The sequence below is a fragment of the Copadichromis virginalis genome, linkage group LG1, assembly GCF_057382275.1.
Source record: "Copadichromis virginalis isolate Kocher_CV1m ecotype Utaka linkage group LG1, C_Virginalis_male_GT1.1, whole genome shotgun sequence".
Lineage (NCBI taxonomy): Eukaryota > Metazoa > Chordata > Actinopteri > Cichliformes > Cichlidae > Copadichromis > Copadichromis virginalis.
Genome location: NC_140618.1, coordinates 35,186,631 through 35,330,809, shown reverse-complemented (window position 1 = coordinate 35,330,809; position 144,179 = coordinate 35,186,631). Strand labels below are relative to the sequence as shown.

Sequence of the window (144,179 nt, the reverse complement as noted above, 5' to 3'; positions counted from 1 at the left end):
GTGAAAATGGCCTCACAGGGAGCTCTGGCCATGGTGAAATGTGGATGGCATCAGTGACTAGCAGAGGCCATTGTGTATTGTGGATTCATCAACCAGCAACACAGGCCCTGTTTAAATGTAGTTGGCCTCAGCTAACAACACAGGCCCTGGTGAAATTTAGATGGCCTCAGCCAGCAACACAGGCCCTGGTGAAATGTAAATGGCCTCAGCAAGCAACACAGGCCCTGGTGAAATGTAAATGGTATTGGCCAACACCACAGGCCCTGCTGTAATGTAAATGGCCTCAGCTAACAACACAGGCCCTGATGTAATGTGGATGATGAGTAGCAAAGGCCCTTGTGTAATGTGGATGGTATCAGCCAGCAGCACAGGCCCTGGTCTGGTGAAGATGGACTCACAGGAATCACTGTCCCTGGTGTAATTTGGATGGCATCAGCCAGCAGCAAAGACCCTGGTCTGGTGAAGATGGCCTCAGCCAACAGCACAGGCCCTGGTGTTGTGAAGATGGCCTCACAGGGAGCTCTGGCCATGGTGAAATGTGGATGGCATCAGTGACTAGCAGAGGCCATGGTGTATTGTGGATGGCCTCAGCCATGAACATACGCCTTTGTGAAATGTAGTTGGCCTCAGCCAGTAGCACAGGCCCTTGTGTATTGCAGATGGCATCAGCCAGTAGCACAGGCCCTTGTGTATTTTGGATGGCATCAGCCAGTATCATAATCAGAATCGGAATACTTTATTGATCCCTGGGGGAAATTATTTTTTGTTACAGTGCTCCATTTTAAACCAACATTAAGACAAGACAGACAATACACTAACTAAGAATAGTACAATATATACATATATATACATACATACATACATAACTCACTCATAAATAAATAGTTGGAAAAGAAACATGTGTAGTTGTAGCAGCAAACAGTGTGTTAAGTGGATACGTTGTACAGGGAGATGGCCACAGGCAGGAATGATTTCCTGTGTCGTTCAGTGGTGCTTTTCGGTAATCTCAGTCTCTCACTGAACGTGCTCCTGTGACTGACCAGCATGTCATGGAGTGGGTGGGAGGTGTTATCCAACATTGTCTTTATCTTGGACAGCATCCGCCTCTCCGACACCACCTTGAGGGAGTAAAGCTCCATCCCCACAACATTGCTGGCCTTACGGATTAGTTTATTAAGTCTGTTGGCATCTGCGACCCTCAGCCTGCTCCCCCAGCATGCAACAGCATAGAGGATCGCACTGGCCACGACAGACTCATAGAAAATCCTCAGTAGCACAGGTCTTTGTGTATTGTGGATGGTATGAGCCACCAACACAGAACCTGGTGAAATGTAGTTTGCCTCAGCCAGTAAAACTGGCTCTGGTGAAATGTGGATGGTAATGGCCAGCACCACAGACCCTGGTGTAATTTAGATGGCCTCAGCCAGTAGCACAGGCCCTGGTGAAATTTGGATTGCTTTAACCAGAAACACAGGCCCTGGTGAAATGTGGATGGTATTGGCCAGCACCAAAGGCCCTGGTGAAATGTAGATGGCATCAGCCAGCAACACATGCCCTGGTGAAATGTAAATGTCCTCAGCCAGCCACACAGGCCCTGGTGAAATGTGGAGTGCCTTAGCCAACATCACAAGCCCTAGTGTGGTTAACATGGCCTCACAGGAAGCACTGTCACTGGTGTAATGTGGATGGTACTGGCCAGCACCAAAGGCCCTGGTGTATTGTGCATGTCCTCAGCCAACACCACTGGCCCTGGTGTAATGGGGATGGCATCAGCAAGTAGCACAGGTCTTTGTGTATGGTGGATGGCATCAGCCACCAACACAGGACCTGGTGGAATGTAGTTGGCCTCAGCCTTGAACACAGGCCCTGGTAAAATGTAAATGGCCTCAGCTGGCAACATACTCACTGGTGAAATTTGGTTAGCCTCAGCCAGTAGCACAGGCCCTGTTGTAATGTGGATGGCTTCATCTAACAACACTGGCCATGGTGAAATGTGGATGGTATCGGAAAGCACCAAAGGCCTTGCTGTAATGTGGAAAGCCTCAGCCAGCAACACACGCCCTGGTGAAATGTAGATGGCCTCAGCCAGCAACACACGCCCTGGTGAAATTTAGCTGGCCTCAGCCAGTAGCAAAGGCCTTGGTTAAATGTGGATTGCATCAACCAGCAACAAAGGCCCTGGTGAAATGTGGATGGTAATGTCCAGTACCACAGACCCTGGTGTAATGTGGATGGCCTTAGCCAACAACATTGGCCCCGGTGAAATGTGGATGGTATCGGCAAGCACCACAGGCCCTCGTGAAATGTGGATGGTATTGGCCAGCACCACAGGCCATGATGTAATGTGGATAGCATCAGCCAGCAGCACAGGCCCTGGTGTGTTGAAGATGGCCTCACAGGAAGAACAGGCCATGGTGTAATGTGGATTGCCTCTGCCAGCAGCACAGGACCTGGTGTAATGTGAATGGCCTCATCTAACAACACTGGCCCTGGTGAAATGTGGATGGTAATGGCCAGTACCACAGACCCTGGTGTAATGTGGATGGCCTTAGCCAACACCACCGGCCCTAGTGTTGTTAAGATGGCCACACAGGAAGCACTGTCCCTGGTGTAATGTGGATGGTATTGGCCAGCACCACAGGCCCTGGTGTGGTGAAGATGGACTCACAGGAATCACTGGCCCTGCTGCAAATTGGATGGCATCATCCAACACCACTGGCCCCGGTGCAATGTGGATGGCATCAGCCATCAACACACTCCCTTGTGTATTGTGGATGGGCTGGGCCAGCAACACAGGCCCTGGTGAAATGTGGATGGTTTCAGCCAGCACCACAGGCCCTGGTTTAATGTGGATGGCATCAACGAGTAGCACAGGCTCTGGTGTAATGTGGATCGCATCAGCCAGCAACACAGGCTCTGGTGAAATGTAGATGACCTCAGACAGCAGCGCAGGCCCTGCTGTCGTGATGTTGGCCTCACAGGGAGCACTAGCCCTGGTGCAATGTGGATGGCCTCAGCCAGCAATACAGGCCCTGTTGTAATGTGGATGATCTCATCTACCAACACTGGCCCTGGTGAAATGTGGATGGTAATGCCCAGCACCACTGTCCCTGGTGCCATGTGGATGGCCTCAGCAAGCAACACTGGCCCTGGTGAAATGTGAATGGTATTGGCCAACACCACAGGCCCTGCTGTAATGTAGATGGTTTCGGCCAGCAACACAGGCCCGTCGGTAATGTGGATGACGAGTAGCAAAGGCCCTTGTGTAATGTGGATGGTATCAGCCAGCAGCACAGGCCCTGGTCTGGTGAAGATGGACTCACAGAAATCACTGTCCCTGGTGTAATTTGGATGGCATCAGCCAGCAGCAAAGACCCTGGTCTGGTGAAGATGGCCTCAGCCAACAGCACAGGCCCTGGTGTTGTGAAGATGGCCTCACAGGGAGCTCTGGCCATGGTGAAATGTGGATGGTATCGGAAAGCACCAAAGGCCTTGCTGTAATGTGGAAAGCCTCAGCCAGCAACACACGCCCTGGTGAAATGTAGATGGCCTCAGCCAGCAACACACGCCCTGGTGAAATTTAGCTGGCCTCAGCCAGTAGCAAAGGCCTTGGTTAAATTTGGATTGCATCAACCAGCAACAAAGGCCCTGGTGAAATGTGGATGGTAATGTCCAGTACCACAGACCCTGGTGTAATGTGGATGGCCTTAGCCAACAACATTGGCCCCGGTGAAATGTGGATGGTATCGGCAAGCACCACAGGCCCTCGTGAAATGTGGATGGTATTGGCCAGCACCACAGGCCATGATGTAATGTGGATGGCATCAGCCAGCAGCACAGGCCCTGGTGTGTTGAAGATGGCCTCACAGGAAGAACAGGCCATGGTGTAATGTGGATTGCCTCTGCCAGCAGCACAGGACCTGGTGTAATGTGAATGGCCTCATCTAACAACACTGGCCCTGGTGAAATGTGGATGGTAATGGCCAGTACCACAGACCCTGGTGTAATGTGGATGGCCTTAGCCAACACCACCGGCCCTAGTGTTGTTAAGATGGCCACACAGGAAGCACTGTCCCTGGTGTAATGTGGATGGTATTGGCCAGCACCACAGGCCCTGGTGTGGTGAAGATGGACTCACAGGAATCACTGGCCCTGCTGCAAATTGGATGGCATCATCCAACACCACTGGCCCCGGTGCAATGTGGATGGCATCAGCCATCAACACACTCCCTTGTGTATTGTGGATGGGCTGGGCCAGCAACACAGGCCCTGGTGAAATGTGGATGGTTTCAGCCAGCACCACAGGCCCTGGTTTAATGTGGATGGCATCAACGAGTAGCACAGGCTCTGGTGTAATGTGGATCGCATCAGCCAGCAACACAGGCTCTGGTGAAATGTAGATGACCTCAGACAGCAGCGCAGGCCCTGCTGTCGTGATGTTGGCCTCACAGGGAGCACTAGCCCTGGTGCAATGTGGATGGCCTCAGCCAGCAATACAGGCCCTGTTGTAATGTGGATGATCTCATCTACCAACACTGGCCCTGGTGAAATGTGGATGGTAATGCCCAGCACCACTGTCCCTGGTGCCATGTGGATGGCCTCAGCAAGCAACACTGGCCCTGGTGAAATGTGAATGGTATTCGCCAACACCACAGGCCCTGCTGTAATGTAGATGGTTTCGGCCAGCAACACAGGCCCGTCGGTAATGTGGATGACGAGTAGCAAAGGCCCTTGTGTAATGTGGATGGTATCAGCCAGCAGCACAGGCCCTGGTCTGGTGAAGATGGACTCACAGAAATCACTGTCCCTGGTGTAATTTGGATGGCATCAGCCAGCAGCAAAGACCCTGGTCTGGTGAAGATGGCCTCAGCCAACAGCACAGGCCCTGGTGTTGTGAAGATGGCCTCACAGGGAGCTCTGGCCATGGTGAAATGTGGATGGTATCGGAAAGCACCAAAGGCCTTGCTGTAATGTGGAAAGCCTCAGCCAGCAACACACGCCCTGGTGAAATGTAGATGGCCTCAGCCAGCAACACACGCCCTGGTGAAATTTAGCTGGCCTCAGCCAGTAGCAAAGGCCTTGGTTAAATTTGGATTGCATCAACCAGCAACACAGGCCCTGGTGAAATGTGGATGGTATTGGCCAGCACCAAAGGCCCCGGTGTAATGTAGATGGCACCAGCCACCAACACAGGATCTGGTGAAATATAGTTGGACTCAGCCATGAACACAGGCCCCGGTTAAATGTAGATGGCCTTAGTCGGGAACATACGCTCTGGAGAAATGTGGATGGCCTTAGCCGACACCAACGGCCCTGGTGAAATGTGGATGGTATCGGCAAGCAGCACAGGCCCTGGTGTAATCTGGATGGCCTCAGCCAACACCACTGGCCCTGGTGTAATGGGGATGGCATCAGCAAGTAGCACAGGTCTTTGTGTATTGTGGATGGCATCAGCCACCAACACAGGACCTGGTGAAATGTAGTTGGCCTCAGCCTTGAACACAGGCCCTGGTGAAATGTAAATGGCCTCAGCCGGAAACATACTCCCTGGTGAAATTTGGTTAGCCTCAGCCAGTAGCACAGGCCCTGTTGTAATGTGGATGGCTTCATCTAACAACACTGGCCTTGGTGAAATGTGGATGGTAATGTCCAGTACCACAGACCCTGTTGTAATGTGGATTGCCTTAGCCAACAACATTGGCCCTGGTGAAATGTGGATGGTATCGGCAAGCACCACAGGCCCTCGTGAAATGAGGATGGTATTGGCCTGCACCACAGACCCTGATGTAATGTGGATAGCATCAGCCAGCAGCACAGCCCCTGGTGTGTTGAAGATGGCCTCACAGGAAGAACAGGCCATGGTGTAATGTGGATTGCCTCTGCCAGCAGCACAGGACCTGGTGTAATGTGAATGGCCTCATCTAACAACACTGGCCGTGGTGAAATGTGGATGGTACTGGCCAGTACCACAGACCCTGGTGTAATGTGGATAGCCTTAGCCAACACCACCGGCCCTAGTGTGGTTAAGATGGCCACACAGGAAGCACTGTCCCTGGTGTAATGTGGATGGTATTGGCCAGCACCACAGGCCCTGGTGTGGTGAAGATGGACTCACAGGAATCACTGGCCCTGCTGCAAATTGGATGGCATCAGCCAGCAACACAGGCCGTTGTGTATTGTGGATACCTCAGCCACCAACACAAGCTCTGTTTAAATGTAGTTGGCCTCAACCATGAACACAGGCCTTGGTGAAATGTAGATGACCTAAGCCGGCAACATACTCCCTGGTGAAATGTCGTTAGCCTCAGCCAGTAGCACAGGCTCTGGTGAAATATAGATGGCCTCAGACAGCAGCACAGGCCCTGGTGTGCTGAAGATGGCCTCACAGGGAACACAGGCCCTGGTGCAATGTGAATGGCCTCAGACAGCAACACAGGCCCTGGTGTAATGTGAATGTTCTCATCCAACACCACTGGCCCTGGTGCAATGTGGATGGCCTCAGCCAGCAATACAGGCCCTGTTGTAATGTGGATGACCTCATCTACCAACACTGGCCCTGGTGAAATGTGGATGGTAATTGCCAGCACCACTGTCCCTGGTGTAATGTGGATGGCCTCAGCAAGAAACACTGGCCCTGGTGAAATGTGAATGGTATTGGCCAACACCACAGGCCCTGCTGTAATGTAGATGGTTTCGGCCAGCAACACAGGCCCGTGGGTAATGTGGATGACGCGTAGCAAAGGCCCTTGTGTAATGTGGATGGTATCAGCCAGCAGCACAGGCCCTGGTCTGGTGAAGATGGACTCACAGGAATCACTGTCCCTGGTGCAATTTGGATGGCCTCAGCCAGCAGCACAGGCCCTAGTGTTGTGGATGGCCTCACAGGGAGCTCTGGCCATGGTGAAATGTGAATGGCATCAGCGACTAGCACAGGCCCTGGTGTATTGTGGATTCATCAGCCAGCAACACAGGCCCTGTTTAAATGTAGTTGGCCTCAGCTAACAACACAGGCCCTGGTGAAATGTAAATGGCCTCAGCCAGCAACACAGGCCCTGGTGTAGTGTGGATGGCATCAGCCAGCAATGCAGGCTCTGGTCAAATGTAGATGGCCTCAGACAGCAGTGCAGGCCCTGGTCTGGTAAAGTTGGCCTCAGGCAGAAACACAATTGATAGGTTTGTAGCTTGAACCTATCCGCTGGAACGTTGAGGACAATATAATTACACAGCGAAGCAAGACACGAGTAGGCAAAGTTCTTCATGCTACTCATGCATGAGGGAGTCCTGCCTGGAGCCGCGTGTCGTTCCACCACTTGACCTCCGTCAGACTCTCAGCCAGGCTCCCCATAGCACTCCTTTTATTGTGGTTACATGAATATGCATAGGGTCATTAACATATGACATCTTACATAGGTATACATGTGAACAAAGAATACTGTGTATGTGTGTGTGTGTGTGTGTGTGTGTGTGTGTGTGTGTGTGTGTGTGTGTGTGTGTGTGTGTGTGTGTGTGTGAGAGGTCAAGGTGTTAACATGTGAAGGTGCCAGGAGCGGGTCCATCTGAACAAAAGGCTCTTATACTTAAACAGATATACGTGTGTTTGCTAAACCATATATCAGAAAGAGAAGATACGACCTCTCCTAGGAAGTGTGTGATCTATGCCAGAACACTCTGTAGAGGGAGTGAACGCACTCCCCCTTCATGCTACTCAGAGCCATTACAGACCTCCTAGGATGAGACATTCTTTCAATCTACAAATGATTATACACTTCTAAGCATATGTGGGTAAATATTTCTAAGCATAAATGACAATCAACAATACGAAACCTAACATTCCCCCCTTTTTGACAATTATGCTAGAAAAGTTCCCAGTTATGAATACCTCATGTCTGATAGTTTCAATGCAAACATTTTTATACTCAGCATATGTCAAATTACCCTAAATTACTGTAAAAGTACACAGTTTAACAAATGTATCAGCAGTTATCCCATTTCTCATTAATCTCATCCAATGGCAAACTGCATCCTACGAGCAAACAAAGAAATTGTTAATGTAATAGTTGAAATAAGAAAGTAACATTTTCAAAAACATCTCAGCTTGGTGGTGCTTCCTCCGGGTGTGCATCAACTTCACAACAGGAGAAGAATCATCAGCTAGATTCACTCCAAGCCAACCATCAGCTGCACAACACACAACATAAGCCTAATGTCTTATTAGCTATGAGTTTAGTCACCAGGTCTGTGCTCTTCACTCATTTAGGCCACAGATCTATTCAGTTTTCCTTTTCCTTTCATCATAAAACATGTGACATGCTGTCATGCACTTCACAAAAAAAAAAGTTTGTTCTGACGTATTCAGAGTTGTGTATCTAAATACAGGATTCACTCGCACATCAAAGCAGGAAACTCAGTGTTTTAGAGTCTCCACTCAACACACAACAACTCCAACACATCCCATTCACTCGTGCTAGAATTCAATCACCTTTCATTAATCTAAGAACGATCAACTAATTTGAATCAGCTATTAACCCACTAGGATGACAGGACAACAGAAATGCATGTTCAAAATGTTATCACTAAAAGAGAATTTCCCTCATACAGTAAATTTAGTAGTAAACTTGTGCTGCATCAATCAAGCAGGAAGCTTCTCCCAATTTACTATGTTAACAACTAAATTTATTATCTGATCACTGGTTGGTCAAACCAGAATCTTTTTTCCCACAAAAGTTAAACTGTTGTCCTGCAACCTAGAGAGTCAGTTTTTTGCATTGGATAAATTCAGCATTTGATAACAAGTGTCTGCTAAATTGACACTATTTTAACACTGATGAAAGATAACAAGCTGATTTTCATTGCATGTGTGTTTGTGTTATTAGGCAGGTTTAATGCATGTCTGTGGAGCTGCATATCCAACAGAGCATGTTCTTAAAGCTGCCTTTTCTACACACTTCTCTGCTATTTGATCATTTCTTAACTAATGTGCTATGAGTCCACTGGTATTGGCATCACACGAGGTGACTTGGACAAGATGATAAACAGACTCACACGCTTAAGATGTTGTCTAATCTTCATAAGCTCTCTTGTGTTTGGAAGTGTTAGTAGGGTTAATGCATGTTGTGCTTGTGTGTGTGATTTTGTATATGTTTCTATTTTTGCAGTGTTTCAGACCCCTTCACAATTTTCCAACTTAAGCAGTCAGTTTTCTTTTCCCCAGGTTTGCTAACCCAAATTTTGATTTCCCCACATTTAACACCAGCACTCCTCTGTGTTCTACTTACTCACTCTGTGTCCTCTCACTCTGTTGTCCTCTCCCACTTCAACAGTCCAACAGCCGGCAGTTCTCCTTCAGCTTTGTCCTGTATTCCACTGTCTCTTCTTGCCATTTTACTCCACAGGTGGCAAATGTCAAACTCCAACTGTTCAGTTCTCCTCAAACGTTTTCTTCACATGCACAGTGAAGTTTCAGCTTGTTGTAAACACAGTGCCATTCATCCGATAAGTCAGGATGATGGGTTTGCTCTTCTTCTCTGATGCTGTTTGTCCACATTGCTGCTGCTTTGCTGGGACTCTTTGCTTAGGACTTGCTGCTGTCTCTTTATCATGTTATTGCTTTGGAGCTGCATTCCTTGTCTTCAGGGAGGAGTGAGAGCTTGATTGTGAGGTTGAGAGACACATGGTACTGTAAATAAGTCAGCCAGAAACTTGGCCTGCATGTTTCCAATGATGTTAAACTATAACTTTCTTCCGACTGCTGCATGTGGAAAATTGATTCAGGTCTGCTTTTCACCTGAAAGTGACAAACTAAGACATGTTCATTATTATCATCACTGCTTTTTTTTGTCTTTTCTTAAAAGCAGAAAATAAGATTGTAGTTGTTCTTGGTTGATCAACACAAAACCTTTTTCCTATTATTATTTTTCATCTACAATATAAATTCTTTTACACAGCGCACAAAAACACTGTGACGTCAAACACATTCACACTCACTTTTTCATCTGCATAAATAAATCATATGGCTGATGATATGTGCCATGGTGATCCATATGTATGATCACAAGTTTATTTAATTATTTTCAACCCAACAAAACAAATAAACAAAAACATGATGCTGATGCTATGAACACTCCACACACATGAGTCAAGATGCAGAAAAACTGCTCACGGAAACGCTGCACACTCCAGTTATCACAGTTATCAGAGCTCTGTTTCCCTCTCTTTGAGTAGTTCTCAGACAGCTCTTGATCTGATAATGTGTAGCTTGCTCATCAGCTCAGAAGAAAAAAACCGCAACGCAACATCACACAGTAGTTTCATGCTCTGCCCACAGTGGCAAAGTCTTACACTTTCATATTCAATTCAGCTTCTCCATCATGTACTTTTAGATGTTTCATACAGGGTTCAGCATATTAGTTGTTTTCACAGGTGTGCTCTATATCTCAACAATAGCTCATAATAAGACGACAGTCTTTCACACAGATCAAGTGCCTCTATGCACTTCATTAGTTTAAATATTTGCCTATATCACTTCACCTCATATGTCATTGTACTGAATTTGAGCAACTTTTAACAATTATCCACCTCAATTAAATTTTATGGTCTGGCACACAGGCTGCTGTCGATCAGGGCAAGCTAAAGAATAAACATTTTGTGTCAGCAAGGGGTGGGGGAAAGCCATTCACCACAGCACATCTCAAGTGCTGCTGATGTGGCAGGCCTTCTCCACACGCTCTTCAAGGCTGGTGTGTTTTCTGAAAACTTTTGACATTTGAATCTCTTCCATTTATAAGCCTGCGATTAACCGCACGGCTCAGGTCCGCGTGAAACCCGCACGACCGTGCTCGCGTGAACGCGCGCAGCTGTTGAGCCGCCGCTCTCTCACATTTTTATTTAAATACTTTGTGCTGCCAGGAGCAAAGTCCAGCACAAACGTCTGTCTCCCTCCGACTCACTCTTGGTTGCTTAGAAACCCATGATAACAACAACAGTCGGTGTCACAGACCACGTGTTCTGCTCCGCACACACTCACACAACAACAACAACAACGACGACGACGACAACAACACAAAATAGGCCTACTCCGGACTCACACCGGACCGCTCGGGACCCTGACCCAGTTGTGGGACGCTCACCCAGTCGCGTGACAAAACCCAATGAAGGGACGCTCGGGGGACACACACCCAGGGCGATTTCAAAACCGGACACTCACCGGACGCTTGGGCCCTTGGGCGATTTAACCAAAACCTCTTTTTCGGGACACTAACCCAGTTCTGCGGTTATAGAGTCGCTCTCTCAACTTACTCGGTGTTGCTTAGCGTGTAATATCAGCCTCGAATCCCGCCGATCGTCATTCATCGAGGAGAAAAGACAGACAGCGAATCCACAGGAACTTCCTGGCTGACGTCAGTCTTTCAGCATGCCTCTTCTCCCCTCGGTGAATGTCGACTCCAGGGATCCGGCTCGAAGGACCAATTAATGATAGGTTTGTAGCTTGAACCTATCCGCTGGAACGTTGAGGACAATATAATTACACAGCGAAGCAAGACACGAGTAGGCAAAGTTCTTCATGTTACTCATGCATGAGGGAGTCCTGCCTGGAGCCGAGTGTCGTTCCACCACTTGACCTCCGTCAGACTCTCAGCCAGGCTCCCCATAGCACTCCTTTTATTGTGGTCACATGAATATGCATAGGGTCATTAACATATGACATCTTACATAGGTATACATGTGAACAAAGAATACTGTGTGTGTGTGTGTGTGTGTGTGTGTGTGTGTGTGTGTGTGTGTGTGTGTGTGTGTGTGTGTGTGTGTGTGTGAGGTCAAAGTGTGACCCTGTGAAGACTCCCCAAACGCTGGTGCCAGGAGCGGGTCCATCTGAACAAAAGGCTCTTATACTTAAACAGATATACATGTGTTTGCTAAACCATATATCAGAAAGAGAAGATACGACCTCTCCTAGGAGGTGTGTGATCTATGCCAGAACACTCTGTAGAGGGAGTGAACGCACTCCCCCTTCATGCTACTCAGAGCCGTTAAAGACCTCCTAGGATGAGACATTCTTTCAATCTACAAATGATTATACACTTCTAAGCATATGTGGGTAAATATTTCTAAGCATAAATGACAATCAACAATACAAAACCTAACAACAGTTACTTTTGTGGTGAAGATGGCCTCACAGGGAGCACTGACCTCGACACCAATGGCCCTGGTGAAATGGGGATGGTATCGGCAAGAAGCACAGGCCCTGGTGTAATCTGGATGGCCTCAGCAAACAGCACATTCCCTGGTGTAATATGGAAGGCCTTAGCCAACACCAGTGTGCCTGGTGAAATATGGATGGTATCGGCAAGCACCACAGGCCCTGGTGAAATGTGGAGTGCCTTAGCCAACAGCACTGTCCCTGGTGTAATGTGGATGGTACTGGCCAGCACCAAAGGCCCTGGTGTATTGTGCATGTCCTCAGCCAACACCACTGGCCCTGGTGTAATGGGGATGGAATCAGCAAGTAGCACAGGTCTTTGTGTATTGTGGATAGCATCAGCCACCAACACAGGACCTGGTAAAATGTAGTTGGCCTCAGCCTTGAACACAGGCCCTGGTGAAATGTAAATGGCCTCAGCCGGCAACATACTCCCTGGTGAAATTTGGTTAGCCTCAGCCAGTAGCACAGGCCCTGTTGTAATGTGGATGGCCTCATCTAACAACACTGGCCCTGGTGAAATGTGGATGGTAATGTCCAGTACCACAGACCCTGGTGTAATGTGGATGGCCTTAGCCAACAACAGTGGCCCTGGTGAAATGTGGATGGTATCGGCAAGCACCACAGGCCCTGGTGAAATGTGGATGGTATTGGCAAGCACCACAGGCCCTGATGTAATGTGGATGGCATCAGCCAGCAACACAGGCCCGGGTGTGCTGAAGGTGGCCTCACAGGGAGCACATGCCCTGGTGAAATATAGATGGCCTCAGATAGCAGCACAGGCCCTGGTGTGCTGAAGATGGCCTCACAGGGAGCACAGGCCCTGGTGCAATGTGAATGGCCTCAGCCAGCAACACAGGCCCTGGTGTAATGTGAATGTCCTCATCCAAGACCACTGGCCCCGGCGCAATGTGGATGGCATCAGCCAGTAGCACAGGCCCTTGTGTATTGTGGATGGCAACAGCTAACAACACACTCCCTTGTGTCTTGTGGATGGGCTAAGCCAGCAACACAGGCCCTGGTGAAATGTGGATGGTATAGGCCAGCACCAAAGGCCCTGGTGAAATGTAGATGTCCTCAGCCGGCAACATACGCCCTGGTTAAATGTAGTTGGCCTCAGCCAGTAGCAGAGGCCTTATTGAAATATGGATGGCCTCATCTAACAACACTGGCCCTGGTGAAATGTGGATGGTATTGGCCAGCACCACAGGCACTGGTCTGGTGAAGATGGACTCACGGGAATCACTGGCCCTGCTGCAAATTGGATGGCATCAGCCAGCACCACTGGCCCTCGTGTATTGGGGATGGCATCAGCCAGTAGAACAGGCCATTGTGTATTGTGGATCACATGTGTATTGTGGATTTTGGACTACCTCACCGACCGACCACAGTATGTGAGGACTCAGGGCTGTGTGTCGGACAGGGTCGTCTGCAGTACGGGGGCCCCACAGGGAACGGTTCTGGCTCCGTTCCTCTTCACCATCTACACTGCAGACTTCTCCCACAATTCCACCCAGTTCTTCCTGCAGAAGTTCTCTGATGACTCTGCAATAGTCGGCCTCATCACTGATGGGGACGACAAGGAGTACAGAGGACTGACTCAAGACTTTGTGGACTGGTGCCAGCTGAACTACCTCCAGATCAACGCCAGTAAAACCAAGGAGCTGGTGGTAGACTTCCGCAGGCACAAGCATTCTCCACTGCAACCACTGAACATCCAGGGTATGGACATTGAGGCTGTGGACAGCTACAGGTACCTTGGTTTTCATCTGAACAACAGACTGGACTGGACTCATAACTCAGACGCCCTCTACAGGAAAGGGCAGAGCAGGCTGTACCTGCTGCGGAGACTCAGGTCGTTTGGGGTGGAGGGCCCACTCCTGAAGACCTTCTATGACTCTGTGGTGGCTTCTGCTATCTTTTATGGTGTGGTCTGCTGGGGCGGCAGCATCTCTGCTGGGGACAGGAAGAGACTGAACAGGGTGATCCGAAGGGCCAGCTCTGTTCTAGGATGCCCTCTGGACCCAGTGGAGGTGGTGAGTGACAGGAGAACGGCGGCTAAGCTGTCATCCCTGTTGGACAACGTCTCCCACCCCATGCAGCAGACTGTGACAGCACTGAGCAGCTCCTTCAGTGGGAGACTGCGGCACCCACGGTGTGGGACGGAGAGATTTCGCAGGTCTTTCCTCCCCACTGCTGTCAGACTCCACAACAAAGACTTTAACTGAACAAACACACACATCCACACATGTGCAATAACACTAAGTGCAATAATCTTTTCTGGCATCGTTGTATTTTTACTCAGTTGTATATAGCATTCGTATTCTATTTTTATCTTATTGTATATTTTTATTCTATTTTATTCTACTGTATATAGTATATTATTTTATTCTATTCTGTACAGCTGTGTACTGTATTTATTCTTATTGTATTCTAATTTTTGCGTCATAACTTTTGCACTGTCCACTTCCTGCTGTGACAAAACAAATTTCCCACGTGTGGGACTAATAAAGGTTATCTTATCTTATCTTATCTTATCAGCCAGCAACACAGGCCCTGGTGAAATGTGGATGGTTTCAGCCAGCACCACAGGCCCTGGTTTAATGTGGATGGCATCAACGAGTAGTACAGGCTCTGGTGTAATGTGGATCGCGTCAGCCAGCAACACAGGCTCTGGTGAAATGTATATGACCTCAGACAAAAGCGCAGGCCCTGCTGTCGTGATGTTGGCCTCACAGGGAGCACTAGCCCTGGTGCAATGTGGATGGCCTAAGCCAGCAATACAGGCCCTGTTGTAATGTGGATGACCTCATCTACCAACACTGGCCCTGGTGAAATGTGGATGGTAATGGCCAGCACCACTGTCCCTGGTGCAATGTGGATGGCCTCAGCAAGCAACACTGGCCCTGGTGAAATGTGAATGGTATTGGCCAACACCACAGGCCCTGCTGTAATGTAGATGGTTTCGGCCAGCAACAGAGGCCCGTGGGTAATGTGGATGACGAGTAGCATAGGCCCTTGTGTAATGTGGATGGTATCAGCCAGCAGCACAGGCCCTGGTCTGGTGAAGATGGACTCACAGGAAACACTGTCCTTGGTGTAATTTGGATGGCATCAGCCAGCAGCAAAGACCCTGGTCTGGTGAAGATGGCCTCAGCCAGCAGCACAGGCCCTGGTGTTGTGAAGATGGCCTCACAGGGAGCTCTGGCCATGGTGAAATGTGGATGGCATCAGTGACTAGCAGAGGCCCTGGTGTATTGTGGATTCATCAGCCAGCAACACAGGCCCTGTTTAAATGTAGTTGGCCTCAGCTAACAACACAGGCCCTGGTGAAATGTAAATGGCCTCAGCCAGCAACACAGGCCCTGGTGTAATGTGGATGGCATCAGCCAGCAATGCAGGATCTGGTCAAATGTAGATGGCCTCAGACAGCAGCGCAGGCCCTGCTGTCGTGATGTTGGCCTCACAGGGAGCACTAGCCCTGTTGTAATGTGGATGGCCTCAGCCAGCAATACAGGCCCTGGTCTGGTAAAGTTGGCCTCAGGCAGAAACACAGTTACTTTTGTGGTGAAGATGGCCTCACAGGGAGCACTGACCCCGGTGTAATGTGGATGGAATCAGCCAGTAGCACAGGCCCTTGTGTATTGTGTATGGCATCAGCCAATAGCACAGGTCTTTGTGTATTGTGGATGGTATGAGCCACCAACACAGAACCTGGTGAAATGTAGTTTGCATCAGCCAGTAACACTGGCTCTGTTGAAATGTGGATGGTAATGGCCAGCACCACAGACCCTGGTGTAATGTGGATGGCCTTAGCCAACACCAGTGGCCCTGGTGAAATGTGGATGGTATCGAAAGCACCAAAGGCCTTGCTGTAATGTGGAAAGCCTCAGCCAGCAACACACGCCCTGGTGAAATGTAGATGGCCTCAGCCAGCAACACACGCCCTGGTGAAATTTAGCTGGCCTCAGCCAGTAGCAAAGGCCCTGGTTACATTTGGATTGCATCAACCAGCAACACAGGCCCTGGTGAAATGTGGATGGTATTGGCCTGCACCAAAGGCCCTGGTGTAATGTAGATGGCATCGGCCAGCAACACAGGCCCTGGTGAAATGTACATGGCCTCAGCCAGCAACGCAGTCTCTGGTCAAATTTAGATGGCCTCAGAAAGCAGCACAGGCCCTGGTGTCGTGAAGATGGCCTCACAGTGAACATTAGCCCTGGTGCAATGTGGATGGCCTCAGCCAGCAATAAAGGCCCTGGTGTGGTGAAGATGGCCTCACAGGGTGCACATGACCTAGTATAATGAGGATGGCATCAGCCAATAGCACAGGCCCTGGTCTGATAAATAATGCCTAAGGCAGAAGCAAAGTTTTGGTGTGGTGAAGATGGCCTCACACGGAGCACTGACCCTGGTGTAATGTGGATGGAATCAGCCAGTAGCACAGGCCTTTGTGTATTGTGGATGGTATCAGCCCCCAACACAGGACCTGGTGAAATGTAGTTGGCCTCAGCCATGAACACAGGCCCCGGTTGAATGTAGATGGCCTTAGACGGGAACATTCGCCCTGGCGAAATCTGGATGGCCTCAGCCAACAGCACATTCCCTGGTGCAATGTGGAAGGCCTTAGCCAACACCAGTGTCCCTGGTGAAATATGGATGGTATCGGCAAGCACCACAGGCCCTGGTGAAATGTGGAGTGCCTTAGCCAACAGCACAGGCCCTGGTGAAATGTGGATGGTACTGGCCAGCACCAAAGGCCCTGGTGTATTGTGCATGTCCTCAGCCAACACCACTGGCCCTGGTGTATTGGGGATGGCATCAGCAAGTAGCACAGGTCTTTGTGTATTGTGGATGGTATGAGCCACCAACACAGAACCTGGTGAAATGTAGTTTGCCTCAGCCAGTAACACTGGCCCTGTTGAAATGTGGATGGTAATGGCCATAGTTGGTCTCAGCCTTGAACACAGGCCCTGGTGAAATGTAAATGGCCTCAGCCGGCAACATACTCCCTGGTGAAATTTGGTTAGCCTCAGCCAGTAGCACAGGCCCTGTTGTAATGTGGAAAGCCTCAGCCAGCAACACACGCCCTGGTGAAATGTAGATGGCCTAACCCAGCAATACAGGCCCTGTTGTAATGTGGATGACCTCATCTAACAACACTGGCCCTGGTGAAATGTGGATGGTATTGGCCAACACCACAGGCCCTGCTGTAAATTAAATGGTTTAGGCCAGCAACACAGGCCCGTGGGTAAAGTGGATGACGAGTAGCAAAGGCCCTTGTGTAATGTGGATGGTATCAGCCAGCAGCAAAGACCCTGGTCTGGTGAAGATGGCCTCAGCCAACAGCACAGGCCCTGGTGTGGTGAAGATGGCCTCACAGGAAGCACTGTCCCTGGTGTAATGCGGATGGCATCAGCCAGCAGCAAAGACCCTGGTCTGGTGAAGATGGCCTCAGCCAACAGAACCGACCCTGGTGTTGTAAAGATGGCCTCACAGGGAGCTCTGGCCATGGTGAAATGTGGATGGCATCAGCGACTAGCAGAGGCCCTGGTGTATTGTGGATTTATCAGCCAGAAACACAGGCCCTGGTGAAATGTGGATGGTATTGGCCAGCACCACAGGCCCTGGTCTGGTGAAGATGGACTCACGGGAATCACTGGCCCTGCTGCAAATTGGATGGCATTAGCCAACACCACTGGCCCTGGTGTATTGTGGATACCTCAGCCACCAACACAAGCTCTCATCCATGAACACAGGCCCTGGTGAAATGTAGATGGCCTAAGCCGGCAACATACTCCCTGGTGAAATGTCGTTAGCCTCAGCCAGTAGCACGGGCCCTGGTGAAATATAGATGGCCTCAGACAGTAGCACGGGCCCTGGTGCAATGTGAATGGCCTCAGCCAGAAACACAGGCCCTGGTGTAATGTGGATGGCAACAGCCAGCAACACAGGCCCTGGTGAAATGTGGATGGTATAGGCCAGCACCAAAGGCCTTGGTGAAATGTAGATGTCCTCAGCCGGCAACGTACGCCCTGGTTAAATGTAGTTGGCCTCAGCCAGTAGCAGAGGCCTTATTGAAATGTGGATGGCCTCATCTAACAACACTGGCCCTGGTGAAATGTGGATGGACTCACGGGAATCACTGGCCCTGCTGCTAATTGGATGGCCTCAGCCAACAGCACAGGTCCTGGTGTTGTGAAGATGGCCTCACAGGGAGCTCTGGCCGTGGTGTAATGTGGATGGAATAAGCCAGTAGCACAGGCCCTTGTGTATTGTGGATGGCATCAGCCAGTAGCACACGTCTTTGTGTATTGTGGATGGTATGAGCCACCAACACAGAACCTGGTGAAATGTAGTTTGCCTCAGCCAGTAACACTGGCTCTGGTGAAATGTGGATGGTAATGGCCAGCACCACTGGCCCTGGTGAAATGTGGATGGTATCGGAAAGCACCAAAGGCCCTGCTGTAATGTGGTTGGCCTCAGCCAGCAACACACGCCCTGGTGAAATGTAGATGGCCTCAGCCAGCAACACACGCCCTGGTGAAATGTAGATGGCCTCAGCCAGCAACACACGCCCTGGTGAAATTTAGCTGTCCTCAGCCAGTAGCACACGCCCTGGTTAAATTTGGATTGCATCAACCAGCAACACAGGCCCTGGTGAAATGTGGATGGCATCAGCCAGCAACACAGGCCCGGGTGTAATATGGATAGCATCAGAGAGCAGCACAGGCCCTAGTGTGGTGATGATGACCTCAAAGGAAACACTGGCTCTGGTGTAATGTGGATGGCCACAGCCAACAACAATGGCCCTTGTGAAATGTGGATGGTAATGGCCAGCACCAAAGACCCTGGTGTAGTGTGGATGGCCTCAGCCAACACCACTGGCCCTGGATGGGTGAAGATGGCCTCAAAGGCAGCACTGGCCCTGCTGCAATGTAGTTGGCCTCAGGCATTAGCACAGGACCTTTTGTAATGTGGATGGCCTAAGCAAAGACCACAGTGCCTGGTGAAATTTAGATGGCCTCAGCCGGCAACACACGCCCTGGTGAAATGTTGTTGACCTCAGCCAGTAGCACAGGCCCTGTTGTAATGTTAATGGCCTCATCTAACAACACTCTCCCTGGTGAAATATGGATGGTATTGATCAGCACCACACACCCTGGTGTAATGTGAATGGCCTTAGCCAACACCACTGGCCCTGGTGTAATGTGGATGGCATCAACCAGTAGCACAGGCCCTATTGAAATATAGTTGGCCTCAGCCAGTAGCACAGGCTCTGGTGTAATGTGGATGGTATCAGCCAGCAGCACAGGCCCTGGTATTTGGAATATGGCCACAAATGAAGCACTGGCTCTTGTGAAATGTGGATGGCATCAGTCAGAAACACAGGCCCTGGTTAAATCTAGTTGGCCCAATCCAGATGCACTGGCACTGGTGTGGTGATGATGACCTCACAGGAAACACTGGCTCTGGTGTAATGTGGATGGCCAAAGCCAACAACAATGGCCCGGGTTTGGTGAAGATGGCCTCACAGTAATCACAGGCCATTGTGTATTGTGGATGGCATCAACGAGTAGCACAGGCCCTGGTGAAATGTAGATGGCCTTAGCCAGCAACATACGCCCTGGTGAAATGGAGTTGGCCTCAGCCAGCAACACAGGCCCTGGTGCAATGTGGATTTCATCAGCCAGAAGCACCGGCCCTAGTGTGTGAAGATGGCCTCACAGGAATCACTGGCCCTTGTGTAATGTGGATGGCATCAGCAAGCAGAACAGACTGCGAACTGGTGACGATGACCTCACAGGAAGCACTGGCAGTGGTGAAACGTGGATGGCCTAAGCCAACACCACGGGCGCTGGTGTAATGTGGATGGTATTGGCCAGCACCACAGGCCCTGGTGTAATATAGTTGGCCTCAGCCAGTAGCAGAGGGCCTTGTGTACTGTGGATGGTATCAGCCAACAACCCAGGCCCTGATGAAATGTAGTTGGCCTCAACCATGAACACAGGCCCTGGTGAAATGTGCATGATATCGGACAGAACCACAGGCCCAGGTGGGCAGAAGAGGCACTGGTGGGGTGAAGATGGCCTCAAAGGAAACACGGTTCCTGGTGTAATGTGGATGGCCTCAGACAGCAGCACAGGCCCTGGTGAAATGTGGATGGTATTGGCCAGCACCACAGGCCCTGGTGTAATGTGTATGGCCTCAGCCAACAACAGTGGCCCTGGTGTGGTGAAGATGGCCTCACAGGAAGAACTGTCCGTGGTGTAATGTGTATGGCCTCAGCCAACAACACTGGCCCTGGTGAATTGTGGATCGATCCATGATGAGATCCATCTCTCATCTCCTCCACACATCACTCACTCACTTGGACACTAGAAGGGGGAATTATGTTAAAATGCTCTTCATAGACTACAGCTCTGCATTTAACACCATAATTCCCTACACACTCACCACCAAGCTGGAGCATCTGGGACTCAGCTCATCTATGTGTCAGTGGATCTCCAACTTCCTAACTGGCAGACCACAGGCAGTATGGGCGGACATGTCTCAGCCTCCACCACTCTCAGCACTGGAGCCCCCCAGGGGTGTGTTCTGAGCCCCCTGCTGTACTCTTTGTACACATATGACCAGTGTTGGGTAAGTTACTTTAAATTAGTAACTTAGTTACATTACTAGTTACTTCTATCAAAAGTAACTCAGTTACTTCAAGTTACTCGTTACTTTCAGAGTAACTAGTTACTAGGGAAAGTAACTTTGGTTTAACTCAGAATTCTCTTGTTAATGTGTTCCTTCCGTAACTGGATACCCAGCAAGATTGCCAGTCTTCTAGCTTGCTTACTTGCCACAAGTGCACTGTGCCACCTACCAATAGAAAGGAAAAAATAATGTGCACATTTCCACGAGAGAAATCCCACACCTGATTCTGTCCTAGCCTGCTTTTTACATCCAACACAAAAACTGCAGTCGTGGTGCTTTCGATTGTACTCAGAACTCTGAAATTCTGCCTCCTGAATAGGAAGATGTAGGTAACACCAGACTGCAGATGAGCTGCTTACAGGGCTGGACTGGGACAAAAAAATCGTCCCGGGCATTTTGACTAGAGAGCGGCCCACCATTATAGGAAAAATCATAAAGCCTTTGAATGAAAATAAACACTGTTGTGACAGTGATGTACACTGTTCTGATGGTATATATGTATCAATCTATCAATCGTTTGTTGTAAGACTCATAATTATTTTTTGAGTGAGACATTTTAAGTGAGAATAAGAAAGTATTTCCTTGTGCCCCCCTTTCCCTTTTAATGCCCTACATGGACCCCTGGCAACACTTTGCTAGACCCGCCCCTGCACAGTAACAAGCTGTCAGCTGCTTAGAAAAGGATCCTGGGGTTATTTGTCTCTCAGAAACAGTTCATAACTTCCCTTCAACTCATTCATGTCACCTAAAAGGTAAACCTGTTTCTCCATCACCTGTTCAGCTCTGATGATTCAGTAAGGACATCTCCTGGTTTCATCTTCATGTTTCCCTCTCACCACATAACCAAACCATATCATGACCAGCAGCTTTTACGGCTGTGGCTCCAGCAAACATCAGCTGATAATAGAAATTAATATTAAATAAATTCTAACAACAGCTGATCAAGCTTAAACGTGCTGCTGTTGTTTAGCGCGACATCCGCTGGTTTCCTCTTTCTGGCGCAAAGTGGGCGATAAATAAACAAGAGAGAAAAGCCGATCAGCTGATCATTGATCAGTTTCATGATTGAAGTAGAAACAGGAGAGGGAGGGGGAGAGGATGAGAGGAGAAGAGGCAGCTGTGCAGCAAAGACACACAGTAACTCCAGCTTTGTGTCTTTTTCATTGTAGCTGAAGTCCGGGACAAACTGTTCCTTTTCACCTAAATACGAAACGCGTAATATTTTCTCTGAATACGAGACGATTCCGTTTTTTACAGGACGGGTGGCAACTCTAATAATTAACCTTATGAACAAAATAAAGTTCAACATCAGTAACATAGCGCCCACCCAGCTGTATAGAAACTCCGTCATGCTAGCTAGCACGCAGTACGAAAAAGTCAGCATAACGAAAATAAACTCCACCTAAACTTGGTTTATATCTGACCCAGAGAGACTGCAGGTCATAAATTCTTACCTGAAGTTCAGTTCACCTGACACTCTCGGACCAGCGGCCGCTTCGGGTCTCTCCTCTTGCCTCCCTTTTCCTTCATCCACCTGCTGGCTTCCACCACTTGCTAATGTTATTGAATCTGTGGAAGCTCCGCGATAGCCACCACACGAAGTAACGAATAACGAGCCTATCTAAATCCCAGTAACGAGTAACGCGTTCCCGGTTTTGGCATAATAACTAGTTACCGTGCTCGTTACCACAATAATAACGTAGTTACTGTAACGCGTTACTTAATAACGCGTTAGTCCCAACACTGCATATGACTGTGTGGCCACTACCAGCTCCACCACCATCATCAAGTTTGCTGATGACACCGTCGTGGTGGGCCTGATCTCTGATAACAACGAGACAGCCTACCTGAAGGAGATTAGGAATCTGGAGAACTGGTGCCAGAGGAACAACCTCCTTCTAAACGTCAGTAAGACAAAGGAGCTGATAGTGGACTTCAGCACTAAGCAGGAGAGGAACTACCAGACCCCCGTCATCAACGAGTGCCCAGTGGAGAGAGTGGACAGCTTCAAATACCTCGGAGTTCACATCACGCAGGACCTGTCATGGTCCTGTCACATCAACAACGTGGTGAAAAAGGCCCGTCAGCATCTCTACCACCTCAGACGCTTGAGAGACTTCCAACTGCCCTCCAAGGTGCTCAGGAACTTTTACTCGTGCACCATAGAGAGCATCCTGGCGGGAAACATCTTAACCTGGTTCGGGAACAGCACGATGCAGGACAGACGAGCTCTACAGAGGGTTGTGCGGTCAGCTGAGCGCACCATCCACTCCGAGCTCCCTGACCTGCACTCAATCTACAGCAGGCGGTGCTGGACCAAGGCCAGGAAGATCGTGAAGGACCTCAGCCATCCCAACAACGGACTGTTCTCTCTGTTGAGGTCAGGAAAGCGATTCCGCTCCCTGAAGACCAACACAGAGAGACTGAGGAGGAGCTTCTTCACGCAGGCGATACGGTCTCTCAATCACACCACCACACAGTACTGACCCTCACATATAGTTCTTACACACACACTGGACATTCTGGACATTGTTTTCACTTCATCACTTAATCACTTTAAGCATATTTGCACTGCACAAGACACTAAATAATGTGGATTGCACAACACTGGACATTATATTCTTCATTTCCAGTTAATACTTGTACAGCTGCTGTTATTGTGTATATATTTATTTATTTATATTTCTTCATACATTCTTATATGGTTCTATACTGTGTATTTTGTTGTACAGTTATTTTATTTTCAACTTTAATTTATATATTTTATCTTATTCTTTCCCAGTTAAATTTACCCTTCATTCTAATTTGTGTTGTACAGTTATTTCATTTTTAACCTTAATTTATATTTTATTCCTTCCTAGTTAAATTTACCCTTTTTAATTTTTCATATTTATTTCCTATCTTATTCATAGCCTTTTTCTTTTTTGTTTTCTTTAGGTCACGAGCAGTTGTCCAAGCATTTCACTACATATCGTACTGTGTATGACTGTGTACGTGACAAATAAAATTTGAATTTGAATCGTATTGGCCAGCACCACAGGCCTCACAGGGAGTACATGCCCTGGTGAAATGTAGTTGGCCTCAGCCATTAGCACAGGACCTGTTGTAATGTGGATGGCCTCATCTAACAACACTGACCCTGGTGAAATGTGGCTGGTAATGGCCAGCACCACAGACCCTGGTGTAATGTGGATGGCCTTAGCCAACACCACAGGCCCTGGTGTAATGTAGATGGCATCAGCCAGTAGCACAGGCCCTTGTGTGGTGAAGGTGGCCTCACAGGGAGCACTGGCCCTGGTGTGGTGAAGATGGCCTCACAGGGAGGACTGGCCATGGTGAAATGTGGATGGCATCAGCCAGCAACACAGGCCCGGGTGTAATGTGGATGGCCTCAGAGAGCAGCAGAGGCCCTAGTGTGGTGATGATGACCTCAAAGGAAACACTGGCTCTGGTGTAATGTGGATGGCCACAGCCAACAACAATGGCCCTTGTGAAATGTGGATGGTATTGGCCAGCACCACAGGCCCTGGTGAAATGTAGATGGCCTCAGCCAACACCACTGGCCCTGGATGGGTGAAGATGGCCTCAAAGGCAGCACTGGCCCTGCTGCAATGTGGATTGCATCAGCCAGTAGCACAGGCCCTTGTGTAATGTGGATGGTATTGGCCAGCACCACAGGCCCTGGTGTAATGTGAATGTCCTCAACCAACACCACTGGCCCTGGTGTGGGTAAGTAGTCTTCAGAGTGTCCATTGAAACCGCGTCAACTTGCACCAGCAGGCCAAGAGCTGTAATGGCGGGCAGGCCTAGCAGTGTAGTGCTCAGGTTTCTTACAACATAGACCTTCTCTGTTGACTGTTTTGCTCCGTAGTTGAGCTGTAGCTTTGTAAAACCAGCAACGTCCAGTGGTGTTTTTCCAGGGCTTAACAAAGCTTTTTCTGGCTGATGGAGAACTGGTCTGTGTTCGTTAGCAAAAATCTTTGATAAGTCCGAGTCAGCTATTCCAGGGAGTGCAGAATTATTAGGCAAGTTGTATTTTTGAGGAATAATTTTATTATTGAACAACAACCATGTTCTCAATGAACCCAAAAAACTCATTAATATCAAAGTTGAATGTTTTTGGAAGTAGTTTTTAGTTTGTTTTTAGTTTTAGCTCTTTTAGGGGGATATCTGTGTGTGCAGGTGACTATTACTGTGCATAATTATTAGGCAACTTAACAAAAAACAAATATATACCCATTTCAATTATTTATTTTTACCAGTAAAACCAATATAACATCTCCACATTCACAAATATACATTTCTGACATTCAAAAACAAAACAAAAACAAATCAGCGACCAATATAGCCACCTTTCTTTGCAAAGACACTCAAAAGCCTGCCATCCATGGATTCTGTCAGTGTTTTGATCTGTTCACTATCAACATTTTTCTTCTTTTATACCCCTTCTTGCCAGCCACGCTGTGGAGTACTTGGACGCGTGTGATGGAGCATTGTCCTGCATGAAAATCATGTTTTTCTTGAAGGATGCAGACTTCTTCCTGTACCACTGCTTGAAGAAGGTGTCTTCCAGAAACTGGCAGTAGGACTGGGAGTTGAGCTTGACTCCATCCTCAACCCGAAAAGGCCCCACAAGCTCATCTTTGATGATACCAGCCCAAACCAGTACTCCACCTCCACCTTGCTGGCGTCTGAGTCGGACTGGAGCTCTCTGCCCTTTACCAATCCAGCCACGGGCCCATCCATCTGGCCCATCAAGACTCACTCTCATTTCATCAGTCCATAAAACCTTAGAAAAACCAGTCTTGAGATATTTCTTGGCCCAGTCTTGACGTTTCAGCTTGTGTGTCTTGTTCAGTGGTGGTCGTCTTTCAGCCTTTCTTACCTTGGCTATGTCTCTGAGTATTGCACACCTTGTGCTTTTGGGCACTCCAGTGATGTTGCAGCTCTGAAATATGGCCAAACTGGTGGCAAGTGGCATCTTGGCAGCTGCACGCTTGACTTTTCTTAGTTCATGGGCAGTTATTTTGCGCCTTGGTTTTTCCACACGCTTCTTGCGTGTTAACTATTTTGAATGAAACTAGTGATGGGACGTTCTGTATCGAGGCTTCGGAGCGTGTGTCGAGTAATGGAGGGGGCGTTTCCGCGAAGCGCGTATCGAGGCTTGCTTCATTTATGGGAGGAGCTGAAAATGATGACGTCCGAAGCCTCGCTGCCCGGCTGTACCACGTGACTGGTTCATGAAGTGGTTCGAACTTTGCCGCGAGATATGACAGCGATATAAACCCCTCAGACTTCATTCAAAATGTGGGTGTTTGATGGAGAGTTGCGGTTAGAGAGAGTTTGGAGACCGTTTGGAGGTTTATGAGAGTGAGGAAAGTCAGGAGAGAATGGAGCCAGCTAAGAAGAGGAGGATGTCCTCCCCTGTGTGGGAACATTTTGATTTTATTCCTCCCAACAAGGTATGTAAATTTCTACAGAAGATGTATTTTCATGATACTGATGGTGCAATACAATTTATGTTGAGCTGTCTTGACTTTTGTACAAGGTGAAGTGTTTGCTATGTGCCAGGGAGCTGGGATATAACAACAACATCCATGCTTAGGCACTACAGAGCTTTGCATGAGAATAAGAGGAACACCGATTGTGGAGCAAGACCAGGTGAGCCATCAAATGCAATGATAATATAGCATGCAGTAATGTTACTAAATGATATAACAATATTATACAACTGTTATAAGTTACGTGTGTGATATTTATATTTGTGCTTTGTCTTTATTGTCTTTCCTCAGGAGAACAATCTCAAATAGATGAAGACCTGGTCAGCATGGTGATTGAGGACTCCCAGCCATTTAGCATTGTGGAGGACAAAGGATTCAAAAGATTTGTTAAATCATTAAATCCTAGCTATGTTCTCCCCACTAAAAAGGCCATAAAAGCAGTGAAAATTTAGTTTTTACAGAATAAAATGTGAACAGGCAGGACTGTCCATACCTCAACGTTACAAAAGCACAACTACTGTCCACACCCCAACCACACCTCACCTCACAGTAAATGATCATTTCCATTTCAAGCATTTCCAAATAATCATTTCCCATACTGCCACTATAAATATACACAGTATACTGCCATCACTACAATATAGATGTTTTACACACTCCTTTTGTTGTTGACATTTACAGGCTGTGTGCAAAATGCCACACTCTTCAAATTCATGCCAGCTATTATTTTTACGTCCAGTAGGTGTCCTGCTAGAGCAAATGAAGCTTCATGAAGCTTCGCGTTGGGGTGAACCAATTGGATGAAAAGCTTCAGTGCTTCATGGGGCTTCATCTGCCCATCACTAAATGAAACGCTTGATTGTTTGATGATCACGCTTCAGAAGCTTTGCAATTTTGAGACTGCTGCATCCCTCTGCAAGATATCTCACTATTTTTGACTTTTCTGAGCCTGTCAAGTCCTTCTTTTGACCCATTTTGCCAAAGGAAAGGACGTTGCCTAATAATTATGCACACCTGATATAGGGTGTTGATGTCATTAGACCACACCCCTTCTCATTACAGAGATGCACATCACCTAATATGCTTAATTGGTAGTAGGCTTTCGAGCCTATACAGCTTGGAGTAAGACAACATGCATGAAGAGGATGATGTGGACAAAATACTCATTTGCCTAATAATTCTGCACTCCCTGTACAGTCACATCTGCTTCAGTATCCAGTTTGAAAGTGATTTTTGCATCTTTCACTTGTATGATGGCTGTCCACGCCTGGCCGTCACTGGAAACTGAGCCTAGGAAGAAACCGTGCTCCTCTTCCTCCTCAATACTTTGCACTGTCTTGCTTTGTCTGCAGATGCGCTGGTAGTGACCTTTTTTTCCACATAAATGACATTTTGCATCATTTGCTGGGCACTCGGGTTTCGGATGTGGAGAGCCTCCGCACTTGTAGCATTTATTACTTTGTCTCTTGCTATATTGCTGTTGTGTTTTGACAGTTTTATTTTTGAACATGTTGAACTTTGTTTTGTCGTGCTTTTGCATCACTCTGTCAGCTGTTTTCGCATTTACTTGCATTACATTTGTATGCCGGCTTGTACACATACACGAGAGACACGAGAGTTCTTCTTTACTGATGTTTACTGTGCTTCTCTTAACGTACAGGTACACCGTAGAATTGGTGAATACAAATGTACAAGAAAATTATATTTCAGCATTAAAACATATTACAATATAAAATTCACAAAATATAAACAAACATACCACTTTGGCCTGCAAGTAGACAAACTGGTGTAACTGGAACTTAGGGCTTATTTCTTCTTTCTTAGCTTGACTTTTACACGGCTAGACCGTCACCATGCGCAGCTTCTCTGACCTTACTTCCCAAAACAGGAAGTGACCTCTGCCCTTACCTTGTTGCTTTTTGATTTCTTCTGACTGCTTGGCCATATTTATAGCTTTATCCAAGTCCAAGTCTTTTTCCATCTGCATGAGCTCATACAGCCTCGTGTCGGCCAAGCCCACTACTATTCTGTCTCTTATCAGCTCATCGTGGAGCGGTCCGTAATTACAGTGCTCTGCTAATGCATGCAAGTCAGTCATGAATGCATCAACAGTCTCATTCGGCCCTTGTTTGCGCATATTAAAACGTGCACGCTCATAAACAACATTTTTCCTGACAATGAAAAAGTTGTGGAAGCTATCTCTCACTTTAGCATAGTCCCGCTGGTCTACATCACTTAACTTTAGTGGTAGTGCGGTAAGACCAACTCTTTACTCACTGTATTACCATCTCCCGGCATGCATTGCCAGTGCGTAACGCGTAATTACACAATCAAACAACGAACACATACTGCCCATACAACAAATGTACCAGAGACAATTATGAATACACCACACCTCCCACTTCAAACTCAGTGATGTATAAAACAACACATTTGAATGGCACTGGGAGCTCAATTTCCACAAATTTTAACAAGAGAATGTCAAAAACCATTCTGCAGATATTCCAACAGACCTGTTTCTCACTGAAACACTGGCACAGTATAAAATGATAAAACACAAAAACGAGGCTCTTAACTGTTGAATAACTCTAATGCTATAAAAAGCGAGAAACAAATTAACCCAAATATATATTTTTCAATAAAAAAGATCTTACAGTTTTGACATGTGATATGTTGTTTTGTATCATATTAAAAAAACAACATCAATGTTATGCTCGAAACGAGACAGGGAAAATGACAGATCTCGAAAATGCTTTAATGTACGAGCCTAGAAGGAGTTCCTGAAAGCATCACTTCCTGAGGATTTTCTTTCATAGAAGTTTACGTGCCCATTGCTGTTTTTTTTAGCAGCTGCTCTGGCTGATACGTAGATAAAGACAGCGATAGGTCCGCCTGTACCGATGACCAAACAGTGTAAAGACCGGAAACTATCTTCATAACCGACTAACGTCAAACTTGGTAACGCCTTTATGTTCCAAAGTACAACCAGAGTACCGGTTGGCTAACAATTTGTGCAAGAGGTCGCTAGATCAAATGACGTTTTTGTCTGCCAGTTTACTTTTGTTGAAGAGAGTACACATTAAGGTTTTTTTTACAGCTGTTGTCAGCAAGGAACAAAAATGAGTCGAAGAGGTGAAAGAAACGAGGAAACGGACAAAGCTTCTGTTTCCTCAAATGTCGCAGACGATTCACAGAGGATGACAACAATTTACGCTGTGTATCTCATCGCCGCTTTGGATATCACATGGATGTTTTTACAGTTCTCAGTAACCCCTGTGAGTATATGACACGGGAAGAAGAAGAAGAAGCTGAAATGTCCCTATATTCCCTTTAGTGCGCACAGTTATGATTGAGGCTGGATTTACTGACGTTGATAATGCTATGGCTGAAAATCTCGTTTTAATTAAGAGTGCAAGAATGACCACTGGTCTTATATGAAACACTAACAGTAGCTATTACATACACTTATAGTAAACACTGGAGAAGGGGTATTCATATCACTGAATATCAGTGACACACAGTGAAGCATCCTGCTTTGAAATGTGCTTAATCACTGTGACAAGATAAGATAGGATAAGATGACATTTATTAGTCCCAGACTTGTGAAATTCACTTTGTTAAAGCAGCAGATATGTGGCTGTTCAGGAACATAGGCAGTATTTATACTTTGTATGGATGAGAACTATGCCAGTATGTACACGTAGCAAAGTGTTGTATTGTATTGCTAAATCTTAGGATCTTTACTAAATTTCATACTTAAGAACAGATATTGAAAATTTAGTTCCACTGCAGTGATCGAAAACATAAAGTTAGTCAACAGATTTGGATACACAAAACAAATCTGCAGTATAGAAATGCATTATCGAATACTACCCATGTATTTTCTTCCAGTTATTCTAATTTGGGTCACTCACATTCACAGCTGTGGCAAATTTAGAATCACCAGTTAACCGAACCCCATGCATTTCTTTGGACTGTTGAAGGAAGCTAGAAAGAAAACACAGGGAGAACATGCAAGCTCCACATAGAAAGGCCACTTGTACATGAGTTAATGTTTTATTGTCTTTCCAGGGGCACAAATTTGTAGTTTTTGGCACACTTATCACACATGAAACAGGAGTCAAAATTACATGATTGGAAGCATCAAAACGCCTTTTAACTATAAGCTTTTAAATGTGATAGATTAAATAGAACTACATGTATGTGGCATAATGGAAATAATCATGTTTTAAAATGTAAATTAAGGATTTTGGAAAAGAAGCAGCAGGAAACTGGCAGAAATTTAAATTTCATAATAATCTAAAAATATAAGCTAACACATCATTTAGTCATAGTCTAGTCATAGTGCAGTAAACATAAGTGACTCTAAAACTTCTCATTCTGTGACGTAAAATCTTCCCAACTTTGAACTCAAAGCTGAGATATGATAAAACAAAAAGGCATAGCAGGACACTCATTGCTGCCACCAAATACCTCCACCAACTCTAACACCAGCAGCACCACCTTCCTCAAATAAGGCCAATGTTCACCTGCAACACAATGCAACCCATTTAAATCAAATTGATTCACCTGGCATTTAGCTCTTTTTCTGTCACCACTTTCCATTTTACATGACATGACTCTGCTGCTAAAGATATCCTATAAAAAGAAGTTAGTTTGAACTGGTAGCAGCTCTACCTCGGGCCAGGTGAGTGCCACAGTGACAGTGTTTCTGCATTGTTCAGCAAAACAGTCCATTTAAATTGTGAGATAACCTACACAGAACTAGGCAAGCAAACCAGCCAATGTGTTTCAAAGTGAAAAATATTTGCACAATGTTTAGACAAAGGAGCCACTTCTGTGATAATGGCTGTGGGTGTTCATGAGGTTACCTTGAGCCGTCTTGAAATAATTCCTACATATGCTGAGCATGTCTTGGGTACTTTACCCTCACTCCAAGGACATGCTCATCCCAAACTATCTGAAGCAATTTGCTCAAATGCAGTTCTGAACCTTTCTCTTAATCTGATAAAGGTGCATGTGACAATGCCAAGATTAAATTAGATACTCCCTATCATATTGTGCCAATTTACCCTAATGAGAAAACAAGTGTTCGTCTTGTGTCCTGCACACTCCCAGTCCTCTCGCCCAAACTGATATATGTACAGTAGTGATGTTGTGTGCTACAAACGCTTCTGACAAAATTTTTCAAAAAACTTAAGTTAATGTGTGAAAACAGCTTCAGTAGGGTTTAGGTTGGGTGCTTTTGGAGTTCTCTGCTTTTTAAATTATTTTTTTTCCAAACTATCATTGCAGAAGTGCGATGTGTTTTGGCTCATGGTTCTATAGAAAAGAAATGAAGGTCCCGCTGATCTTAGGGGTTTGGCCCTGCTGTCCGACTTAAGCACATTTCTAGCAGTAGCAAATTTGCCCCACAACATCAATACAGAAAGTGAACTTACCCTTAGAAAACCCATACAGGGGCCCTAAAGGGCAAAACTGCTGTGGTTCCTGTGTGAGCACACCCACTTGGGTCTTGGGTGGGATGACTGTGGGTTTGCCCTGCCCACACACCCCCACAGTTCATCCACATCTACCCAATGTTGGCCTTGGTATGTTGGCTGGGTATTAGTTCACAGTTCTTCTAAAGTTTATGAATCAATAAAAAAAAAAAGAGGAAGGCCTTGAATGCGAACTCTTGACTGGCATAAACAAGGATGTACTTTTATTGTGTCTGTCAAGACACAAGTTATTTTCTGACACTCATTATCACTTCTATGCTAATGACATTCAGTTGTACATGTCTTTTAAGGTCCAACAGCTGGATAGTCCACTGTTTAGTGATTGGTTCTGTAACAATGACCTCGTCTTAAACTGGTCTTAGTTCATTTTGTTCAGCAGTTAAATCCAGTGTTTAAAGTCTTGGTGTAATATTTGATTCTTCTCTGGGTTTTGGCAGTAAAGTCTATCTTACCAGGAGAGTCTTTTTCCTGTTTTTTTTTCTAATTTATGTAACATTTCTGAATTGCAACATATGGTCTCTTTGGTGGATCTGGAGAAAATTAGTCATGCATTTGCATCATTGCACTTAGATTACTGTAATGCCTTGTTTTCTGGCTTGGGTAAATTCTCATTAATGTCTTTCGAAAGCAATAAAGCAAGGGAACTGTAATAAGACTATTAACACATTCAGCAGCCGAGCTCAAATCACTACCATTTTATATTCTTTAAACTGGCTCTCAGTAGATTCTACAATTTGTTTTCACATACAGAGCACTTAATGGCCAGGCTCCGGACTGTTTGCCTTATCTTCTACCAAGCACACCTCTGCTTGTAGGCTTTGATGACAGGCTCAGAATCTAATGGTCATTCCACATACAAAAGGGCAGAGATTTAGAGCAGTCTCTCGCAACAATTAACTTTAGCTGACTCTGTGGACTCTTTCTAAAACCAGTTAAGAATCTTTTTTTAGTTTAATCAGGCTTTTCTTTGATACTTTTAATGATTTTTATTTTCGTTTTGATCTTAAATTGTTTTTGTATTGTTTTTATGGTGTTTAATTTCCTTATTTATTTTACTCGGTTTTGTGACCACTTGTCACAAAAAAATAACGGTCACTTACTTATGTTGCTCTCTATAGTATTTGGCAAAGAAGCTCGGCTTCGACACGTTGTGGTTTGGTTATTTGCAAACTACAGTTGGAGTTATTCAGCTGCTCGGGGGCCCAATGTTTGGAAGGTGAGTTTCTGTTCGCTATTTTTTGCTTGGACATTGCTCTTTACTGTTTGCCAACAGTCGGAACACAGTGTAGAAAAATGTGACTGTAGGGTCTGTTTTGTTTTTTTTTTTTGGCAGGTTTGCAGATCTATTTGGGGCACGGACAGCTTTGTCCCTGGCATGTGCTTCAACTGTTGTCTTCTTTCTGCTGCTGGCCACAGCAGACACTCCAGCCATGTTGTTCATCCATAAAATCCCCACAGTCTTTATGCATGTCCTCCCTGGTGAGCATCAAACCTACCGTTTTTTTTTATCCTTTGCTAACAATGTGGCTGAACTATTTTTACATTTATTCAGATTTATTCTAAATGTTAATTTTATTTATCCTGAATCAAGTTTCACTTGATTTTCTTCTTTGTCCCACCTGTGTCTGCAGCATCACAAATGGTTGTTACAGACCTTACAAAACCTGAGAAACGGGCCGACGCCTTATCCAAGCTTGGTCTGTGTTTTGGCATCGGTATGATAGTTGGCTCCACATTAGGCGGACAGCTGAGCAAACTATATGGGTTAGTGTCACAGTGTGTATCATTAACAGCAGCACTGGTGTGAAACCAACCTGAGCAACCATTGACTCTTTGACAGAGCCAAAGGAAATAAAAAACATCTCTGGTTTAGGAAGACATTTTGGCTTAGGTTGGAATATTGCGCTTTTATGAAACATGGAATTCAGTCATTGTGTGTGTTTACCAAAAGTGTCCCCCATACAGCACCTTTACTTTGTATTTCTCAGGGAGAAGTTTACTGCATGTTTTGGTACTGCAGGGAGTGCCTTCAGCTTGCTGTTGGTTTTAAAGTTCATCCCCAAAAATACAAAAGCTGAAACAACCAGAGGCAACACTACAGGTAAGACATACCTACTTCTTTTCAACCTAATGGTCTCAGCTGTCTAGGTACAAAGTGGCCTTGGCTTCATGATCACAACAACAGGGATGAGCTGGTAATTTGAATCTAGCGGTCTTCATTGCACACATAAAAATTACTCAACTGGATTTTGTCACTCTCAGCTGCACTCAAACATAGTTTTTGTTATTTTTTTCTTTAAAAAACCATGACTCTGCTCTTACTTTTTTTTTTCTTTCTTTCACATTTGGGATCATCTCATAGCAAACCGTTGATGCCAGTCTTTAAAATTCCATGTAATAATCCAGGTAGATTATTATCAGAATACCACTGAGTCTCTGATGTTGTGTTACTGTATCATCTTCCATAATTACATACTCAAATGTGCTTAAAATTGCAGTGTGCCATTCTTTTCCATATAGATGTATTTTAAAAAGAAAAAAGGTAATACATCTATATTTTTAGAGATGTTTGGAGAGAGTCACCTTTTGGTTGCAAATAATCCAAAGCCATGGTATGGAATGTCTGTAAAGGTTCTCAGTCATCCAGGTCATCGTAGTCAAAGGAGTTTGCAAAGAAAACTGTCTGGACTTCTTTAAGTTGCTAGAAGACATTTCACCTTTCATCCGAGAGCAGCACTGAAATTTCCCTGGGACTTCTCTACATACATGTTATCCTACCTTGACTTATTGGTAGAAACACATAACACATAATGAGATGGTAATTGTACCTCTTGCACTTTGATTTTACTTCAGATGACAACAGAAGAAAGTCAGTATTCAATCTGAGTGAGATTACGAGGCTGATGAAGTTTCCAACAGTGATGCAGACTTTCATTATCAAGATAGTCGCAGGTTTGCCATCAGGTGAGACTTGAAGTGTGAAGATGTTTTGGTTTAAGCCTTTGCAATATACAAATGTTGTGTCTCTTCCTAATATCACTGTGTTTAAGTTACACACTCTTTAAATGTTTTTCTTTTTTGCCATTTTGTTTTTGGAGGTTACCTATGGTGATATGTTCTGATTGGGCTCATTTACATTTATGTGTATTAAAATGGGTATGAATATGTAGCTAAATTTGTGGATGCTCATGTTAAACCAGGACAAAATTTTAAATAATTCTGGTCAAACATCTGTGAGCCAAATGTTCAGGCTTCATACTCTTGTGATGGCTCAGCTATAAAAGGCTCGATGGGGGTTCGTCATCACCCTGCTGGGCAGGCAGGTGGGCAGCATGGACCCCCAGATTTGTGAATGCGATAACTCGAGAAAAAGGCAACATAGGAGTTTCAAATTGATACCATAGGTGTTTCTACTAAAAGGTTCTGATGAGTTTGAATCCTGAAGTTTTGTGAAAACCTTGTGAACACGATAATTTGAGAACAAGGCAGAGTACACAGAAGCCCCAACTGGACCTTCTGGAATTGCAAGGAGCAGCCAATTGGAAGCAAGTTTGTGTAAAGGGAAGTTGGCCTTACAGGAGCAGGCTTTAGACAAATGGCACCAAGAATAACTTCAAGATAAATACAACTGTAACATGTCTGTGAAGGTTCTCAGTCATCCAGGTCATCGTAATCTAAGGAGCTTGCAAAGAAAAGCGTCTGGACTTCTTTAAGTTGCTTGAAGACGTTTCACCTCTCATCCGAGAAGCGTCAAATGGTGGGGAGTCCCAGATTTAAACCTAGTGGGAGTATCCCCCCACAGAGGGACAAAAGGACCCCCTGATGATCCTCTAATCGCCTGAGCCAAGGCGTATCTTGAGCCAAGGTGTAGCTTCTCGGATGAAAGGTGAAACGTCTTCAAGCAACTTAAAGAAGTCCAGACGCTTTTCTTTGCAAGCTCCTTTGAATACAACTGTAACATTGTAAATCAGCATATTAGGCCAGCACTGAAGTTAAGCGATCGTGGCTCAAGAGTTGGGAGTTCGCCTTGTAATCGGAAGGTTGCCGGTTCGAGCCCCGGCTCGGACAGTCTCGGTCGTTGTGTCCTTGGGCAAGACACTTCACCCGTTGCCTACTGGTGGTGGTCAGAGGGCCCGGTGGCGCCAGTGTCCGGCAGCCTCGCCTCTGTCAGTGTGCCCCAGGGTGGCTGTGGCTACAATGTAGCTTGCCATCACCAGTGTGTGAATGTGTGCGTGAATGGGTGGATGACTGGATATGTAAAGCGCTTTGGGGTCCTTAGGGACTAGTAAAAGCGCTATATAAATACAGGCCATTTACAGGCCATTTAAGCAGCCCTGAAAACATTTTGCAAACAGAAAATTAAATTGCCACAAAGAGACACAAAGCCAACTTTGATGGTGTCATCATAAATCATATGTAAATCTAACAAAATTGTTTTGTGCTCGAAGGCATTTTTCAAGTGATGTTTTCTATCATTGCACTGGAGTTCTTTAAGCTGCAACCTGAGCAGAATGGCTACCTGATGGCCTATTTTGGCATCGTCCAAATGGTAAGACTGAAATCCAAAATGAATTGGTGCATTTTAGCCTTTTCAAGTTTTCTACGTTTTGTTATATTACAGACCAAAATTCACTTATGATTCACTTGTTGAATTTAGACTAAATGACAAATTAAGGAACAGGTTTTTGGAGTATTTTGTTTGTTTTTCTTTTTTCTTTAACAACTGAAAGAATAAAACACAGTGTTTGCAGACGTATCCTTGCTCGCACTTGGGGTTGATCTCTGATGGTTCCTACATGAAACAACAGTCCCCAATATGCTTCAATAACTTCATTAGACCTGTGATTAGTTGAATTCATGAATTAGGAAAGTTACTTACAGATCTGTTTAAGGTCTTGCAGTTGTCAGACTAAAAAAACCCAACCTGTGATAGCCTCTTATTGTCAGATGGGGAACTTTTGGAACCACCAACAGTCGTCCAAGATATTCCAATATAGCTAAGCTAAGTAGTCTGGTCTTTGTCAGAGAGATTACCAAGAAGCCAGTGGTCACTGACTAAAAGATTCACTTTTTATTTTTTTTGTAGAAAACTCTAAAGGATCTGAAAACTTTTCAAATGGACTGTATGTGATATGTTGGGGGGTTGAGCTTAAGCTTATACCAGACTGCAAGATGAAATGAGCAAAACCCAGATGTTTGTTCAGGTTATTCAAGGAGGAGTGATCGGTCGGCTTACGGCAAGATACTCTGACAATTCATTGCTGCTTCTATCCATTGGAGTGTCCTCTTTTGTGGGACTGGCTCAGGTATGCACAAAACATAAGCACACACCCCTTAGAGAGAAAGTATTCACTCAAGTACTCCATAGCTTTTCTTTTTAAGAAGCAAAACTCTTGTCTTAGCTTGATGAAAAAAAAAATGTTTCCATTGTTTGATGCAAATAAAATGAAAAGTTTTAACCCCCCTTTTTTTTTACCATGAGGTTTTTTTTTAATAGTAAATCTTACTACAACTTTTACTATTGCTTGGTATTGAACTTCTGTGATATTGTGCTTGTATACAGGTGAACAAGTATTCAAAAAAGTACAAGTGTGAATTTGTTAGGGTATTTTTTTGTTTGTTTTATTATTATGAATGTGTTCATGTTTCTTGGTGTTTAGCAGCTCAGATAAGAGCCCAAGAGCTTGTTCAACAGCTTGAGATTGCTGGTTGGCACCGGGTGAAATCCGTCACAAACAGGTTGCTGCAGCCGAAACCTCTTTGTGATTGGTTTGGTTGCTGCTAGAGTACTGCGGCCACTCATAGTTTGCATGGAAGGAATGTCAACTAATTAACTTGAAAAAGTGAAAGGTGAAAATGTCCGTCGCAAACATTAAATGGAGAGCGTTCGGTGACCAGAGGATATCAAGTGCTTGGTGACTGCTTTTAGGCCTGCATGGCTGGGACTTCCAATGGACTGTGAACCACTCACAACTAGTTGAGAAATACTCAATTTTCTCCAACAACTGGTGGTTGCCAAGTGGTTGGTAACCACCAGTTGTGACTGGGGCGTAAAACTGTATTAATTCATAGCAGAGCTTTGAATTGATACATCAATATGCTAACAGCCACATTTACATGTTTCGTACATGGTGCTGCCCCTAACAGGCCTCACTATCAGTTAACCCCTTTGCCACACTGCCAAAGCCCCTTAAGACAGATATTTGGATTCACAGCTGAATTGGGGAGTGTCATCAAATCAAATCAAAATTTATTTCTATAGCACATAATAATACATCAAAGTTGACCAAAGTCCTTCAAAGTTGGTCAGAGCAATAGTATAAGACAGAATAAAAAGAAACAGTTAAAAGGAGGGCAGGAAACAATATGAACAATATGGGTAAAAAAAAAAAATCCTCATAGAAATCCAGAGCAAAAACTTAATCAATAGCACAGCCCATTAGAGTTCTGCTGCAGGCATTTCTTTGGACTCGTTGTGACAGCAACCCCTATTAAACATAATTACCTAGCAATGAATATAATGTGCCATTGAACCCCTTGCTGAAAACTGTTTATTTCTGATATTTCTCTGTACAGGCATATATACAGAATGTGTGGCAGTTCTGCTTTAACATCCTCCCGATGATGTTTTCTCTCAGTGTGTTTAATGCCATCACAGACAGCATGCTCACCAAGAGTGTACCGTCCTCTGACACAGGTGAGACCATCCCGCTTTACTTTATTACAACCAGATGGTGTTTGACAGGCTCTACTTTTAAAAAGCTTTATTTTAGATCACTTGATGTGTGACTGCATTTGAATAAAGCTGCTTTAAACTTAAAGAAGCAAAGACACTCCAGCATTCCAAGATAAAATGTAAAAATATCAAATAAAATGGTTTAGAAAACTACAGGTGAACCTATTGTGAAATAGTGTAAAGAATTATTGCCAGTTTTAATCTTGTTCTCATTTGCAGGCACAATGCTGGGACTGTGCGCATCTGTTCAATCTCTGCTTCGCACAGTTGGACCTACTATAGGGGGCTTCCTGTATGTGAACTACGGCATTTCCTCTATAGGTTTAATCCAGTTTTTCGTGAATATTGCTGTGTTTGTCTACCTGCTACAGCGACGACTCAACAAGACAGCCGAGCAGCGAAAGTGACACCTCTGTCTTTTTGTCTCACTTGTTCAAAAACTCAAAAAAGGAGAGGAGATGGAAATCAGCTGTTGATTTTAAAAACAAGCATCATATACACACATATTTCCCTTTTTTTAGTAACTGCCATAATTAGATCATATCCCATTATTCCAGATTTTGTGCTGTTCAAGTTTCTGTTGATTCAGTGTCAGATCACTAGATGGCACCAAATCCTCTATTTTACTGGCTGATGGTTTTATTGGCTCGTTGTTCACATAAACATCAGAGTTTAATCAGTTTGATTATGATTGAAAACAGGGCCAACTCCATTGCTACTACAATTTAGAATAAAAGTTAATTTTCTTAAGTTATTGTTTTGCATTAAACTTTTGGAAATGCTTTTGTTTTTTCTATATAAATTTAAAGTCAGGAATGCACTGTAGACTTGCCTTTGCACTGAAAAGGACCAATCTTAACCATGCTTTTTAATGGCTGTAAACTTTCATATAAATAAATGTGTGAGGGGGAAAAAAGCAAATTTAATAATAATAATTGCCAGAATAGTTCAGAGACTTTGATGCCAGTGCTGTCCTGGTACACCCTTAGTATCACCCAGCCAGGCTTCAACTCACCACTGTAAGTAAAATACTTTGATTTACTTGTTCATATTTAGGTTTAGAATGATGTGGTGAAAAAAAGTGAACTGATAAAATACAACATGTTAAAGATTAAACCAGTGGTTACCAAACCTTTTTTGTTCTGTTTCACCTCATGTTAAACATGTGATGTATATAAAGTCGCTGGAGCGTTTCTGGGTATTTTGGCAACCCACAAAAAGTCGTAAGTGCCCCCAATATCCAGTAACCACCAACTGTAATTAAGTAACTAAAATACATTTACAGAGCTTAACTAGTGTCCTCTGATTTTGCTTACCTTTGTTCACTTTAACTTTTGAAAAATATATTTTCAATACTTTTCAAAAGTATTGAAAATATTAAATATAGGTTTGATTTCTTTGCATGTGTGGTTTGGATGGGATGTTACCGACATCTGGTGAGAAGTTCATCTCGATAGCACATTTAGAAATACATCTACTTAGAAAACTGGTGACGTGTTCAAAACTAATTTTACCTGCTGTATTTAAAATTATTGAATATTTCAGGCCTAAAGCATTCATTAACTCTTTATTTATTTCTTGTATATTTCTTATACAGTTTAGAAACACAGATCAGTTTTGGTTTAGCATTTTTAGCATCCAGCTGTGTGCTGTGTAAGTGACATCAGTGTCACCAGTAGAGTTTCTCCTTATACAAACTAAGCAGTCCAGATGAACACAAAATACATGATTGTGTGTGTATCTTGCTCTCTCTAGATCACACAGCGCAGTGTGAATAGGGATTCTTGTTTATACACCAGGTGACTCAGGTGTAATTATAGTAAACAGAGTCACAATAAAGATTAGGATTAAAGATTAAGATTAAATTTCCAGCATATGTCAGCCTGTTCATGGTATCAAGTACTGGAGCTAGCAGGAATGGACTACCCACACAGAGTGTCTGATGAAGCAGTTGATGGAGGGGCTGAAAGTGCTTGAAAGCTGTCCTCTGCCTTAATGAAGATCAAAGAAATTAGCAAGAAGGTGTTTAAAAAGAAGTCGAAATGCCTATAACAGCTTGGCTCAATGACAGACTGCTGTAGATGAAGCAATTGTAGAAATGTTCAGAGCTCGCATCACTGAGCTAGCAGCAGAGAGGTCTTCCACACGGCGTACCGGTAGAAATGTCGTTTTTACTACATGTATTCTTATAGGCTTCCTTGTCCTGACGTTTCGACTTAAGATAAAAGAAAATTTAAGAAATCATTTAAGCAAATGCTGAGAGAACTTAATTCAGAGAGTAAACAAACCACAAATGTATAAAAATAAAAACTGGCCATAGCCAAATCTCTGCACCTGGTGATAAAAACACTCAACAGAAGGTCAGAACAGCCTTTCTTGAGGATAATTCAATAATATGACACAGGCCGATATGAGTTCCTGGATATTCCAAAGGAAAAACCAAATCCTTCCAACCCATCACACCCTCCTTGAGCGTGGTTTTGCTGGAGGTTTCTTCCTGTTGAAAGGGAGTTTTTCTGTCCCACTGCTGCCAAGGGCTTGCTCTGATTTGGAGGGTTTCTGTCTAACAATGTAAGATCTTTACTCTGCAATATAAAGAACCTTGAGACAGCTGTTAGTGTGGCGTTATATTAATATACTGAATTAAAGTGAATTCTTTGTCCATGCTTAAAGAAACACGAAGAACAAATCTACTTTGGCCTGAACTTTAAAACGAAATCAGAAATCTGGTAAAAAAAAAAAAAATGTTGAAATATCATCTTAAAATCAAAATCAGTCCAGGCTTCGTCCTTCACACAGTTCATAATAACTACATGAAGGAAGAGATTTTTTTCTCTTCCTTCATGTTGTTTATATAAGCTGCGTGATGGTAGAGGAAATATGAATATTATGGAGAAGAAATATACTTCAATGGGGATTTGTAAAAAAATTTTAATCAAATTTAATCAGGAAGTTTCTGAATTGGTGTTTTCATAATGGTATTGTCTATCTTTTATTATTAAAATCATTAACTTTAATCAAACATTCATGTAAAGGGCATGCAAAAATAATTTTTGCATAGTGTTGCAGACATGTTCCAAATACATTTCTTTTATTCAACATTTCATGAAGAAAGAGCAAAGAAAACCGAATACGTGCATCTGTGGATTGAGTGACATTTGTGAGGACTGCCTTTGCCAGAGTTGGCTATTCTGTGCAGCTCAGATCAGTCTGGAATGATTTGGATGAGTGAATAAGTCTGGAGTTAAATAAAAAGTGAATTTAAAAAAAAAGTATTTGTATCAAAAAAATAGCTCACATAAAAAATTTCCATACTCTGAGAGGGATAAATAAAACCTTCATCACAGTGTGGACAGTAGTCTGCTTCCTCTGGCTGTCAAGCTGCTGCATGTTGGAGTGATGTCATAAAATCTGGAGCAGGTGTTTTCATTGTTTCTACAAAATAAGCTCATTTTGAATATTGTCGTTGTCGTTGTTGTTTTTAAAATAATATGATCGGCAATCCTGGATTGAAAACAAACAGTCAAACAAAAAAGTTGGCAGATGTCAGTGAGGTGATTTATTTTCGTTCCCCCCCCCCCCCCCCCCCCCCCAAAAAAAAAAAAAAAGAAATAGCAGGAAAATTCCAGAATTTTTATAAATTATATTTTAAGAGACGTTTTGAAGCTAAGCATAAAAGTATAAAAAATTAAAAATCTAGATTAAAACTGCATTTACTTACAAGGGTGTTTAGAAAACACCTTTTAAATGATGATTAAAGTAAAACCCCCAAAAGCCAAAGCGAGAAGATAGGAAGGATGTGTTTATTAAGTTTTAGTTGGCACCCTGCTCAGGTGAACCTCACCTTTAATGTGATCAGCTGCCTCAGTGTGAATTCTATCTTTTCAGGCTGATCCCACACCTGCCCTCACTCATTACTCGCTGGAGTCCAAGCCATCAAATGTCTTCCATAGGTGTAGAGTGTCAGTGCAGCTCGTAAAACACAAGGAGCATTATTATTATTAACCTTTATTTTACCAGGAAAAGTCCCATTGAGATTAAAAACCTCTTTTTCAAGGGAGTCCTGGCCAAGAGGCGACAACATGTTAAAATTACAAAGTTACATACATGTTATAAGTAACATAGCATGCTCTTGAATCTCCTGTCTCTGCCGCTTTATGTGAGTCAAAGGAGCTGCAGATGGAGCTGAAGGGTGTCACTGTATCTACGGACCCAGGCCGGGGGGGGGGGGTGATGCAGTCCTGACCACTGGAGGGGGTGCCTTGTTACACTTGGCCATTTGAGTCAGGGGGACCTGGGACAATGCTGCTGTTAACACTCCTGATGGGGACCTTTGGGTCCTCTGAAAGTTTAATGTGACTCTGCGAGCGACCTACACTCACTGAGGTCAGAGATGAGCGCTGCCCGGCGATGGTCCAGGGTTTCCTTGTGTCAGCGCACTGGAAACTAAATGCCAGTGGGGGGGGGGCCGTCAGGTCCCAGGCTTGTTTTGTCCCCTGTGGTATAGATAATGAGGCATCTGTCTCCACCTGCCGCATGGAGAGATGAGGCTCACTGTCTCTTTTAAAAAGAGCACAGGTTACCTATCTGATTTGTTCGAGGCAGGCCAGGGACATGATCTGTAGCAGAGAAGCCTTCAGTCTAAATGTTTTATACCGAGGCTTTCTTACTTCATTCTGTGCAGCACCACACGGTGCTCCTTATCAGAAGCACACTGATCAGTGTCTTGTGAGGTACATCTAGAAAATTACCATCCATATCAATCAAACATGAGACAGTCTAACCAAAATGTAATTACTTTCACCCCAAGTCAGTGCGACTTTTGTCCATTAGGTAATAGTCTTTAATTACGTCGGTAAAAGAATGTCATGAACTGTTTTACAGCAGAGTGCTGATTCTTGTTCAGAGTTTATAAAAACCTGATGTGTACATGACAGAAGCTCAACATGGCTGCACAGCTCCTGGTCCATCATCCTTCCAGCAGACCTCATGGAACTCTTGGAGTTGGCCACTGGAGTGAAAGGTGATCTTAGGGTTTTTTTGTCTTGGTGTAATCAGACAGCGACATCATCAATCATGAGCAGGGGAATTACAGTGGGTTACAATAGGTGATAAGATAATGAGTGGGGCCACAGCGACCTGGTGAGGGACAGCTCGAGTTCCCGTTCTGATTACACGGCAGCGGCTTGACTTTGTTGTAAACGGCTGAGGACACTGGCTGTGCAATTCCAAGATGAAGAAAGGAGTTTTTTTTTCTAATTGTGTCAGGCCTATGAAGTTAAAATTAAAATATTTATTTATATTTAATTTTTGTTTTCAGACAGACGTGATATATACATATAATGCATGAAATGGCAATAATGCAATTTCTAAAGGGTTTCAGCAGATTATGAGATCATTGTGTAGCAGGTAGACTTAAACTACAGAATCAGTGAAGTTGAATAAAAATGGACGAATACTATTAGTTACCATCCATCTATCTATTTTGTCCCTACTTATCCAGTTCAGGGTAGTGGTGATGTGGTCCTATCCCAGCTGCCACAGGGTGAGAAGCAGGGTACATCCTGGACCTTCATGGTGCCATGGGCTTTGGACTGTTTGGGTTTTGCTTCTTTTAATCATTGGTTGTATTATTTATATTTGTCCTTTATCTCCCAGCATTCTCAGTTCCTTGATTAAGTACTATTTAGTTTATTCCCTTTTGTGTTTCATTCTGTTCTGTTTTCTCTGGAGTAAATATCAAATGTGCACTGACCAGCTATCATTTGCTCTATTTTCAGAGTCATTTCAGTTGCTTACATGAGATTGTGAGAAGTGGAAAAAGTCCAGGGTGTGTGTTGTTTCACACATTTGAAGACAAGCTGCCCCCTCCTCAGTGAAGAGCATGCTCAGCCTTGTGTCAGGAGGCTCAGAGCCCCATGACGCCTGGCCTGTCCTGCACGCTCTGGTCCACACTCTCACTCCCTGACATGTGCCAGCGATCGCTAATCCTCCACTGACGCCTCTCGGAAGCATCACATTCAACAACAGAACAATAAATGCCCACTGCACTGACCTCAGAGGATTGTCGCCTCTTGCTACATCAGCCAGGATCTCCCATCCTCTGCTTGTGGAAGACCATATTGGTTACATAGAAGCTAATATGGCATAACACAAAAGGCTTCTTTATGACACATGTGGCTGCATGAAAAGTCTTTGTTGTCTTTAGGATTAAGAGTTGGAGATTTGAATGTTTGAAGGTAATATGTCTAAAAGACAGGATGTTGATTGAATTTTAATTACAACAGAGCCGATTAGATAACAATATGGTGCAGGAGTTAAAAGCGGGAAACATGTGCGTCTGTTTGAATTTCCAGCCATAAGCTTTGTTTGGATGTTGTTTGGATGACTCATACAGAGCAGCATCTGTGTTCTCCAGAGATAAATCTGACCATTATTGGTCATATTGTTTAGACTATCCTGTATGATGTAATGACATGTTGTGTGGGTATTTTGAGTTCTTAATACAGCAGAAACAATTGAAGTTATTGCTGGATTTATCTGGGATTTACTGTAGCTGGATGGGTCCATTTCAAAATTCAGGATAGGATAAAGTTCTAACAATTCTGAGAATCAGTTATCAGCCGTGTTCCTTCTGCGCATCAGCAAGGCACTGTGAAAATTGGCCTTTACTCTAGGTTAAAAGAGCTTACATGTCTATGATATTTAGTCAGGGTACTGATTTCCTCACTCTGATTATCACAACATTTGGGTGACAGATGGTGTGTCAGTGGTAATCCCAGCTACCCATCAGCTTGACCCTTTGGAGTGAGCCACCTCCTCCCAAACGATCATGCAGCACCCTCGTCCCCAAAATCTCACCAAGCCTGCTGAGCTACGCAGCCAAAGAGCTGCTTTAAACTGGTGAGTAATGGCTGTGTCAGCAGTCAGTAGATGAGCCTGAGGGTTGGGGAAGGGTTAATGGGCAGTGGGCGGGTATAAGAGCCCCATTGTTAACACCAGACGTACAGTAAACACTTACTGTACTGTGAATTCATGCCAACTGCAAACACAAAAATAATGTGATTCAAATGATAATATGAATAGCTCGTTTGTTCTTTAACAGCATAAAACTGTAAATAATTCTGTTTTTTCTTCATGAGCATCTGGAAACAATACATACCTGAACTCAACTTTCCAGATCAAAAAAAAGTAAACCACATTAACAGAACATAAACTATCACCCTAACATTTTTGTACAGTCAAAAAAGGGCATGATAACCAGGTGACACAAAAATGTACCCCCCGGTATGACTCATTGTATAAATGCCACAGTTTTGAATTTTCTGAAATTGAAAAGTCTGCATCTGTCTCCTGATTTTGTGATAATTTGCGGACATTTTTTCTCTCTCTGACATGCCTTTTAGAAAGTACAACTCGCTTTCATTTTGTAAAACAAAGTAGTGGCATTGTATTGTTAACTTCACAAAATATTGCAATGGTCAGTTAAGTTGCCTCATTTGCTGTAAGCTTCTTGTTTCCTCTGCATTTCCACGGGGGTCCTAATCTCATCTAAAGTCATCTGCCTTAATCCACAGCAGCAGAAGCAGTGGTTGAAGTAAATTAGGTCTTTGACTGATAGCCATCTGCCAACAAATGTATAAACAGTTTGTTTTACTGCTGCTAATGCAGAAATGAAATGTAGACAGAGAAAAGTAGATGTACATAATCTGACATTAAAAATGACTTTAATGGAAAATGACAGATTATTTATTGAATCACTTTCAACATTTTGTTTTTAAAATTATTGGAAAAAAACACTGCTGATAGGAGCATAAATAATTACTCATGTGTTTTGAAGATGCAAGTTTTAGGTTTTTTTTAGAGATGGACCGATCCGATATTACGTGTTGGTCCGATACTGACGTAAATTGCTGGATCGGATATTGGAGAGAAATAAAAAATGTAATCCGATCCATTAAATATCAAAAAAGCACCTCACAAAACTTGTGACACGGCATAACTCGGCTCATAACCGTAGCACGTCGCAGCAGTATGCATCACGTGGGCTGTGTGTATTTGTAGCCTTGCTACCAAACCAGCATTTAATCTCCGAGGAAGTTATCCCAGAGAGAAGTAAAGCAAGTGTGTAAGTTCATCTCTGAATGTTTGTAAAGCATTAAGCTTAACAACCGATATATGGAGCGACTGCCTCTGACTGTCTCTCTCGCTCCCTCTCCTGCTGCTACTTCAATCATGAAACTGATTAATGATCAGCTGATCAGCTTTTCTGTCGCGAGTCCGTCTCTCTTGTTTGTTTTTGGCCCACTTTGCACCAGAAAGAGGAAACCAGCGGCTAAACAACAGCAGCATGTTTAACCTTGATAAGCTGTTGTTAGAATTTATTTAATATTTCTTTCTACACCAGGATCCTTTTCTACGTAGCTGACGGTTGGTAACTGTGCAGGGGCGGATATAGCAAAGTTTAGCCAGGGGGGCCGATAGGCAGTGTTGGGGAGTAACGGAATACATGTACCGCTGTTACGTATTTAAAATACAAAATATGAGTAACTGTATTCCGTTACAGTTACTGTTTAAAAAGGTGGTATTTAGAATACAGTTACTTTGTTGAAATAAATGGATTACATGGCAGTACTTTCCGGTTTCATATTGTCGCGGGTCAGGACTGTTTGGGTTTTGTTTGACAGCTACGTTCTGTTGTTACAGGTGGCAGCGTTGCGGTTGCCATGGTTACAGGGTGATGCTCTCTCTCTGCGTGTTTCCTGGGTGAGAGAGCGCCTTTTTGTTGTTGTGCTAAGCTAATAGGCAGAATGCTACAGGTATAGCTCTAAAGAATGTAGCATCATGGGCAGTGTAGTCCGTGCTGCAGGGAGAATGGAGTGCCATACCCGTTATGTGTCTGTGAGCGCGAGAAGGGAGAAAAAGGCGAGTGGAAAAGTATGAGCTGTCATCGAGCAAAAATGGGAGCTGGAAGCATGTAAATATAATAATAACCACTGCAGCCAAGAAGAGTGCCTGACGAGCCCAGTTGTAAGTAAGCTATTAAGACTTGACTGTACACTGTGTTCGTATTTTCCTCCGAAACAATAAGTTCCATTGGAGCAGCCTTTCAACACCTCTCTTTGTCTCTCGCAAGCAAAGTTGACCGACACAACAAAGTAAAGCAATTTTTCGGCTACGAGCCCGACACAGAATCCGCCGTATTAGTCAGAGGTCCAGTTCGGAGCCGCGGACCTTCAGTAACAGTAATAAATCACAGCAATAGTACATTCACGTAGTTGTAAAAAGCATGATAATATATTAAGTAATCCAAAGTATTCAGAATACATTACTCTCATTGAGTAACGTAACGGAATACGTTACAGAATACATTTTGGGGCATGTATTCTGTAATCTGTAATGGAATACATTTTAAAAGTAACCTTCCCAACACTGCCGATAGGGCATTAACATGGAAAAAGGGGGCACAAAGACATACTTTTCTTTCTTATTCTCATTTTTAAATAAATAATTATCTGAATCTTATACCCAAAGTTTTAATCTGATGTAAAATGAATAGAAGTCCATTACTGTATATAGTGACTATTAAGTCTAATAAACCCTAGTAAGCTAGTACTTTTTCCTTTGGGAAGATACCATCTGTGCAGTCTGCAATTCTGTTGAAGAAAGACGTTGAATCTATTTAATTATTCTTGAAAAATAATTTATTTCTGTGCATTTTTTCCCCCACACTGCATCAAATTAAAGTTGATTACATCGATTAAGCATCATGAGGTGGAGGGTGGTTCCCTATTTTTTTTGCTGGGAGTTTGCAACCCTATTAGTTAGGTTGCTTAATATTTCTGCTAAGTACTCTTTAAAATACCAGAATAGGAAGGATGGAGTAGGTTTAAGGTTATTAGTTTGATCAGTATTGCTGAACTATGAAATATTTTGGGTGCAGTGTATTTTTTACATACAGGTATAACAGAATAGCTTTAGTGTTGTTGTTTATTTAAACTTGAGTATGAACTTATACAAAAGGCAGCAAGATAATAAAAAAACAGTTTTATTGATTAAAAAACACACTATTCGTATCAGTATCGGCAGATATCCAAATTTATGATATCGGTATCGGACATAAAAAAGTGGTATCGTGCCATCTCTAGTTTTTAAAAAAAAAATAATTTTTGCATACATATCTATAAGTATTCAGGTCAATTTGTGAGTGAGATGCTATAATATCTCACGCAGTACTTCATAGTAAAAAAGTAAATACCTGAAACTTGTAATCCTACTCTTTGATCATAGATGACATTGACAAGGATTATTCAATCCTTATATGGGAATACTGTCATATTCCCATATATCATTGTGATGTTGTTTATTCTATTACTCTTGTTCTCTTCTGCTTGTTCTCTTTTTTTCTTTCTCAACAGGTGATCCAGGTGATCGATATATGCATTTTTTTTCTTTTTTTTTTCTTCTGCCCATTCTGTTGGTTTTTGTTTTTTGCCCTTCTCCCCCGTCCCTCTTCTCAGCTGTTTCTCTTTCCCTCTTTCTTTCTCCCCTTCTTTCCCCAGTCAAGTCTGTCCCGTATTCAGCAAGTGAAAATAAAATAAACAATAAAAGGTGAATCAAATGGACCATTACGGCAAGGCTGGGATGGTCAATTTGGTAAAGTAAATCCGTTGGGCATCTTTCTTTGCCTTTAGATAATAATTCTGATGGCAAAAGAGCCAAACGTGACAGGCAAAAAAAAAAGAAAAAAAAAAGAAAAAAAGACAAGGATTATTCAAATCTTCTTAAGCTGATTCTCAATTTAACTGTAACAGGAATTTCAGTGCCCAAGATATCAAATACTTCACTAACAACACTGTAAATACAATAAAAGTTTAATCTTATAATTGGAAATAATAAATTAAATTTATATACCTTTTAACAGCAATTAGCTCTGGTGTTCTGAGTAGGTTTAATTATCATTTGGAAGGATAATATTGTGCCATCATAAAATTATTTCTTTCAATTTCTTATTGAATGGAAAAATGGCATCAGCTGAGGACTTGACTGAAAGCACGTACAGTAGATTTTGCCCTTTTCTGACTGGTTGTAAGCTTTTTTCTTTACTTTTATAATGCGCTTTGTTAGAACTGGATGATTTTAAGTTTTCATTGTTTATTGGCCTTTGACTGAATGTTTTTACTTTATCATGTACTCCAATATCTGCCGCTCCTCTGATGTGACCACGTCCACCCCCCTCCTGTATCCTTTAGAGGCCATTACAGATGCACAAGAGGCCATATAGTCTGCTAGCAGTGTCCAGCTCTGCGTCTCTGTCCTGACCTAGATCTCTGACAGTAAACAGCTGCTTCCTAAAGCGATGTCGTGCAGCCATCAGCAGAATGGCCCGAGAGATAAATGTCAGATTGGACCTCGGCTGAGCCTCTTGATACAGCTCAGGGTTTGTTTAGGAGATCTACAAACCCTTAGCAGTGAATGGCTGTGGGTAGTTGTGTTTTATGTGTGTGTTTTGTTGTTTTTATTTAACTTAAAACTGTTCACATTCAAGGCGTACAAGAGACAAAAAAAAAAAAAAAAAAATCTTCACACTGCCTGAAACTTCACTATAACTTTATAATTATCCTTGAGGTTGGGGCTGTTACAGTTGGAAGAGGATTGCAGTTGGTTTAAATTAGAGATGGCACGATACCACTTTTTAATGTCCGATACCGATATCATAAATTTGGATATCTGCCGATACCGATATGAATCCGATATAGTGTGTTTCAACAAAACTGTTTTTTTAAAATATCTTGCTGCATTTTGTATAAGTTCATACTCAAGTTTAAAACAACAACTACACTAAAGCTATTCTGTTATAACGGTATGCAAAAAAAAATATTTCATAGTTCAGCAATACTGATCAATCTAATAAACTTAAACCTACACCATCCTCCCTATTCTGGTATTTTAAAGAGTACTTAGCGTAAATATTAAGCAACCTAACTAATAGGGTTCCAACTCCCAGCAACAACAAAAATAAATAAATAAAAAATAGGGAACCACCCCTCACGCTCCACCTCATGATGCTTAATCGACCTAATCAACCGTAATCAATTTGATGCAGTGTGAAAAAAAAATGCACAAAAATCAATTATTTTTCAATATATTAAAATATTAAATAGATTCAACATCTTTCTTCAACAAAATTGCACACTGCACAGATGGTACCTTCCCAAAGGAAAAAGTACTATAGCTTACTAGGGTATATATATTAGACTTAATAGTTACTATATACAGTAATTGACTTCTATTCATTTTGCATCAAATTAAAACTTTGGGTGTCAGATAATTATTTATTAAAAGCTAGACATTTTAAATGAGAATAAGAAAGAAAAGTATGTCTTTCTGCTCCCCTTTTCCCTGTTAATGCCCTATCGGCCTCCCTGACTAAACTTTGCTATATCCGCCCTTGCACAGTTACCAGCGTCAGCTACGTAGAAAAAGATCCTGGTGTAGAAAGTAATATTAAATAAATTCTAACAACAGCTTATCAAGCTTAAACGTGCTGCTGTTGTTTATCCGCTGGTTTCCTCTTTCTGGTGCAAAGTGGGCCAAAAACAAACAAGAGAGACGGACTCGCGACGGACTGATTGAAGTAGCAGCAAGAAGAGGCAGTTGCTCCATATATCGGTTGTTAAGCTTAACGCAGGAATGCTTTACAAACATTCAGAGATGGACTTACACACTTGCTTTACTTCTCTCGGGGATAACTTTGTCGGAGATGAAATGCCGGGTTGCTAGCGAAGCTCCACATGCTATCCAGACCACCGACAGGTCCCGCATGCCACAGCCGCTCTATCACGTGATGCATACTGCTCCGACGTGCTAACGTTCTGAGGCGAGTTACGGCGTGTTGCAAGTTTTGTGAGGTGCTTTCGTGATATTTAATGGATCGGATTACATTTTTTTATTTTTCTCCGATATCCGATCCAGTAATTTAGGTCAGTATCGGACCGATACCGAAACGTAATATCGGATCGGTCGATCTCTAGTTTAAATGAGACAAATATTTTGCAGGGTAATATGCAGAGCATGTTCCACAGCTGTCCATAAAACAAATATATGTGGTATAATTTCAGCCTCCAGTGTTGTTACTTTGCAATTTTAGTATCTATTTAACCGGGATCCGAAAGGTCTTTCAAATAAAAAACTGTCTGTGCCTCCCTTTCATAAATACCCATATGGGCCTCTGTACATATACAGTATACTATACAGCACTGTGTATTTTGTTCCCTAGTGTGATATGACAAATGGCTTAAAATGCCATTTAAACAATAATCCAAACCCAAAACTGTGTTAGGTTGACTAAAAAAATATTTGTTGTATTTACAGGATGTCTTTCTCCATTTAGTGAATAAATAGCAATTGTGACAAACTGGAGTGATATCAGCACAATATTAAAGGTACTGTCAGTAATCTTTTTTAGATTATTTAACAGAAGAAAAGGATATTGATTCATAAATCTATCTCATAAACATTCTCATAAACTTGTAATTAATCCATTAAAAACATTTAGGAGCAGGCGCCGGTTTGTGGAAGCCACCATGTTCCCCCCACCATACTTAAATACAGTGACATCACCCTTTCAAATAATCGCATTTTACCCATGTGGCTAGAGACTGGTTATTAGTGGTGCAACGGATCAAAAATCTCTTGGTTCGATTCAGATCATGGTTTTAATTCATGGATCGGATCAATTTTTGGATCAGCAAAAAAAAGAAAAAAAGAAAAAAAATTAACATTTACTTATTTAAGTATTTTTTGCCTATTAAAAAATTCAACTCAAGACTCATTCCACGCAATTATATGAAAACAAATTAAGGTGCAACACGATAGATGATAACAAGTAAGACTGGTTTCTGAGTTTCACAGCTGGGGTGAACAATGTTAAGCATCAGGCTTTCAAATGAATTAAAAGTCTGTCTTGGTCTTTCATTAATTAATAGGCTGGTGTGAAAAATTGCTGCCACACCGCCCCCTCGGCTTGTGCTTCCAGATTTCTGGTAGTTAGAATGACTCGGGGGTGTTGATTCATTTAAACTAGCATAATCATCCTGCTGCAACCAGGCTTCTGTAAGGCAGAGTAAATCGATTTGTTGATCAATTATTAAGTCATGTACTAACAGAGGCTTGGAGGAGAGAGACCTAATATTTAATAATCCACATTTCACTGTTTTACACTTTGGTTCAGATGTGGATACTGTATTGTTCTTTCTCATTTGTTTGTAAGTGTGTAAGACATACTGTATGTGGATTAGGAGGGAATAGAATCATTTCAGGGTCACAGTCTGCTTGCTCAACAGGTGTGTGATAAATAACTGGCACCATGACTCGTAGTATCTGATTTGGTTGTTCCTGCTTGCAGGGTTTTAAAGACTGTTGTGGTCTTCATTTGAATATAACCTATTTCATCTTATTGATGCTTGTTCTTTTCTCTGTTAGTGTGAGGAAAGACACCTCTCATATAAACATTCATTTACATGGAGAGGGGAAAAAAAGAAGTAAGAGGGAAAAAGTACCCTAGTCAGAACTGGGCTTTAGGTGTTGTTCCTGATACTTTATGTTGCTACAAGACCAGGATTTTGATTGCCATCCCTACTGACAGCAGCTAACAGTAGCTAACGAAATTTTAACAACTCATCTCAGTATCACTGCGATCGGACAGAAGTGAGCTTCGTTGACTCATATCGGACTCCTTTAAAAAAGCTTAACAGCCTCTTCCAGAATGAATAAAGTCTTGCCAAGTACTAAGGAGAAACTCTGGGGATCTGGTCCGCAGTCAATTTTCTATCTGAGTACCACAAAAATATAAGATTGACCATATTCATTTTTATTCTGATTTACTGCTAAGTGTTTCTATTATTTAATACGATTTTTAAAATGTAGTATGAAGAAAATTTTTATAGGACATGTTTGTCCTATAGCAGCCACCACATTTGAATTGGGAGGGACGAATTTAATGGGAGGCAATCATTTTAATAGCAACAATTTTGTTACAAAAATTGTTACTATTTTTACTGCTAAGTCTGAAAATTGTTACCATCGGGCAAGAGGCAAGTTACACCCTGGACAGGTTGCCAGTGTGTTGCAGGGCTAACACAGAGACACAGACAACTATTCACACTCACACCTAGGGTGAATTTAAAATCACCAATTAAGCTAACCCCACTAACTGCAAAGTCCTGGGACTGTGGAAGGAAGCCTGAGTATCTGGAAAGGACAGGCTCCAGCTAGATGGTGACATCAAACCCAGGACCTTCTTGCTGTGAGGCAACAGTGCTAACCAAACAAGCCAAATTTTAATTTATTGGACGTTATAAATGATGACAGTGAATAATCGAATATGATCCCACCAGTAATGTGTTTGTATCACTTTGGACCAGGGGTCTGAAACTTAAATAAGCTGTGGGCCACTCCTGGCACTGTCATCTCATTGGAGGGCCACTTTAGTGTTCAAATAATACGAAACAAAGAAACAAGAAAACACCCACAAATACTTCCGAAAATTTAGTGTTGCTGTTTGGGTTTTTTTTACATTTCAAATATTGTATAACAAGATAAAACTACAAAAGTGAAAGCAATTTTTCCCCATCACTCTTAACTAACTGAAGCCCTTCATGTAACCACCAATTAAACAAACCAGTCCTCTCTTTCCGGCCAGACACGTGGGAGCACCTCTGCTATAGTTTTGTTCATATTTAACCAAATAAAAATGCAGACATAAGTGTACACATATTTAAAGAACTTATTTTAACATTGCACTCAACAACAAACAAATCCTCCCTAACAAAAAAGTAACTTCAAGGGCCAAATTGCATTATATTTCTTCACGTCAACATACAAGTAGGGGTGACTTGGGCTGCAAGTTGTCCCTGGGCTGCAAGTTTGAGACCCCTGCTTTAAACAATACAGAGGCGGACCGTTTGTGTATATATGAATACTAAATCACGTATCAGCTGCCAGGCCAAGCAGAGCAAACTTCTTGCTCAGGCTTAGCTGTCCCAGTCCCATCACCCCATGCCCACACTCCTGACACTGAACCAGCCACACTGATATCTGAAGAAGCAGGCAAGTTCTTTGATGTCAAAGAAATGTCTTATTTCAGGAGGCCCCTTGGGAAAGTTATCTTTTTCTACACACTATTTTATTTGTAATAATACTAATAATATATTATAATTATAACCCACATATACAACACCTTTGGAGAAGTATGTTCTTTGTATATTTTGACTGTTGCAGGTGATGAGACCTTTTAGTAAACTATAACTGATTAAAACCTACTTGAGTTCCACCAGGCCTCAGGACAGAGACACAGTTCAGCTGGCTATAATTTGTTTCAAAATTAATATTGAAAGGATTATTTAAGTTCTATTTGCCAATATTTAATATTATTAGAAAATATGTAAGGAGTAAAAAATATTAGTATTACACCACTTTATAGAGAATTTAGATTTAGTTTCAGCCGTAAAGCTGATGTATATTTAATTGTTAGGTACCAATCAATGAAAAAACGAAAAAACAAAACAAAAAAACAAAGCAAAAAAACCAAATGAACCCCTAATGATGTCATCATTCAGAATATTGAAATGTAAAACATGGTTTCAACAATACAACTTTCCCCAAATTAAAAAAATCTCTGTATCGAAGCAGAATATTATCCATATAACAGTGTTGTATTATTTTATCACGGTTTGCAATATTAAAGTGGAGTGGCCCAAAGTCTTTTTTTTTTTTTTTCATGGGAACCCAAATTCCTGGTGGCACCCCTGAGACACACACACACACGCACACACACTGAGAGTGAAGCGAGAGAGAGAGAAACACAGTAACAGTGACAGGCTTAATGTGGTCAATTCAGGATCCACTGAGATGATTGATGTGGAAGATAAAGATTGCTGCCAGAGCTTTCCATATGACACACAGGTAAGAGGCTCAGCAGCCACAGTCAGATCCCAAAGGCAGCTTTATCATGCTGTTATATAACACACACACACACACACACACACACACACACACACACACACACACACTGATGTGGCCGATGTAAGGGCGCAGCCACACTGCCATCGTCAGCACTGGCCAGATCAGATTTAACACCCAACCCCCTCGCACACACAGCCAATCTACCCTCCTCCTTGAGTTCCCTTTAGTGATCCATGGTAACACTTCTGTGTGTGTGTGTATGTACACGTGTGTGTGCGTCTTTCATTTGTGTGACCTGCTGAGGCCAGGCAGGTTACTGAGTGTCAGTGTAGTGATGTAATCCAGAGTCTATTGTAATGTGCGAACAACAGATGTAATAACGGACTCGTTCTCAAAGATGGACTCACAACAGAACCAATGAACACTGTCTGTTTATGCCATATAATAAATATTGTATGACACGTACATGCAAATGCAACCGTTTGTTTGTATTTTAATGCTGTTGTCTGTGAACTGATGCAATGCTTTTATAAAGTGTAATAGTTACAGTAGTGCTCAAATTTCATGTTGCAGGGTAACATGATGACGTCACAATATGTAATCTAGATTAGAGCCTGCAGGGACCTGAGATGTACCAGTGTGTTAAGTTTGCCCAACTCTTGATGTTAAAGAAGGAATTGGGAACCAAAGAAACAAAAACACAGTAAATACACACAGAGACTGTGTGTATTTACTGTAAGATTTATACATGCATATACTGAAACACAGGTAAGCGTGAATTAATTAAGCAGTTTTTATTCAAGTGAATAACCCCCCCCCCCCCCCCCCTTAGATCGATTGATCTATCTATCTATCTATCTATCTATCTATCTATCTATCTATCTATCTATCTATCTATCTATCTATCTATCTCAAAAACAAAAGAGACATTTTGCGGGACAGATAAAGGACGTTTTGTCAGTTTGAGGCCAGTGGATGTTCGTCTGTGTATTGAAGTATAACAGAGACTCATTATTGTCATTACATAACACGGCTTCTCTAATCATACGTTGAATCCTAATATTAGACTGCTCCCATGCTAATCGATTTGTCTTGGCATAATCTATGGCCTGCTCATGTAAGCAAGTCTCCTCCTAAAACTTGATGGTGTCACTGTGTACTGTAGCTTATTACTATTATGTAAACAGCTATACTGCTGTATTTGGCCTGGCTAGCAGGCTTCAGCCACTCAACTTGATGCTGTCTTCTAAATAGATCTGATCTGCAGCTCCACACCGTCGCTCTCCCACAGCAGGGATCGCTTTTATACAAAGCGGATGTTTTTGATAAAGAGAACAAAAGCAGTGGATGACTTTAAAATGCCTGTTAATTCCTTTCATGTTTTATTCTTCCCTTTTTAAAAAAAAAAGATTATTTCACTTTGATTGTTTCTAAATTAATAAATGGGTAAACCCTATTAGTAGTTTAATTTGGTGATAAAATGCTGACAAAGGAACACGTGATTTGTTTTTCAGCAGTTACAGTTTTTCTTGATTGGTTTGGCTCATTTCTTGAAACAGAAATTACATTCTCAAAATAACATGGACAAACCTCCAAACCTCTTGGTAAATGTTCACAACAGAATGGCATTTCTCATTCATTTTATCAAATGGCAAATGCCTTAGTACATGTCTCAATTGTCTCAGTGCATCTTTGCAAATGATTAAGTACAGGTAGCCTACAGTTATACAGTTAGCCCACATTTAGCACATTTTCCAAATGAATAGATCTCGTAGATCTAAACTGATTAGTTGATTCTCAGTCTAATTATCATTCCCTCCAAAAAATGTCAGCATGATTTCATTGTATAAGTACTCGCATGCACAACTGTTTGTTCAATTGTCAAAATTGGTCAAGAACATAATACCATGAATATTTGATAAATTGATGACAGTCATTGACAGTCAGGTGAAACTAGACTAACGAAGGGGGAGTGTCACACACAGGTGTTTTCCATGATTGTGTGCTGCCAAACACAGATATATAGTAGGGGTGCAACGATACACAAAATTCACGGTTCGGTTCGGTTCGATACTTTGGTGTCACGGTTCGATATTTTTTCGATACAAAAAAATGTTCATGCATTTTTAATTTGTCATTTATTAAAATTATAAATATATATTTTAACTCAAAAGTACAGTTTTTAAATTTAACCCTAACCCTTGTGCGTGTTTTTTATTTTGACAGCGAATGCGCACCTGCGGACCACTTATGTGCAGCCCTGGTTATTTAGCTCGTCATATTGCAGCCACAGAAATTCTTTTGTCCATGAAACCATAAAGCTGCACTTTCTTTTTGCCTTATAGTCTGATTTGTCATAACTTCTTCGTTTTGTGGTAAGCTTTTCTTTGGCTGTCACTTCTTCACCCTGACCTGTCTTATTTGGCTCAGCAGAACTGAAATGCTTTTACACACTCACTCACATAAGCTCAGCGATTCTCTGCGCGATCAACCTCTCACATGTTTAAGCTTGCTGCGGGAGATTTCACTTGTCATGTTTGCATAGTAAGCTAACGATTAATAAGACGATGTCAGAGGAATTGGTGCACAAATTATCATCACTCACAGATCAGTGCTGTCGCTCTCTATACACAGTTCGCACGATTGCAAAGTGAAAGCAAAAAAACAAGCGCAAATTCAAACGCGACTTCAATATGTCACATATTGACAGTGGCTCACCGATGCCAATGACATAATTACCCAGCTACATTTCTGAAAGAATGCAAAAGCATTGACATATATTTTTCCTACAATAGCCCGACGGGCAGGGAAGAGATAGATTTTGGTAGCCCGACTGAAAAAATCGCTAGCTCCGGGACGTCGGGCTAGCGATATTGCGAGCCCTGTATCTGATTGAGGAATCACTCATCTTTGGAAAAGAGAGTTTATTACAGAGAAATGGCTCTTTCCAAAATAAAAGCTATACTATCCGCTTCTTCTGGGCTATATTCTCAGCAGCATAAGGAGAATCATGTGCTAACAGCTGTCTAAATGACTCGGCTAAAGTTAGTAGCATGCTTGCTTTTTTTTGTCTGCTTCCACTTGTCTTTGCACTAGGATGATGTCGGCGTAAATGTGCAGTCATATTCGTTGTGTTCCCACTAGTGCTTTCAGGTTAATCTCGTTGAAATGACCTTAACGCCACAACACGGCAAATCTCCGTTAACGAGCTACCGCCGATCGCTCCGTGCATGGGGCTAGACGGCCAACACGTTAACGAGCTAACTGCGCTAGCACACTAGTTCACACCAATGTAATTGAGCATTGCATGGCACATCCAACATACTGTTTTACTTTAGTCCATGACTCGCTTACCTTCAGGGTCATACGTCACATGAAAACCAAAATAATTCCAAACGCCAGAACTGAATGAGGGTGGGGGAGGTGCCCTGCGCTCTTCCTTCTGACTATGCTGTCTGTGTTGAGCGCTCAGTGGATCTGCGCTGGACAGTGCAGCCTAGGCGGAGTAGTCGAACACAGATTCACTGAGCGCTCAACACAGACAGCATCGTCAGAAGGAAAATTGATAAAATAAATTACAAATGTTGTATTGTTCGATACATATGCGTACCAAACCGAAAGCACTGTATCGAACGGTTCAATATCGATACGAATATCGTTGCACCCCTAATATATAGAGCTTGACCAGAGCCAGTCCGATCTCTGAACATGGATAGACAAGGCCAAGCAAACTGACAAGGGGAAGTTCTTCCTCAAGGAAGAGGAGGAGGAAGAAGAAGAAGAAGAGGAGGACTGAGAATGTGTGGTGGAGGAATAGGGGGAAGAGGCCGAGGTACGCGAAGACACTGTGCTGTCCCGAATGAAATTCGGGCCACAATTATAGACCATGTCATAAACCATGGCCTCACAATGGCAGAGGCAGGTCGTCGAGTGCAGCCTAATGTGCCTCGCTCTACAGTGTCCTCCATCATCCAAACCTTTCTCAGGGAAAACAGGTATGTACTCTATTTAATCTATGATGGAATTATATGTTGTATAGGACAGGGCACTATGCGTGAGGCAAAAAATGTATAACTTACTGTAGAGATTTTGTGTGCATCTGCCTACAGTAGTAGGTCTATACTAGCAGGTGGAGAGGACTAGTGGAATGTTTTGATACTAAATATGACAAGAAATATATTGAACAAATTACTGTAAACTATGGAATTACATAATTTATACAGTTTAGAGTAGTATTCCAGTCACTGTGCAATGTTGCATTAGGATTGTGGTGAAGTTACTGTGAGTAAAACAATAATACAATTACACTGATAACTTACTGTATTCTGTTCTTTGTGTAGGATTGGACGACAACCTCGCGTGGGTGGCAGAGGAAAACTTCTCATTGAACAACAGGAAAGAGAGATTTGTAACATGGTGATGGCAAATGATGCCATCACATTGAGGCATATCCGTGATGCCATCCTTCAGGACAATCATATATTCCAGAACATAAACACAATAAGCATCTCCACAATAGACTGGGTTTTGAAGAAGCATCAGATGACAATGAAACAAATCTACAGGGTACCATTTGAGAGGAACTCTGACAGAGTAAAGGAGCTGCGCTACCAGTATGTAAATGTAAGTCAGTTACATACTGGTCAGTTACATTACAGGTACATACTGTACCTGTAATCACAGTAAGCAGTAGTTCACTTATTTGGTTTCAATACCTCCTTTACCTGATTTCAGAATCAGTATTTGCTTCATCTGACTTCAACAATTTCAACAGAAAACTGCAGTTTACTGTATGATACAATTCTCATTACAATCCTTATTTTGTTGTCCCCCAATCAAATCTATCTAATACTGTAGGTTTTACTGTAACATCTCAGTAAGTCATCAGTATTTCCCACTCCCCTTTCTATCAAATACCCCTGCAGTACTTCCTCATAGGCCTATCACTAGTTTAGAACCACTGGAGTAGTAGCCTGTAGTATATTGAACCTGTGGGGGAGAGCATGTAATTGTCTAACTGTAGTATATGACTCTTCTGTATGACTGATTTTATGTTCTTTACTCTATTTTAGAGAATAATGTCATTGGAAGGACATGAGACCCCTTACATCCTGGTGTTCGTGGATGAAGCAGGCTTCAACCTGGCCAAGGGCCGAAAACGTGGCCGTAATATTATTGGCCACCGGGCCACAGTGGATGTCCCAGGTCAGCGAGGGGGCAATATAACTATGTGTGCTGCCATTTCTGAGAATGGTGTGGCCACTCACATCCCCAGTCTTGGCCCATACAACACACACAAGCTCCTCATCTTCTTGGATCGCCTATATACCAATTTTATCCCTGAAAATGAGAGAGGTCTCATAGGGCCTCACCTACCCATTTATGTAATTGTGTGGGACAATGTCAATTTCCACCATAGGGGCTGGTTTGCAACGCATCCCATGATGGTCATGGGGTTCCTACCACTTTACTCTTCTTTCCTCAATCCGACAGAGGAGTTTTTCTCTGCTTGGAGGTGGAGAGTGTATGAGCATCATGCTCAGGATCAGCCGTCCCTGCTCCATGCTATGGCCACAGCGTGTGACGACATTACAGGAGATCAATGCAGGGGATGGTTGCGGCATGCACGCCGTTTTTTTTCCTCGTTGCATCGCAAGAGAAAGTATCCGCTGTGATGTGGACGAGAATCTGTGGCCAGACGGACAACAGCGTGTAAATAATCAGGAGGGTGAAGACAGTGGACAAGAGCAGGAGAATGAGTACAGCGACCACTGAATAAGTCCTTGTTTTTTGATTTTGTGTTCATACAATTTGCTACTGTAATGTACATTTTCTTTTTACATATGTATGAAACTTTCTTTGCCTGTGAATAAAAAATGGTTATAATTTCCTTGGTAGTGAGAGTGCAATCTGTGATGTCAAACCTTGGAGGCTACTCTTTTCTGTTGTATATTGTTGGTCCTCTGCCATAGTGACAAAACATCTAAACATTTTGTATGGCAGTACTCACACAATGCCAAAGGGACGATGCATTTTGGGGGCACTGACTATTCAGATTAGAAAGAAATGTAGTTTTGACACATGAGTGAACTGTTTTAGGAGAGATATGAGCTTTTGCAGGTGGACCATGTTGTTGTGATCAACCATCCAGGTTGATTTTGACAAAAGCACCAAGAATGATGAGAATGTCCGATCTGTGTCGAGAAATGAGCCAAAACTATTGAGAAGGATCTTTGCCATTTTGGAGACACTGACTGTTTAAATGAGAAAGGGATTTAGATTGAAGCCTGAGTGAACAGTTTTGGAAGAGATATGAGCTTTTGCAGGTGAGCTATAGTGTTGTGCTAAACTGTAAGAGTGTTTTGCCAAATGATCTTAGAGTTTTGAGAATGTAATTTCTGTTTCAAGAAATGAGCCAAACCAATGGAGAAAAACTGTAATAGTGCTTGTAGTTTTGCATTTGTATGCTTATGTGCTTTTCAAACATGGGTTTGAACCATGTCTCGTAGTTTTCAGAATGATCTTGAAATAAGTGGAAAAGTAGAGAATGGCAGCAAATATTCCTACAATTGACCTTTGGACTAAACCAAGTTAGGCATGCTGAGGCCTACTAAGAGCATGACAATCTGCCTGCTTTGAGCTGATTGTTTTCTTACCTGGAGGGTAGATGTAGGAGCAGTTATGACAAACAATTATAATTTTTACTGGATGACCTTACCCGATGTTAACATGTTCTCATCTCTTCCACAAAATCCTGAATAAAATAGCAGAGAACTGTAATTACAAATTTCTACAACAGAAGTATTATGTAGACTCAAGTAAAAATCCAAGTGGCTTGTGCGACATATAATAAATCTGTTTTGTTTTTTTTCATATGCCGTGCGCAGTGATTACAGTCAGCCAAGTAACAATACCGATAGGCAAAGTAAAGGCTAATTACTGGTTGTGAAATGAAGGTGAAGTAGTGCTTGATAAGATCTGCAACAAAAAAGTACCACAGCCATTTTATAAACCCAAATATCTCAAAATTTTTAACTCCAGCGTTCTTAATCCATTTTGGTAATTATACCAATCCCAACCTTCTATACCGGAGTTTCAATAAATAATAAAGCAATAATGCAGCCACTTACATACTTCCAAGCTCATAAGCTATTTAAAGGAACCACCAGCACGTTCTGTGTAGATTAAAGCTGCATTATTTATGAATCTGAAGCAAGTCACATATGAGGCGGTCATTTGAGCACCTACTGGTGAAATTGCTGCTTTTCAAGCTTTTTAACTTCCTAAAATTTTCCAATGAAATGGTAATAAGCGATGGATATTATATTGCCTATAAATACACATACAGTACTGTGCAAACGTTTTAGGCAGGTGAGAAAAATGCTGTAAACAAAGAATGCTTTCAAAAATGGAAGTGTTAATCACTTATTTTCATCAATCAACAAAATGCAGTGAATGAACAAAAGCAAAGTCTTAATCAAATCAATATTTGGTGTGTCCACCCTTTGCCTTCAAAACAGCATCAGTTCTTAGGTACACTTGCACACAGTTTTTGAAGGAACTCCACTGGTAGATTGTTTCAAACAAGAACCAATCACAGATCTTCTGTGGATGTAGGCTTCCTCACATCCTTCTGTCTCTTCATGTAATCCTGGACAGACACGATGATGTTGAGATCAGGGCTCACTTCCAGTACTTCTTGTTCTTCTTTACGCTAAAGATAGTTGTTAATGACATTGGCTGTATGTTTGGGGTCATTGTCCTGCTGCAGAATACATCTAGGGCCAATAAACAATCATTTATATTTCTGAAAGCATTCTTTGTTTACAGCATTTTTTCACACCTGCCTAAAATGTATATGAATATGTAGAATATGCATGCAGGGAGAAGATTTTTGGTACTGGATGTTTTTGGCCAGTCAAATTAGAGCAAACTTTGGTTACAGGGTTAATTTAGCTATAAAGTCAAAAGATATGCCCATTTTATAACATAGTGAATATTGGTTTATTTGAAACAGGACCAATAAACTGACCAGCCTAAAATGTCTGATAAAAACATCTTAATTCAAATGTATTGATATATTCAAGTGCAAGAAAATATATATGCTGCTTAGTGCATTATTGTACATACAATGTGTACATCCTTCTACTATGGAACGCCAGGACTGCCATAATGAATTAATTAAATACACCATTAAATAATTAAGAATTCGCTGAAGAGGAAGGAACACAGTAACTGATTCATCATAGCATTTCCCCAATTTACCAAAAAGATCAGGATAGAAAGAAGAGAGCAGACATAAAATTCAAACTTAGGTTTCCAGGCATTTCATTATTGTGCATGAAGGCAGGCAGATGTGGATGCTGTTAACATTTACAGAGTCCGTCTCAACATAACTAATCAGTGTGTAATTGGGGGAATCCACGCGGAAAAGCAGCAGATCACTGACATCAGAAGACTAATTAAATGGTAAATCTTACAAAGGTCAACAGTGTGTTGGCTAAGGATGAAGAGAGTAGCCACCATATGGCTAAAGATGCCCTCAAGAAGTGTGTCTTCACTGCTCTTTTAATCTTTTGAGCTAATTGTGCCCCCCCTGCACCCCCAGTCTTCTCGTGATTGTGGCCAGTGCTCAGGCAGACAAAATGTGGTCAAACTCTAATCTACTTAACTGCTTGGCACTTTGTTTTTCCAATTATGGTTAGGCCTTGTTATTGTAGTGCTGAAACCCGCTGACATCAGCATTTATTTGGCTTTCTAAGCAAATTTTCTACTCAGAGTTTAACAGACGTGAAACAGTTTTTACAGCGTAAAATAAACAGATACAACCAACAATTTATGAAAGAATCATTTATCCAATGAATACACAGAAACAGTGTGAGGATACTGATCCGATCACTTTTGCTGAGCGTTGTAATGAGTTATTATTTAGCTATTCAGCCCACAACAGTTCACTCTCACTGCTCTCACAGTGTAAGTTTTACTAAAGAATCTCATTAAATTTACTGCTAACCAAGAAAGTGTCAGACTGGCTAATCAACACAGTGGAGCACCTGAAAGAGTACTTGAATGATTGTGAAGATTGGACTTGTATTCATGTTCAGACTTTGAGCAGAGAACACTATAGAAGAACAGCCCATTTTATACTTACCTTTCATTTAGGGAGATGTAAATGAATTGTAAGGTTGCAAATTTTGTAAGGTGCACTGTAAAATCTAATTAGTTCCCAGAACTCCAAAAAATTGAGGAAACTCGTTGCCTCAAAAAAATTGAGTAAAGCTTAGCTAAAAATGACTAAATTAGGACAACTTATTTATTTTGAGTACACTGTACAAGCTCATTTGTTCCCAGAACTCGAGAAAATTGGATCAAGTTTACTTAAGATGACCAAGTTAGGGCAACTTACTCATTTTGAGTACACTGTACAGCCTTGTTAGTTCCCAGAACTCAAAAAAATTAAGGAAACTCGTTGCCTCAAAAAAACTAAGTAAAGCTTACTTAAGATGAATGTTAGGACAACTTATACATTGCAAGTCTGCAGTATTAAGAATAACTTGATATTTCTGACTGTACAATACTAATTGTTTACTTACTGACAAACATTTCAAGTTCAACTAAATGAAAAAACAATTTGTGGTAACCTGAATATGATTAAAAATAATTAACAACACTTTTTGTAATGATGTTAAAATCAGCCCAACTTTTATTTTCAAACACAACAAAGTATAACAGCCAACATACTGGACACTGTTCTGCTGAACAACAAACAATTAATATTGCCATCACTGTTATAATGTTATAATCTTAAGTCTCAGATGTAATTATTCTGAATAATAAGTTTAGGTCTACCACAAGTTTGTTTTGTACTTACTTATATAATCAAAATAAAATATTTATTGTTCTGTCACAAGTGCAATCTCTGATTTAAACAACACATTTGTTTTTCATTCCAACACAGGAGCTGGAATGTTGTAATGTTTTAAGGATGGCTTGTTTCCAGTCCAGGCATTACTGCCTGAATGACTATCATGGATCGAGGTGATCCAAATGTAGGTGCAGAAGAAAGTCTTTAACTTCCCTTAAATACAGTGGCAGTGGATGTGGGTTGGAGATGCAATGAGCTTGAACCGGCAGGCGACCATCTTCACTGACCACACCATCTGTGACCGAGGACTCATCTCTCCTGGTGTCCTGCAAGCAAACAATCATATTTTTTGGAACATGAACTTAATTGCTTTCTTAAAACATTTTTTTCTGCATTTGGTATAGAACAGACTCCAATTTAGACAATCTCAAGCTTCCTCCCAATCAAAGAGGTGACAATGTCCCAATTGTCAGTCTGGATAGCCGTGACCACCACCCAACATACAATAATGTCATGAAAGCATCATTTTAAAAAGGGCTATGCAAACATGGCCAATAACTTTCATTCTAATGATGTGCAAAATGATTTGGGCACAAAACAAATTTTGTTGTTAGAAAACTTGCAGACTTCACTATATACAGTGTAGACCCTCTAAACTAAGTTTGGGGGATGTGATCTTTCAAGAAATGCAGACTGTTGTTGTTTGTTTACTTACACAGCATGTCTTGTAGAATTAACTGGAGTCACCAGCAACAGCATAGTGCAGTCATATCTCAAGTCTAATAACAGAAGACAGGAAAAGATCAGTAAAGAAACAACTTCCTCAAACCAAAGCACAAAAAAAAAAACAATAAGTAAAACAGGCTGATCTAAAGTATGATGAAAGTTCAGCCTGATTAATATAAATGTCACTGACAGTTGCTAATATATTGGAAAACCAAAATACTTACCACTGAGTTGATGTCTTTCTGTCCAACAACAGGAGAGCCTCAAAGACAGTAAGAAGCAAGCAGAGGGAGAAAAAAAACAGAACATTTTTCAGAAACTGATTTGATCCTTAATGGCTGTGCAATCATTGTTACATAGAGTTTGCTTATGTTGTTAAATAAAGGCTAGATTTGACATTAATAGATGTCACAGATGTTCAAAAGCTGCCACAAAGCATGAAAAAAATGGACGTCTCTGAAAACTTCGGCGCATTTTTGCAAATATGTGATGTCTTGATAACTCGAGAAGATATTTGAACTTTACACAGCTACATTCGAACCTGAAAATATCTTAAAAGTTTATTTTGTGACCCAGAAAAAGTAATACGTTTTTTAGCCACGCTCCTCCGCCATTGCCACGCTTACAAGTATGCACAGGCTCTGACAAATGCGATCCTCCTTTTCCCCAGACTACCCTTTCTGGGTCACAATATAACCTTTTAAGATATTTTTAGCCGAGAATGTAGCTGTGTAATGCTCAAATATCTACTTAATTTATCAAAATATCACATATTTGCAAAAGTACTTCCACGTTTTCGGAGAGCTCTGTTATCCACCAGCGCGATAGCTGACCGGGAGGTCAAGGCTTGATAACAGTCTGCGAGCACAACTAACTCCTGGCTTATTGTTTTCAAACCCCCTGCGGTCTTTTGCTACTCAGGTTAAACATGATATATATAATTAGTTAGTTAGTTAGTTAGTTAGTTAATTAGTTAGGGCTATGGATTGAAAATACCCCCCACACCCCACCCCTAAAGGCTGCACCTCCCGAAGAATTTTGTCTGGGCTCTTAACTCACTTTTTTATTTCAAACAATCAACAGAAAATTTCACCGACATAGTTTTATGTAAGGTTTTTAAGGCTGTGGTGTTAATTTTTAAGTAACATGAGCCCAGCGGCAGCAGCAACGCTAGGCTAACACTAACTAGCTAGCAAGATTGTAAACCTGGTGCTAAACTAAGAGAAGCCACAAAATCAGTTTGAATAAGAGTAAACATTTACTCACCAAGTCAGTGTATCAGGTAAAGATCCACAGCAATGACAATAATCTCTTGAGCTGACGCTTTTCCAGGTTTGCTCTAGTGATGTGCGATACCACTGATTTCCTTTCCGATCCGATACCAAGTACTATTCAGGGTGGTATCGACGATACTGATCCGACACCGATACTTTGTACAAAAACTTATTTTATTTATTGTATCTCAAATTATAGTGTCATAATGATTACAGAACATCAGATTATTTGTTCTTATCACTTAATAATGCAGAGTTCATCATAGGGCTGGGCGATATGACCCAAAATTCATATCTCGATATTTTTTACCTGGACGGCGATATAAGATATATATCTCGATTTTTTTTTAAAAGCCATAAAGTAAGAACAAAAAGAGAGTTCTTAGTCAAAGCTGTGTCCCAGATGTCACACAGGCACTTTTATTAACATAGAGCATAGATGTACATAAGATTTACTCAAAAATAAATTATGAGCATTTATTAAATAATAATGCTCCATAAATAAAAGAAAACAATGTTGTTTTTGTGCATAACAAAAAGCTCACAATTGTGCAGTCAAAATGTAAACTAAAAGACGCTGAGCATAGTAACAAAGACAGATTTCACAGCTGCTCTGTTCCCAACTTCTACTGTGTGACTGACAGCCTGGAGTTTGAAATCCTCTTGTAACCACGTCTCTTAACAGGTGCCATTTATAGTCCTTATACACAGTAGGGTAATATTACGTTGAAGCACAGTACGTATCACTCCGCAAAGGCTCCTCGGTAGCCGTAATGCTCTGACAATCCATCAAGCAGTGCAGCACCATAGCTTACCAAAGTTGTACTAAAACATTTTTGACTTTTGATTGCTGAGCGCTGTGTACCACATAAAATCGGTTCGCGGCCATCAAGCACAAACAGAATTCATACATAAGGCGCGCTGTCAACTTTTGAGAAAATGCAAGGATTTTAGGCTGTGCAGCGCCTCTGGGCTGCATGGCGTTAGCGTGGTTAGCTCGTTAGCGTGGTTAGCTAGCTAACACGTTGACGGCGTCCAGCCCCACGCACGGCGATGTGCAGTAACTCGTTAACGGAGATTTGCCGTGTCCATCTTGTCGCTTCCTGCAGGTGAAGCGATGGGGGAGGAGGGGCGAGGCCGAGTAACGTTGCGTAAAGACAAAAGTGGACGAAAGAGAGGCAAACTTGCGGCTCCACAAGTATCCGATTGTTCAGTCTGACGTCACTAGCCGTGTCTGGGTCTAAACTCCGCTGCAGGTCCATATATCAAACGATCACTATGGCATTACTGAGAGTTGTCTGTCTAAAGTCTTTCATCTTTAATAAAATGATCAGCGTTCTGCTCTACCAGGTGTAACAATTGAGTTTAACATCCAGGCATCCATGAAAACGGAATTTATGACATTTAACGTAATTAGAAGTTAGCAGGGAGTTAGCTCGCTAGCTTCTATCTAAATACAATATAGCATGTCCTGACTGCGGGGTTTTGGAAACAAATTAAAACGTACAGCTCTGTTATCACTTCCAGCATAAATGAAGACAGAAAACTAAACAGCAGTGACGTTTGTAGGGTTACTGAAGTTGGGCTAGCTGGTATATAATGATGTGCTACGTGACCGCTAGCGACACAGCTATGTTAGCATAATATAAACAAGCTAACTTTTTTTCCACTCGATAAAAGTTAACGTGAGTGTTGAAGGATATAAAAAAAACAACAACAGCAATAGAATAATATTAAACACAAAGTGAACCCGTCTTCCTTCATTAAATAGGTTCTTTTAGATGTTAAGGAGGAATTGACTTAACCAGGCTGGCGGAGAATGAAGACAACCGGACACCTGCTGCAGATGGGGAATCAGTGAACTTTTATTGAGACAGAGACAACCTCTCAATACAGTTCACATCGGAAGATTCCAAATATTTGCTGTGAGGATGGGTATATATTCTCTAAAACTTACAGGAGGGGGTTGTGAGGAAAGTGCTGCATTAGCAGAAAAACAACTCCATAAAAGGAAATCGGCCTTGGGTGTTCTAGCCTCTTCGCTTGCAGATATCTTCCACCTGCAGGATGAGGCGATCGCTTCTTATCGCTCTCAAGGCCAAAGTCGTGAGCACACAGTTGCACAGTAACTTTAAAGCTGTGAGCACATTTTTATTACACAGTTGCACAGTAACTTTAAAGCTGAACAATATTTAAAGCTGAATAATGTTTGATCAGATTATATTTTCTTCAAATCCCCCTTTTGACCCATCTTAAATGGGTCAACACACAAAAATAAGTAACATTCAAAGGAACACAGAGACGTGTCGAAGCCTGGCTCGAAAAACTCCTCGGGTCTTATCATTTGTTTTTATCTGTCATTGCAGATGAGGAGAAAAGAGTCCAGGCACCACCCTGCCCAGGGGTCGGCTGCAAGCAGTCTCGGTTCCCGATGAAAGCAGTAACAGCTGTCCTGCACACACGGATACAACGAGTTAGTGCAACCAGGGTAGTGACACAAAATTAACAGTTCCTGTAACTCAGCAACGAAAAAGCATAAGTAATGATAAAAATGTGGAGAGTACAGAGTATACTATAATAATGAGAGATATAAACGTGAAAATGTGAAAGAATAAATCAACCGTAAAATAAACTCAGAACGGTAACTGCTAAGGACATTCAAAAGTGAATATGGTAAAACGTGAGGAAGGGGTGTGGAAAAAAACAATTTATATCCAGTGGTGGGAGTACACATTCGCTCAGGCTTAAGTCCGGAGACCCTGAGAACATCGCTTAACCCTCACAACCCGACCAGACACAGTTCAACCAGATATATCCTTCAAGAGGAAGTGGGTGAGGGAAACAATTAATAACAAGCCTAATATAAAACACCACAGAGAAACAACCATTCTAGAAGCATTTAAACAAGAGAAAGACGATAATGTTCGTCACCCTCACGATCAGGCCAGGAAGCAAACAAAGACGCAACATCTTTGCCTGCCTGTCATTTCAGGGGGAAAGGGCCAAGACATGTTTACTTAGCTTGGATGTCGTCTAATAGAGGATGATGGGGCAGAGAAAGGTGGTCCAGTTCCCCCCACCTCGCCAAGGGCATGTTCTAGGAGTTAAAGAGCAACAACCTGCAATCTGTACCAAAAAATCTTCATAGTCCCACCGGAAAATCATAAGAGTAATAAACGATTCAGCCCAACAGACAAGTATCATGTTCAGGTTTCTCCAATCATTAAATCACTATTATTGCCACAATTTGCTTTATTCACCCTTTGGGCAATGTTATTCCAAGAGAGAGAGAGAGAGAGAGAGAGAGAGAGAGAGAGAGAGAGAGAGAGAGAGAGAGAGAGAGAGAGAGAGCGAGAGAGCGAGAGCGAGAGCCCCTAATGGCCAGTTAGTGGGCTCTAGGTCAAACTGTCCCCAAATTTGTTCTTTGTTATTATTACTTGTTTTCATGTCACTTGTCTGTTTTCTACTGCACCCCTCTCACCAAAGCAAAGCAAACATTAGCAGCACATTGACCGTAGTCAGGCATCCTCATTCCATAGGTGCTATAAAACATTTCCTGTAAAAGAATCACAGTTTTCAAGACAGGGTGTGTCTCCCCCAACACTCTCACCAGAATACAGTGTAATAGCATCCCCAACTCCTAACCCATAAACACCGTTTCTTCACACATCCGCCCAGAAATCCTGTAACAGAAAAACATTAAAACTGTAACCCTGTAGGGAAGAAAATGTAAATGGTAACGCTGCGCAGTTACCTCTGTAAGCAACACCAGACACAAAAATGGCATTTACAGGTTCACTCATCCTCGAATATTTTGTCATCCTTCTACTCCTGTAAAAAGAAACACACATAAATTCATCCACCCTTTTATCCTATCTAGGTGGAGGTGGTTAACCTTGAGTCATGGTCAAGTCTTGTCATCTCTTACCAGTCAGTCCGTTTGTTTTTATTTCCAGTCTTTCATCCATTCATCCATTCTTTGCTGATAGTGAAACCTGTCGTCGCATTTAGTTTCCACACTCAGCAAAATGACGTCATCTCAAAAAGAAACAAGAACTTGAGTTTGGATTACCTCGCTGAATCCTTTTTTAAACAGGGACTCTCGTTTCCAATTGTCCCCACAAGTGTTTCCTCCAGAACCCATTTCAATGCGGAGAAACTCACTTACAACAATTTTCTCGCCGACGTGTAATGTTTGTAATTTCCGATGTGCAGATCTGCTTAAAGAAAAGATTCACAAACAAAAATCAGTAAATATAAAACAAAATAAAATGAAAAATAACAAAAACAAAATGCAGACGGCCGGGTCTTAGGACTTGTCACTGAATATTCTTCCCATCAATAAAAATACCAACCTAAACCTACACAGAGTCAAATCAACACCACCTCAACCTTTTCATATTCATAAACCTATATGTTTTGCGTTCGTGAAACAAAATTGAACCATTAAGTAAGTTGAGCTCTTGAAATGTTTTAATTCTCTTAATTCTGCCAGTTTATTTCAACACTTATTCAATGACTTTTATTCAACTACTACTTGGTCACTCGACTTTTACCTGTTCAAATTGCCTAGGGTTCAACAAAGTCTAGATCCCCGTTTTCATGAAACTTGAACGGTGTACGATGATTTACTTACAGTAATTTAGAATCATCACTCAACCTAGCTCTACTACTGGCACTGCGTGACTTTTCTCACACTGGAAACCAGAATTTAGTACAGAACTTTAATGCCTCAGGCAATCGCGTTCAAGGGCTGCCCCCCTTTCTCTTCTTCTTTGTCCGTGTGTTCCTCCTTTATTAAATCTCCATCACAATGACGTGGCGCTCTGAAATAAAACTCACACTGTTAATTCCTCGTTTTCACTCTGCACCACTGCTCAGAGTGTTTTCTTTTCTTTTTAGTGTAGAGTAAACAATTAAGTCGAGGCCTTAAGCCCCAGATATCTCGCACGGGCATCATTTTCATAACCAAACCGCTCCGGACTCTGCTCCCCAGACCACACAAATGCCCTCTGGGCTTATTATTATAGCAAATTCTGTATTTGACTTTGTTGTGTGCAGCATTGAGCCTTTGTCAGTAAAGCATTCTTCATTGCAGCAGCTGGAGCATTGTGTGTCACTTCTTAGTAAATTAAATCAACATTTTGATTTTAGTGCATGGGTATGTATCAGTTTTTACTCCCTCAACAAGTGCATAAGTGTTCATGTGTGTGTTTCCCTTCATTCTAAGTAGGCGCATGCAGAAGTGTGTGTTCGTGTGTTGGTATATGTTTGTGTTCATCACCTTCCTGTTCTGTAGTTTAGGTAAACCAGCGGCCTGACGCATGGCCTAGGGTCCTCCCCTCCTCTTTGGGTCTGTTTTCATCCGTTGTTGCAGCTGCCTGCATCTTCTCCTTGTACCTTGACCCTTTTGCTTACTTTGCTCCACGGCCTTCTGCAGCTCTGCTGTTCGGCTCTTCTCAGAGGTCAGCATCCTTCTGCTCACCGTCCCTTTTCCTCCGGGCTTAATGCGCGTCTCGTCACAGCTCTGTCAGCTGACGCAGCCTGGGAATTTCCCCCGTGTAGTGAAACGGGCTTTAGGTTTAGTGCTCTCCGTCTCTGCTGCATGAGATCACTCTTTTGCAGCACTGTTGACATCCTCAAGTTGTTGTTGTGAGTCCAGCTGCTGTGGCCTTCAGGGGTCAAAGGGTCAAAGATGGTCGCGGAGAGGGCAACGATGGTAGAGGGGAGGGTAGGAGTCCAGGTCAGCTTCGGCTCTCAGAAAAAACAAAAACAAAACAAAACAGGCGAACAGGAAAATGATGTTGTGTTGGCTGTGTTATCCCGAGAGGGGAGAAACAACGAGATCTCGTCTCCCCCTTTTTTGTTTTTGTTTTTTTTTTTTTTTTTTTTTCTTCACCATATAATCAACTCATAACCCCTCAAGTTGACAGGACAACACAGGTACGTGTTAAAATTCTTAAGATCCTGTTTAGAAACCTAAAAAGGAATTTCCTATCATTCAGTAGTCATTTGTCTTAAACAATCAACAAAAACATGTCCCAAGTCGACCCTTTTAACCACTAAATTTGTCGTGTCCTCACTTAATCCTCAGACCAGTGTCTTTGTCTTTTGACGTTACGTTGTTGTCCTGCAACCCAAAGCGTTTAATTGTCAGTAATGTATAAACTATATCATTTAAAAACAGGTGTATGTTAAGTGTCGCTACTTTAACCTTGCATGTACGTGCACATGTATGTAAGCTGTTTCTTCATTGCATGTATGGGTGCGTCTGTATATGGGTTACTTTAACTTTTTCTCAAACGAGGCATTTCTCTAACACGCACATGTGTCTGTTCCTCACCCTTCTCATATCTTTCTCTGGTTGTGTGTGGTTTTATTTGTTTCAGTGATTTACCAGGAACATCTTTTCCTTTTCTCCATGTCTTCCGCCAGAGGTTAACACTGGTGAGATTCAGGGACACAGCACCCAGAGCAGTTCAGCGAGAAAAACCCGCCTCAAACTACATTCTCTCTTTTTGTTTTACCGGGAGGGGTGAGGACAACTCTGGTGTCCAGCCGTGAATTTTAGCCAAAGCTTGGCCTGTCTTCTGCTGCCGTACTCAGGCTTCCAGGTTAAGAAAAAACACCTGTATGAAGACACTAAACATACATTTAGTATTTGTATAAACATAACTGCCTAAATCATTGAACTCTTGAGGAGGGTGTATTTCAGAATCAGAATCAAAATCAAAAACTTTATTGTCATTGTCATGAGACCGACGACATTAAGAATGGTCCCCGATCATTGCATCATCCCTAGTAATATCAAATATAAAAAAACAATAAAATTCAATCAATAAAATAGATAGAATACTTAAAATACTAAGTATTCCCACCGTCATGCTTCAGACCGTGCATAGATTAACACAAGAGTGGCATGGTGGACATTTTTGTAGTATTCAGATGTGTTATTGCAGTTGGATAACAGCTGTGTTTGAGTCTATTAGTCCTTGCTCTGATTGCCCTGTACCGTCTGCCTTAGGGCAACAGTTCGAACAGGGAGTGGCCAGGATGTGAGGTGTCTTTTATGATGTTTTGGGCCTTTTTAAAACAGTGGGCGTTGTTTGACTCTTTACTAACTTTAAAACCCCACCATAACAATTTCTCACTGACAAACTTCTATGCATCCATTTAAACATGCGAAGCCAGCACAAAATCACACACATACCCCTACAGCAAAGCTTTAACATAACCACAATGCAACTCCTCCCTTAAACGGGAGAAATCACCCTGAATCAACCAACTCTATATAAAACGTCAAACAAAGATAAACCACAAACATTTCTACACTTCTGTGTCTTCCACGCAGCACAATAGGCAGAAAAACACCGATTACTCACAGTCTACAACAAAAGAAAAACCTGCTCTTTTCACAACTCTCACAGCTAAAGTCAAAACTCTTACCCAGTGCCTCTGAAATAATAAAAAAAATCACCAAATACTCGATTACTCTTTTCACTCGCTCCCTCTCACTCCCTTCTTCCTCATACAGCATACACGCTCGCTCCCGCGGACCCGCTCGGCCCCGCGGGCTCACTCGGCCCCCACCTTTTTTCTCTCACAGAGACAGAGAGAGAGAGACCCTTTTCCTTTTTTTTTTTTTACTTCGGTCTATCTGCACAGAGTTTACCTCATCTCTTTCCTTCTATGGGCATGCACACTTCCTGTCTCACACACACAGCCCCTCTCTCAGAGAGAGCAGAAAAGAGTTTTTCCTTTTTTTCAACACTCAGGAGAAATTCAACAGACAGTTTATACCACTATTTTACACTTTATTTACACACACCGGTAATTTATGTTCTATTTACACACGGGCCCGCATAGACATATGCCAGAAGAGGTTACCCCTAACTTTTTGACTAATTTAAAAGCATCTTTCAGCTGTTTTGCTTCTTTAGGCTGGTGTGTGGAGTTGATGACTGTCTCAACACATGTTAATTGTTCTCCCAATGTGCTAAGAATAACACCGGGACCCCAACCATCATCATTAGTTTCTCGATCTAATTCTCCATCCATTTTACTGTCAATGGAGGAGTGTTCTTTTATTGCTTTTAAAGGAGAATTTGGGCCAGCTGGGTTTCTGCCTCTGTTAGGCACTAATCAGCTGGGGCGCTGCTTTAAAGGTGAGTCAGCACTGAAATATCCCTTCAGGTGTTACCAGGCTTCTACCAAACCGGAGTCTGGCGGGTAACCTTGCCTAGAGCTTCCTGATAGGGGTGCTAGTTGGTTGTCACCTTGTTCACACGTCTCATTCACACTTCATACATTACCTGCAGTCACTCATTACCCTCCTTATGTATGTAATAAATGTGTAAAAAATTCTATGTGTGGTGTATTATTTTAACCAAAAGAGGAACCTAGTTCCTTTAATTGTGTAATCTGTGAACAACGGAGAACCAAACTGTCCTGCCCAGTGTTCCACAGCAAGCATTCAGCGTGTATTTATGTGTGTCCAATATCAAACAGAACATCAAAACATTTAAAACACTAAAATCATCGGGGTTTTAAGAAGAGATCCGTTTTCTCCTATTGATCAAAGGGACCCGTCCTTTGGACTCCAACCAGTACTTCTCTTTTTTAAGTTTTAGAGGATCTTTTCTAATAAAGTCCTCTGGGCCTTCCTAACCCTTCTGTAGTTTAGAGAATATTACTAAAAAATATTCTCAAGGCCTTTAACCTTTTAATTTGTTTAGAAAGGCGTTACTAATAAACCCTTTCAAGGTCCCAGACCTGCTGAGGTATGTATCCGACACCGGAGAGCAAACCCGTCGGCTGCAACCGTGGTCAGACCTCAGTTCACTCTTATCTTTATTCACTTATTCACTTATTTCTTATTCACTTATCTCTTATTCACTTGTCTGATTCTCAACAAGCCTTAAGTAAGCCAGACAATTTTGGTTATGAATTACTAGGAGTTTGGACACTAAGTATTTTTATAATGTTCAATATAGCAGAAATAAAAGGTCTGCTTACCTTGTTTTTTGTGTGTACACAGCTTTTGTCCAAACTCCGTTCACTCAGACCACGGCCGATGTCCTCCCTCCCGTTCCAGTTTGACCTGGAGCGGATCCTGTTCGTGACGCCAATTGAAGGATATAAAAAAAACAACAACAGCAATAGAATAATATTAAACACAAAGTGAACCCGTCTTCCTTCATTAAATAGGTTCTTTTAGATGTTAAGGAGGAATTGACTTAACCAGGCTGGCGGAGAATGAAGACAACCGGACACCTGCTGCAGATGGGGAATCAGTGAACTTTTATTGAGACAGAGACAACCTCTCAATACAGTTCACATCGGAAGATTCCAAATATTTGCTGTGAGGATGGGTATATATTCTCTAAAACTTACAGGAGGGGGTTGTGAGGAAAGTGCTGCATTAGCAGAAAAACAACTCCATAAAAGGAAATCGGCCTTGGGTGTTCTAGCCTCTTCGCTTGCAGATATCTTCCACCTGCAGGATGAGGCGATCGCTTCTTATCGCTCTCAAGGCCAAAGTCGTGAGCACACAGTTGCACAGTAACTTTAAAGCTGTGAGCACATTTTTATTACACAGTTGCACAGTAACTTTAAAGCTGAACAATATTTAAAGCTGAATAATGTTTGATCAGATTATATTTTCTTCAGTGTTCTCGGTGGTCAGGAACAAATGTAATCGCATGGCAGGATTTCTCCCAATTTTCCACCCGGACAACAAAATTGAAAAACCATATCGCAGAATTCATAGCGCGGCCCAGCCAATTCCAGTTTCCAACAATGACGGCAGCTACTTAGTTTTAATATTACTCTTATTTGTCTTTCTGGGTCGCAAAAGAACTTTTAACATATTTTCAGGTGAGAATGTAGCTGTGTAAACTTCAAACATCTGAGCCGACCGACACATCGTTTTCAAACCCCCGCGGTCTTTCACTGCTCGCGTTAAACATGATATATAAGTCACTTTGCTAACTTAAAAATGTTATTGTTAGGCTTTTTCAGTGTTTTATTTGTTCTTGAGTAAATTGGTTTGGCTGAGATTAAAGTTATTAGATTAGATTAAATTAAATGTAACTTTATTAATCCCTCGGGAGGGTTCCTCCGGGGTTTTCACACAGCTGAATAAACGTCAAACAGAAAACTAATTAAACAAAGTGTGAGACGGTAGAGAGTTTACGCCAGAGCCCGGTTATATTTTAGATAGCAAGGAGCAGACGGCAGAGTCTCACTCCACCGAGGGAGCTCGTGATGTACTACCCGGCTTTCTTTAGACCGCGGTCGGGCCGGGTCCTCAGGTGGAACCAGCCTCTGAATTTGGACACGGGGGTGTCCAAATTCAGAGGCTGGTTCCAGGCCAGCCAATAATAACGGTGACATTTCGCGTATTTTATCCGATAAATAAACACTGTAAAATGTATTTATCCCCCCCAAACAGCCCTTTTGAATGTCTCCCTAATTCTGAGGTCTCAAGGTTGGCAATTATGGCCACAACACCTCACTTTTTTTGCCACATGTAGGATCGATCCGCACATCACTAGTTTGCTCAACATATTCCATAACAAATGCTGGCGCCATGAACATGCGGACTGATCCGAGAGGGAGGAGGACGGTAGTCACGTGGCATTTTCAAAACACATCTTTCATCCTTCCGCCCTGAGAAGCAAAACTTCCAGCTTACTTAGTTTTTCTAAGTTAAGACAACTCAAATAAATTGAGTTTATCAGCATTTTGCATATAAAGTACTGGTAACTTATTTAAATCGAGTTCTAATAACAAATTGATAAAAAATGAGTTCAGCCTATTTAATATTTTGAATTAAACACAATATTACATTTTACAGTGTGCTTTGTGATAACATTTATTTAAAAATTGTTTTCATAGCTTGTTTTTAGTTAAATAAAATATAGCTAATGGCAAGTTTTCAGAAATACAGAGGTCATGTGTAAAATTCTTCAACACACCCCACTGAATGCATATTTATTAATTCATCTGAAATATGTGTTAACTTGTTTATTGAAAAATTTAAATGCATTGTTAGGTTGTTAAATTTCACAAACTTACAGAAATAAACTCAAGAAAAGGATCCTTAGTGTCATCCATGACCCTGTTTAAGTCCTCAGAAAGCGAATCCATAGATCTCCAGAGTGTTTCTGTGTGTCTATTTTAGCAGTTATTTTCTATTCAGCTCAGTCCCAGTAAGAAGCCTTTTGTCAGAGAGCTCAAAAAACACACCATACGTGATTTTCTCTGTAATAAAAAGCAGACAGTTGGCTATTAGCTAGTTAAGAGTGTGTAATATATTGGAGCTTAAGACACCAGAGCTGAAATGCAAACAAACATTGGACTTAGATTTATCATTCTGCCAAAACAGACCACGAATGAACACTGTGAATTTTGCTGGCATATGCAGGATGCTGTTTTCTAAAGCGATTATGTCAGATGGTGTAAAACAAAATTAATTAAAGCGTTCATACGTCCAATCTAAGAGCAGTCGTTAGCGCAGTTATTCACACACGTTACAAGCGCAGAACAAAAAGCAAACAAACAGTGAATGAGTACAGATGCCACTGCGCAGATGTCAGAGACCCAGCAGCTTGTGTCCCCTCCAGATTTGCATCTTTCACTTGAACCGCTCAACTGTTCAAAGAGACAAATGATGAAAATGAGCGGGGAGGCACGAGGGCATTGAAGCGTCAAGGGATGACGATGATGATGGCACTAACAGATAGAAGTATTGTTTGACACCTGTTCTGAATTTTACATTTGAAACTTTCCAGCAACCTTCCATCTCTTATCTCTAGTTTGATGTAAAAATCATGTTAGCAAAGAATATTTTATAGTTTGCTTTTCTTGGTTTTGAGTCCTTTCGCACCTTAATCATAAAATAATGTAGAAAGCTTTTCTCTTAGCCATAAACTTACTGGTATTTTGGTAAAACAAGAACCCAGTCTTATTTAAATATGACAAGAAAGTTGCTTGTTTCATATTTCCTACCTCAGTTTTGCACGCTTCTCCTCACCTCCTCACCAGATCCAATCTCATACCTGCTCCGGCTAATAAACTGCCGCTTATGTAAATGCCACATGTATGATAATTCTAGCTTCTCAATAATAAATGGGAAAACCTCATGAATGAGCCAAATTAGTGCTGACCATCACATCAGCCCCCCCAAAACTCCATCATTCTCTCTGTGACCTTTCTCTCCTGGCAACCTGAGGAAGTGGATGATCTCCAGTTTGACAAAAAAAGGGGTAGAAATGGGAGTTAATAGGCAGCTCCTCTGCAAACACTGGGAGTCTTTATGAATAGGAGGCAATCACACAGATCAAATATACAGCATGGGGAAATGGGTCTGGAATTCAGGAGGCAAAAAAAGAAAAGAAAAGAAAAGAAAAGAAAAGAAAAGAAAAGAAAAGGAGGGGAAATACAAATTGAAGATGCTGGTAAATATAATAATGTGTGCCTCATGTAATTGTCCGTTTAAATGCAGATACTGAAGAGGAGTGTTGACTGATGTAGACAGAGGAGACACAAGGAGGAGTGCCTGGATGGGGACTGGTCTACAGTTACAAGACTTCTAGCACAGAGCTGGAGATTTTGTTGTCATTGCTGATTCTTTTTTGTTTGTTTGCTTGTTTGTTTGTTTGTTTGTTTGCAGACTTCATGACGATCCATGTCTGAGCAGCACCATTGTGCTGGCAATGTGACTGATTGATCAGTAGATGAACAGTAAAGATTAAGAGGATGACAAATAAGCATGCTGCTTACACAGCGCTTGGGGCTAATCCTACCCCCTCCACCACCCCCCGGGTTCCCTTTTGAGGACCTGCTGCTGAGGAGAGCCCACAGACAGTGACAGACATCGGAGGGAACACACACCCACACACAACCTGTTCACGTGCAACAAGTGTCAGCTGGAGCTCATGACAGGACCCCAGCTCATCTGAACAACCACAGCAGAGGTTGCAACACACAGCACGGGCTCACCCTGCCATCTGTCCACCGGGGACCACCGGAGGCCCTGCGGCCCTACGTATTTTTATTTGAAGCAACTGAGCAGAAGAGGACCAAAACCTTTTCTTATCTGCCTTCGTCAATCACTAGAGGAGATATTTTGAGAGAAAAATAATGGAGGATCACCTTACAAAGATACCCATGATGCCATCCTCTTCCCCCACAGAGTCATCTGGCAGCGGTGGGACTGATGACAGCAGGGGAGGTAAGAGCTCCACACCAACGACAACAAGTTGCCAATGGAGTCTGAAGAGTGTAACACTGACTTGGCTCGGTAACAGGGAGGAAAAGTTAGCACTTAAACAATATGAAAGTTTGAAACACCTGAAATTCTTTACTCAACATGCATCGGGTTATGAATGAAATCCAACACAAAAACATTAAAAACTCTCATAAAAACACATAATTATGAGCAAGCAATGCTTTTTTTAAATTATAGTTAAGGATTTTATTCAATTTTTGTGAGTGTTTAGACAGACTGTCCTGCTACCAGCAGACAGAGCTGACTGTACAGATGGCAGGCACATGTATGAAACAATACCAGCCCTAATGAGTGGCAATAACCGACCTACTCTGTGACTGTTTTTGACTCACAGCCAAGAGTCCTGCACCGGGCAAAGCTCTGAGCCCAGCTCTGGTCTGCAAAGTGTGTGGAGACACCAGCAGCGGGAAACACTACGGCATCTACGCCTGCAACGGCTGCAGCGGCTTCTTCAAGCGCAGTGTGAGGAGGAGACTCATTTACAGGCAAGAGGAAACTCAGCTGTAGACAGTTATTCCAGCTTCATCGTGTGACGTTTCCTCATCTATTTAAAATAGTCAATATTCAAGGTGAAAGGAATATAAACTCTGGTTTTAGCCTCTACAAACCCCATATTTTGCCAACTATTATTGTAAATTAAAGTGTTTCCTATTACTGTATAAGTAAATGCCTTTCAGATTAAAAAAAAATTGTAGCAGCACAAGTCAGTGTGAATGAAAAAAAATGCACTTTTTGCACTCAAATATAATAATAATAATAATAATAATAATAATAATATTGACAGAAAGTAACTAAGAGAAGTAAAAGTAAGTAAAACACAAATAGCTTTAATAAATATATATTAAAATCCCCTTTAATTCCATCTGTGATTAAAAGTAGAACCCAAAACTTTTCTTTTCACTTTTGATATTTTTCTTTTGATGAATGGCAGGTTAAAATTAAGGACTTAGCCACACTGGTTTACTCAGAATTCGGACATTTTCCATATACATTCTAATAGCTGATCTTTAGTAATTAATATGTTCTTACTGCTTTCAATATTCTGTAAGCCAAAAGAAAATAAGTGAATGTTATTTTGTCATTTTGAGTCGACTCTCCCTTTAAAATGCGTGACTGTTGGTTAACAGGTGCCAGGCCGGTACAGGCATGTGTCCAGTGGACAAGGCTCATCGTAACCAGTGCCAGGCATGTCGGCTGAAAAAGTGCCTGCAGGCGGGCATGAATAAGGACGGTGAGTCGTTTTAGCATTCATGAGCTTCATTAAACTGATTGGTGTCCAGTGGAACTCAAACATGAACCTGTGAGCGGTTAAAATCATTCCTGTATTATCACCTTAGATAACAGGTTGTGCCTTTCTGTCTCCCCCCTGCAGCGGTTCAGAACGAGCGGCAGCCCCGCAGCACAGCTCAGGTCCGCCTGGACTCCATCGATGTGGACCCGGAGAAGGAGCACCTGGCCACCACACGGGAACCCACCTCCTCTTCTTCCTCCTCCTCTTCCTCATCTTCTTCATCATCCTCCAATGGGTCTGTCATCACGTGGCCCCACATCACCTCCTCCATGTCCATCACTTCCTCTGTTGCAACCCAGCGCTGCATCAGTCCCCAGAACAACCACCGCTTTATGGCAAGCCTCATGACAGCTGAGACCTGTGCCAAGTTGGAGCCTGAGGATGGTGAGCAACAGTTGTCAAATGAAAGGTTTTTGCTGTAAATTTAAGGTGAAGCTTTCTCCTTCACATTAGGACTTGCAGGGGAAATGATGGTTAGAAAACACATATTCTTGGGTAAAACGCAAATGAGTGGGGTTCAGTACAAAAAGCAGAGCATAAGAGGGTGTTATCAGGTGGGCAGTGAAGAAGGTGGGGTTGATTTCAAATCTGTCATGGTTACATCTCCACTTACCGGAGCATGATGAGATCACCATGATGATCAATCCCATTCTGGAGTGATCAAAAATCTTTACTAGCTAACCAAATTTGCAACTCTGCTTAAATATTCTTCTAATTCAATTTAATATTTTAAAGTTACTATTTAGCAAACATCAGGTGAGTAGTAGCATGTACAAAATGCTAACATGTGAAACTATGATGACATGTTCTTTAGTCTTAGAGAGACTTTTTTTTGTCCATATGGGCATCTGCTGACTTTCAGCTGGAGCTCAAATTTTATGACTTTATTACATAGTAATAAAGTCTAATCTAACCTGAACTGAAGCACATCACAACTACCTGAAGTTTAGTTTGATCTGTCTATGCAACAAGTTGGTTTTGTTTCCTCTGCACTCTTGATTCTGAGCTCATCTTTTCTGTTTCAGTTGATGAAAACATAGATGTGACCAGCAATGAACCAGAGCAGGCGTCTTCAGAGTACCACATGGCTTTGTACCCGTCTGGTTCTGAAAATGTATACGAGACCTCAGCAAGGCTTCTCTTCATGTCCGTGAAATGGGCCAAGAACCTGCCCGTTTTCTCCAACCTGCCCTTCAGAGACCAGGTAAGCTGAAAGTGAGGGTTTTTTTTGTTTGTTTGTTTTTTAAGATAGTCTCTATAAACTTTTTCACTTTGCTTTGGAACTATTTTTAATAGGTTAAAATTGACCTCTATTCTTGTTAGAAAAAAAAGTATAATGATAAAAGACAAATTAAAGTTACAGATATAAAAAATATAAAATGCAGATGTCTCTTTTATATCTAAAAATATATTGAATCATGATTTATCTTTATATGCGACAATGACAGAAAAAGACAGAAATTCTTATTTTTATCTGTAAATTCCAAATACCGATGTCATTATGTGCTTACAGGATTACATATGTTGATGTAACTTCATGTTCATGACATTCATGACATGGCCACAATGACCACAAAGCACATTCAGCATTATGAAATGACAATATGACAGTTAATAGTACCACAAATACTGTCTGACTATAAATAAGTAAGTGAACACTGAATTAGTGGTCCCATTCCTGTTTGACAACATTACAATGTGATTGGCTCTGCAATAAAAGGGAATGTCAGGAATGAGCATCTATAGTTTTTCTTTGTGATTTCTTTGGGTCGAAGGTGAAGCTGAGTACAGGGGTGCATATTCAGTTTCTGGTTTTTCTTCTTCACCAGGTCATCCTGTTGGAGGAAGCATGGAGTGAACTCTTCCTCCTCTGCGCCATCCAGTGGTCTTTGCCACTAGACAGCTGCCCACTGCTGTCTTTGCCAGACCTCTGCCCTGGCATGCAGGGAAAAACCAGCTACACTAGCCTGGACCTGCGCCTCCTACAGGAGGTCTTCAGCCGCTTCAAGGCCCTCGCTGTTGATCCTACCGAGTTCGCCTGCCTGAAGGCCATTGTGCTCTTCAAGCCAGGTGAGGAACAAAACACTATTCAGTTGATTGTCTACAATCTGGCAGATTACCTTTAACATGATCACAGTACGTCCACTGTCATTGTTTTCAAGAGATAAGCACCACGCAGAGGCTAAAATTTCCCTCAGTGTGTTTTATTTAATTAAGATCACTATATTACCATACATGTCATTTAGTAATCATATCATCACTTTATAATTATGATGCCCATCAGTATGGTACATCAAAATTATAGAGTCTTTTTTTTTTTATTACATGGAATGTTATACAATTTTTGTCAGGAACAGTTTTCCCTAGAAAGCAAAGATTCCATAAAGTATTTCTTCTGCTTCACAGAGACTCGAGGTTTGAAAGATCCAGAACAAGTGGAGAACCTGCAGGATCAGTCGCAAGTCATGCTGGGACAACACATACGGTCACACTACCCTAGCCAACCAGCCAGGTAACAACCTACCTGATAAAGGTCACCAATTCAATGGAACAAAATGACAAAACACAAAACAAAACTCCAGTGTGTTTATAACAAAACAGAATTTTTGTTCTTTATTATGTTTAAAAGTTGATTTCTGGATTTGAAAGTAACCTTCATTCCTTCATTCTGTTTCATGACAAGCATCCTTAATTTGAGGTTTTATATAAAAAACTGATTTCCCTATGTAACTGATTCTACAATGTGAAAGGCTTTTGCTTTAAATTATTTGACATGGCCTTAATTTTATTATGATCTTTGTGTTTAGGTTCGGAAAGCTGCTTCTTCTCCTTCCCTCTCTGCGCTTTGTGAATTCTGAGCGGATAGAGCTGCTGTTCTTCCACAGAACCATTGGAAACACTCCCATGGAGAAATTGCTGTGTGACATGTTCAAAAACTAAAAGAATCACAGAGAAACCCATGCAGTCATCAGTAATGTCCTGTTTTGGATGGGATGATGACTGACAGATATTTGTTTTGTATATATACAAGAGATTCTGCATGCTGTTGTTTGTTGTCTTCTTTTGTCACCTCCACATCAGTTAATTTGACAAAGAAGAAAATGCAGTTCAGTTTTTGTCATAATGCGTTTTCTTTGTATTATATCAAGAGTCTCTGATTTGAAGTTATGGTCATACTAGTTTTGTTGTTGTTGTTTGTTTCAATAAAAATACTTTGTTTGGTAATAGTGTAATTTGTTTGGTAACGTGTGTGTGGCCCTGCTGATGTTAATGTGACTGTTGTATTTATGTTGTTACGCCTTGAAAAAGTAAAAACAAAGAAGAAAAAATCTAAAATATACCTGTTGCTTTAATTCTATGGAGCAGGAATGTTTTCAGTATACTTGCTATGTTACTAAGAGCTTGCACCGAACCCATGAAACAGTGCCCTCTTCTGTCTGGTTAATACACAGATTCTTCAACACACTCTCACACACAATAAATATAATAAAAAAGATGACTAAGATGTAAGTTGAGCCCCTTTAATCTGTACCTCCTATTTAAATTAGAATTATGAAAATTAAGCAAAGTGTGAGTAAGACTAATGCTTATACTGGCGTATCAGCATTACTGCTTTCCACAGACGTGGAGAGTGACATTTCACTTTATGTCTTTGTGTTAAGCATTAACTGTATCAATTTTCTTATTGCTTCTCTTAAATACAGCTGTGGAGTCATTTGAAAACATTGTCATTCAGCCTTAAGTGAAACTTCATTATTTTGGCGTGTTGGAATGACAGCATCATGTATGTGGCACCTTTCCACCCACTTTCTCAGTGACAACCAACGAAAAAACCAAAACCAAAAAACATTGGTGAGACATCTTTAACACTGCTGGTAGAAGCAAAAAACCTTTTTACTTTTTCACTTTTTTTTACTCCAGATGAACCATTTTCACTCAATTTTTAGTGTGAATGTTGCAGAACACACACTGACAGTTTGGACTGACAGATTTCGGTCAGTCCAAACTGTCTGTAAATACGGGACAGAAATGCTTCTGAATTCTTTTGCAGCTTTTTGACAGGTATATATTGCTGTGTTACTGACAAGATTAGGAGCCAATGTGCAGGAATCAGAATCGCCACTGAGCTCAAGATACAGCTTTTTGTGCTGGACTCACAAGGATCAAAAATAGAAAAGAACTTAACTAGGGAGAGACTAGGAATTTGCTAACTAGGAAACTACAGGAGACACTTGGAACATGAGGACACTCAGCAAGCGGGAATGAGGGACAACACAACAAAGGGCAAAGGGACACCGAGACAATAGCTGTGTCTCACTTCAGGGGCTGCAGTCTTCGGAGGACCCGGCCTTCGCGGTCTACATGTGCCAGATCCTCCGAAGACCGAGAAGGCCGGAAGCGAGGCTGTGAAGTGGGATGGTCTAGCCTTCAGATTTGCCTCGCCAGCTGTCTCGGTGGAGTTTAATAAAATGAGCCGTCTGCTCCTTGCTATCTAAAATATAACAGGACATTGGAGTAAATTCGCTACCATCTCACACTGTTTAATCAGTTTTCTGTTTAATCAGTTTTCTGTTTGATGTTTATTCAGCTGTATGAAAACTATAACTTTAATCTCAGCCAAACCGATTTACTCAGGAACAAATAGAACACTGAAAAAAGCCAAACAATAACATTTTTAAGTTATCTAAGTGACACGTTTAACCTGAGTAGTGAAAGACCGTGCAGGGTCTGAAAACGATGTGCCGGGAGTCCGGTGTTCTCACCTTGGCCACCCGGTCAGCTATCGAGCTGGTGAGTAACAGACGTGTTACAAATATGTGATGTCTTGATAAATCGAGCAAAAATTTGCAGTTTACACACCTACATTCTTGCTTGAAAACATGTTAAAAGTTTATTTTGTGACCCAGAAAGAGTAATATTTCAAACTCGTTAGCCGCACTTCTTCGCCATTGCCGCATTTGAAAAGTATTTTTATATTATTATGGAAATTTTTTGGAATAATAATTTAATTAATAAAGTAATAAGAGTAATTTTACAACTAAGTAGCTGCCACCATTGTTGGAAACTGGAATTGGCTGGGCCGTGCTTTGAATTCTGGGATAGGTTGGGCCAGGAAGGATACACCCAACCTATCCTTGAAATCTGGGAAATTGAAGGACGCATTTGTCGGCTGGAGCAGCCTTCGAATTACGTTGCGTCGCTATGACGTAATCGGCCTTCAAATGCGGCCTCTGAAGGATGGACTGAGATACAGCTGGTATACAGTCAATAAAGGAAGAGGAAACAAAAGCAGTTAAACTGAAAACAATGCACACAGGATAAGAGGACCTTCAAAATAACACAGGAACCTGACACTTAGACAAAACAAACATGGACACATGACTGAAACACGGGTCACAGAAAGTAACAGTTACAACTTATCATCAGTTATCATGCTGTAACTGCTCACTATTATGTTATTTCTGCTTAATGTATTTTGTCTTTTTTGTGAAAAGCATTAAATTCAAAATACAAATACACATTTGAATATATAAGTATATGTATACTCCCATGTATTTCTATGCCTCTGATTGTCAATTCAATTCAATTTTATTTATATAGCGCCAAATCACAACAAAAGTCGCCTCAAGGCGGTTCATAGATACAGAGAAAAACCCAACAATCATATGACCCCCTATGAGCAAGCACTTTGGCGACAGTGGGAAGGAAAAACTCCCTTTTAACATCCAATATTTAAAAGGTAAACAAACAAAAAAATTATTTTGACCAGACTGTAGTCAGACACCTGACTACATCAAGAAGTAGTAGGATCTTTACACTCTGTACCACGTGTCTTCACATTTCCATCTACACAGTGACCTTATAACAGTATTATTAAAATGAAGTAAATTCCACCTTGAAATGAGGTTTGAAATGATGAGTTCTATGTGGTTTAAATGAGCGTTGGTGTACCTCAGCCAAATGTCAGCTTGATAAGAAACGTCAGTCAGTATTTCTTTACCTTTTGATTCAAACACACTGCCACTATCAAAGAGACACAGCAGAGGAAAGGAAGTGGACCCCTGCTGCATTTCATTGAGACATCAAACTTGTTTTTTTATGCTTGCAAGCTGAATTGAAAGAGTTTTCAGTTGCTTACAAAGGCAAGCAACTGAAAACTCTTATTTTAACACAAATATTTTTCATTCTAAGCTGAAACTGAGCTTGAAGTCTGGGGTTTAAGAAGTTAAGAACAGCATCCAGCACATCTGTGGTGATTTTTCTATGTTGAAATAGCAGCATTTGAGCCATCTGGATCCAGTGCCAGGCCCTTACAGTCCCAGTCTTTGGATCAGATCAGCTGGCCCTCTGCAGCCTTATGACAGAAACTCACCAGTCCAGATTAAAACACTTTCAGCTCCCACAGGCACCAGATTTCCCAGCAAAATATGCTTTGACTCAAATGGTGCTATTAAATTTTCTTTTAAGATACACAGCATGAGCACTGGAAATCATCATAAAGTCCTGCTTCAGCTGCAGTTTGGAGAAGGTGAAGGTCTGTTGTTAGTGTTCGTCCTCTGCAGCGGCACTGGATGCTCGTCACATGGTTTCTTTCTGTCTCATTTTTATTTCATAAAACTTTAAGTTGAGGTCCTTACGTAACGTGTCCCATTCTCATTTTCACCTTTCTGTCACTCGTTCACACAAAGGTTGCCTCTGTTTCAGTGAGATTTTCATCTTAAAAGATTAGTCTGTTAAGTAACAAGCGGAGGGAGGCAAACAGGTTGGTGCCATTTGCTGTGCAAAAATAACATTACCTAATCTGAATGACAAACCCACAGAGTCGTAGGTGAAGATCATGAGATGTCTCATTAGATGAGCAGCAATAGCTGGACCAGTCTGTCTGGCAACAACCAAACGACAACCTAATTTGATGCTCAGTTTGATGTTTCTCCCATGTGACTGGCTGAATTCATATTTGTGCTGAAGAGCGATTGTGCCTAATACATGGCTCTTGACTGTAGTCTTGTTATTGATTAACACTCCCATTGGATAATACAACTTTAGCATGTTTCACTGTAGAAATGGTACTGGCCAGATGTGAAGAATTTACTGGACTCAGACTTATTACTTACGAACCATTTAAATATCTGCACCACCAAACTCAACAATGCATTTTTTTTTGTTAACTTGACTGTTAATTAAATCCCTAAACGTGATGCTACATTGTCTTTGACCAAATATTATTCTATGAATCACTTTTAAATGATTATGTTGCAAGGTTTAAAACATTTGTTCCTCCACTTGCTTCATTTCACGTGAATGTTAAACCTTGCTCCACTCTCCCTCCCTTCTGTGCAGCCCTTAATCTGCTGCGTTTAGTTATTAGCTGGACTGGAATGTGTTGGGGTTCTTGGGCCAAGCTGTCCTGACACGTTGCAGCAGCACCAACAGACTGCTGACTGGAGCTGGACCAGGAGGAGTCCTCTGGATCCTTATTTGTCCTGCTTCACCTGTATGACTTGATTAAACAGCTGCAATGAATCAGAGCAAAGAGGGAGTTGAGCCTTTTCAATATTCCTATTATGACTATTCAGACTGGTACTCAAACAACGCAGAGCCTACAAAACCACCCAAAGAGTGAGTATAAAAAAGTTGAGTCAAAGGTGTCAAATGGGGCCATAAGCATTGATTATTTTCACAGGTTGGGTCCTGGTACATCAACAAGGTCAGAAAAGTGCTGAGATGTGGTGGTTTGATTTGTTTTAGGCTTACTTTGCACATTTTTTAATGATGGTTTTATTCCTTATTTTCTTTTTGTCGCAGAGTCATTTTACCATGTGACCCGACAGCAGATGACAAGCTCTTCCATATATGCATATTATCGATATCAGTAAGTATACTTGGACCTGACTACTCTCTTAAGGGCTGGGGGTTGTTTTGTTGGGTTACTGCAGATAAATTGGGGTCACTTAAAATACAGCATAATATCAAACTTGTTGAACACATTAGCACTCTCCATCACCATATTCCAAACACCAAAAGAGGGAATAATTTAGAAGAATGATGTTCTTCTTAATCCAGTACAGATCCACAGACGTGGAGAATCAATATTACAGTGCACTGACGTTGTTCTGGTTGTACATGGTGACACAACACCTTACTCAAGTCACTGAGTGTTGCTTTTTTTTCTTTAACTTATCACCATCTAAGTTATGATCATATGGGAAATAATGCTAATAATGCATTAATTTATCGGACCTATAGGCTACTGTAGTAGCACAATGAAATGTAGTATTTATAGCTTTGCTTCATTAATGTATAACTGCAAATTGTTGTTGTGTTAGGCTAAAATAAGTCCCTTTATAATTTAAAAGGTGTCTAAGGAGATGCAGCTTTAAAAAGTAAAGTATTATATATTACTCTTTACTTTTCTTATAAGTAATGCAATGCAATTAATTACTTTCTTTGTGATTCATTACTTAGTAATTCATTAGTAATTCATTACACTACTCATTAAAATGCAATAAAAAATAAGAGGATGCATATCCACTCCTCAAAGGCTGTATCACCCCACAAGCTTTTTTCCTCCTGCACAAGAACTGAAATTGGCTGATTGTGGCACGAATCAGAATCAGAATCAGAATCTGAATACTTTAATAAGTGCACAGAAAAAAAACATTTGTTAGATGTTTTTTTTTAATCCACCTGTGTGCAGATGACTGAAGAACGCAGTTTATAACACAAGCAGTGGCAAAATTTAAACTGTAATGAAATGACTGAATTTAGTTCAGTAACATGCTACATTACTGTGTTGCTGAAAATGTAGTGTGACTACAGTAATGTGTTACTTTTTAATCTGTTACACCCAACACTGCTTGTTTCTACAGTAAGGCAGAATGAACAAGAGAAACACTGATAACTTTGTAGTTTCTTGGGAATGCATGGCTTAAGCAGTTTATAGCAATTATAGACTGTATAAAAGAGTGGACATTGTCACCAATGTAATCCGCTAGTCATCTTAGTCTTAAGATAGCTTTTTGCAAACAAACATAACAAGCAGGGGTCAGCTCTGACTCACAAGCCAAGAAATTTTTATGTAGTATCAGATAAAATTATAGATTTGAATGTCTGCTGCCAACACAGCTTGAACATTTAAACTATTCTCCTTTTAAGTGGAACATAAGAGGATGAGAGAGGTTCATTTCCCAGTACATCCTTTGGTGCATTTTCCAGGAATCCGTCAGTTGTCTTTGCTCCCAAAGGATATGCCATTTAGGGACTTTTACTGTCATTTAGCCTTCAACCAATTACGAATGAACACAACTGACTCAGTCATAAAAATCCTTCTACTGTGTATAGAATGGACACGACCCAATTTCATTGTACGGTAAACAATCTGAAAAACTATTAGAGGTGGGTCATGAAATATGTTTTCTACCAAACAAGGTTATTTATTTGAGGTTCTTCTGACTTATAGGTCAGTTCCTGACATATCTACAGTGCTGTGTTATTTTGGAAAGTTGAAGTTTTAATGAGCTCCTGGAGCTGGCAAAGGCTCTGATAAACACAATCAAATACAACTTAGCCCTGAAAGATAGGGGGCACAGTAAAGCCTTATCATTTAGTGACACGACAGCATATTAAGAATAACGTTTGCAGTTCACCATTTGTACCTGAAACGAATGTCATAATCCTGTCTTAATCAGATTGTCCTATCATTTCAAGGAAGCATTCGATTACACTTGTTTACAAGTGTGTTACAAACAGTCTTTTTTTATGAATCTGCCAACATTTTGGGGCAGCTTTTGACAAAAGGAAACTTTTTAGAACAAGCTAGCCTAAAATTACGTTTCCAGCATGTAATGTAAAAAAACTATACTACTTTACTATATTAGTATATAATGACAATCACTGATGTGGCATTAACTGTATGACGCGTAACGGAAGATCTAAAATTTTGTCCTTCCATCTAGCTGGTGATCATGTTAATCCTGGCAGGTCTCACCAGGAAAAATAAATTCTGCCAGGGTTTCGCAAGAGGATCCTCAAGCATCTTCAGGTAAATTTGGTAAATACAAATTTAACTGCACATTTGTCTCATGTTATCTGAGCCTCCCTGTGTGATCTCACAGTCCAGCCAACTTCCTGGATCAGACTCAGAAAAAAGGAGTGGTTATGGCTGTTTTTGGACTGGTGTTCAGCAAGCTGGCAATGCTGGTGATCACCCCAGACCCTCTGCCTTTCTCCAAAGATACTCCAGCAGATAATAAAGGTAGACATCTGAATGCTTGTTTGTTCTTTAGTTGCAATGAAGATTGTAATTGCTTCAGTTATATGGTGGTTTGATTATCATGCCAGTCAGTGGTTTTTGAACATACACTGCCTTTATTATTATCCCTTTATTATTAAAAATCAGATTATTCACGTGGAGGATTCTAGAGAGTCCTTGTTTTTCCATTTTGTCTATACTGATTAGATTAGAGGTTTCATTTTAGGAACTGATATGCCCTGTCTTTTTTTGGGTCCTTTTTTTCCAGAGTACATGAAGATAATCGCCATATTTTATTACCCAATCCTGTATTATCCTCTGTTGGTATGTGGAACTCTGCAGCGCAAAGCAGGTTATGTGTTTGGGACACTGCTCTCCTTCACTCACTTTGGAGTCCTGGTGTGGCAGAAATTTGACTGTCCAAAGACTCCAGAGGTAAAATACCAACAAAAAAATACTGATGAATAATGTTTAAGGGAAACAAATGAATTTCATATCTGAGAAGAATACTTTCTTTAAAAGTTTATGTTGCCCTTCTGTTTTCAACGTCAGACTTGGTATAAAAAAATCCTACACAGATTTCAAATATCTGCTGAATTTAAAGACATTTGTTGCTATGCAACCTCATGGTAGATTTTGAGGTGCATGAACAAGCTACTGTGGCAACAACTCAACCAATCCCAAAGATTTTCCTTTCCATGTTTCACTTTCATGACATGCTTGTACAGTGTTGATCTTGCTTCTAGTTGTAGCAGACATAAGCTAGTCTAGTTAAAAAGTTTGAAAACAGTGCAAAAGCTGGAAGAAATAAAACCCAAACAAGATGGGAACAGCCAAGTCTGGTTATAGTTGTTTAACTTTTGTGATTTGTCATTAAGTAAGTCCTTTAGTAACTGATAATTTTATATAATTTTGGGTTTGTATAAAATACATCACGTTACAATTGAAGGAACTGATACTTTAAAGGACAGCATATTTTATTTGTTTACAGATCTATAAATACTATGCTCTACTCGCAAGTCTGCCTCAGCTGGCCTGCCTTGCATATCTCTGCATTCAGTTCCCTTTGCTGTTTGTGAAAGGACCAAAGACGGACGAGGTGAGAAAAGTCAGAATACACAAACATTCTAAATTTCAACATTCTAAAAATGTATGATATTTATCTCTGGCTGTGGCTGGTGCACACGAATAAGTACGTAACATAGTTCAATTATGTAAAACAGAACTGTGATTACAATGAGCAGCTTGTGCAGAAAAAGAACAGGTTTAACCCTGTGTCCTTCAGCAGATTATGACGGGAGAGGTGACATTTTCCCACCTTCAAATATATTAATCCAAGACTTATACTTCAAAAGCAGATTAAATCCCCAACAAACACTAATTGGTAACATTGAAATTACAGAGTTATGAAGGAAATTAAACTTGTAGTTATGTTCTGAAATACTGACACCTTAAAATGTTTTTGCTCACAGGACCTTGACAGTAGCTACTACACCAACTATGTGAAGTTACTTCTCAAGAAAAAGTCCTCAACTGCCAGGTGAGCAGAGATTAAAGAGTGATTTATTTTATTAGACTCAGAGTGGTGACACAAAAAAAAACATGATAGAGGTCGGGATCATATTTCAATGAAGACGACAAAATTTATAATGAAAGCTTGCTCATTGGCAGTTTTGCTGCTGACTTTAATGTGTTCAGTTCCAGTTCCATTAACTGTGCCATTACAGTGAGCTAGCAGCTTACTTTGTTGCAGTGCGATCATTTTCTGATTTCTCAGTTTCAGAATGTAATATGTGACAGAGGCCTGATAATGTTTGTAGGTTTATTTTTAATCGATAATTATAGAGTAGTATTTGCTAAAGATTTTCCTTTCAGAATATTCTTTTCTTTCTACATTGTATTAGCTGACTGTCACTGGTTCAGAGCCCAGGCTCCACAAGTTATAAGCTAAAATAATCGCTCTTTTGGAGTAACTTCAAAAATGAGATTAGTGGAGTCTAGCATTTGATATTAAATCAACTGATCATTTGCTTCTCTGGCTTCATGCAAATCAAATTAATTGCACTTTCAAGCCACATGCCAAAATTATTATTTTTTGTCTGTTTTTTAAAAGTGAGATTCCTACTGGCTTCAACTGTGTAATGGTGTATAATCCTTTAAACCCACAAATATGTTGAAATTTACCACATTTCTCACCACATGTATGCATGATTTTCATTCAAAGTAAAAGCATTTTAAAACTGTGGATTACCTATATTTGCTTGCACCTTCAAAGGTGATAAAATTAGGATAGTTAAAACAACCAAATTCACCTTAAAAATCCAGGTTACTGTTAAGACTGATAGGAAGAAGAGGAAGAACAAAGTTATTTTCAAAACAAGGTACAAAGAGTTTACGTGCAATTAAAGAAGTATGAGTGAAGTTTATTATATAAAGACAGGCCAAAAGCAAGTGACAGTTTTTAAAAAATAAAGAAAATGCTGAATTAAAAAAGATGAAGTGTTATCTTTGTTTATCTTCAACAGGCCATTGAACAATTAAGGTGCTTACAGAAGGTTTACTGTATATTTCGGGGGATAAACCTCTATAACCGAAATGATCATTGCAAAATGGGATTTGGATATTTATTCAGCTTTACCTGACGATCAGTCTGTGAATAATTTAGACATTCTGAATCAGCTCAAGTTTGTTTTCTTTGTCTTTGTTGTGTGAGCAAAAAAAATGAGAACAGTGGATTAATCTAATCAAAATCAAAGGTAGTATTTTCTAAATTATTTTATAGACAAGGTTTTTTAATTTTGAGAACTGTAATATGCATAAATAAACAATTACGTTAATATCCTTGTTGAAATTTTAATTATTTAAAGATATTTTTTAAGCATTTATTAAATAAATACTTACTGGAAGAGTGAGATGTGAACCAAAATAGGAGGAAATATAGTACTACAGTGTTGCAATGGAGCTTGTGGCCTTGAATTGTTACTGTAGAAAATGTTTGGTTACTAGCGTAACCCAGATTCTCTGAAAACCAAGGGGGATATGAGAGATTATTCTGATTCTGATTATCTGATGGATCATACCGGAGGGCTCTTCCCATAGTGAGGTACTGGGGGAGGCTTGAAAAGGAACTTGCAATTCAGTTGCAGATATCAGCAATACATAAGTAAATAAGTTAAATAAATTAAATATAAATCGCATTCATGTAGTTTGCAGCTCTCACGACTTGTTCTCTTGTAGTTTGTCAGCATCTGACAAACCAGCGCTTGCAGAGAGAATTCTGGAGGTGATTAAGGGTTACATTTATATTCCTGAAAAAGGTGAGTGTTCTCATACAGATATATTTTTTATGTAACGCTGACTTAACTTCTTCTGCATATCTGACATATTGGAAATGCTGCAGTAACCTACTTGATCATTTTTCCTTTCAGTGTTTCGTTTTCCACTGAAGCTGGCGGTATCATCTTTTGTTACCTGTGTGGCTATACACCATGTGAGCTTAAATAAGCCAATAATACCTTTACCTATTTTAAAATGTCATACCATCTTGGTTCATTTGTTTTACATTCACCATTGCCTGTTTCACCCTACAGACCGCACTCTTGATAGTTGTCCTGGTGGTGCCTACTCTCCACATTGTTCGTGCTGGTATTGATGAAAATATCGCCTTCTTGTTACTGGGTTTTGGGATTGTGTTATCAGATGACAGGATGGAGGTTGTTAGAATTGTAACTTTTTACACATGGCTGCTGGAAGGTATGTGGGTCTGTTTGCTGTCCCTGTAACAAAATACCAAAGTATTTTTGTTTTAAAGTAAGACTAATTTGTTTTTTCTTTTGCATCATTTGCTTGTTAGTATGCTACCTCTGTGCGATGACCCTGTCTTGCTTGGTCAGCCTTATTATGCTCATGAGGTCCATGGTTCTCCACAGGTATGTGCAGTAAATCCTCAGAGACTGGAGGCATTGGTTAAAGGAAACTCTATTTTCTCCATGAAAAGTTTACTTATTCTGAATACTGATTATAGTCTAACCCCAATATTGCCAGACTTCTCATTGTTGCCTGATGATAAGTATTTCAACTTTGTTACTTATTTTTCTCTAGATTTTTCTCAGACAGGCCTTCCTGTCTGAACCTGATGTGTCACTGGCTTAATGTGTTTCAGATCAAACCTAAGAGGACTGTATAAGGGAGACATTTACAAGCTTTGCAACAACCAGAAAACCATGCATCCATCTAGAACAGGTGTTGTCTGTTGGATGGGCTTGACAGGATACCAGGCTGCAATCGTCAGCCTTGGTAAAGCTTGAATAAACTGCATCACTGACTTTAGTTTTAAGAATAATGCTGGAAAATACCACATCATGAAAAGAAAAAAAACAAAACCCTTTTGACTTGTCCTTTTAATAGGGATTGTCTCTCAAAAAGTTTTTTGTCCGAAGAAAAGAACTACAACTAAAAAAGACAGGCTGTTGATCTGGATGGCATGTTCCCTTATTACCATGAATGCACTCATTGTAGTTTACTAAAGTACTAACTATGTAGTAATCCAGCTTTGCAAATGCTTGTGAGTGATGCTTAACTGTAGTGCTGTAGTGCTGGCCATTTAAAAAAGGCTTAAGGGGTTAAGGAAAAAAAATACTTTTAGAAATGATTTTAATATTCAAAGTGGCCTGTTTCTGTGTTAACTCTGCAGGAATGGCTATCCAGACCATTGTGTTTTTCATCTGCTTCTTGTTCCTGGTGTTTTTGATCATTATCCCAGTGTTTTACAGCCGTAACATCATTGTCTTTGAAATTGCAGGAAAGGCATGGTGAGTCAGCAACAATTCATATAGCTCTTTCCTTTTTTCTCTTTTCATGAATCAATGATTCAAAACACTTTCATTTTCCACCTTTGTGATGTCTCAGGCCGGCCTGGGTCACACTGATACTGGTGACAGGGCTTCAGCATGTGACTGCTAAGTTTGCTTTCATCAAACAAAAAGCCGGCACAAGAGACCTGAACAACAGGTGTGTTTGTTTAGTCCTACTCATTTGTTGGAATGCAGTTTAATTGGGTGTTGTTTATTACTTAGACATTTCAATTACTAGTTGTAATTTTATTTTTGTTCGATACTAATAAAAATGCAATGCAATTCTGAGGATGAAACTGTTTAATTATTAGTAACACGTGTCAGTTATTTAGTTTAGCTCTTTTACAGCATAAATGATGTTTTTAAATTACAAAGAACTGAATAAATAAATAAATGGTTTTCCAACTATTAGTACTGAAGACTTTGTATCTGTATCGTCAAAAAATACTAAAGAAGTAGATTAAGTAGATTACAACATGAATACTTTCTCACTGGGATTCAACTTGTTAATTAGAGACATGCAACTACTTCTGAGGACACTGGGGTCTTTGTTTTGTGGGAGAGGGGGCCTCAGAGAGTTTCTGTTGAGTAGTTTTAGCTTTAGGCTGAAAACTGATTCAAAAACATCCATTTAATACAAAGACATTATTTAATTTATATAGATTGTTAAAGAATAATGAGTGGTTTTATTTAATTTTGTACTGAGGCATAAAGTTGGAGAACAAAGAACAAATCTAGCTGAAAGGGTTGAGATTTCTTGAGTTTTAAGACCTATTATGGTCCAATCTCAAATACCATTTCCCACAATGCAACTCAGAATCCTTTATTTGTTGTTGTTGTTTATTTGTTATTACTTCATTTAAAAATGTGAAGCCTCCACTCATCAGAGGTCAGCACTTTCAGGGTCACAAGCTCTGTCACAGGCTTTGTATTGCTAATGTAATTAACTTCATGTTTACACTCAGTTTTTTCTCACAGTCTCCTCCATGATGCTTTTCAGAGAGAGTCTGTTCCTCCTGACGTACCTGCTGTTCCTAATCAACACCGTGGTGGGGCTGGTTGTTGCCATATGGAGAATAGTAATAACAGCTTTGTACAACATCATCCATCTTGGTCGTATTGATGTCAGTCTGCTGCATCGCACAGCAGAGTCCTATGACCCAGGTACGATTCATTCAATTTGTCTAGAACAATGGAATCCTGGAGTATTGAGGAATAGGCTATATAGACCTTTGTGAACACATCCTTTATGTACAGTAACACTGTTACTAATTTTAATCATCTTGAATGACTTGATGATAATAACAAAAGTATGCAATTGCATTTTTCAGACAGTCTGATTTAAATTCTACTCTGTGACCTTTAACTCTATTTAGCCTACTGCTACTACACACACTTCCTGAAGGTGGAGGTCAGTCAGTCGCACCCGGTGATGAAGGCTTTCTGTGGGCTGCTGCTGGACATGATGGTTGGGGGTGGGAGAGCTGGACAGAAAATACAAGATGCAGAGGAAGGTAGAAATCCTAAACTGGAAACACATAAAGACAAACATCCTCTCTCTCTCACACACACACACACACACACACGCAAACACAGTCCAGCTTTTGTGCCACTACATTTAAAACATATTGAACATTAAGTATTTAATAAGAATGTAATAATAGTGCTTTATGAAAAAAAATGCGTTGTGGGCAGGAGAGGGAGTTGTTGTAATACCTAGAATGATCACAATTGGAAAAAATTAAGCAGTGCTGACTTATTCTTTTAATACAGCCGTGGTTTAACTTCTGAAGGCCACAATGTGTTACTCTCAACATGTCAAGCTCAGCTCTACACTGTCCAGCTTAATTATCCTCACTGTCAGGAAGAGCTTTTACCGTAGACTCAGCTAATTGCTACTGCTAATGCTGTGGTCCAATCATAATATGTTTATTATTTAGCATTTCTGCTTATTATGCTGCCATGCTGAAATCTGCATCCTGGCAATCCTCACTTTATGATTATTACTACTGCATGTTGCAATTGTGTAACATTGTTAGTATAAATGATAAAAAATTTAGCTTACAGGAAAGAGCAACATTTATCACTTTAGAATGGCATGCCAAAATTAGCGCAGGACCATTGTGTTTTCATTAAATCCACTTTTCTCTATATTATATTATAAGTTGCTGACTCTCAGATGAATATGCTTGTAATGACAAATATCAAAATGGATATTTAGTTGTGTAGCTTTTACTGACTACAATTTCTAAACCCACAGAGCTGCCAAATACAGAAGGCTTTGAGTGTTTCTCCACAATGTGTTCTTTTCAGTGACACACACATGAAGCATGCTTATGCTGTTATATGGGGTTGTAACAATTTCTTAGCCACTGTTTTCAAAATACGTCATGCATACATTGATACATGACACTAAGCATATTCAGCCCCTTGGTTTGCTGTCTCGTTCTGCCCTCAGCCTGCTCCTCCTTCATGCTTTCAGGAATTCAGGAGAATAAGCCAAGCAAGGCGAACAGCAGTCAAAGGATTCGCTCTCGCTGGCAGCTGATGTACACATTGGTTAACAACCCCTCCCTGCTGGGCTCCAGGAAGCATTTTCAGACTCTGCAGAACTCGGAGAACGTCCTGAATGGCACCCCCAACCGAACCTCCAAAAAGGGCAGCAAGATGGAGGCCAGCAAGCTGGGCGCAGAGCCAGCAGAGCCCACTGAGACCCCTGAAAGTCAAGAAAAAACTGAATGAGTTTGAGTTGGCAATATATTTCAAAATTGTACTGGGTGTAATCTGCATTAAACAAACCTGCAAGTGCTAAATATAACTACTGCAATCAACCGCTTTGCTTCAGAGATCTTTTAGCATTTAACTTATGTAAATAGTTGTCTAAATTATTCTGTTTATTTCTCTTAGGTTAGCTTTAGGCAACAAAAACATTACATTAAGATCGCATCCAGAAAGCACAAAAGTACAGAATATGTACTTAAACAGAAGTACAGATACTAGTGTTAAAAAATACTCCAGTGAAAGCTGAAGTATGGATTCAACTTCTATACTAAAGTAAAAAAGTACCGGCTCTGAAATGAACTCAAAGTAATAAAAGTAGCTCTTTGGAGAGTGTTTCTACTACCTATTTTTGTGCAAAGTTAACTGAACTCTGTGCTGTATTAATGTAATGATAAAATAATATCAGTAGAGGGAACAAAAAACATGTTTCAGTCTCATTTTTAATTCTAATAAATGTATTCAGCTTGAATCGATTATGAGAAGAGAAAAAGAAGGAAATAAAATAAAATAGCTCTTTTTTTTGTTGCTTACATTGCCGAGGCTGATTTTGCCTCTAAAAATGAGTACAGTCAGGGGTTAAAGTGAGATTCAGCAGGTGCAGGAAACCTAAAATCAGTTCTAATGGCTCAGAGTGGGGAAAAGAAAAGCATCACACATGAAATTAAATAACACAGTTAGGGTTAGTCTACCTCAGTTTTTGTTGCAGCTTGTTTCACAATATGAAAAAAACGTGTAACATGTACAGACCCAATATCTGATTTAGAATAAAATAGACCTTTATTGTCATGTACAATAAAAGTATAGAAATTATAATTTAAAAACATGAAGACATCATGTAAGCTTTAAACTTCTGGTTTATCAAATCCTAATGAGGAAATAGCTGTAGTCCTTATTTCTCTTCTTCCTCTCCTGTCCTGTCTTTCTTATCTCCATCTCTGAATGAATTTAGCTCTCTGACTTTTCTCTCCCTGTGAAATAAGCAGTAGCAGCAGACAAACTGCGCACAAACAGTGTTTTTGATGATGCTTGCTGTGCTGATAAAAATGTTGTATGTGAAATTACCTGCCACTAAAACTATGTCACTCCATTTTTGTTTTGTCCTCTTCTGTTAGGCTAGCTAGATGCTGAAGTACTTGTGTTGTGTCGGTGTTGTGCCAGAAAAAAAGAAAGCACAAACCACTTTAACCCCTGACTTTGGCACACAGGTTTGCCTCTTTCATCTCTTTTCCCCTGGTGAACAGGACTGCCTGTCTTGAGTTACTGTTCAGGCTTAAATCGGTTTGATGTATGAAGGCCCGCAGTGACGTAAAATAATAACTCCCTGTCAAATGTTTTAAAACAAAAGTAACAAGTCTGTTAAGAAGTAGAACGTACAGATATTTATTTTAAAATGTAGGGTGCAAAAGTAAAATGTTGTCAGAAAAAAAACTACTCAAGTAAAGTACAAATACCTGAAAATTCTACTCAAGTTCAGTAAGTTTTTGTAATTCGTTACTGTATGTGTAACAAAGTAAATCATAGGCATTGTATGTGAAGTTTGTGTTTACTGAGATAGCTCACAGAACTCCCTCACACAACAGTTAGAGTGACAGAGTTCTCTTTGCCACAAATTGACTCCACCAGTTAAAACTACTGAAAGTGCTGCAGGGACACACTGAAGCCTGACCCAAAGGAACCACTGTGCATTTCTCAGTGCCAGAGAATAAAGGATGTGCTGAGAAGTTCCCAGTCGGTGACCCAAAGGGTCAGAGACCCTAGGTAGTCTACAACTTAATATGTGGTTATAATCTTGAGGTTGATTGGAGTGTCTATCACTAAAGTATCCCTGCAGAGTGTACATCACATTTCAACCAACCAAAAGGAACTCTGAAGAAATGTGGCTGCGAAAAGAAGATCCAATGGGATTCCAAAAGAAATATTAATAACAATGCAGGTCTCAGCTCATGTATGAAAAATATAATTTAATTTTGTTAAGCTTTACTTTACAGTATTGTTCAATTAGTCTGGAAGCCTTTTTAATTAGTTAATACTGACTTGCATGACGCACAGACTGATGGCAGTGATCAATGTCAGCATCAGACATGCAGCACGGAGTCAATAAGCAGTCCTAGTTTATTTTTGTCTGGGTAATGTAGCTATGCCAGCCCATACTGATTGGATATTTGTGTTCTCAGTGGTGTAGGAGGATTTTTAAGACCATGGACGGGCAAATTTATATATAAACCAACTTCACAGCAAAATCTCACAAGCTGAAGATACAAATATTTTATATTTACTCTAGTATAAACATTGTTTTCTGCTGCAGAATACAGTGTACGATCTTAATATGCTGTTAGAAGACTGTATGTGTGTTTGTTTTTATTTACATTTCAGCTTTGTCATAATATCTTATCTTATCTCATATTTAGATACCTAATTACAGTTTCCTATTAGTTTCCTATTATGTTTGCTGTTTTACATACAAGTCCTGAAGATAAATAAAAAAGCAAAAAGATAATGTGCTAGTAAATTTGCATATTTCTTTTTTTAGTCATTCCTTTAAAACTATGTCAATATTTTTTTAAAGAAAATTCACAGTTTTTATATGAATTTATTTTGTTGATGACTGTAAATTACTATCCAATAATGCATGCATCTTCTGGGCTCAGCCAATCAGAGCCAGCAGATTTCGTTACACAGGCATTTTGCCGTTACAGGGGCAGAAATATTGCTGTTAAGTGCCTTCATAACTTGAATTTTTCGTTAAATGGGGTATTCGTAAGTCGGGGTTCCACTGTACTAAGAATATTAAGCAAATATATTAAATATTATATGTTTTCATGGTTTAATACAGTTCTTGCTTGGTGAGTGAAAATATCCTGAAATGTAAATGTTTCAGACTGGGCTGACATCTTATTACTGTTAAAGAAAGACAATAAACTAAAAGGGTAAATAATGGAGGACATGCTGACCAGGGTAAGGATATACTACTTTACTGTAATTTAACAGTAAAAATTTCCTCCTGTGTACTCTTCCAAATACCAGAATTTATCATATGTTTAGTGTTTATTGATCTTATTATCTTAATCATTAAGCAGCTTTCTTGTTTGATCTAGTCATTAGTAAGTTTTTACTAAGAAGTCTTTTACTTCCTGTTTTTCTTTTTTTTAATGTTTAACTTACATTTTTAAGGAATCACATGATCATTTTTACAAGAACTTGTGCATCATCTTCCATGCATGTACATTTCACCTATTGCATTATTGTTTTCTGATTAACAAAACAATGTTAGTGCTTCAAGATGTGCACTGTGAGATAAAATTTGAATGAATAAGAAATTACTTTTTAAAAGTAAACAGGACTGACAGTTGAGGTGCATTACATTAGAGTGATAGAGAGACGTTCCAATGAGTCACAGTGCACGGACAAGTGGACAAGTTACACGAGAAGTACAGGCCAGAATGCTTGAACTGTATGGGTACTTCTTTGCTGCGGGCGTTCTCTTAGGTCCACTCTCAATTGCTCCATTTCATCACTAAGCATCAATTAAAAGTTGTTCTGAGTGATCATCTTTATCCTGTCATGAAACATTTATGTTCTGAAAGGAATGACTCTAGCCACATCCCAAGACTGGTTACTGAATAATCTGATGAATATAAATATGACACAAATTATATGCTATGGCCTTCACAGGGTTAGACACGTTAGCGTGCTGTCCACCATGGCATCAAAAGCATGACATTTGTTTGAAGAATGGCGCTTTGCCCCTGCTATGTGGATTAGAAGGACTTGGAGAATATACTGTAGGTATGCCAAGGTACACTGACAGCTGTGCTGGCAGCATGTCGTAGCCCACTTTGAATTTTGAGAGAGAGGAAAACAATGTGGGGTTTTTTCAAACTTTATTGAGGCACATAGGGCAGTTACAATATTTAAACACTTTGGTAAAAACATACTGTTCCCTTTATCACAGGGATAAAAAAAAAAAACAGAAAATAGACAACAAGAAATACTGATCTAAAGTTATTATTTGGGCCATTTATAAGACACAACATACTGTGACTCCACAACAGGCAGCATGCAGGTCCTCTAACACTGTGCCCTGGGAAAAACAGCAGGACGGACACATGACCCAGATACAACAGAGCAATAACAGAGCACACACACACACTCATAGGTGCTTCTACATTTGGAGTAGGGTGTCTACATTTTATCACGATGGAGTCTGTTTAAAGCAGCCTTATATTTGGAGTCAACACACTTCTCCTTATTGGACATGTTTACCGTATAGCTGAACAAAATGCTCACAGCTGCAGTACACAAAGATTTGATGTTTTTTTTATGAAACAACACAGTTTTCATTAACATTTAAACTCCATTAAGTGATTTTTTATTAAATTTCTATTTTAAGCCACTACACTCCTAATAGAAGCACACACATTTACTTTAAAGCAGAACATAGGCATATTTGTTAGTATTGATTTCACTACGCACATTGCTTTGCGCTGCAATTCATATGTGACACAAGTCATTTTTTTCCCCTTAATCAAACCTTGATTGTGACTGTTGTACTCATCCTGACAGGCAGAAACGTGTGCTCTCATCCATGACCCGCCTACTGTTATCTAGAAACAGGTTTAGCAACAGTGCTTAAAAATGAATGAGATATCAACGTTTCTGAGGTTACATAGGCTTCCATTTCTTGTCATACCTGCACTCATGTAAACGTGGATATAACCGTTGAATAACTGGTCTGAAAAAAACATTTACATGCAGGACTTAGTGTTGGTTAGTCATAGTGTGCACTTTGAAATTATTAATAGATATTCAGTCCCTACTGTGAAAATTTTACCTTCACACCACAGAAGATTTTATTCTTGCTGTTTTGGTCATACTGTGAATTTTTAACTCGTAACTTTCTGATTTTATGTAAACAGCATTTACTGGGATAGAGTTACTAAAATTTGGTCAAGTCCGTGCATGTTTTGTGGGGCTTTTTTTTCTTTCTCAAGATCACCAGTACTGAAATAAATTTTTAAAAAGACGTTTGAATAGTATACTTGCTATTGTGTGCATGTGTGTATATGTGTATTTTCGTGTAGATCTGTATCTAGTAGGGGTGCAACAATACACAAAATTCACGGTTCGGTTCGATACTTTGGTGTCACGGTTTGATATTTTTTCGATACAAAAAAAATGTTCATGCCTTTTTAATTTGTCATTTATTAAAATTATAAATATATATTTTACCCCAAAAGTACAGTTTTTAAATTTAATGTTGCTGAAACAACAAAGTAATAAAAAAAAAATATATATATATCTGATTGAGGAATCACTCATCTTTGGAAAAGAGAGTTTATTACAGAGAAATGGCTCTTTCCAAAATAAAAGCTATACTATACGCTTCTTCTGGGCTATATTCTCAGCAGCATATTAAACATATCAGGTCCCCATAAGGAGAATCATGTGCTAACGGCTGTCTAAATGACACGGGTAAAGTTTGTAGCATGCGTGCTTGTTGTTTTTGTCTGCTTCCACTTGTCTTTGCACTAGGATGCTGTCGGCGTAAATGTGCAGTCATATTCGTTGTGTTCCCACCAGTGCTGTCAGTGTAAATCTCATTGAAATGACGTTAACGCCACAACACGGCAAATCTCCGTTAACGAGCTATCGCGGACCACCCTGTGCATGGGGCTGGACGGCCAACACGTTAACGAGTTAATTGCGCTAACACACTAGTTCCCACCAATGTAATTGAGCATTGCGTGGCACATCCAACATACTGTTTTACTTTAGTCCATGACGCGCTTACCATCAGGGTCATACGTCACATGAAAACCAAAATAGTTCCAAACGCCAGATCTGAATGAGGGTGGGGGAGGTTCAATTTGCCATGTTGCAAGGAGAGCTTAACTTCTGTCTCGCTAGCTCGCCCTGCGCTCAGTGAATCTGCGTTCGACTACTCTGCCTAGGCTGCACTGTCGTGCGCAGATCCACTGAGCGCTCAACACAGACAGCATCGTAAGAAGGAAAGTTGATAAAATAAATTAAAAATTTTGTATTGTTCGATACATATGCATACCGAACCGAAAGCACTGTATCGAACGGTTCAATATCGATACGAGTATCGTTGCACCTCTAGTATCTAGGTGCACATTTAAAAATGTAAAAGATTTTTTTTATTCAAAGAAGAAAACCAGGAATTCTGCAGATGTGGTCACAGTGCATACGTCCTCTATGCTTTTCAGTTTGCTTTCTTTCTTCAACTTTCTCCAACTTTTTATTACAGTTTTCGTAAATTCACTGTAACCTCGAACTTCACCAGGCAGAACAGATCTCTGCATTAAATACACTTCACCCTACAAGCGTGATATTAGAAAGTCTACACACTGCGTGGTTTGCCCACGTGTGAACAGAGCAGGCGATAGTGTGCCCGGTGATGAACATCACATCCTGCCTCCTGCACGCTCCTCACAATGTGCAGGAGGAGTGTTTTCAGTAGTAAATACACATCTGTACAGACAATCCCCTATTTTCTCTTACATGTGTGAAAATGACCAAATGAACTCTTTTTACCTTTAGTTGTTTAGTGCTAAGATCAATCAATGGTCACCATGGTGATAATCATGTTCTCACCAAGAAGAGAAACTTCTTTCCAAATTTTAAAATAATAATTTTCAAGTCATCTCTTAACAAGGTAGAAGTGTACAGACAATTCCTGCTTTGATGGAGGGGATTTTATCAGCGCGTTGTTGTCCTATTTGCTGCACTGGAGTGTCTGGAAAATTTCCACAAGTGATCAATAGACAGGCAACCAGTTGCCCATCCAATCATTGAATGCTGCAGCATGGATTGTTGTTTCAAGCGAGTATAGTAAAGTCATATTTCTATGAAACTGAATGGCACCAACAAATGAAGCAACATAACAATTAATAAACAAATGATAAACAATCCTGGATCCAAGATAATTAAATTCATAATTTAATTATCTTGGATTAACTGATTAACTGATGTAGTTTATTATTCATAAACTACATCAGTAGTCACATTTTAGGGGAAATATGGTTTCCAAAGTCATCATCTACGATAATTTAAACCAGGACACTGTGTTTCAGCTCCTCCGTGGAACCTTTTGATTTAAATTATCATGGTTTGGGTTAAATTCCATGGAGACTGGTCTTGCGCAGCTAATATTTACATAATTGCTAAAAAATGGAGCATCAGAGAAAGGTGAAAATATAACTGATATGTTAATTACAATCAGTATTAATGAAACAAATACAATCATTCTGGAGGATGTCATTTAGTTGTGTGGGATTGTAATTTTGAGGTGGTGGGGATGTTACGAAAGCAAGTTACATTATATCACAGGTAGTGATATTTACTTTTTAATTATTTTATTTGCATTTTTAATCACTAGGGTTTGAGAGTAACGAAATTTCTATTCTCTGTATGTCCTGTACATGTGGCAGAATTGACAAATAAAGTTGACTTGACTTGACTTGACTTGACAAGTTACTGACTGGGATATTTGTAATTAGTTGTAATATTCACTGCTTCAGCTCCCAGAGGCAGCCTGTCACTGTACTCAGATCCCACCTCACAGTCGTCCAAATTCCCCCTGCACTGAGACAAAGTAAAGGAGTCAGTCACCACACTCTCTTCCGTATCAGCCTCCTTGTCCCCATCTCCGCTCTCCGTCTCGTCTTCCTCTTCATCCAGCTGGCTGCTGTCAATCTTCTTCAGAGACTCGGCGTGAGGTGCGTAGATGTTGAAGTTGGTGGTGAGGTTCCTCTCTATGTGATACTGGTCTTTGGCCTTAAGGATCAGCTTGTAGGTCTTGCTGCGGTACTTGTACACCAGGTGGAAGCACGTAGCCCCGAGCAGAGGCACAGTGGACACGGTCAGGAGGCAGATGCTGACTGAGATGATGATGAAAAGGTTTGGCACCTTCCTTCTTGTGGTGAACAGCACGTGGACCTCACAGTCCTCCCCTCTGTAGGTCAGGCAGAGGGAGTAGTTGGTGCCTGGTCGCAAACCGCTGAACTGATACGAGTTGACGCCATCCCTGATCTTCGACCATTGCACGGCAGAATGTTTTAGGTCCGCGGTGACGCACAGATACAAGCCATTTGAAGGGGCTTTTTCTGAGATGTCTGGAAGGCCGTGGTGCTCTTTGTTGTCAGAGGTGGCATCAGCTGCCTGGTTGCCCTTTTGTCTGGCCATGAGAAGAGGATTGAGTCGCACTGTTGCCTGTGTTTCTGACACTCCTAATGCAATCACACCAAAGTCAAACATGTATTTAATGTCATCTAGGCTCCCGTTTGAGACAGGGCTTGAAATATAGCTCGTATTAGCCGTCAAGCCACATTTGCTAGATAGATATTTTGTTAAATCCTCATTAGGTTCGGAAACACTGTCTGCAGTTGCTCGGTGAGTGGGTATGATGCTCGTAATTTTTTTTCTCTGCGCGGCATTAAAAGCAGATGCTTTGACTGTTTCCTGGCGTGTAGAAGGGTTTGTTTTAGTGTAACTGGGTACTGTGGTCATTTGCTTCGTGGGTGTTGGTGTAGACAGCGCCATCACCTCAACTAAAACTGAATCCTCCGCTCTTCCAAGCTCATTTGTGGCAGAGCAGCTGTAGTTGCCCCCATCTTCCTTCCTGAGGTTTGAAACGAGAAGTGTGCCGTTATTAAAGACTTTGACTGAATCCGACTCGTAGGACGCCGAGGAGTCCTCGCTGGATTCTGCAGAGCCCTCCTCAGCAAACAACAAAGCCAGCTCCTGTTTTTGGCTTTTGCTGTGAATGCTCCACAGGACTAGTGGTTTTGGGTTTCCTTTGAAATCACAAGTCAAGACCAGTTTGCTGCCCTCATAGAATTGTGCATTATCTAGCACAGTCCATACTGTGACATTGGGGCTTGTACATTTTGTCTCAGGCAGTTTCCTGATCTCCATTCCTTTAAATTTCTCTGGTGTTGCACAAGTGATGGGACTGTGCTCAGTGAGTGATATGGTGGTTGTTGAAATCCAAACTCTGAACCATTCCAGGGAGCAGGTGCAAGCGAATGGATTATTATAAATCTGCAAATGTGACAAAGACAGCAAACCTTCAAATGTTCCTTCAGCTATGGTCACAAATCTGTTATTGTTGAGCCGAAGAGACTTCAGATCTTTCAGGTTGGAGAAGGCGTCCATTGGCAGGCTGACCATCTCATTGTGATTCATCTTCAGCATATACAGTCCCGTGAGGTTCTGTAGATCCTCCCAAGGAAAGTCTACTATTTTATTGTGGCTGATGTCTAAGTTTTGCAGATGAACCAAAGGCACAAGCGCCCCCTGTTCAATGGACACAATCTCATTGTGTGACATCCACAAGGAAATCAACCTGGTGACATTGTCAAATGTCCCCAGAAGTAGTACACTGATTTTATTAGCAGAGAGACTAATGGTCGCAACACTGGGAGGAAAACCCTCTGGGACTTTATCTAGCTCCTTGTAGGAGCAATCTGCAAAGAGACGGCTGTATTTAACCGAGCAGGTGCAGAGCTGAGGGCAGATCAGTCCTGTGGTGAAGGCTGTAGAGACCCACAAACTGAAGAGGAGGATGTATGTAGCTGCCATTCTTCTGTTCCTGTAAAATGGAGTCACAGTCCATCTGTTAGTGAGTGCATTAAATCGGATAAAAAGTGCTGCGAAAAAGTATCCGCCCCTTCCTGATTTTTAAAAAAAATAAAACCATCATTTAAAAACTGGATTTTGTATTAACTCTGGTTATCTTTGTTTAACTTGAACATTTGTCTGATGATGTGAAATATGTAAGTGTGACAAATATGCAAAAAACTAAAAAACAGGCAAATACTTTTTCACAGTGCTGTAAAAGACAATATTAAAAAGAAGAAACATTGGCATATAAACAACATGAAAATGGAGCGTGTTTATATAATCCAAGACAGATTTGTAAATCATTCAGAGAGTCTCCAAATGAGTTCAAAAAGCTGGAGAGAGTCCTGACTGCATTAACAAGCGTGCACACTGCTCTCTCTGTCAGTCTGCAGCCCGACAGAAGCTACACAAAAAATCTAATTTTCCCAACATTTACACCATTGATACAATGAGCTTACAGATCACCTTACTTTTAGCCAAACTGTGTATTTGTGCTTGAGACTTTACATGGAAAGGAAATGCACACAAAACATCATTTAAATAATTTGCTTCATAGCTTGAAAGGACTGATAATCTTTAGAATTCATGGAATTAAAATAAAATGAAGCTTTTTCTGTTAAAACAGCACAGAGGTGGTTCCAGCTGGAATACTGCTCTATGACTTCAAATTGTTCTTAATTAAAAGCCAAAAGCAGTGAAGTTTGAATGTTTAAGATCCTGGCCAGCAAACAAAATTAAACCAAAAATATAAAGTCTCAAATATTTACAGAGTGTCTCTGGCTCAGTAAATGTTACTGATGCTCTAACTGAGCCCATCTCTTGCAGATACAAGACTAATTATGGAGAAATTTCACTTAGGCATTGGAATTCCTACAGATACAAAAGCAAAACTGTCACTTTTTTTTCACAGTTTTTATAATTTTAACAGTGACAGACAGATTGACCATACCATCATCTAAAGAAACAACTTAGAAACAAAGCCACTGACATCTATCAGTCTGGAAAGTGTTACAAAGCAATTCCTAGCCCTTTGGGACTCCCGCGAACAACTTTGAGAGCAATTATCCACAAATGGAGAAATTTTTAACAGTGGTAAAGTCCGGTCCAGCAAAATGTTAATTTCTCAGTTATTTCTCTGGCTCAGTAAATGTCACTGTTGAACGCTTAAAGTTGATCCATCTCCTGCAGGCACACGAAAAGCTGTGGAGAAATCTCACTACAGTTCCTGCAGAGACACAGACACTGTTCCATGCAGAGAACATGAAATAATATTTAGCAAGCATGAGTTATTAATCCATTTACAATACAATGCTAACCTGTTTTACACCGTCTCACTTTTGTTCTTTCTGCGATTCACATAAAACAAACTGTACTGGAGAAAGAATGCCCCACCGCTGATATTCCTCAAGTTTCTTCTCTATTTCTCTTTAAATATTTTCACGCATTCGTGGCTTTCTCTCATGCCAGCTCTGTACTCTGACTAAACACGTTTCTATCGGAAATGGCAAACAAGGAGGAGCCCTGTAGCGTCTGGAAAATCAGGAAAGAAAAGAAAACAGTGACAACGATGTAATTTTCGAAGCTTCGAAGGTATGCGCTGACAAACTACAGTGAGTCAGTGTATCCTTCAAAGCAGCAGTGGTGGAGCTGAGTGCTGGGCCGCTGGGGAAAGCCTTTGGTTTCAAACTACGCAGCAGCCTCTGTCCTTGGTTCTGAAAGATGAGCAGCGCGTCTGCGTACACGCACCCTGTAATGTCGCTGTGAAAGAAACTGTGAAGCTCGCCACCCGCTGTTGGTCGACCAAAACACCAAAGTTTTCCTGTGCGCAGAGACTTCGACGTTGGGTCAGCATGTAAAAATAATGCGGGAGGAAAGAGCACACCTATTCTCTGCGTTAGCGGCCCTAAACCCGGTGACGTGCTTACCTGCGTGTGATTTGTTTTGCTTGTTTCTGCAGAGAAGCCGCTGTTTGCAGTCACGGCACCGCGAGCTTCAGGCCGGATGGAAGTTTAAAGCTGAATGTGACTTAGCTCGGCTCTCTGGCTGCCTCTACATGATGAAAACACGCGTGTCTCCTGGGATATATGTCAAACTGAGGTATCCCCCCTCCTCACACACACATACACATCTCCCCTACTCATCCTCAGCCCCGGACAGAACTGCACCAGTGTCTCCCCCCCCCCCCCCCCCCAAAAAAAAAAAAAAAAATTTAAAGGGGAATTGACCGGCTTGGTTTGAAAGACATGGCGACTGATGTGAGAGCTCTTTAAATGTGGCAGAGCTGCTTAATCATGACAGCAGCAGCCAGCGATTATCCTGCTGATCAGCCAGATAGTTATTCATCAAGTCTTCATGTGTATTTCAAAGCTTGCTTACTTATCGTACTTAGTTAGTTACAGTTAGTTAGTTGTAGTTAGCATCTGTAAATACGTATTTGTGCTTCTGATGGTTTCCCCAGAAATTGTGTGAAATAGTCGTTAAACCTTAATCTGAAGCAGGAAAGAGGTTTTGAACACACACCATCACGTTTTCTGATATCAAACAAAACCAAGTTCCTCTCATGCCCACTTAAACCTGGCTCCAAAACAAAACATTTCACTCAGACTTCAATGTTAAAATATCTGAAATATCAAAGGAAAAAGCATTAAAAGATTTTAAACCTTCGAAAATGACCTAGACCTTAAAAACAGAGAACCAGTATATGATCATAGCGAAGAGGTCGGTGCATTTCTACCAAGTTGAAACAGGGCCGGCTTTAATCTTATCTAGTACCACTCTGAAACACAGGATGGGGAGCTGAGTGAGTGTATACAGTTCAGCAAGAGAGGTCTTTCAGCTGCCTTGGGATCTGGAGCTGTGAGGGATATACTCCTGTGTTCAGTCTAGCACAGCAACAAATTCAGAAAAATTTAGATTAGGAAGCACTGCTCAGGCATCACTAACAATGCAGCAAGTAGAACCTAGACCCTTGCTTTTGGCAGGGGTATCAAAATAAGGCACATGGGCCAGAACTGGCCCAGCAAAGACTCCAATCTGGCCCAGCTTCATGGCTTTGGAAAATGTGAAGGAGGACATCAGTTCTGGACATTTGACAAAATTTTCTGTCAAACATTACAGCTTTTGCTATACTCATCCTACATCAGAGTACTTAAGTAAAAGAAAAAGAACTCAGTGACTTTCTGTGTCATAATTACAAGACAGCCTGTGCTATGAGCTACCAGAACTTTTTCCGTAACTGCACATGTTTATTTCTTCCAATTTAAGAAGAAAAAGTCGCACTGACAGATTATTTACTTTTTAAATTTCTTCAGCAGCATTTCTTTATCATGTAGAAAAATTGAGATTAGATTTATTTTTATTGTATTAAGATATCTCAGGTTTTAAATATGTAGTTAAACTCCTTTACGCTGACAGAAAGGGGACTTCGGCTGGTTGTGCCTTGAGGCGACAGTTGTTGGGAACTGGCCCAGCTTATTATACACAGCAGTTGCAGTACAGATTACAAGGTTGACAGTTTTACTGCTGTTTATGTGCACTGCTGCTATCTTGGATTGTGAACACAGAGTTATTGGGAAAGCTCCAACTTTCCGAGTTGGAAATATGACTTATTAAAGGTCCATTTGAAAATTCTGACTGGGAACTCAAGAATATCAGCTTCTGACTTGAAATGGAGTGGACTGATATCAACATTATTCAAGATAATGTTAAACATATAATGTGATTCATGTTATTCACCAATTTACTTTGGTACCTATGAAAGCACAGATTAAAACACAAAAAACAAACAACCAGATATTTGTTTCAAAGTCATTTTTCAAAATAAAAATAAAAGGTATTTGGATGCTCCTTATTCCCCTCACAGTAAATCCGTATATTTGATTTACCACTGACTTTATGCTGGATGTTGATCCTGATGCTCTCATTTACCCAGGCTTGAGACCAATATGAGGCACATATTAGCTTATGCCCCCTGAGATATAAACATCTCAAACTAGGGATCTTTTTCATGAAGGGCAAATGTCTTAACCAATTGCTACATCCCCAAACAAGGGCTAGAAGATGAAATGAGAAGTAAGAGCCAGGAAAGACAGAAGTCAAACTGAGTGGTGTACATAAAGAGTAAGCTTTCATTATTTATTTTTATTTTTATTTAAAAAGGACAGTGCATATTGATGAACATATACCAGTGTAAATATGCCAGATTTATCCAGAAGGCTATTTTCCATCTGTAGTCCCTGACAGGTCAGACAAAAATGATATATAAAGAATATAGCACACCATCAGACAACAAACCCAACATGAAGAGATGGCTGTGTCACTGTATCAGCTAAATACAAACCTAAATATCCTAAAAGAAAAAAGAAATGGTTAAACAAAAGAGAAACAAACCCAAGCTCCTCACTAGCAGCACTAAAACAACACTAGGCTCAAACAAATCACATCACAACAGCTCTAAACTCTCAGGGCTGCTTCACACACTAACTGACCAAGTAGCTCTTAACCAGGTTATTACTGAGTGAGGCCCCGTGCACGCTGGCTTCTCAAGAGCAAGACTACACACACACACACACACACACACACACACACACACACACACACACACACACACACACACAGATCTACTGCATGTAACACCAGTACACAATGGAATAATTTCTTATGAAATATTCTTCTTACATAGAAGAAAAGATTGAATCATGTTGTGCTAGACTTAAAATTTCTGGTAAAAGTCTGCCACCTTATGGTTAAAAAAAAACCTTTTGAAAAGAATGTTTTGAGTCTCTGGTTTTGCTAATTCTGGCAAAGTTACTCCAAAACTGAAAGGATTCAGTTTAAATGTACTTTTTCTAAGACCATGGCATAATGAATGCTAATTCTTTCTCATAGTTTAATAAGACATTGATCTGAACTTTGACGAGGTTTGTTTGGCTTTTTGTCACACCTAAGAGGACAAAACAATATCAATATGTATGTGATGCATTCAGGGTCTGTTAGGATGCCTTACCATTTCATTTAATATTTGTGTTATAAAGTCTGTATTTGAGATGACATGTGCTCTTGTGAACACTCAGTATGGCCTAAATCAGGGGTTTCAAACTTGTAGCCCGGTGACCACTTGCAGCCCATGTCACCCCCTACAGCAGGTATATTGACGTGAAAAAATATAATGCAATTTGGCCCTTAAAGTTACCGGTTTGTTAGGGAGGATTTGTTTGTTGTTGAGTGCAATGTTAAAACAAGTTCTTTGAAAGGCTAAAAATTATTTAATATGAAGATAATATGAGCAAACAGTATAAACATGTTGAGGGACTGGCAGTAAGAGAGTTATTTGTAAAGAAAACAATTTTCAGCAGCAGTCGAAAACTAATTTGTACACTTATGTCTGCATTTTTATTTTGTTAAATACGAACAAAATTAAAGCAGAAGTGCTGCCACATCTGACCAGAAAGAGAGTACCAGTGTGTAAAAAGCTTCAGTTAGTAAGGAGTGATGAGAAAACAAAAAATAGGTTCACGTTTGCAGTTTTGTCTTGTTATACAATATTTGAATATAAAAAAACAATTTTTGGAAATATTGGAGGGTGTTTTCTTGTTTGTTTTGTACTATTTGAACACTAAAGTGGCCCTCTAATGAGATGACAGTGCCAGCAGTGGTGTCATGGCTACTGAACGGACTCACGCGCAGACAGTTCTTTCTAAGAGAACAAAAGGAGATTTATTTACAACAGGGATCACGTCAGTGCTATATATATGTACAGTGAGTTGGGAGGGGGTTTTCCCTGGGTCTTTTCCCGGGTTGTAGTTGTGTGTCTTATTTTGAAATAAATTTTTGTGCATTACCATACCGACCAGAGAGCATTGAGCGGCAGAGAGGAGGATGTTACGCTCAATGTTGTTGGTGCATTTCAGGAGGACACTGCTAATAAAGTTACACAATTACACAGTGAATTCGGGTTTATTATTATATTTACAAAATACCACAGTTTTTGTCTTGGTCGTATCATTTTATTTTGTTGTATTTACTCCCGACACCGTGAAAATACATTAAACCGGTCAATGGTGCAAAAAAGGTTGGGGACCGCTGATCTAAAGGATATAACTTGTAAGCTAGAGAGGAAATGGCACCTCACTAATTTAGAAGATCATTTAGCCTGGAAAGATAGTTTACTGCTTTGTTTTGTTTTTTTTAAAGCCCACTGTAAAGCTTATTATTCATCACTGATTGAAAAAACAAGAACAACCCTAACGTTTTCTCCAGCACTGTGGCCAGGCTGACAAAATGTCCGAGCTCTGTTTAGCCAAGCACTTTAACATGAACTAGTAATGACTTCATGAATTTCTCTAAAAATAAAAATTTTACCATTAGAGAAAAAATGACTCATAAATGACTCATAAAGGCTTATAACACACAAGCCATCTCACAGACGTAGCATTATGGACAGCTATTTTCAGTACCATTGATATTTATCTAGACTTTTTTTCTTTCTTTTTCTTTCTTCCTGAGTTAACTTAAGTGAGTTAACACACACCAAATAGTTAAACTGCATGAATGTCTTAAAGACATAAAGACCTGGATGACCTCCAATTGTCTCTTTCTAAATCCAAAGGTTATTGTACTCGGCCCTAAAAATTTAGAAATATGGTACCTAACCAGATTGTTACTCTGGATGGCATTACCTTGGCCTCCAGTAACACTGAGAGGAAGCTTGGAGGGGTTTTTTTTGACCAGGATATGTCCTCCAGTATACAGATATTAAACAAATATGTAGGACTTTCTTCCATCTGCACAATATCTCTAAAATTTGTAATATCCTGTTTTAGACTGACTCTGTAAAATAATTAATAATTAATGCATTTATTACTAGGCTGCACCACCATTATTATCAAGTTGTCCTAAAAAGTCTTTGAAAAGCCTTCAGCTGATCCAAAATGCTGCAGTGAGAGCACTGACAATGTGCTCTAGTAACACAGAGCACATTTCGCCCAGACTCTTCATTGGCTTAAATTCTTCTCATCATGTACAAAGTCGTGAATAATCAGGCCCCATCTTATCTTAATAAGATTATAAAACCATATCACCCCAATAGAGCACTTTGCTCTCAGACTGCTGGTTTACTTGTGTTTATTAGGATATCTAAAAGTAAAATGGGAGGCAGAGCCTTGAGCTTTCAGGCCCCTCATCTGTTGGACCAGCTCCCAGTCTGGATTTGTTTCATGTGTGGCATCATTAGACCAGTTTAATAACATCAAATGAGTGAATAGTAGAATAATCCACTAGAATAGCTCAGTGAATTAAACATACAGTACCAGAAGTCATAATGAACTTTAAATGGTGCACAGTTTGTTCTATTTGAATCTGTCTTAAAGCTGCACACTGTGTAATCCATCCTTCTGAGGCAACAGTGCAATGTTCAACATGAGGTCAGTTTTATCATGTTTAGATGTGATCTGCCATTTCCTGAGCACAAAAGCCTGGTTTCAAATCTAATGAGGCATATGAAATCAAAGAGAAGTCATGTTTTCAATTAGCAGGCAGCAACTGTAGCATCACTGGGCCAGATGCAGGGAGGACTACAGTATCACGTCCTGTCAGGTTTTCTGTTGTCTCTGTGAAATGATCTGGTAGTATGGAAAGCTATTTCTTGTAAAAATTCAGGAAAACATGGCCCACACTGTGTCATGAAACAATACAATCAAATAAGTGTGAAGAAAAACATGGTAAATGTTTCATTTCAGCTTAACGTAGTCTGTAAATCACAAAATCAAATAAATTCATTTTTAAAAACATGTTTTTCGTAATGCAACTGGGTTTGATCATCAGTGAATTTTAACTGATCACCAACATGTTTGAGTTACCAGCAGAACTACTGTGGTCACCCGTAGTTAAAGGGGTTATGTATGTTGTAGAAAAGAGGCATAAATCAGTGTCAGGCTTCTTTCTTCTTTTACTCTTTACTCTCTGTGATTAGCTCTATGGCTCTATCGTCAACAAAATGAAACCAAAAGCCCAGAAATCATTCCTCCCGAGTAAGTGTTTCATAGTTTATTTTACAGTGGCTGTAGAGCTTGTGCTAAAATAAATTTGAATTTTGCAGTATTACCATGGACTCAATGTTACCTGGCTTGTGTATTGAGAATCATTATTGCTGGGTCTCATCTGGAACTCTTCCACTGAAATTCCTGGTTGTTGTTTAAGGTCTTCACATCCCACCTGGTCACAGCCAGTGACAGCCAAGACCTGAAGCTGGGTCTGTCAGAAGTCTCTTCCTGTTCATCTCATCACATTGGGTTTTTCTTTCTTTAATATTGTGTATTACTGGATTGAATATCCTGAGAGGATATTATCTTCATACCACAGCGTTTTCATAGTTATATTTAGTTATATTGGCATTCCATTGTAATGCAAATGTGTACATGGCTAAAAAGACAGTAAGTACATAACAATAATGTGGCTTTGAAATTTGACGTGGTATTCTTTGTGATGGTTTTTGAAAGAGAGGTATGTTTTAAGAGCCGTTTAGCTTAAATGCGATCTCATAATCTTCATTTTTAGTAAAGAAAAGCAACACAGTCTTTATTTTAATGATTTTGACACTGTACAGTTTTATTAATTTCAAGTTCCTGTTTGTTTATTTAAATACTAAAGACATGGAAACAGGGTGATTAAAAGAGATTCATAGGCACACTGGCAATGTGTCTGGGGTTTGTTGTTTAAAGCAGATAAAGAGAAAAAGAGACCTTTTTTTTACATTGTTTTTTACTCTTTTTTTTGGTTTACATTTTTGTTGCAAAGAGGTGAATTTACCAGCAGATGGCACCACAGTCCTTTTATGCATACTCCTCCCTTTACAAGTGCATGATGGCAAATATGTCGCAAAACATGAAGGAGCATCTCTTCTAGTCTAAACAAAATAAAATCACGATTTGCTTTCACATCAAGTAATAGTTTGCATCAAAGTGAAAAAAGAGAAAACTTGTCTTTCTGCTGTTATCTCAAAGTTTATTGTTTTTATCAAGTCTCAGTGGAGAGTTTTAATTGACCATTTCTTTATAAACAACATTTTAGTAAATACTTAAAGCAGTCATTTTCTGTTTTTTGAAGTTGTTTATTGAATTCAATGCTTCTTGTGCAAGTCGCAGCCAAACAACAAAAAAGCAAAGTGTTGCTGCCATCAGGCTTGTTGTTAAGGTTTTCTTTACATTTAATTGAACTGCTTCTTTTCTAATCCAGTATTTTTTGATTTTGGCCAGAAAGCCTGACCACTCATTAAAAAAAAGGTCTTGCTTTTCCAGATGCTTTGCAGGGTTACTGGTACAGTTAGCTTCTGATGACACACTGACCCTGTTTATGCATTAAAACACAAAGGTGTACTACAAAGTGTGATTAATGGCTCAGTGACCCATATTGAGCTCAAATACTGAGTTTTCTGTGTGGTGAAAGTATATCTGTTTTTACCTGGCCCAATGTCCACGGTAATTTTTGCTGAACATGGGAAAGATTTGATTTGTGAACATTTGTGAATAAAATATGGGCTTATGAGATTTGCAGATCATAGCATCCATCCATCCATTCGCTTCCACTTATCCTTTTCAGGGTCGCGGGGGGCGCTGGAGCCTATCCCAGCTGTCATAGGGAGAGAGGCAGGGTACACCCTGGACAGGTCGCCAGTCCGTCGCAGGGCCAACACACAGGGACAGACAACCATTTGCACTCACATTCATTCGAACATTCACACCTAGTGACAATTTGGATTAATCAATTAACCTATCCCCACAAGCTGCATGTCTTTGGACGGTGGGAGGAAGCCGGAGTACCCGGAGGGAACCCACGCAAACACGGGGAGAACATGCAAACTCCACACAGAAAGACCCCGGCCTGATGGTGGAATTGAACTCAGGACCTTCTTGCTGTGCGATAACAGTGCTAACCACTGTGCCACCGTGCAGATCATAGCATTCGGTTTTTATTTGCATTTGTGATCCAGCTTTGTGGAATTGGGGTTGTAAAGTGAAGATTCCTCATAAATGAAGAGACAACTACTGTAAACAGAAACAGAAACAATTAATCACATCTATCATAAATACTTAGTGGGGCACTTTCACGTGTTAGTTACCAGCAAACAAACATGTAACTGTTTATACAGGTGGCTGTAATTACTTAAATGTTGTTACACTGGGAAAAAAAAAAACATGTCAATAAAGGAATATTCTAGAGGTCAGCAAATAAAATTTATAAAAGTAAAACATTAAACATGGTAGAATGAGATCATGCAAACTGACCCATATATGTACATGTAAATATATACCTACATACACATATCAAGGATTGAGATCAAACCATGTCACATCAGATTTGAGCTCATTCTGCTGTAGCACCTCTGCACCAAAGTTAGCAGGGTTTACAGTTTATGGCATCTACCATAAAGGTATCTGTGCTCTATTTAAATACACTCAAAATGTAGGCTTATTGGAATGGTGTTAGTTTTGCAGCTATTTGGTATTCAAATGTTGGACAAACTTAAAACTTAAATTTAATTATGACACTAAATCAGTGGTCAGAGGTGAAAGTAGTAGTAGTACACCTTAGGGTGGTCAGAGGTGAAAGTAGTAGTAGTACGCCTAGAAATCCTAAGGTGTACTACTACTACTTTCACCTCTGACCACTGATTTAGTGTCATAATTAAATTTAAGTTTTAAGTTTGGAATCCTGCTAAAGGTGTTTCATGCACAAGTGATTAAAAAATATAAATCAGTTGCATTATGTATTATTGATTCCTAAACTAATTAAACTACACTCAGTTTAGTGACTGGATTAATTGTTTGTTTGTTTTTAATATTCTGTATCATGTTTCACTGTAATTATAAGCTGGTGTATAGTGTGTCAAATGCTATGAAACCTACAGAAAAAGTAACTGACAAACACAGTCATGTTCAGAAAATTAATAGATGATAAATATAAATAAATAAATGACCAAGAAAGACTAATCTAGCCTGTAAAAGAGTTTTGTCAGTGCAGCTGCTTCCCTGCCACTGAAATATGACAGAGAAAATGACTAAAGATTTAGTTCAATTTAACTTCATCATCTTAGGGTCAGTGCATGGCGACGAAGTGAAGTGATAGTTTTCAATCTACATTATGGTGCAGTGTTGTATTATTTTTAAGATGGTATTTGGCTGGAGAAACAATTACTGAATAAATTATTGATAAAAGTTTTGAGCAACAACACCCTAGATGAAAAACTAGAAAATCCTGAAGGTGAATTTAATAAATACTAAATTTAACGGCAGTTAATTTGATAGTTCTTGAGACATTTCACTCAAACCACAAATGTCAACCACACGGTAAGGTCAGCAGAGCTGCCAAGTCATTACAGTCATTACAATGTGTCCACTGGGGACTATAACTGTCTGAAGAAATGCTGGTGTAAATTTGTAGACTTGGAAATATTTAATAGGATAAGGGAAACCTTTGACCTAGCACTGGTTAAAATACACTCATATAAAGTTTTCATGTGACTCTATGAAGTCCTGTTAAAAAATGCTTCCAGATGACTTAGCAGTGAGGTGCTGTTAATCAAATGCACTTGATGAAGTGATCAAAAAGCGTGAAATAAAAGGAGAAGTTTTGGTAGTTGGGTTTTTTGTTTTGTTTTGTTTTTTTACATCTGGAGCATTCAGCTGTGTGTTAATACATCCATCCATCTTCATCCACTTTATCCGAGGCTGGGTCGCAGGGGCAGCAGCCTAAGCAGAGAGGCCCAGACCTCCCTCTCCCCAGCCACCTCCTCCAGCTTATCCGGGGGAACACCAAGGCCAGCCGAGAGATATAATCTCTCCAGCGTGTCCTGGGTCTGCCCCGGGGCCTCCTCCCGGTGGGACATGCCTGGAACACCTCACCCAGGAGGCGCCCGGGGGGCATCCTTGTCAGATGGCTCGAAAGGAGCCTCAGCTGGCTCCTTTCGATGTGGAGCAGCAGCAGCTCTACTCTGAGCCCCTCCCGGATGGCCGAACTTCTCACCCTATCTCTAAGGGAGAGGCCAGCCACCCTTCGGAGGAAGCTCATTTCTGCCGCTTGTATCCGCGATCTCGTTCTTTCGGTCACTACCCACAGCTCGTGGTGATAGGTGAGGGTAGGGACGTAGATCAACCGATAAATTGAGAGCTTCGCTTTTACACTCAGCTCCCTCTTCACCACAATGGACCGGTGCAGCGTCCGCGTTACTGCAGCTGCAGCCCCAATCCGTCTGTCGATCTCCGGCTCCCTTCTCCCATCACTCCGACCCGGAGTGGGCACTCCACCCTTTTCCGGCTGAGAACCATGGCCTCAGATTTGGAGGTGCTGATCCTCATTCCCGATGCTTCAGACTCGGCTGTGAGCTGTTCCTGTACGAGCTGGAGGTAATTCACCCGATGAAGCCAACAGAACCACATCATCCGCAAAAATCAGAGATGAGATTCTGAGGCCACCAAAGCGAAAGCCCTCCGCCACTTGGCTGCGCCTAGAAATCCTGTCCATAAAAATTATGAACAGAACCGGTGACAAAGGGCAGCCCTGACGGAGCCCATCACCCACCGGGAACGAGTCCGACTTATTGCCGGCAATGCGAACCAAGCTCTTGCAATGGTTGTATAGGGATCGAATGGCCCGTAGCAATGGGCCAGACACCCCATACTCCTGCAACACCTCCCACAGGACACCCCAAGGGACATAGTCGAATGCCTTCTCCAAGTCCACAAAACACATGTAGACTGGTTGGGCTGGTCCAGTGTTCCGCGACCAGGATGAAAACCGCATTGTTCCTCCTGTATCCGAGGTTCGGCTAGCGGACGAACTCTCCTTTCCAGCACCCTGGCATAGACTTTCCCAGGGAGGCTGAGGAGTGTGAGCCCCCTGTAGTTGGAACACACCCTCCCCTTCTTAAAGATGGGGACCACCACCCCGGTCTGCCAGTCCCCGGGTACTGCCCCTGATCTCCACACGACATTGCAGAGGCGTGTCAACCAGGACAGCCCTACAACGTCCAGAGCCTTCAGGAACTCGGGGCAGACCTCATCCAACACCAGGGGCTCTGAAACCAAGGAGTAGTTTAACTGCCTCAGTGACCTCGCCCCCGGAAATTGGCGGGTCATTCCCCTCATCCCCAGACTCTGCTTCCTCCTCGGAAGACGTGTCAGTGGGATTAAGGAGGTCCTCGAAGTATTCCTTCCACCTCCTGACAATTTTCTCAGTCGACGTCAGCAGCGCTCCGCCAGCACTATACACAGCGCAGGTAGAGCACCGCTTTCCCCTCCTGAGACGCCTGACGGTTTGCCAGAATCTCTTCGAGGCAGTCCGAAAGTCTTTTTCCATGGCCTCTCCGAACTCCTCCCACACCCGAGTTTTTGCTTCAGCCACTGCCCGAGCCGCATTCCACTTGGCCTGTCAATACCTGTCGGCTGCCTCCGGAGTCCCACAGACTAACCAAGCCCGATAGGACTCCTTCTTCAGCCTGGTGGCTCCCTTAACCTCTGGTGTCCACCATTTGGTTCGGGGATTACCACCACGGCAGGCACCAACCACCTTGCGGCCGCAGCTCAATGCAGCAGCTTCGGCAATGGAGACGCTGAACATGGTCCATTCGGACTCAATGTCCCCAGTCTCCCTCGGAATACTGTTGAAGCTCTGCCGGAGGTGTCCGTTGAAGATCTCGCGGACTGGGGCCTCTGCTTCCCTGCAAATTCACCCCAAAGTAAACTTGTAATGCTCAGAGATCTTGCAAGAGATCCAAGAGCTACTTCTCAGACTCTACAGGCCTCACTTAGCATGCCAAAGGCTTTTAGCCTCATAACGGCACAATTAAAAAAAGTCTTTAAAAAGTATGGCTCATTTGGAAGGTTGCTGGGAGACAGCCTCTATCTAAACCTCTATCTAAAATTGCACCTGAAGAAACCACAAAACTTCCCGAACAATGACAAAATCAATGCACAGTGTCACATTTAAACGCCTCATACCAATTATCAAGCACGGCCGAGGAGGGGTGATGATTTGGGCATCTTGCGGTCATTGAGTGGACAATGAACTGAGTAAACTGTGACTCAGTTGCAAATTAACTGTGAGTTAATTGTGAGTTAATTGTGTGCCAACCAGAGATGGGCAGTAACGCGTTACTGTAATCTGATTACTTTTTTCAAGTAACGAGTAAAGTAAGGGATTACTATTGCAAAAACGGTAATTAGATTACCGTTACTTTCCCGTAGGAACGCTGCGTTACTGCGTTACTAAAACCGTGATTTTTTGCGAGAATGTCTCACGACAGTGACGTAAGCGAGTGCGTCGTTAGTGACAACAGCTGTGTGCAGATCAACAATGGATCACATATCGATTGTGGGAGAGAGTATGAGCGTGCAGCGTTTAAAGCGTGGAAGTACTGACCTTACTTTGAGTTTGATTCCATAAAAAGTGACAAAAACATTAGTGTCCATCGTGCATGGGAAGAAAACTTCTTTTTACAGCGAAAAAAACCCCTAAACTTCCAAGCAAGCACCGAGTGCGCAATGACGTAATGGGAAACTCACAGAGAAACTCGCGGATTCTTCAACTGACCGTGGCACACCTGCACCAGGGTAAACCTCCGCCTACCGAAAAGGGACCTCTCCATTTGATTACATTTTGTATGATGGATTATGTAGAAAAAGTCGAATTGGGCTGAAAGATCTATGCTTTATCACCTCTTCAGGTTGTAAATCGTGTTTTTAAAAAGTAACTAAGTAACTAAGTAATTAATTACTTTTGAAAATAAGTAATCAGTAAAGTAACGGGATTACTTTTTTGGGGAAGTAATCAGTAATTAGTTACTGATTACTTTTTTCAAGTAACTTGACCAACACTGGTGCCAACTAGAGTCAAATGTGAGTCCATCTGATGTACAACTAAAGCTTGGCTGCATCGTGGTCCTTGTACGAGAGGACAATGACCCCAAGCACGCTAGCAACTACAACAAAAGAATTACGGTGTTGCAATGACCCACCCGACTGAAATCCAGCGGAAGGACTTTAAGAGAGTTGTGTCTACATGAATGCGCACAAACCCAATTAAACTGAGGTCACTTTGGAAAGAAGAGTGGGCCTCCACATCATTCTCAGAGTCTTACATACACATAGAAAATTAGGACTTCAAGTTATTGTTGTTCTACAAGCTGCTGAATCATGTGGTGTACTCATTTTTGAGCATCTTTTCAGTATTTTGTACCAATTCATGAAGGTAATGTTGTTTTCTTACTTATGCAGGGTTTGGTAGTTTATGGCCACCTCCTCCTATGTGTGTGTTTAAATGTGGAATGGTAAAGTGCTTTGTAAAACCCCATTTACCATTTAAATTTTTTTACTTCTTCCACTAAAAGTAAAAAATATCTACTTCATGATGTTGTTACAGGAAGATGAATCCAGCTGCCAGCATTGCTAAAAGTGATAATAATCACTCCTGCACTTCACTGAAAGCCACAAATCGATGCTACAAAACTGTGTCATAGGGTCTGAAGGAGCATTTCTCCCGTTAACACACTTGAATTTCCAAATGCACCAGAGGTGGGTGTGCAGCCAGTCAGTCAGTACACGCGCTGCTTTGCATCTGAATCCAGCCGAGACACAATCTAATCAAGTCATCATCCATATTTCACACTGCCAGGGAAATTAAAAAGAGATCATACGTGTCAGTGCAAATTGTGGAGAGGCCGCACCTCTCCCCCACCTTCATCGCCCTCGCCTCCTCCTGCGAGCTTCATCCATTTCCCCAGTAACTTACACCCCTCAGTGGAGGAGAGCAATGTGATTTCAGCAGTAATGCGTTTCTATTGCTCCTCCTGTGATGCCCTGCGGTATCACTGACTATCACACCGCTGTATGGAGAGCTTGGAGGGGCTGTAGAAAGCCTCATTTACCTCCATAATCTTTCACATTCATCGACACGCAAGTACAGTGCAATGCACTCATGCACACACTCTAGACAGAGTAAGAGAGAATGAGCCTAAACACAAAAGAGTCCTCTTTACATGGCTGAGTTGAGGGAGGATTAACATAGTGAAGACTCTGCATTATGCAAATATGTTATGGTTCCTCTCTGACAGTGCTGGTAAATTGGATGATGTTTTATGATGATGTAAGAGTGAGTTAAGGCAAGGCAGATCAGTGCATTTAAAACCTTCTTTGATATGTGTCTTCCTCCTCAACTGAGCCCCCATCAGCCAACTCGGAGATGCGTTTGGCGTCTTGGCTTCACAACGCTTCCCACAAGCTGTTACGAGCCTTGGCGTTCAGGCCCAGAGAGTTAATAAGACAATAAAACAGCATTGGATTAGCCTGCGGATGAACAGGGGGAAGATGCTGGCTGTATCAGCTGACTGTGTTAAAGCTTACTACTGGCATAAAGGGATTGGAAATGTGTTCAGGCCTGCCACAGCTCACCTGGCGGTCATTTTTACTGAGTTAAAAAGAAAAAAAAAGAAAAAAAGATGCGCGTTTTTGGTGAGGTTTGCAGTCTTGAGGACAAATAAGGATAAACGGATCATCAGGAAGGTCAGACGCTTAAAAATAAACACGAATTAATCCTGTTACAGTGGCTAAGGTTGGGTGAAATAAGGGAGCGTTGCAGTAACACACACAAACACACACATACACAGCAGCACACTCGGGACGCAGCCTTGGCTTTGTTCTAAAGCTCTTAGCCGTTTGTCTAGTGTTACACAGGCTCCATTTACTCCTGATTGCCTGTGACTGGTGACCTCTGAACCCAATCCACACAGGTGCTGCAGGAGGAACCATCAATACTGGCAGCAGGTTGTTTTTGCCTCTGGGCTGGTGGATAAATGATGCCCTTGGTGGACACACACACAACCAAAAGAGAGACACAAGCACATTTGAGCAAAGACATGCAGGAAGGGCTGCACCAGTGTGTTTGCATGTTTCAGCCATTTAATACAAATTGATTACCCTTTACACAACTTAACGTTTCCCTACTGTGTTTTAGAAATGTGGATGTACTTTGTTTTCTTTTGCAGGCAGCTGTTTATTCATCTTCATTCTATCTGATATAAAAGTCATTAGCAATTGCAACTAGCAATTTGTAAGGACCTAATATGCTTTATCTAATTTTTAGATAGGTGTTTAAACTTAAACTCCACTAAACTGCTCTGGACATAGCTAATCTCATAGTGTGGACAAACCTGTGTGATGTGGAATGCCATGCAAGGAGCTGAAAGTGCACTAATGCACTACTAATTAGAGGAATAAGGACCCTTATTATTTGTGAATGTGTGTAAATCCACATAGCTGGTCCACTGACACACAGGTGACACAGGTGGGTCCTCCTTCTGTTTTCCAGGAGATGAATATACATATTGATCTCCTACAAAACTAAATAAAATAACTCTGTGGGTTTTTCATTTATACCCGTTCGGTCATCAACAGTGACCACTCTGCCTCCTTACTTCTGGTGCTCTTGTCTACAAGGTAGCCCACTGACCTTGCTTTGCTCAAAGCCATGAAAGACAAAGTAACAATGCCTCTTTCCTTAAAGTATTTTTACTGTTGTGAACAGTTGATGTAAGAAGTCTCCTTTTTTTCTAGGAAACACCACATATTACTTTTTCAGTTTGTCAGGAAAAACAGGAAACATAAATAATAAAAACCATAAAAAATAACAAATAATATTAAAACAGTAAAACAGACAAATAAATAAAATTAACAATAAATAAAAAAGATCAGTGTGTGGCCAAATAACCAAAAACTTTGGTGTTACTTCTAAAATGCCTTTTACAGAGATTTTTAAACCCCACGTTTTGGGGCCAGCCTAATGTGAAGCGGTATCTTATTCTATAACATACACAATGACAGATGCAGCAAGACGCGGCACTCAATTTCTTCCACAGATTCTCTGAGCAGTCAGGACCAAAGTCAGGTGAAAGATCTACTTCACTTCGTAGCCACAGCTCCCAAATTATGTGGACAGTAAGTCATTTGGGTTTAACATCTGGTTTTATACATAAAACAGAAAAAGCAATGGAGTGTTGTAGTAAAATGTCTCTTTTCAATTTATCTCTATTGGTTTAGACAGAACTTTAGTCAGAATTGAAAGCCAATATATATAATATATACTAACTGACCACCTCATTTCTAAATTAAGTTAACTTCCAGGTAAGGTCACAGAAACTTTATCGATCCCACAAATTGTTGTTAAATAGCCAGATACAGAGTAAAAATAGTACAGTCTGCAATAATTTAACAACAAAGTTAAAGTAACAGTGCCAGAGAGGGATAGTGCAACAGTTTTGCATATCTATATTTAATATTTTCACAGACACATTTTAGATCTACAAAATCAGATAAGAAGCTATTTTAATTCACCTTTTTTATGGCGTGCTAATGTACTGCAGGTAGAAAAAAACGCAGTAAAATATTATACTATACAGTGCGCTGTGCATGTAGAAAACACACACACACGCATTCACAAATCTATTCAGGGTGATGAATAGTGGCCTCGTGGCCAGGAGGCCTTGATTTTGGGACATCATCCAATATCAGGCCTTGGGGGAAAAGGAGAGACGATACACACTCATATATATATTTATCCCCCCCCACCCCACCCCACCTCCCCACCCCCACTTCCACACACACACCCATGAACACGCATATACCCATCCCCCACATCCGCCCGCCTTTGTGCCGTCTTGCTTCAGATAGAGCAGATATATTTGGGGGGCCAGGCACCCAGGGACGGCACACTCCACACCTCCTCTCCCTCTTTGCCTCATCCCGGCTTCCCATCACAGAGGGAGCAAATGCATTCATCTCATCCTCTCTGGCCAGAGAGGTCGCAACCTTATCTCGCCCTCTGCTGTAGCGCTGTCAGCTCACAAGCCACAAACCATAACTTCTAACTGCTAGCAACAGCGCCGTGTGGTCGGAGGCTGGCAAAGAAGGCAGGGAGGAAGACAAGGAAAGGAAGGGAAAAGGCACGACGAGGGAAAGGACAGTGGTGATCATAAAGATTGGAAAACCTGCAGAAAAGTTTGTTCTCACTTTTAAAACAGCTTTTAAATAATCTAACATTATTTTCTTCACATTGTACAGGGGTCGGTGCATATGCCAGTTTTTTATGTAACCATAATATGCCACTGAAGTTTAATCTAGTAAAGTCGATCTCTGTAACCTCCAAAGAATTCAGACTAAAACAGGATGTTTACAGAGACAGGTCCACTTTTCCAAGTTAACAGAATTCTATATGGGCTTAGTGTATTTGCTGGGTAACCTCAATGTTTCTCACACTCCATAAACAACACTTTGGCACATTTAATTTTGGCATCCTGTACACTCTCCACTGGTTTTACGCATTATGCTTGTCTGGAATCCTCAAAAACATTTAAAATAAAAACTTTGTTCATGTTAGATGGTTAGATTAAAAATGGACCTGTATAGTAAATAGTAGCATGATTGAGATACAGAATAAAAATACAGAATGAATGCAAAATTCTACACCCCCCCCCCCCCCCCCAAAAAAAAAACAACAAAAAAAAAAAACAGGTTTATTCAGGTGGACATGCATTTTATTAATTTGGTTTTCTACAGCTGCCAGTAGATGTTACTAAAGAGCAGTTTCCTCCTGATCAAAGCAAAGATGTTTGGTTGTGCACTCTTTATTTACCTTAAACTGAGACTGAAAACGTCTGCATGCATTGTGAGGACTGATGAGTGTTTCCATGAACCGAAGACAAATAACCATCATGTTGGAGAAGAGAGCGAGTGCGGCAGTGGTGGACTGTGGCCCTGGTATTATATGTAGCACCCTTTCCCTCAGCAGGAAGTGTTCTACAATACAGCCGTCAGATGTAGGGGAAGGCACTTCCACTAGAGTCCAGTTAATTAACCACATCAGTTTCTTAATGTGATCAGTTTTAATTAAAACAGAATTTAATCGGGAGTAGTAACAGGAGGGTAGCGGCACTGACAGTCGGAGGAGGGGAGTGTGAGGGGTGTGAGGGGGATACGCCACACTAGACAGGTTGCTTGAGTGTGCATGCATGTGTGTGTGTGTGCGTGTGTGCCCGTGTGTGTGTGTTTGCGCCAGGAGCTGCAGCAAGGCCAGTTTCCCTCACTTCAGATTTGTGGGTGTCTAATTAATATGGATGGAGCATTAAGCCTTTTGGACTCTGGTGCCTCTCATTTCATGACTATTAATGATTTTAATGAACTGGGCTAATAAGGCCGTTTTTCTCCACTGAGCTCTGGAAGGGCTGTCTGACACACGCCAGGGTCAGGAGGACGGGCTCCCCTGGCCTCCACATGGGAAATTAAAACAGCACTCACAAACCCATTAATGCTACATTGTCCATGCGCTCATCAGACACTCAAACACTAAGAGCGCCATGTGAAGCTCTGTTTATCATAGAGGCAGCCGTTAGTAAAGGCAGGGTACACGGTGCTGTGTGGAATAAAAATGAACAGTGAATCAGACCAAGCCCCTTTTAGACATCAAATACATAACAGGGCTGGCTTCATCTGTCAAACTAATGGCTCTTAGTCTTTCAGACACATAAATGTTCCGTAATGACTGATTGAGGCAGCGGTTGTGAAGTTCACTACTTCTACCAAACATCTTGAAATAAAGTGATTCCTGTTCTCTCAGGCTAATGCATAAAAATTATTCATCAGGTGTGTATCAAATCAAGCAACAACAAAAAAGTAGGACAAGATAGTAAGGAATTTTTTGGGTGTCTTAGATTTATTCGCATTTGGCATAGATTATTTTCCTCCTCGCTTCTGTGATCCCCACACTGGTGTTGAAATCTGGGGATATGTGTAATATCCAATTAATCTCCCAGCAGACCACCATGTCAAATTTATTTAGAGCAAAATGAATTTTCATAGCGACAAACACAAATTCCAGCGTAGACGGTATAAAAGATCGACTTATCCACCACCAAGTTTGGAAAATCTAGTTTTGAAACCTGGAGCTAAATGCTTAAATGGTTGCCAACTTGGTGTTTGGAAGCATGAAACCAAGCTAATCATTAGCATGCGGGCATTAGCTTTTAGCTCAAAGCTTTCTGTGCATGCTGTGAATGCTTTGTGGAATAAAACTGAATGGTGACACTGTAGTATCTGTAACCAAAATAAGTGGTCAATGTTGTTATTAGCTTTGTCTTTTCTTTTCTTTTCTTTTTGGAGTCAAACTGTTTGCCCCTCAAGCTTTGTCTTTGTACTAGACAGACCTGATTCCTCCTGTGCGTTTCCAGCAAGTTTTTGAATTGATCAGTGAGAAAATAACAGCCATTGTCTCAATACAAGTAAAACAGTATTGAGACAATGGCTGTTGTCTCAATACTGTTGAGACAACAGCCAATACTGATGATGACATCAATATAAGGACTGTAAAATGTCAACAAGTGCCATGATGGAGCCTGCTGAATCTATGGAAATGACGTGAGGGGATGTGTGAAGACTTGGAAAAACCTGAGGGGCAAACATATTTGCCCATTAAAAAATTGAGAGATTTGGGGGGGTGTCAATTTGGACCGGCTTGACTGACACTTGGTGAATGTGGTCACACTGAAACTATAGGCCATGTCTGATGATAAAATAGAGACAGGACTCAGTGTCAGCACTTGGACATGGTTTCAGTGTACTTGGGCTGACTCATACAATACTGAAGCAGATGTATTTCATCTGCCCTGCTGCATGTGGGGGTGACCTGTTTTGGCTACCTATACATTGAGTCCTATACACATCTTACCATGGATATTACAGAAACTCAGAATTATCTTTTCCTGAAAGAGTTATGGGAACTTGGGTCAGCCTGGTGCATTTTTTAAATTTGTGATTAGACTTTTACAGAAAAGTGACTTTAAAGTCATGTCTGGAGAAGATTCAAGTAAAACTCTTCTTCAGTTTTTTAAATAAATAATGCCAGGGCTCTGCACAGAAACACAATCTGATCAGTTTAACGAATGACGAGTCATTTACCTGAGCAGGAAAACGCAACCTTGATGCATGAGGGCTTTTCTTTTTATTTTTTCTGTTTAAGCTTCAATCAGTGATTCTCTTCTGGAGAGGTTTTGTCTTGTCCTGCGGGAATGAATGTGTCTCATCTCATTTTAGTTCATTGAATCAACTTAGAAACAGCGAAACATAATAAAGTGCTGCAGAGCTGAGATGCGTTTGGATGAAATAAGAAACAGCACGTTGAGGGACTGAAGGGTGTGTTCTTTTTGCAGGAAATAACAAGGTGAATTCTTTTGTTTTGGTTTTTTTCCCTTCTTTCATGTCCATAATTATGATGTGGAAGACTGCACTTACTTTCATCGCTAGGTTCAAGGTCTGGGTTTAAAAGGAAGCAACTGTGGCCTGTTTGTCATGCATGAAAGCCCATGACCTCTGCCGCCATTTCACACTGAGCACTATCCCTGACCACTGCTCTTCATACTTTCTCCTCTCAGGCCTCAGACAGTCGTTCTCATGCTGATAGAAAGGCACTGATTATTGCTTCGCTACAGCAACAAAGCTGTAGAACTCTAGCCCACCAATTACAGCCTGGCCGAAACTGAGCGTGGAGCACACTCATCCTTGACTTCACCCTCCTCCATTTCGCCTCTCCCCATTCTCCTCACAGACTGGGTCACATCACGGTAGAGTCGCTGGCCTTGTGTGAGGAAATTTACAGCCTGATGTAACCATCTGTTATATAGCAAATGCACGATGCTCGAGCTCCTTCACCTTCTTGAGCGCACTGCTTTGTATTGTAAATGTGCTATTAGCATTCATGAAGGTATTTACATGCATTTCCAAGCCGATATTTTTTATCACACCTTGCGCACAGCAGAACTTATGGCATTCCAAGTTATAATGGCTCTCGCTAAAGGGAGAATTTAACAAATAACTCACAATGTTGAAAAGATGAACTGCGGCTTTCCCACCTTTTTGTGTTAAGTATAACTGGCTAAATTAAAACACGCCAAATCAAGTCCCCACACCTAAACCTCTGTAAATTATTTCAAATCACGGAGACATGTGGCTTTTGCAGCATGATGTCTTACAGTAAGCACATCTGCCATCAGTAGCAATGAATTCAAAGTTAATGCATATTTGAGATTTTAAATGGTGAGTTTGCTGAAAAGTGTGTGTGTGTGTGTGTGTGTGTGTGTGTGTGTGTGTGTGTGTGTGTGTGTGTGTGTGTGTGTGTGTGTGTGTGTGTGTGTGTCATCTTGACAAATTGAGGTCGGATATTTAATTTTGATACAGCTGACATAAAAAGTAAAAAATGTTCAAAAAGGGCACCCACTTTCCCAGATGCACTTGACGATTTCACAGTGGAACGACCCTGAGCCCACACAGTCTTAGTGAGCAGCACAGACTTCAAGGTATGTAAGCTTTTTTCTAGCAATGAAAAACAAATTATTATCCATAAGTTGAAATTTCAAGTAAAATATTTCAAAATTTCGAGTTAGGTCTGCCAGTCAGGAAGCTCTGTGAAGGTCCGGAGTTTCTTTGTTATCCAGAAGCTGAAGGCATCAGCTGTCCAACAGTTTACCATGAACACACTGATTCTATACCTTTTATTCAGTTATCATTCACTGGTGCCAGTGTGCTATACATGGGTAGCTCACTGATGCTGTCACTACCTGATTTTGAGCGTGCATGCATCTGCTGAATTTTCTTCTGGGTAACAAGGAAGTGCAGTCCTTCACAGACCTGTCTGAATCCTAAAACTAACTTGTAATTTCAACTTACTCAAATTTGTAAAATTTCAAGTTATCCAAACTTTGAATTATTTTCTCAAAACTTGACTTATTCACTTGAAATGTTAAGATATAAGATAAGATAAGATAACTAACTCGAAATTAAATCAAAGACCTTCAAGGACCAAATATCAGAATGGGCATAAGTTCATGCAAGAGTAAAACTCAGCTGAACGAAATTAAGCAGGACTTTGAAACTGAAGCTGAAAAATGGAGTTCATTACCTAGTGTTTAGAAAGTGTATATACGAGTTAATCTTAGTTTTCCTTATCCTCACCATGTCACCACCCTTCTTGATCATCACCCATTTTAACATGTCCCTGATCAGCTGAGCAGTGCGTGGACCAACCAATCAGCTGTGTCAGTTGCAGTGCTCCAGTTATCTAAACCTGTTACCTTTTATCTGATTTGAGGCCATCACCACTTTAAGTACATTATCAAATATTTTTGTCATCAAACTATAAATCAATCATGGGTTGATTCATAGTGATAGGCTTGATTTGACTTGATGACTGATTTTTCTCAATTGTAATTAGTCTGTGCATATAGCATAGCATATGTCGCGGAGCAATATATGTTATCTTGCAGTTGGTCTTATTTCAGTTTGCAATAGCAAATGTGCAGATGATCATATCCTTTCAGAGTTTTACAAAATCAGATGACTGTGATCTCCACAAACACAGTCATTAAACATGCAAGCTATTTTCACTAGATTTTAATGTCTGGGTCCCCCCCCTCCCCCAGATTCAGGGGTGCAGGGTCAAATGCTTGACAATTAACATGAAAAAAAACCCAACAACTGGCAATATTAGACCCATTTGACACCACTGAACTCTCCACTCTGTACATCACAGTGTATGAATGGGCATAATAATAGTCACAAAACATTATGGTGAGATAAATGACTGCGGCCCGCTGGCATTTAGCTGGATGCTCCTCTGTATGCTGGACATGTGCCTCCTCTCCTCAAGGCCTTTAGTGGCTGAGATATTCGGCTCCGCTCTTGATGGCAGAGAGAGCAGAGCTAATACAGCCATGCCAGCTTTTACAGCCACATCTATTACAGTCACTAACTGTCTCATTTTTCCTCCTGACCAAACAACGACGGCAGCGGGCTGAAGAATTCTGGAGGACCCGTCTGTGGTGGAGGAGGACAGTGGTTGGATGTATGGAGAACTAGCCATGTTTACACAGACGCCTTCCACCGCATTAGTATTTCATTTAGTCATTATTGGTTCCCTCACTGACATAATCATTATTTTTAGTCACCATTAAGGGCTTATTGCCTCTTTTTTAATTAAGCAAGTTTCTTAATTAGATGTGCAGCATTCAGGACTACAAACGGCCTGTCGAGGTAATGAAGTAAAGGCCCAGGTTTATGGAGGGAGAGTGGATAAAGAGAGGACAAATGTGTGTGTGTGTGTGTGTGTGTGTGTGTGTGTGTGTGTGTGTGTGTGTGTGTGTGTGTGTGTGTGTGTGTGTGTGTGTGTGTGTGTGTGTGTGTGTGTGTGTGTGTAGAGGGATGGTGGGTTTCATAGAGTGAGTAGAGAGTGATGGTGTTTCTTCGCTTATTGTGTTGCTCGGTGATGAATGTGTTTGCAAGGCGAACAGAGCGAAACTGAGAAAGAGAGAGAGAAAAAAAGCGTCGCCACGAGGCAAATAGTTTCTTCATATTAGTCACCATTGACATCCTATTTTAGAGCAGCCTGATCTGGTTAGTGCTGCCGCAGTCAGACGTTTGGCTGCCAAACATTAGCCTCATCTCTGCGAGACATCACATGCTGCCTCACAATGAGGACGTGCCCTGAACGGCAACAACCAGCCATCAGAAATGGAAGGACAGGACCTATCCGTTTCGGCGAGATGTTTTGTGCGCTTGCATCTTTTAGCAGAGTAATTCACAGTACGTGCGTCAATACATCATAGGCCTCTCTAAATTGAGCTCTGAAACACAAAAGGGAAGGGCAAACAAGATGGACACAGAAATCAATCTCCCGCCTGATAACACAGAGCGAACGAATACGCTGCCGCTCCGAGAATTGACAAGGAGTCGGCACGTGGCAGTATCTGTCCATCTGCTTGTGATGTCCTCTGAAAACAATCGTCTCTGACATGCCGTACACAAGGCACGAGGCGGGCACAGATAAGGCTGTTTAGTCCTGGCCAAAGCTTGAAGAATGCTGCACATGAATCAGCATTGCAGAATTGAAAAGAAGAAAGGAAAATCATTGCGGACACGGTGAGTGAAAATATCAAGTGCACCAGTAGTCCAGGGTTGTTTATGCAGTCATGCTGAACTTTTTCTTCTTTTAATTTAAAAGTTTGGAATGTCAGAAACCTCAGATCAAGCAGAAGAAGTCTGAAATTAAGCCCAGCCTGCATTTGTCTCTGTTAAAAGAGAGAGAGAGGGAGCACAGTGGCCGTGTTCCTGTTGCTGTAGTGCAGACTTCATCTCAGCCCTGCCTCTGAGCTACTATTGATCTGAAGCACATTAGTTCTGCACTAGGGGACTAAACAAGGCCTACAGAGCTCTGCCACAATCACGCAGCAGGCTAAAGATAGGCTTTTGACTGGAGACCTCTGCAGAGAAGACTGCAAACACATGCCCAGTGTGCTTAGAGCGTTTTAAACTAAACGTTTTCTTTCCATTTTGCTCGCTTTACTGTTGATTCTGATAATATGTGATTTTACAGATGAAGCTCTCCTCTTGAGTTTCTTTTTGTTTTAAAGTTCATTTTAACTGCAGCTACCTTACACATTTTAACTGGAAAACAGAATTAACAACAACTTACATTATCAAGGTAATGGGCCGGTGTGTTTTCCAGATTAAGGTACCAACAAATTCTAAAGTGGACTCTGAGCGGTGATGGATAGGGTCACCGCAGTGAAAGTAAATCAAATGCGATTAATGTGGGTAAAGTGAACAAGAGCCTTCATTCCACAAAGATCAGCTTTTTCATTGTTTATGAATGTCGAAAAAGGACGTGAAATAATGTGTACCCCAGGAATGGCACAAACTCTGACATTTGAGGATGGAGTCAGAGTTGGGATTTCCCCTTAATGGTTTAGTCATCTCCTGACCCTCATATATTTTCTATTTATATACCCCTTGTTTAATCAAATAGGACTGTGCCTACAAATGGCACAAATATGTTTATCAGCAGTGACTGGTAAAGTGACCGGCCTCAGTGATTTTTGACTCTGTGTCCTACTTTATCTGCTAGTCTCACGTTTAATCTCACAATTAAAATCATTTCAAAAGAGCTGTGTAGAATTATTAGGAGACAAGTCTGTGACTTGTACATGTTTATACTTTTACTTGTTTCAGGAGTTTAAAAATAAGGGCACAAATTCATGTTTTCTTTCATTTTGCATGATGTTGTGAGTTGATTGGATTACATATCAAATCCTATCCTAAATCCTAAAGATGAATATACAGTCCAAGTGAATTTTGACTGTTAGAGACACTTAAACTATATGCAAATACTAAACGTATTTGCTTTGTACTGGTGTTATTTTCACCTTCTGATTTCCAGGATAAAGTTAATTCACTGTTTCAGCTCAGTTTTGGTCCTAATAAACACTCGAGGATAAAACTTGGCTGAATAATCTTTTTCTGTTTGATGATTGGCAAATCACAGATACAGTTTTTTCTTCTGTAAACTGTTGCTGCTTGTTAAGGCTGAAAATAAGGCAAAAGAAATGCTAAAGAATGTCTTTATGCATGCTCAATAATCCACATAAACAAGTCCCTAAAAGTTGATTGAGTTCATCCGGAGCCAATCTTTTTTCAGTGGGAGAAATGTTTTATCCAAATGACATCCACTTCATCACTTGGATGAGTTATGAAACACGTGTTCTACTGAAAACAGCATTATATATATATATATATATATTTATTTATTTTTTATTTTTTTAGATCTTTTAACAAAGTGAAAAACATGTTTTAGCATAATGATGTATAAAGTGTGGAAAAGTCCCAATTTAAAATGGACTGATGGTGTAAGGAAGTTAAAAATTGCCATTTACTCGACCTTCTTCTGGTAGTCAGATCATACCTGCTCCAGCATTTTTCAAAGTATGTAAACTGTCTTATTTTAAGTCGCTGTTGTTTCTGGAAATTGTAAAGTTAGATTTATGAGCTCTGGCACAGGGCAGCTCAGGGATGTGAACTGCCTGCCACAGGTCCCTATTCATCATCTACCTGAAATTGAGGTATTTATTATTTTGCCTGTTCCCATATCTTTCAAACAAAGCTGTAGAAAGGGAACAATTTCTTGCTGATGAGTGGTCGTTGCTCTCTCTCTCTCTCCTACTCTCTCTCTCGATCTCTGAAATTGTTGCACAGATATAATATCTATAGTATCTCACAAAAGTGAGTACACCCCTTAAATCTTTGTAAATATTTTGTTATACCTTTTAATGTGACAACACTGAAGATATCCCATATGGAAAAGAAATAGTAAAAACATATATGATTTACTCATGAAAGTGGCCACTTTCTCATTACTTTCATATATTTTTTTAGTAAGTATCCAAAACATACAAGTTTCATTATATAATTTTTCAAGGGATCTTATATCTGTTTTCACTCTTGTATGCTTTTCATACAAGTTTCATACAAGACAGATACAAACTTTATAAGATTTATATATATCTTTTCCATATGGGATGACTCTTTGTTACAATGTAAAGTAGTCAGTGTACAGCATGTACAACAGTGTAAATCTGCTGTCACCTCTAAATAACTCAACACACAGCCATTATTGCCTAAATCGCTAGCAACAAAAGTGAGTAGCCCCTAAGTGAAAATGTCCAAACTGTGCCCAATTAGCCATTTTCCCTCCCTGGTGACATGTGACACATTAGTTTTACAAGTTCTCAGGTGCAAATGGGGAACAGATGTGTTGAATTTGGTGTTATTGCTCTCACACTCTCTCATACTGGTCACTGGAATTTTAACACGGCACATCATGGCAAGTAATTCTCTGAGGAACTGAAAAAGGGAATTGTTACTCTAAATAAAAATGGCCTAGGCTATACGAATATTATCGACACCCTGAAACTGAGCTGCAGCATGGCCAAGACCACACAGCAGTTTAACAGGACAGGTTCCACTCAGAACAAACCTCGCCATGGTCAACCAAAGAAGTTGAGTGCACGTGCTCTGCGTCATATCCAGACGTTGCCTTTAGAAAGTAGATGTATGAGTGCTGCCAGCATTGTTGCAGAGGTTGAAGACGTTGAGGGTCAGCCTGCTAGTGCTCAGACCATATGCCATACACTGCATCACATGGCTGTCATCCCAGAAGGAAGCCTCTTCTAAAGATAATGTACAAGAAAGCCTGCAAACAGTTTGCTGAAGACAAGCAGACTAAGGACATGGATTACCTGTGGTCTGATGAGACCAAGATAAAATATTTTGTTCAGATGGTGTCAGGGGTGTGTGGCAGCAACCAGGTGAGGAGTACAAAGACAAGTGTTTCTTGCCTAAAGTCACACATGGTGGTAGGATGTCATTGTTTAGGGCTGCATGAGTTCTGCTGGCACTGGGGAGCTACAGTTAATTAAGGGGAGCCACGAATGCCAACATGTACTGTGAAATACTGAAGTAGACCATGATCCCCTCCCTTCAGAAACTGGGCCAGAGGACAGTACTCCAACATGATAACAACCCTGAACACACCTCCAAAAAGACCAGTGCCTTGCTAAACAAACTGGGGGTAAAGGTATTTGACTGGCCAAGCATGTCTCCAGACATAAACCCTATTGAGCATCTGTGGGGCATCCTCAAATGGAAGGTGGAGGAGCGCAAGGGCTCTAACATCCACCAGCTCCATGATGTCATCATGAAGGAGTGGAAGAGGACTGCAGTGTCACCCTGTAAAGCTCTAGTGAACTCCTTGGCCAAAAGACTTAAGGCAGTGTTGGAAAATTATGGCTGCCACACAAAATATTGACATTTCGGGGAGAGTTTGGACATTTTCACTTGGGGGGTACTCACTTTTTTGCCAGCGGTTTAGACAGTAATGGCTGTATGTTGAGTTATTTAGAGGTGACAGACTGTCATACAAGCTGTACACTGATTACTTTACATTGTATCAAAGTGTCATATGTTTAACGTTGTCCCATGAAAAGATATAACAAAATATGTACAAAAATGTGAGGGGTGTACTCACTTTTGTGAAATACTGTATGTAAAACACAGACGTTTTACATACAGTATCTCACAATCCTTGCCAGGATTAACCACTTTTGCACAATTCATAATAAATGTGTTATTTCAGTGTGTGTGACTCTCCAGTCCTTCATAAAGACCAGCTCACTTGACTTGGCTGTTGAAGAATATCCCATTTCTTTTCACTTTATGTTTGCATTTTGCATTAGGGAGAAAGATTTTGGCCCAATAGATTTTTTTCTTCCAGAACTGCTTAGGCTCTTTTAGATGTAACCATGTCTGTTCCTCATTGTAAACCCTTTGTATTTCTGTTCATGAAAGCACCTCTGGATTATAGACTTTGAAAATGAAATGCCTACCACCTCAGGAGTGTTCTTGACTTGGTTAGATTTTGTTCACCTTATCTTATTTCTGTGGTCCTAGGTTGGCAATAACAGAGGTCAAACATTTCCTGTAGGTCTTCACCAGGTTTTCACACACTGTAGCTGGTATTTTGGCCCAATCTTACATGCAGATCTGCTCAAGAACTGATGCTTTGAGGCTCTCACTGGGCAACATACTTTCAACTCCCTCCACAGAATCTCTGTTGGATTGAGGTCTGGAGACTGGCTAGGCCTTGAAACCTTGAAATGCTTTTTACATAGCCACTGCTTTGTTGTCCAGGTGTTGTGTTTGGGATCATTGTCATGCTGGAAAATCCAGCCACGTTTCATCTTCAATGCTCCCACTGATGGAAGGCAGTTATTGCCCAAAATCTCACGATACATGGCCTCACTCATCCTTTCCTTAATACAGATCAGTCGTCTCTGCATAAGGGACAGGGACACCGTTCTCAACATCATTTGGTACAAATGACGAGGTAACATCTTACCTGGAGCCCCAGGTCGTGGGAGATTTTTTGTGGTTTTGTATTTATTCAATTTTCTAATAAAATTGAATAAATACATATATACATACATACATACTGCTAAAAATGTAACCGTTAAACAGTTACATTTCTTTAAAAAAAAAACTATTTGAAAGTCTGTAATTTAAAAAAAAAAAATCACACCCCAACTCCAATAATTTTTATCAATCACAAACAATAAAAAAGGATCGAAGTTTGAATTTTATTTACACAAAGGTCAGCAAAATGGCATCAGAAAAAGCCTGCTGGCTTGATATTCCACAGCTGGTTTCTGTGCCAGGCCAGTTTGAGTAAAAATATTTTAAAATATGGTCAAAATGTTTAAAAACTTTGTCAGAATGATTGTGCATTATAGAAGTGTGCTCATCATCTTCTTATTGCCTAACCATCATTTCCTACATGTTTTCACTGACACTGAATGCCTGAGGATCACTGGCTGTTATTGTGTATCAAAGCAAACACTCTTGAGATGCTGATTTAAGAACGGAAGGTTCTACATTCTACTTTGTAAAGAAAAAGAGCAGTAATGTTTGCAGGTATTGTGATGGGAAAAACATTTTTCCTCCAGTAAAGTCTGCCATAATTTACAATTTCACAAAAATAAAATAAAAAATCTAAAAATGAAAATAACAGTTAGGCAGCATCACATGTCATGGAAATTAAACTTACGCCTACTATTTGCACTAACAAAACAATGTTGGCAATTACTAGACATCCTGTCACTCCCTTTTGGCCACAGATTCTCACACCTCACACCTAAAGCTCTTCCTTCCAACATAACAGACGGAGATTTGGAGTGTATGCTAAATGCATGCGTCTGCACTCTTCTGGAACTTCGTGGGTTCTGTTTTCTTCCCCTCCCTACACCTCCACACATCCTCACTCCTCTTACTCAGACAGGCTGCTGATGCTCCTTCACATTCACAATTTGTATTTCTGATGCATTCAAGTTCTATAATTGTATGTTTGTTTGTTTTTTTACAATGCTCATATTAGATACTAACATCTTTGTGCTCAGCAGTCAATTTGATTTAATTTTCTGTAAAACACATTTTTGAGAGTAAAACTATTTAACTGACAACACAAATGTGCAAACTAAACATATTAAACTGTGTACCTTATGTTTTTCTTGTTGAGTTCTTTGAAAAAAGGCAAAGACCTTTTTTCCAAAGGCAAAGAAATGATAAATGGATTTTCTAATGTGTACAATCAACTGTTTTGAAAGACTTCAACTTTGTTCAAGAAGTGAGGCAAAGAAAACTGCTACCAGACCTGCGTCAGATTATAAATTAGTTTAACTTTCATCTACTGTCTAATAAAAAAACTGAAAAAAACTGAAATAACATTTCCAGGAAGGCCAGCAAAGCAGCAGCAGTCATCATGAAAACATACATTTTGCGGATGTATAGCTGGGTTTAGTGATCTCCCTGTCAGCAGAATTTCTACAGCAGATAAAAAGGTAAAAATTGAAAGTGTCAGTGGATGACGTTTGCTCCCTGAAGTCATCTTGGACCAAAATGTTCCATCAGTAAAGTCTTTTGGGAGCCTGCAAAATCCACTGTGTGGACGAGTTTTGCTTTTCCTTTGTGTCATGTTTTGTTTGCCCTGCACCTGTACCCAGCAGCAGGCACACACCATATTTATTCCTACCACAGACAACATAGATTTTTACTTTAGCGGGGGGGGGGGGGTCAAATGTCACAGGTTATACTGTGACTGCGTTCTGGATTGGATGCTTGAACTCACCTTCGGATTTTGAGAGTACGGATGCCTTCCACGGCCAGATTCCCTAAGTGTCCCTGGAGAGAAACACATGACAGGGAAAAGCCATAAGACAAGCTTCAGAGGACACACAGAGATTGCCTGCCTCTTCTCTGCCACATCACATCACCCCCCACCCACTCCCGTTCGCCTTCATTCATACATCAAATGGACGAGATGGAGCCACGCAAGTAGGGAATGGGTACATTTGCAAGCCATTCCCTTGAGGGGTGTAAAATTGCCTCCATTTGGATGGACTGTCAGTGGCCAGGGGGCTCTTCTCCCCAGATAGCCCCATCGCTGTGTGTACATCCCTCTGATTTTCGTCACCAGCTCATGCCTGGGGCCTTCAGCCTTGCCTTGTGCCATCTGTGCCCAGCAGAAACACAGGCTGGAGTGTTCTGTCAGTGTTTCTGGGTAATCTCCCGCCAGAGCCCCTTTGATCTGAGAAGGGTTAGGCATGACCAGGGGGAGGTGTGCTGTGATGAACAGCCACCATGAAGATCCACTGAGTGCAGGAGAGAGTAAAAAAGCTGAATTAACATTAAGCTACAATTAAACTACTAATTAATGCCAACAAGGTTCATTCTTTGGAAAAAAGAACATATTGACATGACTGAGACATCCTTTAATTTATGATTAATGTTCCAATTTTGTCATGTGAGCTTTCTGTTTCTGCTCTTCTTGCACATGCTTGTAGACATAATGTGAACTACCAGTCGAGAACAAGCTATCACGAGCTTTGAGTTTATGTCTCGGCCTCTGACCCAACACACATTTTCTGGCTTCTTTATGAGTTTTCTGACACTATTTTGTTGGTACAAGGCTCGCAACAAGGAGGATATGAGGATTAGATATCCCCTGGCAAAATTGCAACACTGACGATGATTTTCGCACAGCTGACACACTGGCTACATTGTTCTTCTTTCAGGGTTTTGGTTTTTTGCAGGTTACAGATAATGGGACTTTATCTTGCAATAGTTACACCTGTGCCTTAAGCAACAACTTGTATGAATGGATCTTTCCACATGACATTATCTGAGAGCATTCAGTCTTCTTCATAAGCTAATGATCCATTTTAGGGTATGATGGTTGTTTTATAAAGGCCTTAGCTCATTTGAAAGTCAGTTAGTTTAGGTGTCACATGGCAGTTATGCAAGAATGCTAAATATCTTTAGAAAGCATGCCTACGTACTGTCATCGAAACCCACCTTAGGTGTGTCTCCCTGTGCTTGACATTGGTTGACAAAATCAAATGCAGGCTTGCCCTTGATGTTGCCAGAGGTCAGAGGAGAATGGCCAGACTGCTGCAAGCAAGGAAGACAACAGTAACATATGACGATTCGTTACAATCGAGGTATGCAGAAACAGTTGGGTTACACCAGCACGAAGGAGTGGCACCCACTCCTGTCAGCTAACAACAGGAACCTGGAGCTAGCAAAATAAAACAGTAGAAGATTAAAAAATGTCACATGGTCTGAGGAGTCTTGATTTCTGCTGTCGCATTTGGATGGTTGGTCAGAATTTGGTGTAAAGAACATCATAGTGTGGGGGATATTTTTTGGCACACCCTTAAGATCAACTAAGAGTTGTTTGAGCACCACAACCTACCCAAATATTGTTGTTAACCATGTCCACTCTTTTATGACCAGAGTGTACCCATTGACCTGACCTGACCTGACACACCATGTGACAAAGCACAAACCATCTCAAACTGGTTTCTTTAACATGACAGTGAGTGCGAGTTCACAATCACTTAGATCTAAATCCAATAGAGAGCCTTTGTGATGTGGTACATGTCCAATTCAGTGTCCTGAACACAGAGACAGACAACCATTCACACACAGAGATGTTCATTTTAAAAAATACTTATTAATCTAGCCCACTGATTGTATTTCTGAATGTCCCACCCAGACACAGGATTCAAAGCCAGGACCTTCTTGCTGTGAGATAACAGTGCTAACCACCACACAGCATGCTGCAACG

At 41.1% G+C, this 144,179-nt stretch overlaps 3 protein-coding genes, 3 long non-coding RNA genes and 1 pseudogene across 8 annotated transcripts; 4 read left to right on the top strand and 3 right to left on the bottom strand.

Moving 5' to 3' along the window:
• The first annotated feature begins 25,982 nt into the window (after nt 1-25,982).
• On the top strand, nt 25,983-26,771 carry LOC146719143 (uncharacterized). The gene is made up of 2 exons (XR_014920146.1): nt 25,983-26,560; nt 26,692-26,771. It is a non-coding gene; the product is annotated as an uncharacterized LOC146719143 (long non-coding RNA).
• A 2,439-nt stretch (nt 26,772-29,210) lies between these two features.
• slc67a1 (solute carrier family 67 member 1) lies at nt 29,211-41,409 on the top strand. Of its 2 annotated transcripts, XM_085460770.1 has the most exons (11): nt 29,211-29,358; nt 29,498-29,675; nt 33,020-33,117; nt 33,235-33,380; nt 33,533-33,665; nt 33,890-34,002; nt 34,755-34,865; nt 36,350-36,450; nt 37,106-37,207; nt 38,478-38,598; nt 38,857-41,409. In XM_085460770.1, exons 2-11 carry the CDS (start codon nt 29,520-29,522, stop codon nt 39,042-39,044), a joined length of 1,269 nt encoding a protein of 422 aa, XP_085316896.1. In that variant the 5' UTR covers nt 29,211-29,358; nt 29,498-29,519; the 3' UTR covers nt 39,045-41,409. The 2 variants fall into 2 exon arrangements, with proteins under 2 accessions (XP_085316896.1, XP_085316890.1); XM_085460764.1 differs by lacking the exon at nt 29,211-29,358 and having other exon boundaries at nt 29,369-29,675.
• Nucleotides 41,410-65,292: 23,883 nt separating this feature from the next.
• Nucleotides 65,293-66,674, bottom strand: LOC146719141 (uncharacterized). The gene is made up of 3 exons (XR_014920134.1): nt 66,418-66,674; nt 66,183-66,246; nt 65,293-65,793 (listed from the first exon to the last, which is right to left on the bottom strand). It is a non-coding gene; the product is annotated as an uncharacterized LOC146719141 (long non-coding RNA).
• Nucleotides 66,675-72,899: 6,225 nt separating this feature from the next.
• LOC146719140 (uncharacterized) lies at nt 72,900-76,796 on the bottom strand. Its single transcript, XR_014921008.1, has 2 exons — nt 76,709-76,796; nt 72,900-76,579 (listed from the first exon to the last, which is right to left on the bottom strand). It is a non-coding gene; the product is annotated as an uncharacterized LOC146719140 (long non-coding RNA).
• Nucleotides 76,797-79,287: 2,491 nt separating this feature from the next.
• Nucleotides 79,288-85,482, top strand: LOC146719139 (photoreceptor-specific nuclear receptor-like). Its single transcript, XM_085460756.1, has 8 exons — nt 79,288-80,704; nt 81,096-81,246; nt 81,889-81,992; nt 82,134-82,436; nt 83,078-83,256; nt 83,882-84,122; nt 84,459-84,564; nt 84,860-85,482. Exons 1-8 carry the CDS (start codon nt 80,614-80,616, stop codon nt 84,990-84,992), a joined length of 1,308 nt encoding a protein of 435 aa, XP_085316882.1. The 5' UTR covers nt 79,288-80,613; the 3' UTR covers nt 84,993-85,482.
• Nucleotides 85,483-89,571: 4,089 nt separating this feature from the next.
• Nucleotides 89,572-101,011, top strand: LOC146719138 (receptor for retinol uptake stra6-like). The gene is made up of 17 exons (XM_085453978.1): nt 89,572-89,672; nt 89,859-89,925; nt 92,009-92,094; nt 92,168-92,307; nt 92,573-92,739; nt 93,296-93,403; nt 93,777-93,844; nt 95,542-95,621; nt 95,733-95,794; nt 95,895-96,057; nt 96,158-96,233; nt 96,467-96,600; nt 96,998-97,115; nt 97,213-97,314; nt 98,158-98,321; nt 98,534-98,671; nt 99,616-101,011. The coding sequence occupies exons 1-17, from the start codon at nt 89,572-89,574 to the stop codon at nt 99,897-99,899; spliced, it is 2,058 nt and encodes a 685-aa protein (XP_085310104.1). The 3' UTR covers nt 99,900-101,011.
• Nucleotides 101,012-103,802: 2,791 nt separating this feature from the next.
• On the bottom strand, nt 103,803-111,747 carry LOC146719137 (immunoglobulin superfamily containing leucine-rich repeat protein 2 pseudogene; annotated as a pseudogene). The gene is made up of 2 exons (XR_014921006.1): nt 111,509-111,747; nt 103,803-109,551 (listed from the first exon to the last, which is right to left on the bottom strand). The product of XR_014921006.1 is annotated as an immunoglobulin superfamily containing leucine-rich repeat protein 2 pseudogene (transcript).
• Between the last annotated feature and the right edge of the window lie 32,432 nt (nt 111,748-144,179).

What these genes read in the sequence shown, in the direction of transcription:
- slc67a1 (XM_085460770.1), top strand. Translation starts at nt 29,520, where the DNA reads ATGAGTCGAAGAGGTGAAAGAAACGAGGAAACGGACAAAGCTTCTGTT. An exon ending in TACAGTTCTCAGTAACCCCT is followed by an intron (nt 29,676 to 33,019) that starts GTGAGTATATGA and finishes TGCTCTCTATAG; the next exon opens with TATTTGGCAAAGAAGCTCGG. An exon ending in CTTTTGTGGGACTGGCTCAG is followed by an intron (nt 37,208 to 38,477) that starts GTATGCACAAAA and finishes TTCTCTGTACAG; the next exon opens with GCATATATACAGAATGTGTG.
- LOC146719139 (XM_085460756.1), top strand. Translation starts at nt 80,614, where the DNA reads ATGGAGGATCACCTTACAAAGATACCCATGATGCCATCCTCTTCCCCC. An exon ending in ACCTGCCCTTCAGAGACCAG is followed by an intron (nt 83,257 to 83,881) that starts GTAAGCTGAAAG and finishes CTTCTTCACCAG; the next exon opens with GTCATCCTGTTGGAGGAAGC. An exon ending in TACCCTAGCCAACCAGCCAG is followed by an intron (nt 84,565 to 84,859) that starts GTAACAACCTAC and finishes CTTTGTGTTTAG; the next exon opens with GTTCGGAAAGCTGCTTCTTC.
- LOC146719138 (XM_085453978.1), top strand. Translation starts at nt 89,572, where the DNA reads ATGAATCAGAGCAAAGAGGGAGTTGAGCCTTTTCAATATTCCTATTAT. An exon ending in GGCTGCAATCGTCAGCCTTG is followed by an intron (nt 96,601 to 96,997) that starts GTAAAGCTTGAA and finishes TTAACTCTGCAG; the next exon opens with GAATGGCTATCCAGACCATT. An exon ending in AGCAGAGTCCTATGACCCAG is followed by an intron (nt 98,322 to 98,533) that starts GTACGATTCATT and finishes AACTCTATTTAG; the next exon opens with CCTACTGCTACTACACACAC.